The 144,179-nt window shown below is 34.3% G+C and overlaps 12 protein-coding genes, 1 long non-coding RNA gene, 2 other non-coding genes and 1 pseudogene across 15 annotated transcripts; 2 read left to right on the forward strand and 14 right to left on the reverse strand.

Moving 5' to 3' along the window:
• Positions 1–9,016: 9,016 nt before the first annotated feature.
• Positions 9,017–9,595, reverse strand: LOC128293295 (uncharacterized). Its single transcript, XR_008283465.1, has 2 exons — positions 9,264–9,595; positions 9,017–9,057 (listed from the first exon to the last, which is right to left on the reverse strand). It is a non-coding gene; the product is annotated as an uncharacterized LOC128293295 (long non-coding RNA).
• Positions 9,596–11,615: 2,020 nt separating this feature from the next.
• LOC108483823 (dirigent protein 4-like) lies at positions 11,616–12,357 on the reverse strand. The gene has a single exon (XM_017787420.2). The coding sequence runs from the start codon at positions 12,267–12,269 to the stop codon at positions 11,745–11,747; it is 525 nt and encodes a 174-aa protein (XP_017642909.1). The 5' UTR covers positions 12,270–12,357; the 3' UTR covers positions 11,616–11,744.
• A 1,845-nt stretch (positions 12,358–14,202) lies between these two features.
• LOC108485326 (dirigent protein 4-like) lies at positions 14,203–14,950 on the reverse strand. The gene has a single exon (XM_017789146.2). It carries the CDS (start codon positions 14,815–14,817, stop codon positions 14,287–14,289), a length of 531 nt encoding a protein of 176 aa, XP_017644635.1. The 5' UTR covers positions 14,818–14,950; the 3' UTR covers positions 14,203–14,286.
• A 6,771-nt stretch (positions 14,951–21,721) lies between these two features.
• On the reverse strand, positions 21,722–22,490 carry LOC108487174 (dirigent protein 4-like). Its single transcript, XM_017791445.2, has one exon. The coding sequence runs from the start codon at positions 22,422–22,424 to the stop codon at positions 21,888–21,890; it is 537 nt and encodes a 178-aa protein (XP_017646934.1). The 5' UTR covers positions 22,425–22,490; the 3' UTR covers positions 21,722–21,887.
• Positions 22,491–25,463: 2,973 nt separating this feature from the next.
• Positions 25,464–26,086, reverse strand: LOC108479254 (putative receptor like protein 25; annotated as a pseudogene).
• A 16,106-nt stretch (positions 26,087–42,192) lies between these two features.
• On the reverse strand, positions 42,193–43,599 carry LOC128292744 (receptor like protein 22-like). Its single transcript, XM_053027668.1, has one exon. It carries the CDS (start codon positions 43,597–43,599, stop codon positions 42,193–42,195), a length of 1,407 nt encoding a protein of 468 aa, XP_052883628.1.
• Positions 43,600–44,160: 561 nt separating this feature from the next.
• On the reverse strand, positions 44,161–50,838 carry LOC108479216 (receptor-like protein Cf-9). The gene is made up of 3 exons (XM_053027669.1): positions 50,010–50,838; positions 47,868–48,167; positions 44,161–45,176 (listed from the first exon to the last, which is right to left on the reverse strand). The coding sequence occupies exons 1-3, from the start codon at positions 50,836–50,838 to the stop codon at positions 44,161–44,163; spliced, it is 2,145 nt and encodes a 714-aa protein (XP_052883629.1).
• Positions 49,364–49,437, forward strand: TRNAN-GUU (transfer RNA asparagine (anticodon GUU)). The gene has a single exon. It is a non-coding gene; the product is annotated as a tRNA-Asn (tRNA).
• A 3,079-nt stretch (positions 50,839–53,917) lies between the features above and the next one.
• Positions 53,918–57,979, reverse strand: LOC108479207 (receptor-like protein 7). The gene is made up of 2 exons (XM_053027670.1): positions 56,018–57,979; positions 53,918–53,983 (listed from the first exon to the last, which is right to left on the reverse strand). Exons 1-2 carry the CDS (start codon positions 57,977–57,979, stop codon positions 53,918–53,920), a joined length of 2,028 nt encoding a protein of 675 aa, XP_052883630.1.
• A 13,857-nt stretch (positions 57,980–71,836) lies between these two features.
• Positions 71,837–72,924, reverse strand: LOC128292637 (receptor-like protein 9DC1). Its single transcript, XM_053027519.1, has one exon. It carries the CDS (start codon positions 72,768–72,770, stop codon positions 72,060–72,062), a length of 711 nt encoding a protein of 236 aa, XP_052883479.1. The 5' UTR covers positions 72,771–72,924; the 3' UTR covers positions 71,837–72,059.
• Positions 72,892–74,513, reverse strand: LOC128292745 (receptor-like protein 33). The gene is made up of 2 exons (XM_053027671.1): positions 72,948–74,513; positions 72,892–72,903 (listed from the first exon to the last, which is right to left on the reverse strand). The coding sequence occupies exons 1-2, from the start codon at positions 74,511–74,513 to the stop codon at positions 72,892–72,894; spliced, it is 1,578 nt and encodes a 525-aa protein (XP_052883631.1).
• A 182-nt stretch (positions 74,514–74,695) lies between these two features.
• On the reverse strand, positions 74,696–75,325 carry LOC128293326 (receptor-like protein 9DC1). Its single transcript, XM_053029149.1, has one exon. It carries the CDS (start codon positions 75,308–75,310, stop codon positions 74,696–74,698), a length of 615 nt encoding a protein of 204 aa, XP_052885109.1. The 5' UTR covers positions 75,311–75,325.
• Positions 75,326–80,477: 5,152 nt separating this feature from the next.
• On the reverse strand, positions 80,478–81,610 carry LOC108481734 (L10-interacting MYB domain-containing protein-like). The gene is made up of 2 exons (XM_053027672.1): positions 81,331–81,610; positions 80,478–81,067 (listed from the first exon to the last, which is right to left on the reverse strand). The coding sequence occupies exons 1-2, from the start codon at positions 81,608–81,610 to the stop codon at positions 80,478–80,480; spliced, it is 870 nt and encodes a 289-aa protein (XP_052883632.1).
• Positions 81,611–83,430: 1,820 nt separating this feature from the next.
• Positions 83,431–85,083, reverse strand: LOC108484819 (uncharacterized). Its single transcript, XM_017788716.2, has 4 exons — positions 84,852–85,083; positions 84,321–84,389; positions 83,609–83,694; positions 83,431–83,538 (listed from the first exon to the last, which is right to left on the reverse strand). Exons 1-4 carry the CDS (start codon positions 85,081–85,083, stop codon positions 83,488–83,490), a joined length of 438 nt encoding a protein of 145 aa, XP_017644205.2. The 3' UTR covers positions 83,431–83,487.
• A 29,498-nt stretch (positions 85,084–114,581) lies between these two features.
• TRNAN-GUU (transfer RNA asparagine (anticodon GUU)) lies at positions 114,582–114,655 on the forward strand. The gene has a single exon. It is a non-coding gene; the product is annotated as a tRNA-Asn (tRNA).
• A 25,371-nt stretch (positions 114,656–140,026) lies between these two features.
• Positions 140,027–142,684, reverse strand: LOC108487961 (receptor like protein 22-like). The gene has a single exon (XM_017792290.1). It carries the CDS (start codon positions 142,682–142,684, stop codon positions 140,027–140,029), a length of 2,658 nt encoding a protein of 885 aa, XP_017647779.1.
• Positions 142,685–144,179: the final 1,495 nt, after the last annotated feature.

Raw genomic sequence — 144,179 nt, forward strand, 5'->3', positions numbered from 1 at the left:
AATCTTATTGAGTCTAGTTTCTTATATAAGAAACAGTGCAAGTAATGTATTTTTAAATCATGAAATATAATGAATTTTGTGAGACAAGGTCAGAATGAATTCGGGTTCCCCTATTCTGACTTTGGAAAATCATAAAAAATTGGATAGAAATAATTAGGGGCTTAAATTTATATGTTTAGAATCTTGAATGAGCCTATTTTCAATAGAAATAAACGTGAATACCATTCAAATTATGTACGAGGAGATAATTAATTTTTAGTAAAGAAGGGTCAGAACTGTCACACAACAGAACATGGGTAAATTTAAAGAATAAACTGTACTTATTGGCTAAACCAAAAATTCTGAAAATTTTATGGAAAAAATATATATGAGTCTAGTTTTAGGGAAAATTTTTTATCTTAATTTGGAGCTCTATATCTCCAGATATTAATAATTTAGTGACTATGACACACATGGATAGCTTGAATATTCATAAAAGTAAATTAAAAAATATATAGATAATGTTACTTACAAGTGTGTATATACATTAAGGATGTGGAATGGAGAGGAGGAGGAGGAAAAACATATATGAATATTTATTTAGCATGGCTAATTTGCATATTTTAGGCTCAGGGACTAAATTGAATAAAAGTAAAACTTTATGGGCAATTTTGTAAAAATGTCAGAAATGACCAAATTGCATGAAATGGATTATTTTATTATTTAAATTACAAAATTGAATAAAATTATTAATTTAGTTCAAGATAAGGGGAAAACATGTTTTAGGGATTAAATTGAAAAGTGTTGAAATTTTGGAAAATTATGATATTTTATAGAATTCATGGACTGTTATCAATATGTATGAGAATAATAGTTGAAAATAAGGATTAAATTGCAAGAATTTTATTTTCCTGACCCTAAGGATGAAATCGTCATTAATTAAAAGTTTAGGGGCAAAATGGTAATTTTGCCTAGATCATTAATTAAATGCATTAGAATATGAAATGAATGAAAATGATGATCAAATTTATTTATAAAGATCCGGACGACTCAAATATGAGACTTGATCGTGGAAAAGAAAATATATCGGATTAATGAAATTATAAACATAAACAAGCAATGAAGTAAGTTGGTGTAACTTGAATTGTATTTTAAATACTTGAAATACGTGGTTATGTGATGAAAATATGATTTGAATGTTCAATTCATGATATTTGATGAAATATTGATAATACTCGATATAAATTGAAAATAAATCCCGGTTGAATGAAAGGAAAATTCGATGGATCTCTGAAAATGAATTGACGGTAAAAAGGATCTAGCCAGGACGGGTGATGCTATTCGATATAGCCCTCCCAAAGAATACGTGTAAAATGGATTTAGCCGGACGGGTAATCCAAATTAGGTCTGAATTTAGCTTTGGTGGTAATTGGATCCAAGCTCATTAGAGTAATTGTCGTTTGAGGATTTAGCTTTGGGTAGTAATTCAGATCCAAGCTTATTAGAGTAATTGTCGTTGCGAGGATTTAGCCCGGGTGGTAATCCCTTGTAAGGATGAGGTTCATGAGTGTGCTCTCGAAATGAAATGTGTAAGACCATGGTTGAAAGATACCATGGCGACTGATATGAAATGTGTAAGACCATGGTTGAAAGATACCATGGCAACTCGATATGAAATGTGTAAGACCATGGTTGAAAGATACCATGGCGACTGATATGAAATGTGTAAGACCATGGTTGAAAGATACCATGGCGACTGATATGAAATGTGTAAGACCATGGTTGAAAGATACCATGGCGACTGATATGAAATGTGTAAGACCATGGTTGAAAGATACCATGGCAACCTAATATGAAATGTGTAAGACCATGGTTGAAAGATACCATGGCAACATGACAGAAAATGAGTAAGACCATAGTTGAAAGACACTATGGCATCATGTCAAAGATAAATAAGACCGTGGATGGGAGACGCTATGGCATCTGTTGAACAATTGATATTCAGGTAATATGTATCAGATGACGAATGGTTATATGAAATAATTATGAAGATAGATAAACGAAATAAGTATAAGTACATGGAATATAATTTACGTTAAGTTTGATATAAGCTATTACCGGAATAAATATACATAAAATATATGGAAATGATGGAGCATGAAATATTGATATAATGAAATGAATGATATATGCTTATGAAGAAATGGTAAGAGAATGATATGTTTCATGAGATGTACATATATGATTATCTTTGATATGTTGATACAAGGAAATTATGTAAGTAAAGACAATTATTAAACTCAAGTGTGACATGTCGAGAAAATAAGTATATCAATGTTGAATTTATATGAAATATGTGCAAGTATACTAACAATGATGTGGCTTGACGTTTAGGCAAAGGTCAAGCTATTGATTGAATGGTAACATGTTTAATTATAAGAAGCATTGAAATGGTAAGTACTTAGATGAAAATAAAATTTAAAATTTTGCGAAATTTTTTATGATCCTGATTTAATTCTGGTTGGTTTTTAATGTATTTTTAGGGCTTCGAGGGCCCAATAAAGAGACGTTATGATTATTTTCAAAATATGAATAATAAATGACTCAGAATTATCTAAAAATGTTCAGTAAACTCCGGTAATGCCTCGTACGTATTCTGGCAATGGGTACGGGTAGGGGTGTTACACTCAATGCAGTTGTGGCATATAAAGTTGGGACATGCCAGCGAAAAATCCTTGCAAATTCTGGCAAAGCAAGAATTGTTGAAAGGTGCAAAGGCTTGCAAATTAAAATTTTACGAGCATTGTGTTCGGGAAAGCAAAGAGAGTGAAATTAAACACGCTATCCATAATACAAAAGGTATTTTGGAATATGTTCACTCACATGTGTGGGGGCCTTCCAAAACACCTTCGTTGGGAGGAAAACACTACTTTGTTACTTTTGTTGATGACTTTACCAGAAGATTTTGGGTGTATACCATGAGAACTAAGGATGAAGTGCTTGGAGTTTTTCTTAAATGGAAAACTATGATCGAAAACCAGACTGGAAAGAAAATCAAGCGACTTAGGACGGACAATGGAGGGGAATATAAAAGTGATCCGTTCTTCAATGTGTGCCAAGAGTATGGTATTGTTCGACACTTCACAGTTAGGGATACACCACAATGAGAATAGAGTGGCGAGCGTATGAATTGAACATTCTTTGGAGAAAGTTCGATGTATGTTGTCCAATCTTTGGGTTGGGCAAGCAATTTTGGGTTTGAGGTGTGTCATCTGCTGGCCATCTTGTTAATCGTTGCCATCATCTGCATTAGAAAGAAAAACTCCTATGGAGGTATGGTCTGGAAAACCGGCTACAGATTATGATTTCTTACATGTGTTTGGATCCACTGCATATTACCATGTGAAAGAATCAAAGTTAGATCCGAGGGCAAAGAAAGCTCTCTTTATGGGAATCACTTCTGGAGTGAAGGGATTTCATCTTTGGTGCTTACACACAAAGAAAATGATCTGTAGCAGAGATGTTACCTTTGATGAATTTGCCACATTGAAAAAGGTAGCAGATGAAGATAGTCAGACAAGCGATACTCCACAGCAGGTGGAGTGTACTCCAAAACAGGTGGAGTTTGAGCAGATGGGGATTTGCCCAGTTAATAAGTCTAATTCTCTAGCCACAATGGAGGAATTAGAGGTTGAAGAGGTTCTGACCCAAGAACCATTAAGTACACCAGAACCAATTGCAGTTGCAAGGCCACGGAGAGAAATTCGTAGACCTGCTCGATTTACTGATATGATAGCCTACGCCCTTCCCGTTGTTGATGATGATATTCCTGTCACTTATCAAAAAGCAATACAAAGCTTAGAAAGTGACAAATGGAAAAGCGCCATGGATGAAGAAATGCAGTCTCTCCGAAAGAACAATACTTGGGAGTTGGCGCAATTACCGAGAGGTAAAAGGGCAATCGGATGCAAGTGTGTATTCGCAAAGAAAGATGGATCTCCTAGTAAGAAAGATGTTCGCTACAAGGCAAGATTGGTAGCTAAAGACTACGCTCAGAAGGAGGGAATTGACTACAATGATGTATTTTCCCCTGTTGTGAAGCATTCCTCCATCAAAATTTTGTTGGCCTTGGTAGCATAGTTGAATTTGGAGCTAGCTCAACTTGATGTTAAGATGGCTTTCTTGCATGGTGAGTTAGAAGATGAGATCTATATGACTCAGCCTAAAGGATACATAGATGCTGGTGGTAGAAATTGGGTTCGTAAGTTGAACAAATCGCTATATGGATTGAAGCAATCCCCGAGGCAGTGGTACAAGCGATTTGATAGCTTTATAAGTACACAAGAAGCAAATATGACAATTGTGTTATTTGTAGAAGCTGCATGACAGATCTTTCATTTATCTACTCTTGTATGTTGATGATATGTTAATCACTTCGAAAAGCCAAAAGGAGATAGATAAGCTGAAGGCTCAGTTGAATCAAGAGTTTGCAATGAAATATCTAGGTGAAGCCAAGAAGATTCTCGGCATGGAGATAAGTAAAGATAGACAGAGAGGCCAGCTTTGTTTGAATCAGAAGCAATATCTGAAAAAGGTATTACAATGTTTTGGTGTAAATGAAAACACAAAACATGTAAGTACCCCACTTACTTCTCATTTGAAACTTAGTGCTCAATTATCTCCGAAAACTGAAGAAGAAAGAGAATATATGGCAAAAGTCCCATATGCTAATGCAGTTGGGAGTTTGATATATGCGATGGTGTGTCTGTGACCGACATTTCACAAGTTGTTGGAGTTGTGAGCGGTATATGCATGATCCTAGAAAAGGACATTGGCAAGTGTGAAATGGATTCTACGGTATCTTGAAAACCGTAGATGTTGGTTTAATTTTGAGCAGGATGAAGCACTTGGTGGGTTTGTAGTTGGATATGTTGATTCCGACTTTGCTGGTGATTTAGATAAACGTCGTTCAACTACGGGTATCTGTTTACTCTTGAAAGCCCTAGTGAGTTGAAGTCTACCTTATATCTCTGATGGCGAGTGTCTACTACAGAGGCAGAATATATGGCAGTTACAAAAGCTATTAAGGAGACTATTTGGCTCAATGGATTGTTGAAAGACTTGGGAGTTGTTCAAAGTCACATTAATCTATATTGTGACAGTCAGAGCGCTATTCATTTAGCGAAAAATCAAGTCTATCATTCAAGAACCAAGCATAACGACGTAAGATATCACTTTGTGCGGGAAGTCTTTGAAAAAGGAAAAATTCTACTTCAGAAGATTCCGACAGCAGATAATCCCGCAGATATGATGACCAAGGTGGTAACAACAATCAAGTTTAATCATTGTTTGAATTTGATTAACATCCTGAGAATTTGAGCACCTTCAGGTGTATTGAGAGCGCATTTGGAGGCACTACAAAAGATAGCTTTATCGAATTTAGGGAGTTGAAGGAAATGTGTGAAGATGTGACTATCCTAATCAAATCTTCAAGGTGGAGATTGTTGAAAAGTCAACAAAGGTAGCAAGCAACTTGTTAAAAAGGTGAAGCAAGTTGCACCGAATGTTGAAAAGTTGAATGGGATAATTGCAATTTTGGTCCCTAATTTTTTAGGCCATTTGCAAGTTAGTCCTTGAACTTCAACTATAAATATACCTTCTCATTTTTCATTTCAACCATCCCAACCAATCTTTCTCTCTTAGTTTTCTCTCTTCTCCCATTTGAGAATTCTTAAGGAATTCTATTTGTTTGTAATATTTTGGAGATAGTAAAGTTATCATCTGGTGTTAGTGCCCAAGGACGTAGGTATAATTTACCGAACCTCGTTAAAACTCTTTTATTTTTTCTTGTCCTATTTTTCTTTCAATATTTGAGGGTATAATAGTAGTATTTAATTGTGCTATTAAATTACTATAGAAGGGATATTCTGACTAAGGAAAGACTTAGTATTTAAGAGATCCTTATGATCCACCTCTCTTCCCTAGGAATTGAACTTTATGTGATTTTTTAGTACAATAATTTACACGCTTCCGACCCTATTGGAACAACATTAACATGCAGCGGAGATGTCACACAATGGTCTAAGGGATGAAAACTCAAAGGTTTTGTTCCTAGGGTTCGCGCCCTAAGAGGCTCGCAGTTTGTTACTTCATACCAATGTTTCGCACTAAAGCAGATAGCTAAGAATAGAACTCGCTAATCACATGGGAGTTCTCAGTTTAGCACTTAGGTAACTTTATTGTGTACTACTTCCAGTGAGTAATTTAAAAGCTCGGAGGACTTTCTACTACGATCTATCCGGTCTTGGAGGGGTTCTCGCGAACCCTTTAGAGACGCAAGCTGGTACAGATGAAGGAAAAATTTTAGTTTAAAGTAAAATTCAGTCTGCAAGTTGGTGCGATTGTGAGCTATGGATTAACATATAAAACAACTTATAATGTTAAAAGTCTTTTAGGGTTAATAAAACATGGGAAATTTTTTTTTTGAAGAAAGAAGATCATAACATTAGTATTTTTATGTAATTTAAACTTTTAAAGCTCAGGGAAATATACCGAATCTTTGGCTTCGCCACATGCCCTCACCCAACGCTACCTATCTAAAATGTCATAGCACGCACAAAGACTTAAGTTAAGCAAGAGCTTACAGAAGTTACTATTCTACGAACTAGATTTGCAAAAATTATGGGAAGTCTAGTTTGCAGATACAAAATCAGTAGAACGTTCTATTTTGGAAAAGATACATTCACCTATTTTGCGAACTGGGTTAGCCAAATTTACGATGAAGTCTAGTTCGCAGTAACACACTGTCAGTTAATATAAAACATAAAAACATAATATTCTGGAGAACTAAGTCTTATTCACATATTCTTTTCAGTTGAATAAACGGATTTCCTTATAACACCTTACTTTGACTCAATGAGTCTAACACATCCCATAAGTGTAGCATTAAGCTAACACTTTCTATCACATTAAATGGAACTTTACTCATCATTCCCTTATTACTCCTAACTTGTCCCAAGGCCTCTCACCCAAATCACAAAACACAATCACAAAACAAATTTTAGAGAAGACTTACTCCCAAAATAAAGCCCTAAGCTCCTGATTAACACTATGGTTTGCACATACAAGTGGCAATCCCTGCACACTCACCAGTTAGCTGAAAGCTTTAAATAAGCTTCGTCTTTCCATTGTTTTTGCTTGTAGACAGCTCTGTCAAGTTCGGAACTTCACAAATATAAGGAAGTCACTAACAGTCAAAGCACATTAAAACTCATTGATAAACACAAGCGAGCCTAGGTTCGCACATACTAGTCTTTTGACGAGCCAAGTTTCTTGTGTTGCGAACTTACTTAAAGGCCCTAAAATTACTTCTAGTTATCTAATGCAATGTAGAAACAGAGTCTTACCATGAATCTTTTAAGGAAAACAAACTTGGTTTCTGATTTGTAGGAACTTGACAGAAAACAAAAAGAGAGAAAGAGTTCAATAAAGATTTGGCTAATAAAGGGGCTTTGGTATTTATGGAGGTTTAAAACCTTCATTGGCGGAGTTTTAATTCATATGTAACTAGGGTAGTATGCGACGTAAGGGTCTCCTAATGACAGAAGAGGTCCTACATGCATGACTCTGTTTCAATTAAGGAGTGAAACTATTTCTACAACTCTTTGGTCAAATAACTATCCAACTACTCTTGCTTTTACCCTTTTCGCAATTCATTCCCTAATTGTTAATCAACTGATCTTTTCCCTTAATAGACAATAACGGTTTGTTGTACCAAACTCCTAGGCGCTACTACGGGTTGGTACAAAATAAGTGTAACCCTACCAAATAGGGTTACTTGGTGGGCAACGCACACTCCCTTTGGGAACCCTGAATGTTGCCTATCACACATGGGATGGCCATATTAAGTCTGTCTCATTTATTATAAACAATTATATGTATTATCTAAACATTAAACCAACTCGAATAATTTAACCAACCAATAAATAATTTTCTATTTCCCAAATTTTATTTATTTAAAATAAATGTAATTTATTCACTCAAATAAATTATTTTCTCAACCTAGTTAAATATTTGCACTAAATTTGTTATTATTCCAATAAAAAAGGTCACCATTGGAGGTGTGCATGGGTCGGGCCGGGCCGGGCCCAACTAAAAATTTAGGCCAGTTTGCTAGGTCCAGGCGACGGCCCAAAAAATGAGCCTAAAATTTTGCCCAAACCTGGCCTGAATAAAAATGTTAAAACCCGAGCCCGACTCGGCCCGCCCATATTAATTTTTATATTATTTTATATAATTTTAAAATATATATAAGCCATCAAAAATACTAAAAACATCAAAATAAATATTTTTCAACAAATTGAAAATAAATTTTAAAAAATATGTATACTTAAAAACACTAAAATAAATACAACTTAACAAGTAAATTCCTCTAAAATAATAACAAAATTAGCAAATGTCTTTAAAATAATAAAAATTAACAATAAAATAAGTTTTATACAATATCCAAACAATAACAACAAAATAGTAGCAACATAATAGTAAAATAATAGCAAAATAGGGAAAAAATAATATTAAAAAAATAGATTTTTTTTGTCATTTAGTGGATTCAGGCCGAGCCCGGGCCAAAAATGCCTTACCCAAGGCCCGACCCATTTTTTAAACGGGCCTTATTTTTGTGCTGAAGCGTATTTTTCGAGCCTATATTTTGCCTAAACCCTCCCACATTTCGATGCACACCTCTAGTCACCACTAGTGAACTAACAGATGCATGACCAAAATATTAAATTTCGATAACATGACCAATAGACTGCCAAGACCCATAAAAGTAAAATCTACTTGAAAAGTATGAGATTAGTAGAATGCTTAAAAAGCTTAAAAATTGGATTTTTCCGTGTATCTGGAAAGCAGGTTGCGAAATGGACATGGGCTGGCATAAGGGCGTGTGGCCAGCCCGTGTGGCTCATACGGGCGTGTGCCCAACCCATGTGGAAATGCCCAAACCGTGTGCATCATTAAAACAACTCTTTTTGTCTGATTTTGGCTAATTTTTTGCTCCTTTCACTCCTCTATGCTTACCTAAGTATAGAAACATGAATTTAAAGGATTAGAAGCATCAAATTCACTAATTTTCATAATAAATCATCCAAAAACACATCAAGAATGAGATTAAAATTATGTTACTTTTACGACTTATCACTGGTATTAAATCCAAAATCTATGTATTGCGTGCTCGATGCATTCCTTTTGCACAAAAGCGCAATACCCTGAACATTTCCAATCACCTTCGAGTCAGGCTCAGGACCAGTCCTGAGGGGATCATTAACGGAAACTAGGGTGGCAAGTGGCACTGATGAATTATTGCTTGTGATGTTAGCTTGGGCTACCTGGACTGCTGTAACCCGTATGTTCGTGCATAAAGAAGTGAAGTTTGGTGACCTTAACTGGCCTGGGATGATATGGTAGGGTCTTCGAGTAGTATTGGCTCTGCACTGCTACGAGGGAGAGGCAGATGATCAGAATCCAACTCAACATCAATGTTCCTCTCATTGTCTATGCTTTACTATAATTTCTTGGGCGAAATGTAGATGAAAGCTAGTAGAATTGTTGCTTGATTTTTATTAAGAAAACAGAAATATTTATACTGAAAATAGCCGCAGACATGAAAACAATTTACTGTCCAAATCATTTTATGTAATACGTGCTTGATTTCTCACTAGTAATATTACAAGACAAAACAAATTTTGACCAGGCAACACAAACTTGTTCTAATTGGCTGCTTGATTTTTAAATAGGAAGAGTTGCATAAATAAGAATTTCTTCACTAAATAATTAGAATGGTTTAAAGAGCATTCTGTCTACAAAAATAAATGATCCAAGTGTTTTAACTTATTTTTAGATTGGAAGTTTCCTCCCCAGCGTTTTTATTTTCCTTGTCGGTTTTCGTGTTTTTCACATGTTATTGATGTGTTGGTCATTATAAATTATTGTATCTTCTGCAATTCCCTTTAGACCAAATAACTTCATTCTAGTACTGTCCGTCGTCATATATTAATCCACATTTAATAAAATAAAAAAATTAATCCTACAAATGTTTATACATAATTAAATAAAATACATGTTAAAGGATGGTATCTGAATATTTAATCAACTCATATATTTTCATCAACCTGTAAATAGTTTTCTATTTTTTAAAATATTAATTAATTAATTAATTAATTCAATTATTTTTCAATCGAGTTAAATATTTCAGGTCTGAATTTATTATAATGCAAATTAAAAAAGGTTACCATTAGTGATTTAACGGAAGCATGACCAAAATATTAAAATTTGGTAACGTGACTAAAATAGACATCACCATTAGTGATTTAACGGAGGTGTGGCCAAAATATTAAATTTCGATAACATGACTAAGATAGATATTTTTAAACATGGGTGACCAAAATTGAAAAACGGTAATAATTAGATGATCATTTTTAATGTTTACCCTTGTTGTACTATGATAAGGACTTTCGAATTTGGCAGGGCATATAGAGTTAAAAATTGTCACATTGCGTACGCAATCTTTTTTATATAATGCCGAAATTATTCATAAACCTCCCACACTCATAAAATGGAGGATAAAAACATTTATATGCATGTTTAAACCCGCGTCCCCTTTATTGTTGCTACAATAATGTTAACGATTGAGTTTAAAAAAAAGTTGCATATACAAATGGTTAAAGTCTAAACAATGGATCAAACCTTACATTATGACTAATTGACGGAATATTCATTTTCTCTAGAAATAATCTAGATTTAAATAATCGATGTATCACAAAAAATTATAAATACTAAACCAAAGTTCTATATTTTTCAAAAATATTTGTCTGGCATATCCTTATTATACTTCATGGTTAAAGTATTTAGGAGTATAATAATTAAAATTTGTATATAATACTAAAAATAATTTCAAATATATATTTTGCTAGGATAGTTTAGTTAATCATTTTAATTAATCAGTATTTATAAAGTTAGGTTGGGTAATAAAATCCAGAAAATCATTAAACATAATACAGAAAATATTTGAAGACCCAATTAGCAATTATGCAAATGGCCTAAAATGGCTATTAAACCATTGTTATTATATAGAAGTTTATGGTAACATGTTTAATAGTTAATAATCTAACTCAATTAAAATTAATATAAGAGGGATACTTTGGTCTATCATTTTTAATAGGTAATTTAGAGGTTATATATTCGATAAACAGATGAAAAGGTGTGTTAAAAGAAGAAACAAATGAAACGGTGTCATGGTAAGACACGTTATATTCACAAGGGTAGATGTTAGATTAAACCTTAGAGGTAATATCGTTGTGAAGAACAACAACGAACCCCAAACATGAACTGAAAAACAAACAAAAAGAATACCAAGAAAGAAGAAAAAAAGGATCATGGTACTGATAACTATTGATACCAGTATATTTTAGTGTACCATTTTGGATTTATCGATTGTTTTTACATATTTAATTTTATTGTTTAAATTTTAATTTTTTGTTGTAAATTATATGTTATATATTCAAGAAAATTTACTTTAATTACATCATTCAAATAGCTCAACCATGGGTCTTTATTTGTAATATAATGACAAAATTCAATGATGAAGTATGAGAATTTTAATTTATAATCAGATGAGAACATATATCTCATACATTTATTCTAATCAAGTGGAACAGAATGATATGACTCTTTCAAAATCCAAGAGGATTGAGTCAGGAGATAACATCCTAGTGATGAATAACCGTAACGTTAAATTCCATAATGACAGTGGTGGCATTTATAAGGATAGGGTTAAATAGTGCAACCCCTTTTGCCATCATGAATCGTCCTCTTCCTCCGACTACCGCAAGCCCAGGTTCTCCCCTTGAAAATACGCTTAGAGAGCTGCCGTTAAACTTACCGGTATTAAATCCAAAATCTATGTATTGTGTGCTCGATGCATTCATGCCGGACAGGAGCCCAATACCCTGAACATTTCCAATCACCTCCGAGTCAGGCTCAGGACCAGTCCTGAGGGGATCATTAAAGGCAACTAGGGTGGCAAATGGCAGTGATGAATTATTGCGTGTGATGTTAGCTTGGGTTAGCACGACTGCTGTAACACCCGTATGTTCGTGCATAAAGAAGTGAAGATTGGTGACCTTAGCTGGCCTGGGATGATATGCTCGGCTCTTCGAGTAGTATTGGCTCTGCACTGCTACTAGGGAGAGGAAGATGATCAGAATCCAACTCAACATCAATGTTCCTCTCATTGTCTCTGCTTTACTATACTTTCTGGGGCGAAATGTAGACGAAAGCTAGTAGAATTGTTGCTTGATTTTTATTAAGAAAACAGAAATATTTATACTGAAAATAGCCGCAGACATGAAAAGAATTTACTGTCCAAAACATTTGATGTATTACGTACTTGATTTCTCAAACTAGTAATATTAAAGACAAGACAAATTTTGACCAGGCAACACAAACTTGCTTTAATTGGCTGCTTGATTTTTCCATAGGAATATTTTTGTCTTTGGATACATCTAAATACGAATAATTGCGTAAATAAGAATTTCTTCCCTTAGTTAGAATGGTTTAAAGAGCATTCTGTCTATAAAATTGATGAAGTTTCCTCCCCTGCATTTTTATTTTCGTTGTCTGTTTTCGTGCTCTTCACATGTTATTGATGTGTTGATTTTATAAATTATTTTATCTTCTGCAATTCCCTTTAGACCAAATAACTTCATTCTAATATTCTCCTTCATCATATATTAATCCACATTTAATAAACTAAAAAAAATTAATCCAACAAACGTTTATGCATAAGTAAATAAAACACATATTGAAGGATGGTATCTGAATATTTAATCAAAACTCATATAAACCTAATAAACAATTTTCTATTTTTAAAATATTAATTAATTAATTATTTATTTATTTTCTCAATTGAGTTAAATATTTGAGGTCTAAATCTGTTATTATGCAAATAAAAAAAGGTCACCATTAGTGATTTAATGGAAACATGACCAAAATATTAAAATTTGGTAACATGACTAAAATAAACATCACCATTAGTGATTTAATGGAGGCACAACCAAAATATTAAATTTTGATAACATGCCTAAGATAGACATTTTTGAACATAGGTGACCAAAATTGAACAACGGTCATTATTAGATGATGATTTTTAGAGTTTACCCTTGTTGTACGATTACAAGTACTTTTGAATTTGGCTGAGCATATAGAGTTAAAAATCGTACACAATCTTTTTTATATAATGTCGAAATTATTCATAAATCTCCCACACTCATAAAATAGAGGATAAAAATATTTATACGCATGCTTAAACCTAGGTCCCTTTTATTGTTACTACAATAATGTTAAAATTGAATTAAAGCTCAATTAATTATATTTAAAAAAAAAGTTGCATACACAAATAGTTAAAGTCTAAAAAATGGATCAAATCTCACGTTGCCACCATTTGCATAATTATATTTTTCAAAAATATTTGTCTGCGCATATCCTTATTATACTTCATGGTTAAAGTATTTAAGGAGTATAATAATTAAAATTAAAATTTTAATAAAATTTGTATTAATATTAAAAATAATTTCAAATATATATTTTGTTAGGATAGTTTAGTTAATCAGTATTTATAAAGTTAATATGAAAAATATATTAGCAGTAGGTTGGGTAACTAAATCCAGAAAATCATTAATATAGTACAGGAATTAAATTGTAAAAATTTAATTGTTATTTAATTTTAATTTGGAAAAGCGTTTGAGGACCCAATTAGCAATTATGCACATGGCCTAAAATGGTTATTAAACCATTGTTATTATATGGAAGTTTATGATAACATTCACTTAATTTCATTAATAAAGGTTAATTAGTAAAGTAAGCATGTTTAATAATTAATAATCTAAGTCAATTAATATTTAATTATAACCTTAATTATGTATTAATAGGAAGGTGAGTTGAGAGATGAAACATTCATCATCCTCACCAAACTGTGTCGTCCAAGTAGGAAGAAAAAGGAAAGGAAAACTCTTTTGCTTCTTTTACATTTTGGTCAAAAATCCCTAAGGTCTTTAAGTCCTTTCTTTGAAACTTTTATGTTTTCATGATTATCTAAATTTGATTAAGTTTACCCATGCTTTAGATTTTTCAATTGTTAAATATTTATCAAATAGTCATTAATGGGTATTTGATGAAACTGAGTTTGATTTTGATGAGAAATTGATATGACTTTTTTCACAATCCAAGAGGACTGACTCTGTAAATAACATGTTAGTAATGAATTACCGTAACTTTAAATTCAATAATGACTTTGGTGGCATTTATAAGGACAGGGTTAAATAGTGCAACCCCTTTTGCCATCATGAATCGTCCTCTTCCTCCGATTATCGCAAGCCCAGGTTCTCCCCTTGAAAATACGCTTAGAGAGCTGCCGTTAAACTTACCGGTATTAAATCCAAAATCTATGTATTGCGTGCTCGATGCATTCATTCCGGCCAGGAGCGTAATACCCTGAACATTTCCAATCACCTCCGAGTCAGGCTCAGTACCAGCCCTGAGGGGATCATTAACGGCAACTAGGGAGGCAAATGGCACTGATGAATTATTGTCGTTGCTTGTGATGTTAACTTGGGCTACCTGGACTGCTGTAACACCAGCATGTTCGTGCATAAAGAAGTGAAGTTTGGTGACCTTAACTGGCCTGGGATGATATGGTAGGGTCTTCGAGTAGTATTGGCTCTGCACTGCTACTAGGGAGAGGCAGATGATCAGAATCCAACTCAACATCAATGTTCCTCTCATTGTCTATGCTTTACTATAATTTCTGGGGCGAAATGTAGATGAAAGTTAGTGGAACTGTTGCTTGATTTTTATTAAGAAAACAGAAATATTTATACTGAAAATACCAGAAGACATGAAAATAATTTACTGTTCAAAACATTATATGTACTAAGTGCTTGATTTCTCCCTAGTAATATTAAAAAAAAATGGAAATTTTGACCAGGCAACACAAACTTGATCTAATTGGCTGCTTGATTTTTAAATAGGAAGAGTTGCATAAATAAGAATTTCTTCACTTAATAATTAGAATGGTTTAAAGAGCATTCTGTCTATAAAAACAAATGATCCAAGTGCTTTAACTTAATTTTAGATTGGAAGTTTCCTCCCCTGCGTTTTTTATTTTACTTGTCGGTTTTCATGTTTTTCACATGTTATTGATGTGTTGATTTTATAAATTATTTTATCTTCTTCAGTTCCTTTAGACCAAATAACTTCATTCTAATACTGTCATATATTAGTCCACATTTAATAAAGTAAAAAAAAATTAATCCAACAAATGTTTATGCATAATTAAATAAAAGTGTCTGAATATTTAATCAACTCATATATTTTAATCAGCCTGTAAATAGTTTTCTATTTTTTAAAATATTAATTAATTAATTCAATTATTTTCTCAATTTATTATTACACAAATTAAAAAGGTCACCATTAGTGATTTAACGGAAGTGTGACCAAAATATTAAAATTTGGTAACGTGACTAAAATAGACATCAATGGAGGCGTGACCAAAATATTAAATTTCGATAACATGACTAAGATAGACATTTTTAAACATGGATGACCAATAAAATTGAAACACAGTAATTATTAGATGATATTTTTAGAGTTTACCCTTCTTGTACTATGATAAGAACTTTTGAATTTGGCAGGGCAAATAGAGTTAAAAATTGTTGCATTGTGTACATAAATTTTTTTTTATATAATACCTAAATTATTCATAAACCTCCCACACTCATAAATTAGAGAATAAAAGTATATATATGCATGCTTAAACCCACATTCCCTTTATTGTTGCTACAATAATGCTAACAATTGAGTTAAATCTTAATCACCGATTTTTTTTTTAAAAAAAAAGTTGCATACACAAATGGTTAAAGTCTAAACAATGGATCAAACCCCATGTTGTGACCAATTGACCGTATGTTCATTTTCTCGAGAAATAGTTTTGGTGTCTTAAGTGCAGATGTTCATTTTCATAAAATTATGAAATGTTGGATTTGGTGCCTTAAGTGCAGTATATTCGTTTGGTATACTCGTATTTTTTGAACAAATTGGTTTAATAATAATATCCATTAATTACTTTAACACCCTTTGTATATTGTCCTCAATGGTTTTTGTACACAAAGCAAATTGGAAGAAAATATTGGATCACTGATCATCGAACGTTTAACTAATACTAAACAGTATTATGTGGTCGAATCGTAATGTGGAAAGATGGCTTGTATTAGTTGATGAACCTAAACATGCCCTTAGTCTAATCGGAAATGCGAAAACCAATTGAAAGATTTATATGTCATCTATCAAGTCTAATTAGGGCTAATCAATGACTAATTAATTTAATTATCACTTTGAACTTCAATTATTTAATTTCAATAAATTAAATAATAATTCAAAACAATTAATTCAATTTTTACATGCAATCTTTTTGGGTTATATTGAATTAGCAAAGGAACCAATTAAACGTATATAATTAGGACTTAAATAATTTTTAATAAAGTTTTGTCTCTTTACCTATTAATTACAACATTATTTAATCATAAAATTATTCCACTAAAGTATCATGATTGAACCCTTTCTTATTATATAGCATCATGAAAGTAGCTTAATAAATGCTTGTACAATGACTTGTCATGAGTGTGTTACCCGTAGGTTATCTTTTATCTTTTTGGGTTAATTTCCTTCACCTAATATGATTCTGTTTTATCTCATCGTAATTACTATTATATCATCTGTTGTGCGGAAGCGTGTGAAAGAGTAAAATTATTGGACTAAAAAATCACACTAAGTTCAATTCCCAAGAAAGAGAGGTGGATCACGAGGATCACTTAAGTATCAAGTCTTTCCTAGCCAGAATATCCCTCTATCGTAATTTAATAGCACAATAAATTACTACAATCACAATCACAAAATATGAACAACAAATAGTAAAGAACACCAGAATTTTAACGAGGTTCAGCAAATCTTGCTTACGTCCTCGGGCACTACCAAATATATTTCACTCCAAAACACAAGTGAAACTTTACAAATAGGGAGAGAGAACAATGCCTTAAATAGAGAATGGCAAATGTGGGATGATTAGAATGAGCAAAGGTTAGACCTATTTATAGTTGAGGTTCAAGGGCCACCTTGCAAAGTCCCTATTCACTTAGGGACCAAAAATTGCTATTATTCCATGCCCAACACTAAATAAATATTTGGTACCCATAACTTTGACCTTTCCAAGGTATGGGTAGGTATGAGAAAGGTATGGGCAAGGTATGGGCAAGGGATGGGTATATTCTAATAATCTCCACCTTGAAGATTTGATTAGGATAATCTTATCTTCACACAATTCTTTCTGCCTTTGACAACAATACTTGATAGTGCCTTCTTCAACTGTTAAACTTGGTTGCTGTTACCACCTTGGTCATCATATATGCGGGATTATCTGCAGTCTTGATCTTCTGAAGACAAATTTTCCTCTCTTCAATAATTTCCCGCACAACATGGAATCGTACGTCGATATGCTTTGTACTTTAACATGGTTGATTCATCAAAAGTCACATCTCTACTGAAAACAATCTTCCTTGTATCAGGACACCAGAGATGGTATCCTTTTACTCCATCAGTTATACCCAAGAATAATGCTTTCTTTGCTCTTGGGTCTAACTTAGATTCTTTTATATGATAATATGCAGTGGAATCAAATACATGTAAAGAATCATAATCAGTAGCAGATTTACCAATCCACATCTCCATAGGAGTTTTTCCATTTATTGCAGCTGATGGCAAACGGTTAATTAGATGGCACGCATATATAACTGCCTCAGCCCAAAATTCCTTGCCCAATCCAGCATTAGACAAGATACATCGAACTTTCTCCAGTATAGTTCGATTCATGCGTTCTGCCACCCCATTCTACTGTGGTGTATCCCGAACAGTGAAGTGTCACACAATGCCCTCATCTTGGCATACTTGTAGAAATTGATCGTTTTTGTACTCAGTACCATTATCTGATCGAAGTCGTTTGACCTTTCGACTAGTCTGAGTCTCCACCATCTTCTTCCATTTTAGAAATGCATCCAAAACTTCACTTTTTCTTTTCATTAGATACACCCATACTTTTCTTGAATAATCATCAACAAAAGTAACAAAATAGTGCATACCTCCCAAAGAAGCCACTTTGGTAGGTCCCCACACATCACTGTGAACGTAGTCCAGAATTCCTTTCGTATTGTGAATTGCTAGACCAAATTTTACCCTCTTCTGCTTGCCCAGAACACAATGTTCACAGAATTCCATTTTGCAAGAATTTGCACCTTTCAACAAGCCTTGCTTCGCCAATGTCTGCAAAGCGTTTTCACCAGCATGTCCCAATCGCATATGCCATAATCTGGTAGCCTCTGAATCTACATCTTTTGTAGAAACTGTTGATGTTGATCCAATAACTGTACTCACATTTAAAAAGTACAAGTTATTTCTTATTGTGCCTTTCATCACCGTCAATTGCCCAGCTACTACCTTTAGTAATCCATCTCTCAAAGTGATTGTGAGCCCTTTAGATTCTAGGGCCCCTAATGAGATGAGATTTTTCTTCAGGCTAGGTACATAGCGAATATCTGTCAAGACTTGGATTGAGCAATCATGATTCTTCAATTGAACTATACCCACTCCCATTGTCTTACAAGCACTATCATTTCCCATAAGAACAATTCCACCTTCTAGCTCTTTAAGACTAGAAAACCAGTCCTTATTAGGACACATATGGTAAGTACATCCTGAATCCAAAATCCACTCATCCCTTTGACATGCCATTGCCATGCCAACCAAGCTAAAGTCTGACTCCTCATCATGTTTTGCTACATATGCATTAGAAATAGCCTTACCCTTTTGTAGCTTAGGACAATTCTTTTTTCAATGCCCTTTTTCACGGCAAAAGGCACATTCATCTTTGGCGGGTCTCCCTTTGGACTTTCCGCTTCTACCAGATTTACTGCTGTGTGAACGACCTCTTACTGTTAAGACTTCTGCAGTTGTATCTCTGTAATCTCTTTTATCTTTCTTTCGAGTCTCAGATCTATACAACGCACTACAGACTACATCAAATGTGGTCGTGTCCTTCCCATGAAGCAATGTGGTGGTAAGATGATCATATTCATCAGGAAGGGAATTCAACAACAATAATGCCTTGTCTTCATCTTCAAATTTCTCATCCAAATTTAGCAAGTCTGCTAAAATTTTATTGAATGAGTTCACATGGTCATTCATCGACATACCAGGTGCATACGTGAATCGATAAAGTTTCTTTTTCATATAAAGCCTATTTTCAAGACTTTTCGTTAGAAACTTTTCTTCCAAAGTGTATCCCATAACTTCTTCACGATGTCTCCCTCATGATGAGTATTTACGCTCTTTGGCCAAACATAGGCGGATTGTACCACACTTTGTCTATTGATCTTGGCCCACTCATTGTCATCCATCTTGTTAGGTTTTTCTTCAAGGGCTATATCTAGCTCTTGCGACATAAGACATCCAGGATCTCACATTGCCACATACCAAAATTATTGGTACCATCAAATTTCTCTACTTCAAATTTTGCATTTGTCACATGAGTCCTTGCGATGACGATCTTTCTGCCATTTTCTCCTCAATCCCAACTATCGATACATGAACAAGATCAGTATATGTGAATAATCTGATATGTAAATAGTACCGTAAACGGTCATATTCCTTAAGTACGAATTTGGCTCTGATACCAATTGTTTGCGGAAGCGTGTGAAAGAGTAAAATTATTGGACTAAAAAATCTCACTAAGTTCAATTCCCAAGAAAGAGAGGTGGATCCCGAGGATCACTTAAGTACCAAGTCTTTCCTAGCCAGAATATCCCTCTATCGTAATTTAATAGCACAATAAATCACTACAATCACACTCACAAAATATGAACAATAAGTAGTAAAGAACACCAGAATTTTAACGAGGTTCAGCAAATCTTGCTTACGTCCTCGGGCACTACCAAATATATTTCACTCCAAAACACAAGTGAAACTTTACAAATAGGGAGAGAGAACAATGCCTTAAGTAGAGAATGGCAAATGTGGGATGATTAGAATGAGCAAAGGTTAGGCCTATTTATAGTTGAGGTTCAAGGGCCACCTTGCAAAGTCCCTATTCACTTAGGGACCAAAAATTGCTATTATTCCATGCCCAACACTAAATAAATATTTGGTGCCCATAACTTTGACCTTTCCAAGGTATAGGTAGGTATGGGAAAGGTATGGGCAAGGTATGGGCAAGGGATGGGTATATTCTAATATCATCCTTCATGAAACAGTCAATTAAATCATTTGTTCTAGACAAATGATCTGAGTCCATGTTACATTTTCATCTATCATGTAATAAGGTCAAAGAGAAGATATCATTTACCTTTTATAGGATTATGAATTCCACTATTATAAATGAAGCTATGTCATGCAGAAGTCGTATACGCTACATACCAACTTTCGGTTCTCTAATTGTTTTGAACTCAGACATTCAATACATTAAAGCATACGATTCACGCATACATAGACACTTACTCAGGGTTAATGTAAGTCACACTATGAACACTACAAGTAAATTAATCTTCAAACAAATCTACAATTAATTCGACTTGGACCTTGTCTAATATATTATCAATCCAGACAATAACATCTATGTTTGTATCTTTTGGGAGTCATTTGCTTTGATACGCAAGACAATGTATCTCTCTAATTGGACCTAATAGATGACAAAATAGTTTTTTAATCAATTTGCTCAATTCCGATACAGTAAATGATGGATCTTTTAGATCGCTTACTAATATAAGTTGTTTTCTCACATTATGATCTGATCACTTAATGCAACTTAGTATTAGTTAAACGCTATGTAATTAATAAGTCAATATTTACTATATGCAAAATTTACCATTTTCTTTTGGGAAATCATTTTAGTCTATTTCAGTCTATTTTAATTAGTTTATAATTAACATTTATCTCTCTCTCCCCGTGGCAGAACAATAAAATATATAATAAGAGCTTAATATCGTTTTGAAGAGAAGGTTGGTGCATGGTTAAATCGACACCTTTTGATTAAAAAGTTGGACGCTCAAATTTAGTTAAAAAAAGAAGAATAAAAATTAAATTGAGTTAAAAATTATAAACGTTGATAGCTAAATTTGATATTATACTTAAATTTATCGATATATTAGAGGCTTAAGTATCTCCGAACCCAGGTTTATCGAATCAGAAAATATTTGGTATCAATAAAAATAATAAAGCTTTTCTCTCTAACTTTATTCAAACTTTGGCCGAGAGAATTTCCAGTTTAGATGTTGGTGATCTAAATCATTTCTTGGGAATTGAAGTCATTCCAACATCTCAAGTTTTATTCATCTGAATATATTAGTTATGATATATTGAGCAAAGTAAACATGTCGAATACTCAAATGCGAAGGAATCAAACACACCAATTTCCGCTTTAGTTTCTTTAAGTTTTCATGATGGCTTTGCTGTAGTCGAGGCCAAAGAGTCCTGAAAACTTGTTGCTTCGTTATAATATTTGACATTGACACCATATGATAATTGTTTCCTCGTAAACGAACTTTTCAAATTTTTGCATAAACCAATCTCTATTAGAGATGAAGGCAAATTTTTGTAGCTAAGAATTTAATCTTTATTTGTAATATAATGATAAAGTACAATGATCACGTATGAGAATTTTAACTTTTAATCAGATGAAGATATATATCTCATACATTTATTCTAATCAAGCGTAACAAAATGATATGACTTTTTCACAATCTGTAGATAACATCTTAGTAATGAATTACAGTAACGTTAAATTCAATGATGACATTGGTTGCATTTATAAGGATAGGGTTAAATTGTGCGACCCCTGTTGCCATCATGAATCGTCCTCTTCCTCCGACTATCGCAAGCCCAGGTTCTCCCCTTGAAAATACGCTTAGTGAGCTGCCGTTAAACTTACCGGTATTGAATCCAAAATCTATGTATTGCGTGCTTGATGCATTCATTCCAGCCAGGAGCGCAATACCCTGAACATTTCCAATCAACTCCGAGTCAGGCTCAGGACCAGTCCTGAGGGGATCATTAACGGCAACGAGGGAGGCAAATGGCACTGATGAATTATTGTCGTTGCTTGTGATGTTAACTTGGGCTACCTGGACTGCTGTAATACCCGTAAATTCGTGCATGAAGAAGTGAAGATTGGTGACCTTAACTGGCCTGGGACGATATGGTAGGGTCTCCGAGTAGTATTGGCTCTGCACTCCTACTAGGGAGAGGCAGATGATCAGAACCCAACTCAACATCAATGTTCCACTTCCTCTCATTGTCTCTGCTTTACTATAATTTCTGGGGCGAAATGTAGATGAAAGGTATAGAATTGTTGCTTCATTTTCATTAACAAAACAGACATATTTATACTGAAAGTACCCGCAGACATGAAAATAATTTATTGTCCAAAACATTTTATATAATACCAACTTGATTTCTGACTAGTAATATAAATAAACAAAACAAAATTTGACAAGGCAACACAAACTTGGTCTACGAATACTTGGATAAATACGAATAACTTCACGTAATAACTAGAATGGTCAGCGTTGTAAACACCATTCTGTCTATAAAATTAAATGATCCAATTGCTTTAAATTAATTTTGGATTGGAAGTTTTCCTCCCCTGCGTTTTTCTTTTTCGTTTTTATGTATCTACCAAACAAAATTAAGTGGATTGAGAATAAGTCTTGAGTCATGATAACAGTATACATGAATTTCAATTTGTATATACTGCAATCTCCCTATATATGAAAATCAATACTATAGGGATCTCCCTACATATGAAGATCAATTCTAGAATTTGCTAACCTTCAAAAACTCTTCTGCTAATTGAATATACTGCAATTCCCTTCAGACCAATTAACTTCATTCTAATATTGTCCTTGATCAAATGGAGCAGCTACTCCTAATATTAGCCTAAGTCTTTGGTCCTTCCACTTCTTTCCTATCAAATTTGGTGAAATGTAAATTACCTACACGATATAAGTATATATGAGTAATTGTATCGGTTTACAAAAAGTGAAATTTAATTCTACAAAATAATTGAAAAAAATAAGAATTTCTTCACATAAAAACTAGAATATTGGTCAAGGTTTTTAAACACAATTCTGTCTATAATTAAATGTTCCATTTGCTGTAAATTAATTCTAGATTGGAAATTCCACTTGAGTTTTTATTTTCTTCTGAATGGGGCATTCTCCATTGACTTTAATTTATTTGATGTTTTCTATTACATCTGATTGATGTGTTTGATAAATTATTTTATCTTCTTTTAACAAATGTTTGTTTGATATGAATTTTCTTTTTACCCTTCTTGCGATCACAACAAGCTCAGGTTCTGTCTGCATTATAGGATTGTTTTGAGAATCGAGGACGAAGTTATAAGTTTATTTTTGAGGGATCAAAATTAAATTATAAAATTTTAAAAGGATTAAAATATAATTTTCTCTTTGTATATGATTGCTAGTTTAGAATTTTAAAAAGATTAAATTGAATTTTTTTCAACTTTGGGGGGCTAAAACAAAATTTTACCATTAAATTAACTTATAATTTTAAAAAATTTAAAGAACTAAATTGATAATTTATCACGAGGGGGCCAGGCCCTTGCCTATCCCCGTTTGCTTTGTGGCTGTTGAGAACTATTAGGTGGATTGAGAGCTAGTATATATGAATTTCAAAACTTTATACTCAATTTTAATATAGAATTTAAGTTTTCCAAAATTACTTAGAATAATTTTATTTAATTCACATGGTCTTACTATAAAATAAAAAAATTATTCCAATAATATTTATTTTATTAAATTTAATATATACTTTTTATAATTTATATTTAAAAAAATTTAAATACCATTTGTGAAAAAATTGAAGTTTTTGATTCAAATACCACCATGTGTGGATTTAGTTCTGAAAAGGAAAATTATCCCTACATAAAAATTGGCCTATGTAAAATGTTTAAATAACATCATTTGTGAATTTGGTTTTATAATAGGGATTGTGATACATTTTCATATGTTAGCAAATATCAAAATTCTTTATATAATTGAGAGACTTGTATAAGTTGATAAATTAATTTTAAGATCACTTATTTATTCGAGTGAGGAACATTATTTGTAAGAGTACACTTGATTGTAAAATATTTTGTGTTGTGGTTTTACAAACTAAGTTCTCAAGGGGAAAAGTTAGTGATGAAAGGTATAATCTTCGAAAGTCCCCCATTTGACTTTGTGTTATCATAATGCTTGCCGAAGTGCCCACTACTATAGTTATTTTGGCTCGTACTTTTCTTGTTACTTAGCAACTGTTTCAGGTCAACAATTGGTATCACAACCTCCTGCTTAACATTTCTAGTGGAGATTCCTGGTGTTGATAGTTGCAAGCTATGGAAGGATCATCAATCACTCGACCACCGTTGTTGGAGATTGGCCATTATGGTTACTGGAAAGCACACATGGAGTCTACAACAAAAGGACTAAAAATGTAATGGTATAACATCCCTAACCCGGTCATCGAACTCGAGTTATAGGATGCTAGGATAGATAACAACGCTTGTCACATATAGATTCAACTTTAAACATTGAATTAAACAATAGAACATTCCATAGTCAAAGTATAACATGATTTACAAACAAAACCGGAATGGCTTATGAATAGGAATTATAGACTGTGGTCATTACGGAAATTGTTTGGAGATATCGACTATGGCACTAACTAGTTGGTTCAATTTCAGTTCGAAGATATTCACAGGCAAGTTAATGGTATGGAGGATGCTTTGGTGAAAGCTGGTATATCGAGTTCTTTTTTTTTTTTAAAGCTTGGTGGTGAATTTTGTTTAATGCACTATAGCTCTAGTTGTCCGGAGGATTTTGTCTTTGGTTGCCAGTAGTAATACTACTGTAATCATGTTATCCTTGAAAGATGTTGGTAGTTCCAACGTCTTTCTCGGTTTTACATTATTTTTCTCGATTGAGAAAAAAAAACCAATGGTAACCCACAAGCATTGTGGAAATTTTCAGAATGCCAAATCATTTTCCATGCAAAGAAGAAAATTTTATAGTTTTGACTATGTTTAGCTCGAGAAAAAGATGATGAGATGAGCAAGAAGACATAAATAGTTGCACCATACAAAATGCTACGTTTAAAACAAACCCTTACAGATAGTACGTAATGCAATAAAATACAGATTAATTGTTACAAAAATAAGGACAGATGCATGCCAGTGCAACCCTTCACCATAGGAAAAAAACATTTCAACGGACTTCAAAACAAGAAATTATGAAGATACAACATAAACGCTTGAACATCATTTCCATCAACTAGATCCTTCTTTGTCCATTGCTGCAATTGCCATTCTTTGACTTTCTTCTTCGCCTCTTCTCATGTTGGTTTTCAACCAAATTCACCAACCATTTCGGCTTACCAATTTGGAAAGCAACATATCCCACGGTCATTCCGAACACTACTCCGCATCCATAACCTATCAACACCACTTTCCAACCAAAAGCAATGTTTGATTTTGAACCATCTTTTTCGAGCACATTTGGAGGTGGTAGCTCAATGATGTTGCAATCTTTTGAGACCGGAAATCCACATAGACCCTTGTTTCCTTCATATGAATCTTTTCCAAATGTGTTGAACTATTTGCCTTGAGGAATCTGACCATGGAGTTGATTTTCAGAAACACTTAAGGACGAAGAAATGCCAGATCTGCCAATCTATTTGAAATTGTCCCAGACAACCTGTTTGAAGATAAGTCCAACCATTCAAGATTTGTTAAATTCCCTATTGAAGTGGGGATACCACCATTAAGGTTATTGTGAGAAAGGTTGAGCCCTTTCAGTAAGTTAAGCTTCCCAATAACCTTTGGAATCTCTCCTTCAAACTGATTGTTTGATAGATCAATGATCATCCACATGGTGAAAATTTTTACCAATTCCATTTATTATCCTTTCACAATAATTCCAATGGAATAGGCATAGAAGCCACTAGTATAAACTTGCACACCTCATCTGAAATGGAAGTTTCTAATGAATTTTCAGCTATTTTCAAGTATTCCAGCTGTGTTAGGTTTAGAATTGACAATGGAATTTGTCCCCTCAATTTGTTCCATCCCAAGTCTAAATGAGTAAGTTGTAAGAGGTTTCCCAACGTTCTTGGTCCTGAGAAGTAGGAATGGGAGAGATCTAAGTACTTTAAGGCCTGCAGATTATCAATTGAATTAATCAATTCTGTAAAGAAGGACATCCTCGACAGATCTAAATGTTCAAGATTGCTGCTCCGGTTGAACTTCAAAAGATCAAGATTGAGGTTTTGGTTGCCTCGCAAGTTGAGAAAATTGAGGTTTGGGAAATCTAAAATGTTTTTTTGGGAATTTTCCTTGCAAATCACAACTATCAAGACTGAGAGACCTTAGAGAAGAGGATATATTCATAAAGACATGAGGATTAATAGAAGACATGTTAATTCCATCCAAGAAAAGATGTCTGACCACGGTTAGGTTGTGAACAAGTCCCTCCAGAGCATATTTGTCAATTGTTAATTGTTCATCAATCCAAGAGAGATCAAGCGAGACCAATTTCGACAGGTGGGAGACTTGCGATGGGACTACTCCTACAAACCCTATATAAGAAAGGTTGAGGTAGAGTAGGCCTGTAAATCGACCAAACTCAGATGAAATTTTGGAATGATTAAAATTATTGAAGGCAAGATTGAGTTTTTGAAGGCGAGGAAGAAGGAGGAGACTGGTATTGGAAGGGAAGTTGCCAAAAAGCCAACTGCAGCTCAAGTCAAGGGCAATAACATGAGCATTAAGGTGATCACAACTATTGGAGTTTGAGTATCACAACTATTGGAGTTTGAGTGTACTTTAACCGGGTAAAGTAAGAGTTGCAAACAGAGCACCAACAACAACATAATATACCCGGGTAAAGAATGAAGAAAAAATACTTGAAGTTCAGGCTTTAAGAGCAGAAATTGGAAGGAAAACAAGAACAGAACTAAAGCAAAGAAAGAAGGAGCATGAAGAATAGTTGAGAGTATTGATGGAAAAATGAATTGTATTTTTTCATACATTCATCATAGGCAGATTGCCATTACATATATCAAAAAAAAAAACTTACAAGTCAAATTTCTACCTAAACATACACCTACTTCCACTAAGCTTTCCAAATAACAAAAACTTAACTTGTACATTAACACAAAGTGGTTAATGACTCCATCAACATCAAATTACATCAATCAAAAGCTTATAGCAAACTAGACTTAAAAATAAACAAAATATTAGTTCAAATCTAACAAACAACACAAAACCAAGGTTCTTTGCATGCTTGTCACGAGCTGCATGGCGACTTCCAGTACACTTGCTTCATACCATTGCATGTAGATCACTTCAACACTCCTCCTTGAGCTTCATCTCGCAAACTCCCATGAGCTTTCTTAACTTGTTAAATCTCGACACACCAAGACTCTTGGTCAAGATATCAGCAATTTGATCCTCCGAATTGCAATGAACCAGATTTATTTCACAAGCTTGCTCCATCTCCCTTATTACATGCAGCTTTATGTCAAAGTGCTTAGTTCTACCATGGAAGACAGGGTTCTTTGCAATTGCAACAGCAGATTTGTTATCACAAAGTATCTCTGTTGCTTCTACTTGAGATAAGTTCAAATCAGCTAAGATTTTCTTCAACCAAATAGCTTGGTTTACTGCACTAGCAACAGCTACATATTCAGCCTCAGCAGTCGATTGAGCCACCAGAGACTGTTTTTTGGAACTCCAGCATACCATTCCTGACCCCAATGTGTAAGCATACCCTGATGTGCTCTTCATATTGTCTTTAGAACCAGCCCAGTCACTATCTGTAGCCTTTCAATTTAAGTTCTGCAGCCTTGCTAAACAAGAGACCATGATTTAGAGTACCTTTAATGTATCTCAGTACTCGTTTTGCAGCTTGAAAATGTTGTACATTGCAGCAGTGCATGAATCTAGAAAGTAGACTTACAGCAAACATGATGTCTGGTCTCGTTACAGTCAAGTATAGAAGACAACCAATTAAGCTTCTGTAGGTAGTTTCACAGACTTCTTCATGGCCCTCATGGCTTGATGGTTTCAACCCAGTTACAACAGGTGTAGGAGTTGGCTTGCAGTTCAGCATTGAAAACTTTGTCAACACCTTCAAGGCAAATGATTCCTGTTTCAAGAAGATGCCTTCTTGTGTCTGGCTTACTTCCATTCCTAGGAAGTATGTCATCAGCCCCAGGTCAGTCATTTCGAACATTTGCATCATCTTTGTCTTAAATTCTGCCATATCAACTTCATCTCCTCCTGTCACCAATAGGTCATCAACATACAATGACACCACAAACTGAGTTTCAGTTTTATTCTTCTTGACATACAACGTTGGCTTACTAGCACTTCTCTCAAACTTCAAACTAAGCAGATAAGAGTCAATTCTAGCATACCATGCTCTGGGTGCTTGTTTTAGGCCATATAAGGCCTTTCTTAGTTTGTAAACCAAGTCTTCCTTGCCAGGTACTTCAAATCCCTCTGGTTGCTCGACATAAATTTCCTCTTCAAGGATTCCATTTAGAAGGCCGATTTCACATCTAGTTGATAGACATTCCACTGCATATGAGCAGCCAATCCAACAATCAGCCTAATCGTATCCAATCTTGCAACAGGAGCATATGTTTCAAAGTAATCCAGTCCATATTTTTTACTGAATCCTTTTACCACAAGTCTAGCCTTCAGTTTATTCAGACTTCCATCAGCATTCTGCTTGGCCTTGTAGACCCATTTTACTCCAATAATCTTCTGTTAGCGAGCTTCTCAACCGTTTCCAAGTGCGGTTCTTCTCGATCATGGCAATTTCATCTGCCATTGCCTGTTTCCAGCCTTCATGCTTCACAGCCTCTTCAAAACAGGTTGGCTCTACTAAGGCTATATGTGCCCTCTCATAAATTTCAACCAAGAATCTGGTACCTCTGATTGGCACATCATCAAAGTCCATATCAGGAATATTTTCTTCTGACTCTGTTTGATCAACCACAAGTTCTTCAGAGACAGCTTCAGGTTCATTCTTGTCCCAATTCTAACAAGCCTTCTCATCAAACACTACATCTCTGCTCACTTGTATTTTGTTGGTTAAAGGATCCAGGATCCTATAACCCTTTTTTTCCATACTATACCCAGTTAAAATACCAGGAACAGCCCTTTTTGACAACTTGTCCCTCTTAACAGCTGGTACTTGGCTGTAACATAGGCAACCAAAGACTTTCATATGAGCCAATGATGGCTTGAACCCGAACCAGGCTTCAAAAGATGTCTTGTGAGCAAGTGCTTTGGTTGGAAGCCTATTCGAATGTAGAGGCAGAAGGTGTTGATGACTTCAAACCCACATGGTCTTGGGCAAATTCTTCTCAAACAATAAACATCTGGCCATATCCATCAAACTCCTGTTTTTCCTTTCACTAACCCCATTTTGTTGGGGTGTGTAGACATTGGTTAGCTGGTGTTTGATACCAGCGTCTTTGCACAAAGCTTGGAACCGAGTGAAGTGTATTCGGTTCCATTATCGACCTAATGGTCTTTATCTTGCACCTACTGCTTTCTCTGCACTTTGAACTTCATAAACACTTGAGCAACCTCGGACTTATGCTTCAAAAAATAAACCCAAAGAAGATCTGGTAAAATCATCAATGAAGAGAATAAAGTACCTGTTGCCACTAAGTGACTCAGTTCTCATGGGGCCACAAACATCAGTGTGCACTAGTTCCAGCTTGCTTGATGCTCTCCAGGTGGTGTTTGGAGGAAATGGAAGCCTAGCTTGCTTTCCCATTTGATGAGACTTCACAAACATCTTCATTCGAAGAATGTCTTGGTGAAGTTTTCAACCATTTCCTTACTGACCATCCGAGCCATAGACTTAAAGTTGGCATGCCCAAGCCTTTGGTGCCAAAGCTTGGATTCTTCTATGAAAGCAGCATAGGCACTATCAAGGTCCTTATTCCAGTCTACAACAAAACTCTTGTCGGACATGGCCACTGTCATGAGTATGGACCCTTTTTGGTCACTGATTTGGCACTCATTTCCTTTAAAGACCACAGTATATCCTTTTTCCAGCAACTGAGCTATGCTCAACAAATTTCTATCAATTTCAGGTACAAACAGTACATTTGGGATGAGTTTGTTACCTGATGGAGTGCATATTATCACATCACCTATGCCTTCTGCCTGAATACAGTGTCCATCTTCAATTTTTACTCTAGTCTTACAGCTTCTATCTAGAGTTTTGAAGATAGTTGCATCTGGTGACATGTGGTTGGTGCAGCCACTGTCAAGGAGCCATCCCTTTTTAACCTTGCATTTTGCAGCTAAACATGAGACTGCAAACACTTGTTCTTCACTGTCACTGCCTTGTTCAGCTACTCGAGCCTCTTCATTCTTGTGTTGAGGTTGGTTTTGGCCGGGTCTGCCTTTTTCTTTACAGACTCTTTCAACATGGCCCTTCTTCTTGCAATGTTGACATATGGCATCTGGTCTGAACCAGCATCTGGCCTCTGGATGACCGGGCCTTTTGCAGTGTCTGCATGGTCTGTCCCATTTTTTTGAGGCATCAGCTTTGGATTTATCCCTCCAGTTTTTCTTGCCTTTGTAGGCAGCATTACTCGAGCTAGGCTTGCTCTTGGCCTGAAATGCACCCTCCTGGTGCTCATCGAACCTGCTGGCTCTTCTCTGCTCCTGAGCATAAAGAGCATTGATAAGCTCAGTCAGGGAGATCCTTGTCAAGTCTCTCGAGTCCTCTAAGGAGGATATCTTTGCCTCATATCTCTCTGGTAAAGTAGAGAGAACCTTCTCAACTATCCTTACTTCATCAAACTGCTCACCAAGGAGCCTTATACTGTTTACAACAGCCATTATCCTGTCAGAATATTGTTTGACAGTTTCCTCTTCTTTCATTTTCAGATTCTCAAAATCCCTTCTCAGATTTAGAAGCTGCTGTTGCCTGGTCCTCTCAGTTCCCTGGAACTCCTCCTTAAGCTTGTCCCAAGCCTGCTTTGGGGTCTCACAGGTCATGATCCTGGTGAAGATCACATCAGAAACACAGTTCTGAATACAGGACATGGCCTTGTGCCTTTTGGTCCTCTCATCTGCATGTTGTCTAATTTGAGCCACTGTTGGGTTGGCTCTCAGTGGAGCTGGCTCGATGTCTGTGTCAACAACTTCCCACAGATCAAAGGCCTGCAGGTAAGTCCTCATCTTAACCTGCCATATGTGGAACCCTTCACCATTAAAGACTGGTGGTGCAGCAGGAGAAAAGCCTGATGAAGCCATTTAACAGGTCCTCTAAGATGAAAGCTCTTGATACCAATTGTTGGAGTTTGAGTGTACTTTAACCGGGTAAAGTAAGAGTTGCAAAAAGAGCACCAACAACAACGTAATATACCCGGGTAAAGAATGAAGAAAAAATGCTTGAAGTCCAGGCTTTAAGAGCAGAAATTGGAAGGAAAACAAGAACAGAACTAAAGCAAAGAAAGAAGGAGCATGAAGAATAGTTGAGAGTATTGATGGAAAAATGAATTGTATTTTTTCATACATTCATCATAGGCAGATTTCCATTACATATATCAAAAAAAAAAAACTTACAAGTCAAATTTCTACCTAAACATACACCTACTTCCACTAAGCTTTCCAAATAACAAAAACTTAACTTGTACATTAACACAAAGTGGTTAATGACTCCATCAACATCAAATTACATCAATCAAAAAGCTTATAGCAAACTAGACTTCAAAATGAACAAAATATTAGTTCAAATCTAACAAACAACACAAAACCAAGGTTGTTGCATGCTTGTCACAAGCTTTGCATGGCGACTTCATTTGACTTGCTTCATACCAGCTACATGGAGATCAGCTTCAACAACAACTGACCCCATCCCATGAGCAGCAATCTGTACGCTCCTTCCATGAATTTGTCTTGGGATAAGATTTAAGGCCAGCAACCTCATCGCAATACCAAGCAGGAAGCACTGTCTGAGTGATGGAAAAAGAATTCTTGAACTGGATTAAGGAAGCAGCTTCAGGGTGAGAGTAGGAGTGAGATCCTGAAGAAGAAGCATAAAGATGGGGAAAGAAGAGAAATAGGCAGAGAAAGAGTAAGGAGGCCATGTTATGTTTTTAGAGTAAGATGACGGAGAATGGTATTTATAGGCAACAATAACAGCAGTTGAAAAGTGAAACAAATAATATCCAATACTAAACAAAAGATTTGTTTAAATAATTTTAGATGTATATTTTCATACTTTAAATAATTTATTTATCATTTAAATAGTAATCTGAGTCAATTGAACCATTAAAAATGGAGCCAAAAGTTGAAGTGGCTGGAAATTGTCTTGTAATGCTTGCTTGCAGATTTTGGTATGTTTGAAATGTATGGAGATGTGCCAAGTGGAACTATTTTGGGGCTTATCACTACCTCTATGTCACACAACAGAACACAAAATAAAATAATCAAATCAAATCTTTGAATATTGAAATACCAAAAGTTAAAAGAGTACATGCACTAAAACCAAAAATTTCGATCGATATATGAGGGTACTGGCACATGTATGCTTGTGACCAGTTGGGTAGAATTACAAGTCTGAAATGTGGAGAATATGTGGATGTAATTTTGCCGATAGATAAAAGAATAAATCGATTCTTTATATTAAAATTTTCTTTCATTTTTACCATTAAAAACTGGATAGTTGTATGTACGTGCCACATGTACTTCATACTGACCTACAAAACTTGATTTTAACGATAAAAATAAAAGAAATTTGACTACTTTTCTCATTTTTACCATTGACTAAGCTACCTAAAAGCCAGTAAATAGTTTTGCATGATGCAACTTCTAGACAAATTAGCCTTAGTCTGATCTGTTAAAACTAGCTGAAAGTTGGTATACACGATCATGTTAACAAAGTTAACTTGATATAAACATGGATTAATTAATTAATCCACAAGCAATGTTGGACATTTGCATAATGCAGAATTCCACACAAACATGAAAATTCTGCAGTATCGAGTATATACGTTTACTCGAGAAAAAGGCGATTAGGTGAAGAAGTTGTCTATTCACATCACTTAAACTCTTGCTTCCACTTATCACTATCACCTAAACCTAGTCTACAAGCAATGAGGAAAGTTCGAACAATTGCAGAAGAATGTCCAGTAATTCCACACAAATTAACAACAGTATGCAGTATCCACTAACTTGTTTGTACCGTCGACTAAAAGCCGCTAAGGATATCAATTCCTCTTCAAATCTGAGACCAATTAGGTTTAGTCTTTAAATTTTGAGTCCCATGACACCACCATGCTTACAATCAAATGGTTTATGATGAAGTTTGCAGTGTGGAAAGGAGCTACCTGAATGTATAATTGAAGAAGTGGGATAATTATAGACATCCATTCTAATTTTAAAAGAATTTTCACATTTTAAGTTGTTACTGAGAAATTTGTGTAAACTACTTGATCTATCCTGTGAAACTGAGGTACTTGTAAACATATTTGATTATGTTTCGTAATCAAGTGATTGAAAGAAAAGGTAGAATGTAATAACAAAATATATAGGTGATGATGTGTATCCAATGATTGCCATAATGACTTATTTGGTCCTCTAAACTTTACTAAAAAAAATCATTTTAGTTCTCAATTTTTTTCATCTTTTTTAGCCCTTAAACTTGCGTTATTTGTCAAATCACCCAAAATATAAAAAAAGTTGACATATAATATCGTTAGGTCAACAACTTCATTTAAATCTAAAAATATAAAAATAATTAAATATGTATAAATCTAAAAATTCTTAAAATTAAAACTAAAATTTTTTGTAATTTTTATTATTTAAAAAATCTTAAAATTTTCAAATTGTATTGAAGTATCAAACTATCCCATTGATATGATTACCCAATTTGGGTCTAAAGTTGTATAAGAAATTTTAAGTGTTGACTCGATTAGCTTTATTAGCACTTTCAAGGCAAGCTCACGCTACCTACCTAGTTCAGTAAGCTTGACCAATACGGACTAGACCGTGGACAATATTTTTCAAAAATTTTAGACAACTTGTCTTGAATTTTTATTTAAATATGGATTCTTTAATATAAACATATTTTATATTTTCTAAATAGTTAGTTGAGCCAATAGGTCGGCTCGGGATGAAAATGTTGCTAGTCGAAATCTTTTTTACTATTTTGTTGAAATTGAGAAAGATCCCATTACTCAACCCTTCATTATTTCGTTAACTAGAGGTCACATTCTTTAAATTCGTTTTGTTGTAGTTTCTAATGTTATGCCAATTTCCTAGTAGATACCCTATATGAATAAGTTAGATAAAATTCACTACGAGCAAGTTAAAGCCAAGGGGAAGCTAGGGCTTCGGCCTTATCGGTTAAATGTTACAATTTCATTTTTAGCCTCTCCCCAAAATTTATAATTAAATTTAATCCCCTTTAGCCCCTTCAAATGGAAACATTATCACTTTTTACCCTCGTTAGAAAGTAATGATTCAATTTAGGCCATTTCCATGCAAAGGTTTTAGGTTTATGTCCATCCCTAACACTAAATTTATAGCCTTAATCAGACTATGATTTTTTAACTCGTCTAAAAAGCTATACCTTTAAACATATACTAAATATTGGTCATATTAGACTAGTCATTATATTAGATCAAATCATTACTCTATTTTTCTAACTTTACTTAAGCCTAGCTGACAAGTTTGTTTGATTAATCACATATAATAATTTTTTTTTTGTAATACTATTCAGGACCTAGGTGTTCTTTAGTTGAAAATACCTTTGGAAGTGTTGGTCCTTTCATTGTTAAGATCTAAATAATAATCCTAACAATAATTCTAACAAACTTAAATAGAATTTTATGTTTATAAATCTATTCTTTGAATTTTTTTGCCACCAAGTCTTTCACACTTTGTATTTTCAACACCACTTTTTTCTTATTTCACATGCTGGCCCATTTTGTCTTTAAATTCACGCTTTTCACCCTAAATTTCCTTTTGCCTTTAATTTAGTCCCTACAAGATAAGAAACCATAAAAAGCCCAAATTGATAGGATTATACTCAAAATATATATGCAATTAACACATAAAAGTATGTCATTTTAGAGTACTATAGACATTTATGGAGAGTAGTAGCAAAGATTTTGAGACAAAAAAATTACTTTATTTAATCGATTATAAGCTTAAGAATAACAATTATGAGATTGTTTTCTCTATTTTATGGCGAGTAGTACGAAAGATTATTAAGACTAAAAATGGAAAGTCATGATAAATAGATGCATCATACAAAATGTTACACTCAAAACAAGCCCTTACAGACAGTAGAAAATTTAATCAAATACTGAGGAATTGATACAATAGTAAAGACAGATGCATGGCAATGCAACCCTTCACTATAGGAAAAAAACATTTTGAGAGACTACAAAATAAGAAATTATGAAGATACAACATAAACGCTAGAACATCATTTCCACCAACTAGATCTTTCTTTGACCATTCCTGCGATTGCCATTCTTTGACTTTCTTCTTCTCCTCTTCTCATGTTGGTTTTCAACCAAGTTCACGAGCCACTTCGGCTTACCAATTTGGAAAACAACATATCCCATGGCCATTCCGAACACTACTCCACATCCATAACCTATCAACACCACTTTCCAACCGAAAGCAATGTTTGATTTTGAACCATCTTTTTCAAGCACATTTGGAGGGGGTGGCTCAATAATGTTGCAACCTTTCAAGACCGGAAACCCACATAATCCCTTGTTTCCTTCATATGAATCATTTCCAAATGTGTTGAACTATTTTCCTTGAGGAATCTGACCATGGAGTTGATTTTCAGAAACATTTAAGGACGTAAGAAATGCCAAATCTGCCAATCTATTTGGAATCATCCCAGACAACCTGTTTGAAGATAGGTCCAACCATTCAAGACTTGTCAAATCCCCTATTCAAGTAGGGATACCACCATTAAGGTTATTATGAGACAGGTTGAGCCCTTTCAGTAAGCTAAGCTTCCCAACAACCTTTGGAATCTCCCCTTCAAACTGATTGTTTGACAGATCAATGATCATCCACATGGTGAATATTTTAACCAATTCCATATCTTGTCCTTTCATAACAATTCCAATGGAATAGGTATAGAAGGCACTACCTCTATGACCATACCCCCCCATGTACGACACTGTACTACCAATCTTGTCTAGATTTATGATAGCCTTGAAGCTGTTGATGTATCTCACAGGTAGAGGTTCAGAAAAATAATTACTTGAGAGGTCAAAAATTTGAATTTTAGAGAAAAAAGGGCTAGACTTGGAGCTATTGACACACAAGGAGCCATGCATATGATTTGACTTCAATACAAGAACTTGTAGCTGTGGAAGACTTCCCAGCCAATGAGGAAATGTATCATTGATCTTGTTGTTACAAAGATCTAGCACTTCCAGACCTTTACAATTAAGGATGGATGCTGTCAAAGGCCCTTCTAACAGATTTCCATTTAAGTTGAAATTCCTAAATTGGCATCCCTTTGCAAATGTTTGAGGAATTATCCCATAAAACTTGTTCCTCTTCAGACATAAACAACACCACCATACAAAATTTTACACTCAAACAAACCATTACAGATAGTACGAAATGCAATGAAAGACAGAGGAATTGGTACTGTTGTGCGGAAGCGTGTGAAAGAGTAAAGTTATTGTACTGAAAAATCACACTAAGTTCAATTCCCAGGAAGAGAGGTAGATCACGAAGATCACTTAAATACCAAGTCTTTCCTAGCCAGAATATCCCTCTATCATAATTTAATAGCACAATAAATCACTACAATCATATTCACAAAATATGCAAAATAAATAATAAAGAACACCAGAATTTTAATGAGGTTCAGCAAATTTTGCCTACGTCCTCGGGCACTACCAAATATATTTCACTCTAAAAATTACAAGTGAAATTTACAAATAGAGAGAGAGAATAATGCCTTAAGTAGAGAATGGCAATTATGGGATGAAGAAAGTAAGAAATGGTTAGGCCTATTTATAGTTGAGGTTCAAGGATCAACTTGCAATGTCCCTATACAATTAGGGACCAAAATTGCAATTATCCCATGCCAACTTTTAAGCCAACTTGCCAACCAATTTTACTTTCTACTTTCGGTGCCCACCCTTTTTGACTTTTCAAATAATGGGTGGGTTCCAATAATCTCCACCTTGAAGATTTGATTAGGATAATCTTATCTTCACACAATTTTTTCTGCCTTTGACAACAATACTTGATAGTGCCTTCTTCAACTGTTAAACTTGTAGGATATTGATCAAGTTCAAACAATGTTCGAACTTGGTTGCTGTTACCACCTTGGTCATCATATCTGCGGGATTATCTGCAGTCTTGATCTTCTGAAGACAAATTTTCCCCTCTTCAATAATTTCCCGCACAAAATGGAATCGTACGTCGATATGCTTTGTACGTGCATGATAGACTTGATTCTTTGCTAAATGAATAGTACTTTGACTATTACAATACACGTTAATATGCTCTGAACCAACCCCAAGGTTTTAGCCATACCTTGTAACCAAATAGCCTCCTTACTGACCTCTGTTATAGCCATGTACTCGACTTACGTGGTTGACAACGAATCAGAACCGTAGTGTAGACTTCCAACTTATTGGTCCTCCAGCAAGTGTAAACACATAACCGTAGTTGATCTTCGCTTGTCCAAATCAAGCATAGTCGAATCAACGTACCCAATAACACCTTTACCAAGTGTATTATCCCGCTTGAACAAGAATCCAACATCTACGGTCTTACGAATATACCGTAGAATCCATTTCACTGACTTGCCAATGTCCTTTTCCGTGATTATGCATATACCGCTCACTATACTAACCACTTTGTGAAATGTCGGGTCTTGTACATATCATTGCATACATCAAGCTACCCTTTGCATTAGAATACGGAACTTGCAACATGTATTCTCTTTCCGTATTAAATCAAAGGAGATAGTTGTGCGAAAGCTTGAAATGAGAAGCCAACGGGTACTTACAGTGTTTTGTCTCGCTTCGTTCATGCCAAACTAACTGTAGTACCTTCTTCAAATCGCTTCGAGACAAGCTAACTCTATCATGAGCTCTATCTCTCCATATTTCCATGCCGAGAATCTTTTTAGCTTCTCCTAGATCTTTCATCTCAAACTTGAGATTGAGTTGAGTCTTCAATCTTTCAATCTCAATTTTGCTCTTAGATGCTATTAGCATATCATCAACATATAAGAGCAAGTATATGAAAGTTCCTTCTTGTAGCTTCTGAAAATACACGTAATGATAAAATTTACTTCTTGTGTACCTTTGCCCTTTTATGAACTGATCAAATCGCTTGTACCACTGCCTCAGAGATTGCTTCAATCCAAAAAGCGACTTTGTCAGTTTGCAAACCCAATTTTCTTTTCCAACAACCTTGAATCCATCTGGCTGAGTCATATAGATTTTCTCTTCCAAATCACTGTGTAAAAACGCGGTCTTCACATCAAGCTGAACTAGTTCAAGATCATATTGCGCAACTAAGGCTAGCAAAATCCGAATAGACGAATGCTTCACAACTGGAGAAAACACTTCATTGTAGTCTATTCCTTCTTTCTGAGCGTAACTCTTTGCTACCAATCTAGCCTTGTATCGAATTTCATTTTTATCAGGAAATCCTTACTTCTTTGCATATACCCATTTGCATCCAATTGCCTTCTTTCCCTTGGGTAGTGTCACCAACTCCCAGGTCTTATTTTTATGAAGAGACTATATTTCTTCATTCATTGCTTGCTTCCACTTTACACCATCAGGGTTACTTATTGCTTCTGTGTAAGTAGAAGGAACATCATCATCTGCAATTGGAAGTACATAGGCCACTATATCATTAAAGCGAGCAGGCTTACGAATCTCTCTTCTTGGCCTTCTATATGCAATTGAATCTTGTTGCTGTAGAGGTTCTTAGGTGGGAACCTCTTCATCATTTGTCCCTTCAATATTAGCTGGATCATCGTTAACCTTTTCAAGCTCCCCCCCGCGCAAAGTACTCTGGTTTTGTCATCCTTTTGTGAATCCTTGTACTTCAACATGGTTGATTCATCAAAAGTCACATCTCATCGAAAACAATTTTCCTTGTATCAGACACCGAGACGGTATCCTTTTACACCATCGTTATACCCAAGAATAATGCTTTCTTTACTCTTGGGTCTAACTTAGATTCTTTACATGATAATATGCAAGTGGAACCAAATACATATAAAGAATCATAATCGATAGCAGTTACAGTCCACATCTCCATAGGAGTTTTTCCATTTATTGCGGTGATGGCAAGCGGTTAATTAGATGGCACGCATATGTAATCGCCTCACCCAAAATTCTTTGCCCAATCAAGCATTAGACAATATACATCGAACTTTCTCGGTATAGTTCGATTCATGCGTCTCGCCACCCCATTCTCATTGTGGTGTATCCCGAGCGGTGAAGTGTCGCACAATGCCCTCATCTTGGCATACTTGTAGAAATGGATCGTTTTGTACTCGGTACCATTATCGATCGAAGTCGTTTGACCTTTCAACCATCCGAGTCTCCACCATCTTCTTCCATTTCGAAATGCATCCAAAACTTCACTTTTCTTTTCATTAGATACACCCATACTTTTCTTGAATAATCATCAACAAAAGTAACAAAATAGTGCATACCTCCCAAAGAAGCTACTTTGGTATGTCCCCACACATCCTTTGTGAACGTAGTCCGAATTCCTTTCAGATTGTGAATTGTGGACCAAATTTTACCATTTTCGCTTGCCCGAACACAATGTTCACGTAATTCCATTTTGCAAGAATTTTCACCTTTCAACAAGCCTTGCTTCGCTAATGTCGCAAAGCTTTTTCACCAAGATGTCCCAATCGCATATGCCACAATCGGTAGCCTCTGAATCTACATCTTTTGTAGAAAGCTGTTGATGTTGATCCAATAACTGTACTTCCATTTAAAAAGTACAAGTTATTTCTTCTTGTGCCTTTCATCACCGTCAATTGCCCAGCTACTACTTTTAGTAATCCATCTCTCAAAGTGATTGTGAGCCCTTTAGATTCTAGGCCCCTAACGAGATGAGATTTTTCTTCAGGCTAGGTACGTAGCGAACATCTGTCAAGACTTGGATTGAGCCGTCGTGATTCTTCAATTGGACTGTACCTACTCCCATTGTCTTACAAGCACTATCATTGCCCATAAGAACAATTCCACCTTCTAGCTCTTTAAGACTAGAAAACTAGTCCTTATTAGGACACATATGGTAAGTACATCCTGAGTCCAAAATCCACTCATCCGTTTGACATGCCATTGCCATGCCAACCAAGCTAAAGTTTGACTCCTCATCATGCTCCACTACACATGCATTAGAAATAGCCTTGCCCTTTTGTAGCTTAGGACAATTCTTTTTCCAATGCCCTTTTTCACGGCAAAAGGCACATTCATCTTTGGCGGGTCACCCTTTGGACTTTCCCTTCTACCGATTTTCATTGTAAACGACCTCTTCTTGTTAAGACTTCGCAGCTTGTATCTCGTGATCTCTTTTATCTTTCTTTCGAGTCTCGAGATCTATACAACGCACTACAAACTGCATCAAATGTGATCGTGTCCTTCCCATGAAGCAATGTGGTGGTAAGATGATCATATTCATCAGCAAGTCTGCTAAAATTTTATTGAATGAGTTCACATGGTCATTCATCGACATACCGGGTGCATACGTGAATCGATAAAGTTTCTTTTCATATAAAGCCTATTTTCAAGACTTTTCATTAGAAACTTTTCTTCCAGTGTATCCCATAACTTCTTCGCTGATGTCTCCCTCATGATAGAGTACTTCTGCTCTTTGGCCAAACATAGGCGGATTGCACCACACGCCTGTCTATTGATCTTGACCCACTCCTTGTATCCATATTGTCAGGTTTTTCTTCAAGGGCTATATCTAGCTCTTGCTGACATAAGACATCCAGGATCTCACATTGCCACATACCAAAATTATTGGTACCGTCAAATTTCTCTACTTCAAATTTTGCATTTGTCACAGTAGTCCTTGTCGATGGCGATCGTGCCGCCATTTTCTCCTCAATCCCAACTCATCGATATCGTGAATAAAGATCAGATATCGTGAATAGTATCGTATACGTGAATAGTGCTGTATACGTGAATAGTGCCATATACGTGAATAGTACCATATACGTGAATAGTACCATATATGTGAATAGTACTATATACGTGAATAGTGCCGTATACGTGAATAGTACCGTAAACGGTCGTATTCCCCAAGTACGAATCTGGCTCTGGTACCAATTGTTGTGCGGAAGCGTGTGAAAAGTAAAATTATTGTACTGAAAAATCACACTAAGTTCAATTCCCAGGAAAGAGAGGTAGATTACGAAGATCACTTAAATACCAAGTCTTTCCTAGCCAGAATATCCCTCTATCGTAATTTAATAGCACAATAAATCACTACAATCACATTCACAAAATATGCAAAATAAATAATAAATAACACGAATTTTAACGAGGTCCAAAAATTTTGCCTACGCCCCGAAGCACTACCAAATATATTTCACTCCAAAATTACAAGTGAAATTTACAAATAGAGAGAGAGAATAATGCCTTAAGTAGAGAATGGCAATTATGAGATGAAGAAAGTAAGAAATGGTTAGGCCTATTTATAGTTGAGGTTCAAGGATCAACTTGCAATGTCCCTATACAATTAGGGACCAAAATTGCAATTATCCCATGCCAACTTTTAACCCAACTTGCCAACCAATTTTACTTTCTACTTTCGGTGCCCACCCTTTTTGACTTTTCAAACAATGGGTGGGTTCCAATAGGTACAATACTAAAGGCAGACAGATACCAATGCAACCCTTTACCATAGGTAAAACGGTCTACAAAACAAGAAATTATGAAAATACAACACTAATTCATCAACATCATTTGCAATAATTAGATCCTTCTTCGTCTATTGTTGCGATCGCCTTTCTTTGACTTTCTTCTTTGCCTCTTCTTATGTTGGTTTTCAACCAAATTCATCAACCATTTCGGCTTACCAGTTTGGAAAACAACATATCCCACGGACATTCCGAACACTACTCCGCATCCATAACCTATCAACACCACTTTCCAACCAAAGGCAATGTTTGATTTTGAGCCATCTTTTTCAAGCACATTTCGAGGTGCTGGCTCAATGATGTTGCAACCTTTCGAGACAGGAAACCCACATAGTCCCTTATTACCTTCATATGAATCATTTCCAAATGTGTTGAATTGTTTTCCCTGAGGAATCTGACCATGGAGTTGATTTTCAGAAACATTTAAGGACGAAAGAAATGGCAGATCTGCCAATCTATTTGGAATCGTCCCAGACAACTGGTTTGAAGATAGGTCCAACCATTCAAGACTTGTTAAATTCCCTATTGAGGTGGGGATACCACCATTAAGGTTATTATGAGAAAGGTTGAGCCCTTTTAGTAAGTTAAGCTTCCCAATAACCTTTGGAATCTCCCCTTCAAACTGATTGTTTGATAGATCAATGATCATCCACATGGTGAAAATTTTCACCAATTCCATATATTGTCCCCTCATAACAATTCCAATGGAATCGGTATAGAAGGAACCATCTCTACCACCATACACCCCCATGTACGACACTATACTACCAATCTTCTCTCTATTTATGATAGCCTTGAAGCTGTTGATGTATCTCACTGGTAGGGGTCCAGAAAAATAATTACTTGAGAGATTAAAAATTTGGATTTTAGAGAAAAAAGGGCTAGACTTGGAGCTATTGACACACAAGGAACCATGCATATGATTTGACTTCAATACAAGAACTTGTAGCTGTGGAAGACTTCCCAACCAATGAGGAAATGTATCATTGATCTTGTTGTTACCAAGATCTAGCACTTCCAGACCTTTACAATTAAGGATGGATGGTGTCAAAGGCCCTTCTAACAGATTTCCATTTAAGTTTAAATTACTTAATTGGCATCCCTTTGCAAATGTTGGAGGAATCATCCCATAAAACTTGTTCATCTTCAGATTCAAGAATTCAAGTCTGTCGCTCAAATTTCCAAAACATTGCAGAATTGTTCCGCTGAAGTTATTGTGGGACAAATCAAGAATTTGAAGAGAAGTGACATTGCAGATTAAGGAAGAGACCTCTCCATTGAAACTATTATTTGAGATCAGAAAGATATTGATTGTTGAAGCTGGAATCGGAAGATTTCCACGGATCAAATTGGAGCTTAAGTCAAGAACTGCAATATTCTTCCATGGAAAGTGCTCAACTTCTGTCAAAGAGTTGTGAGATACATTTAAGTAAGTCAAAGAGTCATTCCCCACCTCTTGCATCCACTGTGGAATTTTGCCTTCAATTCTGTTGCAAGAGAGGTCTAAGCTTTCCAAACTTTTTAGCTCTTTCAAAAATAGGGGGAATTCACTAAGATTGCAAGATAAAAGAAATAAGCTTGTAAGATTAGGCAATATATGGTTAACACTAGAAGTGCTATTAGATGTTAAGGATAGGCTGTTATATGAAAGTTCAAGATTTTTGAGACTTGAAAGGTTTGAGAACATGCTAAACTCTATGACACCACTAAGATTATTTGAGGATAAGCTGAGCTTGGTAAGATTGAGAAGTTGGAATATTGGAGATGGAAGAGGACCTTGGAGTTTATTATTGTCTAACCATATCAATTCTGGTGATTTGGATTGGAATTCTTTGATATGCCCACTGAATTGATTATGAGAGAGATCTATTTCCTTTAAGGAGGGAGCAGTATACAACCATGACGGAAGTGTTCCATTGAGTAAATTGTCATATAAGTCTAAATATATTAGATTAGGAAAAGCGGTTACCTTATCTGGAATGTTACCTTCTAATGAATTTTCTGTTATATCCAACTCTTCAAGCTAGGTTAAGTTTAGAATTGACAATTGAATTTGTCCAGATAAGTTGGAACCGGAGAGTTGTAAAAACTTCAAGGACTCAAGATTCCCTATCGAGTCAGGCAATCCTCCACAAATATTTGCCTCTAAAATTATCAATTGCTCCAAAGATGATAAGTTTGTGATTGAGACAGACAATCCTTGAAAGAAAGAATTTCCTGATAGATCTAAGTACTTTAAGGCCTGTAGATTATCAACTGAATCAATGAATTCTGTAGAGAAGGACATCCACGATAGATCCAAATGTTCAAGATTGCTGCTCCGGTTGAACTTCAAAGGATCAAGATTGAGGTTTTGGTTGCCTCCCAAGTTGAGGAGATTAAGGTTTGGCAAATCAAAAAAGTTTTTTGGGAATTTTCCTTGCAAACCACAATAAGCAAGACTGAGAGACCTTAGAGAAGAGGATAGATTCATGAAGACATGAGGATTAATAGAAGACATGTCAATATTATCCAAGAAAATATGTCTGACCTCGGTTAGGTTGTGAACAAGTCCCTGCAGAGCGTGTTTGTCAAATGTTTGGGCAAAATTCAAAGAGAGATCAAGTGAAACCAATTTTGATAGGTGGGAGACTTGGGATGGGACTTCCCCTACAAACCTTGTACCAGAAAGGTTGAGGAAGGATAGACTTGTAAACCGACCAAACTCAGAGGGCATATTGGAATCATTGAAATCATTAAAAGCAAGGTTGAGCTTCTCAAGGTGAGGAAGAAGGAAGAGACTGCTATTGGAAGGGAAGTTGCCATATAGCCAACTACAACTCAAGTCAAGGGCAATAACATGACCATTTAGGTGGTCACAAGTGACCCCATCCCATGAGCAGCAATCTGTACCCTCCTCCCACGAATTTGTCTTGGGATAAGATGTAGGGCCAGCAAAATCATCGCAATAGAAAGCAGCATAGTCTGTCTGAGTGATGGAAAAGGAATTCTTGAACTGGATTAGTGAAGCAGCTTCGTGGTGAGAGCAGGAGTGAGATCCTGAAGAAGAAAAAGCATAAAGATAGGGAAAGAAGAGGAATAGGGAGAGAAAGAGATAGGAGGCCATGTTATGTTAGTTGAGGAAGATGAAGGATGGGAATGGTATTTATAGGCAACAAATAATATCCAATGTTACATGGATATTTCCATACTTAAATAATTTATTTATCATTTAAACAGTAGTGAGAGTGAATTGAATGATGAAAAATCTGTATTGAACAAAGCAAACAATCCGATTTATATTAATACCAAAGTAATTAATTATTTGTTATGGAGGTTTTTATTTGTCTGTTACGAAAATTTGTGATTTTATAATGGAATATGCTTTAAAGGATTCTGGAAAGTTAAGGATTTGCATGCACACAGACATGTTGTGAAGATTGAATGAAATACTAGCTGTCCGGTTGTCTTTTTTATGTGTTTTTGACCCTCCAACTAAATATAGAAATTGTTGAAGAGGCTGTAAATTGTCTTGTAATGCTTGCCTACAGGCTGCAGATTTTAGTATGTTTGAAATGTATGGAGACGCGCAAGTGGAATTATTTTTGGAATGTTTATCACTACCTCTATGTCACAAAATCAAATAATCAAATCATCTCTTTAAATATTCAAATACCAAAAGTTAAAACAACATGTAACACTCCATATTTAATCTAGACGCAAGCTTAGGAAGCTACATACCATTTGAAAAAATCCTACTTTTAACTAATTAAAGTTTAACAGTTAGAAAACGTTTAAATAATTGAATCAACCTAGAAATCCAAACTTGAAATCCGTAATTCAAGACAAAACAACTATAATATAAGTTCAATTAAAGTGGCAAAATACTAGATAAGGATGACTGAGCTCTCGCCATGCTGACCTGCCTAAGTAGATAAATTACTTGAAATTCAATCAAACAGACAAAATGAGTCAATAGACAAAGTGTATAACTTATCATTTTTAGTAAACAAAAATGCAGAATAAATCTACAGTGTTTTAAAGTTTGACCAGTTCTCAGAAACAAATACGAAAGCAGAACAGAATATATCAATTACAGATACAAATTATGACAGATAATTAAAGAATGCAGATTCCCTACCATCATCTTCTACACACCATCTCTGTACAGCCCTACACATCAAAAAGGGTATTGACTACCCATGGCTTGGATACACACCCGTGTCCCTAGCCCGTGTGACCTTAAATCCAAAACTATGAGTTACACAGCCTGAACACACACCCGTATTCCTAGCCCGTGTAACCAAAAGTACAAACAGTGAATTACATGGCCTGGACAAATACCCATGTGCCTCTAATTTGAAAATAGTGAGTTACACGGTCTGACACACGACCGTATGGTGTCGAGAGTAATGTTTTCTAGCGTTCAAAATTTGAAAAAAAAAAAAAAGGGTTTTCATCACACACTTGTAGTAGAATCGACTTAGAAGCAACAAGAATGACTCCGGACCTAACAACGAACAACCAAATACCATTCAACAATTAATTCCCAAAGGAATGCTCTAAAAGTCAAACAACAAAGTTATGCAAAAAATTTCGACGAAGAACGCCAATCTCAAAAAATTTACACACTCATCTTGTACAAAACAGTGCTATACTGAACTAACGCATTGAGGGAATGCTACTTTCAGGATCTTTGCCTAAAAATGACAATCAATTGACACATAAACAAAGGAATCGAGCAAAAATAAATAGGAAATAGATTCTTTGCAAAAACGAACAAAAAGCAACAATTAACTAAATTCCAACCTGGAGCTTAAAAGATTAATCCGTTGAAAGAAGTAATGAGATGCACCGACAAAATAACGAAACGAGGAGTAAAAGAGAGAAATGCGCCAACAAAATAACCAAATGAGGAGTAAAAGAGGGAAAATGAAGCGGTAGGAAAAAAGAAAGAAAGAAAAATAAAGAAGAAGAAGAGGGAAGAACATAAAATATAAAAGTAAGAGGAGAGGAGGATTTTAGGAAATTTAATTTAATAATAAAATCAAAAAAAAATTCAGAATAGTAAAAATATATCACCACTTCGTTTACGCAGAGACTCGAACACAAGACCAAAAACATACAAAAGCTTATCCATTGAACCTTTCTCTTAATTTTTGATCCTTGCAAGCATTTTTTGTCAAGTTCACAGCCTGATCTTTTGCTATTTTTTTGCTGCAAGTCATTGAAGCTTGTTGCTCAAGACTCAGCTTTGTTTTTTATTCTGTTCCCTAACACCAACAAAGGCTCAAACCATACCTTATGTTCATGAATTCTCATCATCACATGTTTATAAATGCAACTCAAACTTGAATAATTGAATCTTTTGTAATTCAAAATGTTTTTGTTTTTATGGTGAGCAGTATAATGTTTACTAAAAATTGAAATTCATGAAATTAGAAGACATACATAGTTGCACCATACAAGATGTTACACTCAAAATAAATCCTTACAAATAGTACAAAATGCAATGAAATACAGAGGAATTGGTACAATCATAAAAACAGACACATATCAATGCAACTTTTCACCATAGGCAAAACATTCTGACAGGCTACAAAACAAGAAATTACGTAGACACAACAGAAATGCTTGAACATCATTTGCACCGACTAGATCCTTCTTCGTCCATCGATGCGATTGCTATTCTTTGACTTTCTTCTTCGCCTCTTCTCTTTTCAACCAAATTCACGAACTATTTCAGCTGACCGGTTTGGAAAACAACATATCCCATGGCCATTCCAAACACTACCCCACATCCATAACCTATCAACACCACTTTCCAACCGAAAGCAATGTTTGCATTTGAGCCATCCTGTTCCAGCACATTTGGAGGTGGTGTATCATTGATGCTGCAACCTTTGGAGACTGGGAATCCACATAGTCCCTTGTTTCCTTCATATGGATGGTTTCCAAATGTGTTGAATTGTTTGCCTTGAGGAATCTGACTATGGAGTTGATTTTCAGAAACGTTTAAGAAGGAAAGAAATACCGGATCTGCCAATATCACTGGAATTAACAAAGTTCAAAAGACAATATAATTCGTAAAGTTTGGTCCAAGACTGGCAGCGTCTATTCTTGCTATTACCTCCCTCAATTTCACATCAATGCATTCAATTTCAGAATAGATTTCCAATACTTCCTCTCACTTAATCCACAAGCAATAAGGAAATTTCAGTCATTTGCAGCATAATATACAAAATAATTTACAATATAGACTAAGTTTGATGTGGTGAAGAAAAAAACACCATGAATGATGAAAATTATATCCAAGTCTTACCTCAAGAATAATTAAAGCCAAGACTTGGTAAGTAGACTAATTACTTTACATCTAAATATTTTTGCACTCATTATTAAGGCAAATATTAGCAATAAATTTTTTAAAATTTTAAATTAGTAAGGTAAATTACAATTTGACCATCCTTAAAAATGATAAAAATTTGATTTAATCCTTTAAAAATTATAAAGATATAAACTATTAAAATTGTGAAATTGCATTTTTACTATTGTAAAAAATTACAATTTAATTTCGCCCCTAAAAATTTTTTCTAGCTTCTCCCCTATTTTAGCCCTTAAACTTGCATTATTTGTCAAATCACCTCAAAATAAATAGAAAAGTTAATGTCGGTTAACTTTGCCGACGTGCCATCCACATGACAGTACATGTGTAAGTCACACCAACAATTAATTAATTTTTAAAATTAAAATTTTAATATATTTTTATTTTTATTTAAATTTTAAAATTAATTAATTATTGATGTGATATTTATATGACAATCCGGTATATTAAAAATTAATTAATTATTGAAAGTTGTGTTATATTAGAAATAGTTTGTGTATATTATATAAATTAGTTTGTTAGATTGGAATTCTAATAAATTTATTTGGGAATCATTACTTTTCCTTAAATTGGAGTCAATATTACTTGGTTAATTATTTCTCTCTTAGCCAACTACAAAATTCAAGTCCATTACAATGTCAAGTTTTGTTACATGTATATCAAATGATTTTTTTTTAAATTCAAATATCACACCAACAAATTTGATAAAAGAATTTTAACAGTGTTAACAAATAAATTTAAATTTTTAGATTTGAAATGTAGAGGGACTAAATCCCTAAAAATAAAAAGTATAGACATTAAACTTCAAATATACAAAAATTGCAAGAAGTTTGAGTATATTATAACTATTAAGTACCATCTCAAAGCTGGAGTAGCTCAGTTGGCTAGAGCGTGTGGCTGTTAACCACAAGGTCGGAGGTTCAAGCCCTTCTTCTAGCGTCTTACTTTTTGGTTAAATTCCATTTTGCTTTAATCTGATTGCTTTCTAGCTTTGCAAATTACACAACAGTCTTCAAATGTCTTATTAAATTCTCACTTTTACTTTTACGAGTGCTATATTACTCCAATAAAATTCCTCACAGTTTATATTTGAATTTCAAACTTAATAAAATTAAATTTCTTAAATTATTGATATATGTTTAGACATTATTACTGCCTTCTTTCTCAAATCTTAAAATTTCTAACAAGTTTAAACATTAAATATAAAATAGTTAAATTCCAAATCTTAAAAGAGACATGAATGCTTCAAATTCTAACTTTGTCTGCACCATCAACATCTTGATTTCCATGTTCGCTATAAACTTAACCTGTTAGTTCATTACCTTGTCAAGTGATTCATGAACGAGCCATCACTGGGAATACACCATGCACAATGCTAAAGATAAAGACAATAGATTATGAAAATACAAAACAAGAAATTATGAAAATACAACATTATGAAAATACAAAACATTAATGCTTGAACATCATTCGCAGTAATCAGGTCCTTCTTCGTCTATTGCTGCGATTGCCATTCTTTGACTTTCTTCTTTGCCTCTTCTCATGTTGGTTTTCAACCAAATTCACCAACCATTTCGGCCTACCAGTTTTGAAAACAACATATCCCACGGACATTCCGAGCACTACTCCGCATCCATAACCTATCAACACCACTTTCCAACCAAAAGCAATGTTTGATTTTGAGCCATCTTTTTCAAGCACATTTGGAGGTGCTGGCTCAATGATGCTGCAACCTTTCGAGACCGGAAACCCACATAGTCCCTTATTTCCTTCATATGAATCATTTCCAAATGTGTTGAATTGTTTGCCTTGAGGAATCTGACCATGGAGTTGATTTCCTGAAACATTTAAGGATGAAAGAAATGGCAGATCTGCCAATCTATTTGGAATCGTCCCAGACAACCTGTTTGAAGATAGGTCCAACCATTCAAGATTTGTCAAATTCCCTATTGAGGTGGGGATACCACCATTAAGGTTATTATGAGAAAGGTTGAGCCCTTTCAATAAGTTAAGCTTCCCAATAACCTTTGGAATCTCCCCTTCAAACTGATTGTTTGATAGATCAATGATCATCCACATGGTGAAAATTTTCACCAATTCCATATCTTGTCCTTTCATAACAATTGCAATGGAATAGGTATAGAAGGCACTCCTGTAATCATACACCCCCATGTACGACTCTGCACTCCCAATCTTCTCTAGATTTATGATAGCCTTGAAGCTGTTGATGTATCTCACTGGTAGGGGTCCAGAAAAATAATTACTTGAGAGATCAAAAATTTGGATTTTAGGGAAAACAGGGCTAGACTTGGAGCTATTGACACTCAAGGAGCCATGCATATGATTTGAATTTGTTGCGCGGAAGCGTGTGAAAGAGTAAAATTATTGTACTGAAAAATCACACCAAGTTCAATTCCTAGGAAAGAGAGGTAGATCACGAAGATCACTTAAATACCAAGTCTTTCCTAGCCAGAATATCCCTCTATCGTAATTTAATAGCACAATAAATCACTACAATCACATTCACAAAATATGCAAAACAAATAATAAAGAACACCAGAATTTTAACGAGGTTCAGCAAATTTTGCCTACGTCCTCGGGCACTACCAAATGTATTTCACTCCAAAAATTACAAGTGAAATTTACAAATAGAGAGAGAGAATAATGCCTTAAGTAGAGAATGGCAATTATGGGATGAAGAAAGTAAGAAATGGTTAGGCCTATTTATAGTTGAGGTTCAAGGATCAACTTGCAATGTCCCTATACAATTAGGGACCAAAATTGCAATTATCCCATGCCAACTTTTAACCCAACTTGCCAACCAATATTACTTTCTACTTTCGGTGCCCACCCATTTGACTTTTCAAAGAATGGTGGGTTCCAATAATCTCCACCTTGAAGATTTGATTAGGATAATCTTATCTTCACACAATTCTTCTGCTTTTGACAACAATACTTGATAGTGCCTTCTTCAACTGTTAAACTTGCAGATATTAATCAAGTTCAAACAATGTTTGAACTTGGTTGTCATACCACCTTGGTCATCATATCTGCGGGATTATCTGCAGTCTTGATCTTCGAAGACAAATTTTCCCTTTTCAATAATTTCCGCACAAAATGGAATCGACGTCGATATGTTTTGTGCGTGCATGATAGACTTGATTCTTTGCTAAATGAATAGCGGTTTGACTATCACAATACACGTTAATATGCTCTGAACCAACCCCAAGGTTTTAGCCATACCTTGTAACCAAATAGCCTCCTTCTGACCTCTCTATATAGCCATGTACTCGGCTTCGTGGTTGACAATGCAATCAGAGACTGTAGTGTAGACTTCCAACTTATTGGTCCTCCAGCAAGTGTAAACACATAACCGGTGGTTGATCTTCACTTGTCCAAATCACCGGCATAGTCAGAATCAACGTACCCAATAACACCTTTACCAAGTGTATTATCCTCGCTTGAACAAGTAATCCAACATCCACGGTCTTACGAATATACCGTAGAATCCATTTCTGACTTGCCAATGTCCTTTTCGAGGATTATGCATATACCGCTCACTATACTAACGCACTGTGAAATGTCGGGTCTTGTACACACCATTGCATACATCAAGCTACCATTGCATTAGAATACGGAACTTGCAACATGTATTCTCGTTCCGTATTCGTCGAAGGAGATAGTTGTGCGAAAGCTTGAAATGAGAAGCTAACGGGTACTTACAGGTTTTGTCCGCTCGTTCATGCCAAACTAACTGTAGTACCTTTTTCAAAATCGCTTCGAGACAAGCTAACTCTATTATGAGCTCTATCTCTCCATATTTCCATGCCGAGAATCTTTTAGCTTCTCCTAGATCTTTCATCTCAAACTCGAGATTGAGTTGAGTCTTCAATCTTTCAATCTCAACTTTGCTCTTAGATGCTATTAGCATATCATCAACATATAAGAGCAAGTATATGAAAGTTTCTTCTTGTAGCTTCTGAAAATACACGCAATGATCAAATTTACTTCTTGTGTACCTTTGCCCTTTTATGAACTGATCAAATTACTTGTACCACTGCCTCGGAGATTGCTTCAATCCATAAAGCGACTTTGTCAGTTTGCAAACCCAATTTTCTTTCCCAGCAACCTTGAATCCATCTGGCTGAGTCATATAGATTTTCTCTTCCAAATCACCGTGTAAAAACGCGGTCTTCACATCAAGCTGAACTAGTTCAAGATCATATTGCGCAACCAAGGCTAGCAAAATCCGAATAGACGAATGCTTCACAACTGGAGAAAACACTTCACCGTAATCTATTCCTTCTTTCGAAGCGTAACCCTTTGCTACCAATCTAGCCTTGTATCAATTTCAATTTTATCAGAAATCCTTCCTTCTTTGCATATACCCATTTGCATCCAATTGCCTTCTTTCCTTGGGTAGTGTCACCAACTCCTGTGTCTTATTTTTATGAAGAGACGCATTTCTTCATTCATTGCTTGCTTCCACTTTACACCATCGGGGTTACTTATCGCTTCGTAAGTAGAAGGAACATCATCATCTGCAATTGGAAGTGCATAGGCCACTATATCATCAAAGCGAGCAGGCTTACGAATCTCTCTTCTTGGCCTTCTATATGCAATTGAATCTTGTTGCTGTAGAGGTTTTTGGTAGGAACCTCTTCATCATTTGTCCCTCCAATATTAGCTGGATCATCGTTAACCTTTTCAAGCTCCACCTGCTGCAAAGTACTACTGGTTTTGTCATCCTTTTGTGAATTCTTGTACTTCAACATGGTTGATTCATCAAAAGTCACATCTCTACTGAAAACAATTTTCCTTGTATTAGGACACCAGAGACGGTATCCTTTTACTCCATCAGTTATACCCAAGAATAATGCTTTCTTTGCTCTTGGGTCTAACTTAGATTCTTTACATGATAATATGCAGTGGAACCAAATACATGTAAAGAATCATAATCGATGTGATTTACAGTCCACATCTCCATAGGAGTTTTCCATTTATTGCGGTGATGGCAAGCGGTTAATTAGATGGCACATATGTAATCGCCTCAGCCCAAAATTCTTTGTCCAATCCAAACATTGGACAACATACATCGAACTTTCTCCAAGTATAGTTCGATTCATGCGTTCTGCCACCCCATTCTGCATTGGTGTATCCCGAACGATGAAGTGTCGCACAATGCCCTCATCTTGGCATACTTGTAGAAATGGATCGTTTTGTACTCGGTACCATTATCGATCAAGTCGTTTGACCTTTCGACCGGTCGAGTCTCCACCATCTTCTTCCATTTGAAATGCATCCAAAACTTCACTTTTCTTTTCATTAGATACACCCATACTTTTCTTGAATAATCATCAACAAAAGTAACAAAATAGTGCATACCTCCCAAAGAAGCTACTTTGGTAGGTCCCACACATCACTTGTGAACGTAGTCCAGAATTCCTTTCGTATTGTGAATTGCTGGACCAAATTTTACCCTCTTCTGCTTGCCCAGAACACAATGTTCACAGAATTCCATTTTGCAAGAATTTGCACCTTTCAACAAGCCTTGCTTCGCCAATGTCTGCAAAGCTTTTTCACCAGCATGTCCCAATCGCATATGCCATAATCTGGTAGCCTCTGAATCTACATTTTTTGTAGAAATTGTTGATGTTGATCCAATAACGTACTTCCATTTAAAAAGTACAAGTTATTTCTTCTTGTGCCTTTCATCACCGTCAATTGCCCAGCTACTACTTTTAGTAATCCATCTCTCAAAGTGATTGTGAGCCCTTTAGATTCTAGGGCCCCTAATGAGATGAGATTTTTCTTCAGGCTAGGTACGTAGCGAACATCTGTCAAGACTTGGATTGAGCCGTCTGATTCTTCAATTGACTGTACTCCACTCCCATTGTCTTACAAGCACTATCATTGCCCATAAGAACAATTCCACCTTCTAGCTCTTTAAGACTAGAAAACCAGTCCTTATTAGGACACATATGGTAAGTACATCCTGAATCCAAAATCCACTCATCCGTTTGACATGCCATTGCCATGCCAACCAAGCTAAAGTCGACTCCTCATCATGCTTCACACATGCATTAGAAATAGCCTTGCCCTTTTGTAGCTTAGGACAATTCTTTTTCCAATGCCCTTTTCACGGCAAAAGGCACATTCATCTTTGCGGGTCTCCTTTGGACTTTCCCTTCTACCAGATTTTTCTTTGTGTGAACGACCTCTTCATCGTTAAGACTTCGCGGTTGTATCTCTGTGATCTCTTTTATCTTTCTTTCGAGTCTCAGATCTATACAACGCACTACTGATCGCATCAAATGTGATCGTGTCCTTCCCATGAAGCAATGTGGTGGTAAGATGATCATATTCATCGGAAGGAATTCAACAACAATAATGCCTTGTCTTCATCTTCAAATTTCTCATCCAAATTTAGCAAGTCTCGCTAAAATTTTATTGAATGAGTTCACATGGTCATTCATCGACATACCGGTGCATACGTGAATCGATAAAGTTTCTTTTTCATATAAAGCCTATTTTCAAGACTTTTCGTTAGAAACTTTTCTTCCAGTGTATCCCATAACTTCTTCTTGATGTCTCCCTCATGATGAGTACTTACGCTCTTTGGCCAAACATAGGCGGATTGTACCACACGCTTGTCTATTGATCTTGGCCCCTCCTTGTCATCCATCTTGTCGGGTTTTTCTTCAAGGGCTATATCTAGCTCTTGCGACATAAGACATCCAGATCTCACATTGCCACATACCAAAATTATTGGTACCGTCAAATTTCTCTACTTCAAATTTTGCATTTGTCACGAGAGTCCTTCGATGGCGATGTTTCTTTGCCATTTTCTCCTCAATCCCAACTACTATATACGTGAACAGTACCGTATTCATAAATAGTGCCGTATATGTGAATAGTACTGTATACGTGAATAGTACCGTAAACGGTCGTATTCCCCAAGTACGAATCTGCTCGATACCAATTGTTGCGCTGAAGCGTGTGAAAGAGTAAAATTATTGTCTTGAAAAATCACACCAAGTTTAATTCCCGGAAGAGAGGTAGATCACGAAGATCACTTAAATACCAAGTCTTTCCTAGCGAATATCCTCTATCGTAATTTAATAGCACAATAAATCACTACAATCACATTCACAAAATATGCAAAACAAATAATAAAGAACACGAATTTTAACGAGGTTCAAGAAATTTTGCCTATGTCCTCGGGCACTACCAAATATATTTCACTCCAAAATTACAAGTGAAATTTACAAATAGAGAGAGAATAATGCCTTAAGTAGAGAATGGCAATTATGGGATGAAGAAAGTAAGAAATGGTTAGGCCTATTTATAGTTGAGGTTCAAGGATCAACTTGCAATGTCCCTATACAATTAGGGACCAAAATTGCAATTATCCCATGCCAACTTTTAACCCAACTTGCCAACCAATATTACTTTCTACTTTCGGTGCCCACCCCATTTGACTTTTCAAAGAATGGTGGGTTCCAATAGAATTCAATACAAGAACTTGTAACTGTGGAAAACTTCCCAGCCAATGAGGAAATGTATCATTGATCTTGTTGTTACCAAGATCTAGCACTTCCAGACCTTTACAATTAAGGATGGATGGTGTCAAAGGCCCTTCTAACAGATTTCCATTTAAGTTTAAATTACTCAATTGGCATCCCTTTGCAAATGTTGGAGGAATCGTCCCATAAAACTTGTTCTTTTTCAGATTCAAGAATTTAAGGCTGTCGCTCAAATTTCCAAAACATTGCGGCATTGTTCCACTCAAGTTATTGTGGGACAAATCAAGAATTTCAAGAGCACTGGCATTGCATATGAAAGAAGAGACCTCTCCATTGAAACTATTATTTGAGATCAGAAAGATATTGATCGTCGAAGCTGGAATCGGAAGATTTCCACAGATCAAATTGGAGCTTAAGTCAAGAACTGCAATATTCTTCCATGGAAAGTGCTCAACTTCTGTCAAAGAGTTGTGAGATACATTTAAGTAAGCCAAAGAGTCATTCCCCACCTCTTGCATCCACTGTGGAATCTTGCCTTCAATTCTGTTGCAAGAGAGGTCTAAGCTTTCCAAACGTTTAAGCCCTTTCAAAAATGGGGGGAATTCACTAAGATTGCAAGATAAAAGAAATAAGCTTGTAAGATTAGGCAATATATGGTTAACACTAGAAGTGCTATTAGATGTTAAGGATAGGCTGTTATATGAAAGGTCAAGATTTTTGAGACTTGAAAGGTTTGAGAACATGCTAAACTCTATGACACCACTAAGATTATTTGAGGATAAAAAGAGACGGGTAAGATTGAGAAGTTGGAATATTGAAGATGGAAGAGGACCTTGGAGTTTATTATGGTCTAACGCTATCAATTCTAGTGATTTGGATTGGAATTCTTTGATATGCCCACTGAATTGGTTTTGAGCGAGATGTATTTCCTTTAAGGAGGAAGCAGTATACAACCATGACGGAAGTGTTCCATTGAGTAAATTGTCATATAAGTGTAAATATTTTAGATTAGGAAAAGCGGTTACCTCATTTGGAATGGAACCTTCTAATGAATTTCCAACTATTCCCAAGTATTCAAGCTGTGTTAAGTTTAGAATTGATAATGGAATTTGTCCAATCAATTGGTTGTCTGACAAGTCTAAATGAGTGAGTTGCAAGAGGTTTCCCAATGATCTTGGAATTTGTCCACTCAATTGGTTGCCTCCTAAGTTGAGGAAATTGAGGTTTGGCAAACCAAAAATGTTTTTTGCGAATTTTCCTTGCAAACCACAACCAGCAAGACTGAGAGACCTTAGAGAAGAGGATAGATTCATGAAGACATGAGCATTAGCAGAAGACATGTTGATTTCATCCAAAAACAGATGTCTGACCTCGGTTAGGTTCTGAATAAGTCCCTCCAGAGCATGTTTGTCAATTGTAAATTGCTCATAGTAATAAATCCAAGAGGAGAGATCAAGTGAAACCAATTTTGACAGGTGGGAGACTTGGGATGGGACTTCTCCTACAAACCTTGTATGAGAAAGGTTAAGATATACTAGACTTTCAAACCGACCAAACTCAGATGGAATTTTGGAATGATTGAAATCATTGAAGGCAAGGTTGAGTTTTTGAAGGTGAGGAAGAAGGAAGAGAGTGGTATTGGAAGGGAAGTTGCCATATAGCCAACTGCAGCTCAAGTCAAGGGCAATAACATGAGCATTTAGGTGATGACAAGTAACCCCATCCCATGAGCAGCAATCTGTACCCTCCCTCCATGAATTTGTCTTGGGATAAGATTTAAGGCCAGCACTGTAATCGCAATACCAAGCAGCATCGTCTGTCTGATTGATGGAAAATGAATTCTTGAACTGGATTAGTGAAGCAGCTTCAGGGTGAGAGCAGGAGTGAGATCCTGAAGAAGAAGCACAAAGATGGGGAAAGAAGAGAAATAGGGAGAGCAAGAGATAGGAGGCCATGTTAAGTTTGTAGAGGAAGATGAAGGATAGCAATGGTATTTATAGGCAACAAAAAATACCACAACATTAGTGTTACAGTCTTTTTTTTTTCTTTTACAATGAAAAGCTATGGATATTAGATTTTCAAAATTTTTGTATTTTTCACAATCATCAACAACCACTTACTCTTCTTTTTACCATATATTTTTCATTCTTAAAACTGGATGTTTTTTCTTTAGCAAAATCTTGTATTTTATTTGAACTCCCTAAACAATTAAAAAAATTAAGATTGATGAGATTATAAAGTAGATTGACTTAGGCTTCTTCTCTATAACACGTAAAGAATGTGTGTGTCTATTCACTTGGCTGTCAACCGAAGCTAATGTGGAAATTATTTTCGACACAAAAGAACAAAATTGTGCTCTATTCACTACTTTTGAGAAAGAAGACTGCTGAAAATTTAATCCACCGATTCCATAAAAACGTGTATACTTTTATATATATATATATATATATATATATATATATAACCTCATAATTCAAATCTAAAATCTCATTTATTATAAATTTTGATAAATTAATTTGGGAATAATTATTTTCATTCGTTAATTTCTTTTAATCAAGTAAAAATTAAAACCAAAAAGACATAATGATTTATTTGGCATTTTTTAACTTTACAAATAAAGAGTCATTTTAGCTTTTCATTCATTTATTTATTTATTTATTGTCTCTTTTAGTCTTGAAACTTGTATAATTTGATAAATCATCTAAAAAAAATGATGAAAAAAGTTAACATCTGTTAACTAACAAAACTAGCACCTACATGGCTGATGTTGATCGTTAATAGTTAAGGTAACACCTACGTGGCTGTTAACAAATACCATACCAACACTGTTTGTTGACGTGACAATGCCACATGATCAATAATTGCTAACATGGTAGCGCATGCCATTGCCCATTGGTGACATATTAACCTTTGAGTTCAACTCAAATTACTCTTTACTTAGTTATAAATTAAGAGTATAACTAATTTTGATAAGAATGGTTACTTTTCATTAACTCAATTTAAAGGACTTAACACGTAAAGTTTGGTCCTATTGCAGAATTCACATACAATGTAGGACATTTACATTATGGAGAATTCAACACCTATATGGGAATTTTTGTATTTCCACAATCATTGTGTTGTTAGTAATCAACAAGCATTTCCTTTTCACCATATATTTTTTATTTAAAAAATTGATTACCACTTTTTACCAAAATTTTGTATTTCATTTGAACTCTCAAATTATCTTCCACACAAAAGAATAAAGAGGAAGAAGACTGCTACAAATTTAACTACCAATTGTCTATTGACTATACTTTGACGCCACAGAAAAAGACTAAGACTATCAATTGTCTATTGACTATACTTTAACGCCGCAAAAAAAAGACTAAGACTACAAAACAAGAAATTATGAAGACTACAAAACATCATTTGCACCGACTACTTCCTTCTTCGTCCATTGATGCAATTGCTATTCTTTGACTTTCTTCTTCGCCTCTTCTCATGTTGGTCTTCAACCAAATTGACAAACCATTTCGGCTGACCGGTTTGGAAAACAACATTTCCCATGACCATTCCAAACTCTACCCCGCATCCATAACCTATCAACACCACTTAATATTTGTCTTCAACGTTGTTAGTGGGCTTTTCATTTTCTGTGAAGTACTTAATATTTGTCTCCAACGTGTTTACTGCTCCCTCAATTTCACATCAATGCATTCACTTTCAAAATAGATTTCCAATACTTCCTCTCACTTAATGGACAAGCAATAAGGAAATTTCAGTCACTTGCAGCATAAATGTACAAAATAATTTACAATATAGACTAAGTTTGATGTGGTGAGGAAAAAAACACCATGAATGATGAAAATTAAATCCAAGTCTTACCTGAAGAATAATTAAAGCCAAGACTTGGTAAGTAGACTAATTACTTTACAACTAAATATTTTTGCACTCATTATTAAGGCAAATATTAGCCAATAAAAGTTGCATAATGATTTATTAAGGCCAATATTAGCCAATAAAATTTTTAAAATTTTAAATTAGTAAAGATAAAATTACAATTTGACCCTCCCTGAAAATGATAAAAATTTGATTTAATCCTTTAAAATTATAAAGATATAAACTATTAAAATGGTGAAATTACATTTTATAACTATTAAAATAGTGAAATTATATTTTTACTATCGTAAAAATTATAATTTTATTTGGGCCCCTAAAAATTTTTATGGGTTCTCCCCTATTTTAGCCCTTGATTTAATTTTTCATCTTTTTTAGCCCTTTAACTTGCATTATTTGTTAAATCACCTCAAAATAAATGGAAAAGTTATTGTCATTAACTTTCTCGACGTGGCATCCACATGACAGTACATGTATATGTCACACCAACAATTAATAATTATTTTTTTAAAATTAAAAATATTTTTATATATTTTTATTTTTATTTTTAATTTTTTATTAATTTTTTAAAATTTTAAAATTTATTAATTATTAATGTGGCATTCATATGACAATCCACGTATATTAAAAAATTAATTAATTGTTGAAAGTTGTTTTATATTAGAATTAGTTTCTGTTTATTGTCCAACCTTTAAATAACAGAGACCATAAGTTGTTAGTCTGCCGATAGTAGCAGGTTAGGTTTTTTTGTTTATTTTCGCTTTGTCTGCTGATTATAGCAACCATCGGGGCTTTTTCTCGATTTTGTTCCAGAATAAAAATCTAAATCAATTAACTGTTTTTAGGTATTTTATAAAAATAAAAGGCAAAAGAGAAGGATATGAGGGGTATTGAGAAGCGACAATAAAAGGTTAGAAAAACAGAGGATGAATTTGCTAATTTAAAAATTGCAGATGACGAAGATAACCCAGTTTACGCTCAAGAATATGGAGAGGAGATCGATGATGAGTTCAAATTATGCCTGGTAGGCAAAGTTCTGACAAACAATGCAATCATGAGGACAGTTCTTGTAGTATTATGGAATCCAATTGAAAGAGTATCAATAACAGAGATGGAAGATAAAAGAGTTCTTTTTCGTTTTTACAACGAATTGGATCTAAAGAGGGTAATCGATGGAATTCCATGGTTTTTCAATAGACACCTTATTATATTCCTTAGAATGGAGAGAGGAGAGGATCTAGTATAAGTACAGTTGGTTTTTTCAAATTTTTGGGTACAAGTCCACAATCTACCATTAGGGTCCATGTCTGAAAGAATGGCAAGACAATTGTGAAATTTTATTGGACATTTTCTGGAATATGATGCAACGATAATTACAAGAGGAGTTAAAAAATTTATGAGAATAAGGGTTTGTCCGGATGTATGAAATCTATTGAAAAGGAAAAAAAAAAAAAGAGGCATTATCTATGGACAGAATAAATCAACCTATGCTTTATTTCAATATGAAAAGTTGTCATTATTCTATTTTATTGTGGAATATTAGGGTATGGAGAGAGCAGATTAACGATAGAGGCACTAGAAACAAATTTGGGATGGGATCTATCTATATACAAGGGCTCCACCTAGAAGATCTATGTAGAATGAAAGCAGATGGTTAAGAGAAGAACCAAAAAACACGGTAAAGAGCGAAGCATGCATGTGCAGAGGCAAGAAGAAGAGCGAATTCACGGAGAATACAACGAATGACCACACACCTAAAACAAGAAGGAGAGAAATAATTATGCAATCGAAATTAGAGGGTTGTAGTAGAGATGTGACGGGGGTTGACTTTCAGATGAGAATAAACAACAATAAGGAAGAGGAAGAGTTTGAAGATGATGAAGAAAACCCAATTGGAATCTTAGAAGGGAAAAAAGGGCAAAGATTAACTATCCTTGAAGACACACAGACAAATAGCATGGTGACAATTCCAGAAAATAGATTATCAGGCAACTGCTAACAAGCAGGTCGACTGGCTACAATGAAAATTTTTAGTTGGAGTGTTCACGGGTTAAGGCAATCACGAACTATAAAACGTCTCAAAAATTTCTTAAGACAACACCAGCCTCAACTTTTGTTCCTTAGAAACAAAAGTTAATGAAAGAAAGATGGAGAGGATTCAAAAAAAGTGTGGTTTCGACAATGGAATTGATATAAGTGCAAAAGGATCACGTAAAGGCCTTTCTCTTGTATGAAAACAAGGGATTTCAATAAACCTTATTAGTTTTTCAAAATCCCGTATTGACATGGAGGTGGGAGATGTTAATGGATTGGCAGAATAGAGGTTTACAGGATCCTATAGGGCCCCAGCTGAATATCTTAATAGAGAATCATGGAATATGATGAGAAGATTAAAAGAATGTCGTCAACTACCATGGTTAGTCATAAGGGATTTTAACAAAATTATGTTCTCATTTGAGAAAAAAGGGGTAGGCAGAGAGAAGAAAGATAAATGGAAGTGTAATGTCCCCTAACCCTATACATTAACTAATAAATTCAACAATTAAATATTAAGTTCGGATTATAGAAACACAAATCGTAATTTTTGAGCTAACCCCCATTGACTTCGTCTTTTCCTTTCTTAGCCGAGTTTTCCAGCACCCCGTTAGCTACATAATTAATACAATTCATGATCATTAATATAGTACAATTTTCACATTAAATGTTTTAATTTTTATTCAACTTTTGTCTAAATTTCAATTTAGTCCCAAACCGAGACTAACTTTTATTCTTCACTTTCAAACTCAATATTTTCATTCAAATTCCAGTTTGAACTAATTTCAACTTTCTAATTTCAGCATAAAACCATAATTTCAAAATTTTTCAGTTTATTCCCTACTATTCAAAACTTATGAATTATTTTACAATTCAATCCTTATTTTACTCCTCCCTTGAATTTCTATCAATTTAACCCTTAATTCTTCAATTTATTCAACATGAACAATATCTAGAAATTTAATAACTTTCAAAATATCAACTTAATTTCATCAAAACCTTATTTCAAAGCTTCTAAAACATTAAAATTAAGTGAAAAGGGCTAAATTGACATACCTATTTAAACCTCAAGCTTCAAACCCTCAATTTTCCCTTTCTTCTTTCTTTTCTACTTTCTTTCTTTCATTCCTCTGCTTTTCGTTTTGCCTATTCTGTTTCTTTCCATCCTTTCCTTTTTCTTTTCTTTATTTCATTTGTTATATATATATATTTATACTTAAATAATAAGTAATATTTATTTATTCATGTATATATTATTAATACATTTGTATTCATTCATAACCATACATTTGTCATAATTTAATATATTCATCATATAATATTAATTTAATAATAAAATTATAATAATAAATTAATCAATTAATGATAATTTAATATATTTTAACACATAAAAATCTCAGATTTTTATGCTTATGCCGCTCACTTAGGACAAATGGCATAATTGCCATTTTGGTCTTTTTCATTTTCTTTTAATGTACAATTAAACTTTTACACTTTATTCAATTTGGTTCTTTTACTTAATTACTCTTAATTAAGCTAAATTCACTTAATTAAACTCTAATTAACTACTCATTTTACTTTGTAAATATTTTTAATAAATATTTACGAATCCATTTTTCAGAAACGGAGACCTAAAATACACTTTCTTGATAACCGTAAAGCTCGGGTCATTACAGGAAGCTTTTTCAAGAAGTACTTGAAGAATGTAATTTGAATGATCTAGGATTTTCAAGACAATGGTTTACTTGGGAAAGAGGACGTCTAGCTGAAAATAATATACGAGAAAGATTGGATAGAAGAGTGGCTAATCCGGAATGGTGGGATAGTTTTTCAGGATATTCAACGAGACATTTAACCCATATCTTCTCGGATCACTGCCCACTGCTTTTGGACATATTGGGAAGCTAAAACGGTAGAGAGAATAGGAGGAATTCTCCTTTTTGCTTTAATGCAAATTGGATTTTTGAAGAAGGTTTTGAAGAGAAAATAAAATGAGTATGGGAATGAAACCAGGACGAATTGCCAAAAAAACTCACAAGATTAAGTAATGCTTTGAAAGAATGGGATAAGATAAATAAATGGACGCGCATCAGAAAAAGAGAAAACTTAAACCAAAAGCTTGCCGAACTTTATTTGGAAGATCCAGATGATGACCATTTATCGGAAATCATGGAAGTTAAGCTTGCGTTGAATATGGAGGTTGATGAAGAAGAAATTTTTTGAGAGCAGCAAGTTAGAGCAAACTGGCTTAAGATGGGTGATAAAAATTCAACCTTTTCTCCATAATTTTGCTTCCTTTCGAGGAAAAAAAGATATATGATTATTGGAACCCAACCATTGTTTGAAAAGTCAAAAAGGGTGGGCACCGAAAGTAGAAAGTAAGATTGGTTGGCAAGTTGGGTTAAAAGTTGGCATGGGATAATTGCAATTTTGGTCCCTAATTGTATAGGGACATTACAAGTTGATCCTTGAACCTCAACTATAAATAGGCCTAACTATTTCTTACTCTCTTTATCCCATAATTGTCATTCTCTACTTAAGGCATTATTCTCTCTCACTATTTGTAAATTTCACTTGTAATTTTTGGAGTGAAATATATTTGGTAGTGCCCGAGGATGTAGGCAAAATTTTCTGAACCTCGTTAAAATTCTGGTGTTCTTTATTATTTATTTTGTATATTTTGTGAATGTGATTGTAGTAATTTATCGTGCTATTAAATTACGATAGAGGGATATTCTGGCTAGGAAAGACTTGGTATTTAAGTGATATTTGTGATCTACCTCTCTTTCCTGGGAATTGAACTTAGTGTGATTTTTCAGTACAATATTTTTACTCTTTCACACGCTTTCGTGCAACAATTAGTATCAGAGCCAGATTCGTACTTGGGGAATACGACCATTTACGGCACTATTCACGTATACAGTACTATTCACGTATACGGTACTATTTATGTATACAGTACTGTTCACATATACAGTAGTTGGGATTGAGGAGAAAAATGGCAGCAGCATCGTCATCAGTAAGGACTACTGTGACAAATGCAAAATTTGAAGTAGAGAAATTTGACGGTACCAATAATTTTGGTATGTGGCAATGTGAGATCCTGGATGTCTTATGTCAGCAAGAGCTAGATATAGCCCTTGAAGAAAAACCTGACAAGATGGATGACAAGAAGTGGGCCAAGATCAATAGACAGGCGTGTGGTACAATCCGCCTATGTTTGGCCAAAGAGCAGAAGTACTCTGTCATGAGGGAGACATCAACGAAGAAGTTATGGGATACACTAGAAGAAAAGTTTCTAATGAAAAGTCTTGAAAATAGGCTTTATATGAAAAAGAAACTTTATCGATTCACGTATGCACTCGGTATGTCGATGAATGACCATGTGAACTCATTCAATAAAATTTTAGTAGACTTGCTAAATTTGGATGAGAAATTTGAAGATGAAGACAAGGCATTATTGTTGTTGAATTCCCTTCCTGATGAATATGATCATCTTACCACCACATTGCTTCATGGGAAGGACACGATCATATTTGATGCAGTCCGTAATGCGTTGTATAAATCTGAGACTCGAAAGAAAGATAAAAGAGATCACAGAGATACAACTGCAGAAGTCTTAACAGTAAGAGGTCGTTCACACAATGACAAATCTGGTAGAAGGGGAAAGTCCAAAGGAGACCGCTAAAGATGAATGTGCCTTTTGCCGTGAAAAAGGGCATTGGAAAAAGAATTGTCCTAAGCCACAAAAGGGCAAGGCTATTTCTAATGCATGTGTAGCGGAACATGATGAGGAGTTAGACTTTAGCTTGGTTGGCATGGCAATGGCATGTCAAACGGATGAGTGGATTTTGGATTCAGGATGTACTTACCATATGCGTCCTAATAAAGACTGGTTTTCTAGTCTTAAAGAGCTAGAAGGTGGAATTGTTCTTATGGGCAATGATAGTGCTTGTAAGACAATGGGAGTGGGTACAGTCCAATTGAAGAATCACGACGACTCAATCCAAGTCTTGACAGATGTTCGCTACGTACCTAGCCTGAAGAAAAATCTCATCTCATTAGGGGCCCTAGAATCTAAAGGGCTCACAATCACTTTGAGAGATGGATTACTAAAAGTTGTAGCTGGGAAATTGACGGTGATGAAAGGCACAAGAAAAAATAACTTGTACTTTTTAAATGGAAGTACAGTTATTGGATCAACATCAACAGTTTCTACAAAAGATGTAGATTCAGAGGCTACCAGATTATGGCATATGCGATTGGGACATGCTAGTGAAAAAGCTTTGCAGACTTTGGCGAAGTAAGGCTTGTTGAAAGGTGCAAATTCTTGCAAATTGGAATTCTGTGAACATTGTGTTCTGGGCAAGCAGACGAGGGTAAAATTTGGTCCAGCAATTCACAATACGAAAGGAATTCTGGACTACGTTCACAGTGATGTGTGGGGACCTACTAAAGTGGCTTCTTTGGGAGGTATGTACTATTTTGTTACTTTTATTGATGATTATTCAAGAAAAGTATGGGTGTATCTAATGAAAAGAAAAAGTAAAGTTTTGGATGCATTTCTGAAATGGAAAAAGATGGTGGAGATTCAGATTGGTCGAAAGGTTAAACGACTTCGATCAGATAATGGCACTGAGTACAAAAATGATCCATTTCTACAAGTATGTCAAGATAAGGGCATTGTGCGACACTTCACTGTTCGGGATACACCACAGCAGAATGGGGTGGCAAAACACATGAATCGAACTCTACTGAATAAAGTTCGATGTATGTTGTCCAATGCTGGATTGGGCAAGGAATTTTGGGCTGAGGCAGTTACATATGCGTGCCATCTAATTAACCGTTTGCCATCAGCTGCAATAAATGGAAAAACTCCTATGGAGATGTAAACTGGTAAATCTGCTACTGATTATGATTCTTTACATGTATTTGGTTCCACTGCATATTATCATGTAAAAGAATCTAAGTTAGACCCAAGAGCAAAGAAAGCATTATTCTTGGGTATAACTAATGGAGTAAAAGGATACCGTCTCTGGTGTCCTGATACAAGGAAGATTGTTTTCAGTAGAGATGTGACTTTTGATGAATCAACCATGTTAAAGTACAAGGATTCACAAAAGGATGACCAAAACCAGTAGTACTTTGCAGCAGGTGGAGCTTGAAAAGGTTAATGATGATCCAGCTAATATTGAAGGGACAAATGATGAAGAGTTTCCTACCCAAAAACCTCTACAACAACAAGATTCAATTGCATATAGGAGGCCAAGAAGAGAGATTCGTAAGCCTGCTCGCTTTGATGATATAGTGGCCTATGCACTTCTAATTGCAGATGATGATATTCCTTCTACTTACACAGAAGCAATAAGTAACCCTGACACTACCCAAGGGAAAGAAGGCAATTGGATGCAAATGGGTATATGCAAAGAAGGAAGGATTTCCTGGTAAAAATAAAATTCGATACAAGGCTAGATTGGTAGTAAAGGGTTATGCTCAGAAAGAAAGAATAGACTATAATGAAGTGTTTTCTCCAGTTGTGAAGCATTCATCTATACGGATTTTGCTAGCCTTGGTTGCGTAATATGATCTCGAACTAGTTCAACTTGATGTGAAGACTGGGTTTTTACACGGTAATTTGGAAGATGAAATCTATATGACTTAGCCAGATGGATTTAATGTTGCTGGAAAAGAAAATTGGGTTTGCAAACTGACAAAGTCGCTTTATGGATTGAAGCAATCTCTGAGGCAGTGGTACAAGCTATTTGATCAGTTCATGAATGGGCAAAGGTACACAAGAAGTAAATTTGATCATTGCGTGTATTTTCAGAAGCTACAAGAAGGAACTTTCATATACTTGCTCTTATATGTTGATGATATGCTAATAGCATCTAAGAGCAAAATTGAGATTGAAAGATTGAAGACTCAACTCAATCTCAAGTTTGAGATGAAAGATCTAAGAGAAGCTAAAAAGATTCTCGGCATGGAAATATGGAGAGATAGAGCTGATTATAGAGTTAGCTTGTCTCAGAAGCAGTATTTGAAAAAGGTACTACAGCAGTTTGGTATGAACGAATAGACAAAACCTGTAAGTACCCCATTGGCTTCTCATTTCAAGCTTTCTGCACAACTATCTCCTTCGACGAATACAGAACGAGAATACATGTTGCAAGTTCTGTATTCTAATGCGATGGGTAGCTTGATGTATGCAATGGTGTGTACAAGACCCGACATTTCACAGGTGAGTTAGTATAGTGAGCGGTATATGCATAATCACGAAAAGGACATTGGCAAGTCGTGAAATGGATTCTACGGTATATTCAGAAGACCGTGGATGTTGGATTACTGTTCAAGCAGGATAATACACTTGGTAAATGTGCTATTGGGTACGTTGATTCTGACTATGCCGGTGATTTGGACAAGCGAAGATCAACCACCGGTTATGTGTTTACACTTGCTGGAGGACCAATAAGTTGGAAGTCTAACTACAGTCTACAGTTGCATTGTCAACCACAGAAGCCGAGTACATGGCTGTAACAGAGGCTGTAAAGGAGGTTATTTGGTTACAAGGTATGACTAAAACCTTGGGATTGGTCCAGGAGCATATTAACGTGTATTGTGATAGTCAAAGTGCTATTCATTTAGCAAAGAATCAAGTTTATCATGCACGTACAAAGCATATTAACGTACGTTTCCACTTTGTGCGGGAAATTATTGATGAGGGGAAAATTTGTCTTCAGAAGATCAAGACTGCAGATAATCCCGCAGATATGATGACCAAGGTGGTAACAGTAACCAGGTTTGAACATTGTTTGAACTTGATTAATATCCTGCAAGTTTAACAGTTGAAGAAGGCACTATCAAGTATTGTTGTCAGAGGTAGAAAGAATTGTGTGAAGATAAGATTATCCTAATCAAATCTTCAAGGTGGAGATTATTGGAACCCAGCCATTGTTTGAAAAGTCAAAAAGGGTGGGCACCGAAAGTAGAAAGTAAGATTGGTTGGCAAGTTGGGTTAAAAGTTGGAATGGGATAATTGCAATTTTGGTCCCTAATTGTATAGGGGCATTGCAAGTTGATCCTTGAACCTCAACTATAAATAGGCCTAACCATTTCTTACTTTCTTTATCCCATAATTGCCATTCTCTACTTAAGGCATTATTCTCTCTCACTATTTGTAAATTTCACTTGTAATTTTTGGAGTGAAATATATTTGGTAGTGCCCGAGGACGTAGGCAAAATTTGCTAAACCTTGTTAAAATTCTGGTGTTCTTTATTATTTATTTTGCATATTTTGTGAATGTGATTGTAGTGATTTATTGTGCTATTAAATTACGATAGAGGGATATTCTGGCTAGGAAAGACTTGGTATTTAAGTGATCTTCGTGATCTATCTCTCTTTCTTGGGAATTGAACTTAGTGTGATTTTTCAATACAATATTTTTACTCTTTCACACGCTTCCGTGCAACAATGATAAAGGGACTTAAGGACGAAAAAGGTAGATGGGTCGAAGGGGATGATGAATTATTAGAGGTAACATTTAGATATTTTAAAGAGCTCTTTTCATTAAAACAGATGCAGGAAAACGAGAATCTATGGAGGGAAATCCAACCTTGCATATTTGATCAAATTAATGAGGAACTATTAGCTCCATTTAAAGAAAAAGATATACAAGAAATGATAAAATCAATGCAACCTCTTAAAGCTTCAGGTAAAGACGACTTTCCTGCTCTCTCTATCAAAACATTTCTAGCTTCTCCCTTGTTTTACCCTTTCATTTAATTTTTCATATTTTTTTACCCTTGAACTTTCATTATTTATCAAATCACTTCAAAATAGATGGAAAAGTTAATGCCTATTAAATTTGCCAATGTGGCATCCACATGACAATACATGTGTACTATGTCACACCAACAATTAATTATTTTTTAAAATTAAATTTTTTATATTTTTACTTTTATTTTAAAATTTTTAAAATTTAATTAATTACTGATGTGGCATTCATATGACAATCCACATATATTTAAAAATTAATTCATTGTTGAAAGTTATTATATTTGAATTAGTTTGTGTATATTATATAACTTAGTTTTGTTACATTGGAATTCTAATAAATTTATTCGGGAATGATTAGTTTTCCTTAAAGTGGAGTCAATATTACTTGGTTAACTATTTCAATTTTAGCCAACTACAATATTCAAGTTCACTACAATGTCAAGTTTAGTTACATGTATATCAAATGATTTTTCTTTTTAATTTCAAATATCATACAAACAAATTTAATAAAAGAATTTTAACAGTGTTAACAAATAAACTTAAATTTTAAAATTGAAAAATAGAGGACTAAATCCTAAAAATAAAAGTATACAAATTAAACTTCAAATATACGAAGATTACAAGAAATTTGAGCACATTACAACTATTAAGTATAATCTCGAAGCTGGAATAGTTCAAGCCCTCCTTCTGGCGTTTTACTTTTGGTTAAATTTCATCTTTGGTCCCTTTAAATTCCATTTTGCTTTAATCTGATTGCTTTCTAGCGTTGCAAATTACACAACACTCTTCAAATGTCTTACTAAATTCTCACTTTTACGAGTGCTATGTTACTCCAATAAAATTCCTCTTAGTTTATATTTGAATTTAAGCATAGAATATAAATTTAATTAATATTGCAATCTAAATATAAATATAAAATACCATATTCTTTTCGTTTATACTAATTAAGTGTTATATTTAATATTCATGATCAGTGCCAAAAACAAACTAGTTATGAAGTTGCAGGCAACATCAGTGATGATACTTGTGTATTAAAAATGGTAGCCACAATGGAAACTATCAAATTCCCCTATTCATCTGGTCAGAATAGACGACAATTCCATACAACTTTGCTAGATGTTCCGGAAAGGCATCAACTCCAGGTCTTTTGAAGGTCTCTCTCGCTTTGCCAACCAAAAAGGGAAGGTTTTAGATTTCATAAAGGTGAAATGGAAAATAATTTTAAGTCAAATTCCTATCTTCCAGTGTGTACAAAGTAATGTCTCGTTCAGATGTAGGACAAGAGTGAAAACATGCCGTTCTAGAGGATGCAAATCGGAAAGAGGCGTATCCGAAGTCGGTTCAGTATATTCCTGAAAATACGAGATAAAACTATAAGAACAAAGCAAAAGATAGGCGGTCAATAATGGAAAACCAGAAAGAAGAGAAAGAAGAAGGCTCACCAGCAATTGTTCTTCCACTAACGTTCTGAGATCCAGATAACATTCAAGTGCTTTAGCCGGAACTGAAATGTTACAAGCAAAGAAACCAGGAATAAATTGGGGTCGAACCAGAACATGTAAACAAATCAATCATTGACCAACATAATAGACAGCAATCAGCACCAATGGAATTTTCTTTTCTGTCTTAACGAACCCATTTATAATAAAGCAGCCCAAATGTTCTGAAGGAATATTTTGGTAAAAGTACCATAGAGGTCCTTATACTAAAAACTGAACTGCATTTTGACACTTATACTTAAAAAATTGACAATTTAGTCTAACTTTGTACTTCGATTCTATATAAAGACTCAAAAAATTCCATTGACAAATTAGCTTATTTGCATCACAATCAGTTATTGAGCTTTCTATTTGGTTTCTTTAAACTCCTCCTTTATTTTCTTATTTTGGATAATTGGTTGATGAAGTTAAATATTAGTTTAGTAGGTGTGGATGTTCAATAATGAGAAAGACCAAGATTATAAAGTTTACTGGTTGGAGTGGCTGGTTTATAAATTTTTAATAAATTTACATTTTAATATGTTTATAAATTTTAATTGTTTATTTAATTATGATTGAAGTGTTTGAATTGAGGACCATCAAACCAATTTTCAAAACATTCATGAAAAGGTGTCTTAAAAAGAAACCAATTGAAGTCATTCAAGAAGACATAAACAGCTGCAACTATGTAAGAGTTTTAACATTGAGAATAGATCCTCACACGTTATTGAAATACCATACTAAAGATGAAGACATATAGCTAAACTGGTCAAGACAGAACATTAGACACACCATAAATATATATATATATATATATATATATATATATATGAAAATACAACAGAAATGCTTGAACATCATTTGCTCTGCCTAGATCCTCCTCCTTCCATTGTTGCGATGCCCATACATTGGCTTTCTTCTCCGCCTCTTCTCAATATGATCTTCACCCAAACTCACAATCCACTTTGGCTTACCAGTTTGGAAAACTACATATCCCACGCCCAATCCTAACACCACTCCACATCCATAACCCAACAAAACTACTTTCCACCCAAAACCAATTTTTGATTTTGATCCATCTTCTTCTAATAAATTTGAGGGTGGTGGTAGCTCATTATTGTTGCAATCACTTGACAATGGAAAACCATGTAATCCTTTGTTCCCTTCATAGGAAGTATTTCCAAAGGTATTGAATTGTTTTCCATGAGGGATGCACCCAATCAATTCATTCATTGAAAGGTTTAACGTGGAAAGAGCTGTCAAATTGAGCAGTTCCCTTGGAATCCTTCCAACCAGCTTGTTTGAAGAGAGGTCTAGCCATTCAAGGCTGGTCAAACTCCCTATTGATGAGGGAATGTAACCACTAAGGTTATTATGAGAAAGGTTTAGCCCTTTGAGTGATCTAAGCTTTCCAATAACCTTGGGAATCTCTCCATCAAACTTATTATTTGAGAGATCAATGATCGCCCACATGACGAAAATTTTATTCAATGTTATATCTTGTCCTTTCACGACAATTCCAACGGAATAGCTATACATGCCAATACTAGCATTAGCATCCTGCACACCCATGTATGTCATCGTACTTGCATCTTTCGTGAGATTTATGATAGCCTTGAAGCTGTCGATGTATCTCACAGGTAGGGGTCCAGAAAAATAATTACTTGAAAGGTCAAAAATTTGGATTTTAGAGAAAAAAGGGCTAGACCTTGAGCTATTGACACACAAGGAGCCATGCATTTGATTTGACTTTAGTACAAGAATTTGTAGCTGTGGAAGACTTCCCAACCAATGAGGAAATGTATCATTGATCTTGTTGTTACCAAGATCTAGCACTTCTAGACCTCTACAGTTAAGGATGGATGGTGTCAAAGGCCCTTCTAACAGATTTCCGTTTAAGTTGATATTACTCAATTGGCATCCCTTTGCAAATGTTGGAGGAATCGTCCCATAGAACTTGTTCTTCTTCAGATTCAAGAATTCAAGGGTGTTGCTCAAATTTCCAAAACATTGCGGAATTGTTCCGCTCAAGTTATTGTGAGACAAATCAACAATTCGAAGAGAACTGGCATTGCATATTAAAGAAGAGACCTCTCCATTGAAACTATTATTTGAGATCAGAAAGACTTTGATCGTCGAAGCTGGAATCGGAAGATTTCCATGGATCAAATTGGAGCTTAAGTCAAGAACTTCAATATTCTTCCATGGAAAGTGCTCAACTTCTGTCAAAGAGTTATGAGATACATTTAAATACCACAAAGAGTCATTCCCCACCTCTTGCATCCATTGCGGAATCTTGCCTTCAATTTTGTTGCAAGAAATGTCTAACCTTACTAAACTTTTAAGCCCTTTTAAAAATCGGGGGAATTCACTAAGATTGCAAGATGACAAAAGTAAGTCTGTAAGATTAGGCAATATATGGTTAACACTAGAGGTAGTATTAGATGTTAAGGATAGGCTGATATATGAAAGGTCGAGGTGTTTGAGATTTGGAAGGTTTGAGAACATGCTAAACTCTATGACACCACTAAGATTATTTGAGGATAAGCTGAGCTGAGTAAGATTGAGAAGTTGGAATATTGAAGATGGAAGAGGACCTTGGAGTTTATTATTGTCTAACGCTATCAATTCTAGTGATTTGGATTGGAATTCTTTGATTTGGCCACTGAATTGATTTTCAGAGAGATATATTTCCTTTAAGGAGGGAGCAGTATACAACCATGACGGAAGTGTTCCATTGAGTAAATTGTCAATTAACATTAAAGATATTAGATTAGGAAAAGCTGTTACCTCATCCGGAATAGAACCTTCTAATAAATTTTGAGTTATTCTCAAGTATTCAAGCTGCGTTAGGTTTAGAATTGACAATGGAATTTGTCCACTCAATTGGTTGCCTGACAGGTCTAAATGAGTGAGTTGAAAGAGGTTTCCCAGTGATCTTGGAATTTGTCCACTCAATTGGTTCCATGACAAGTCTAAATGAGTGAGTTGCAAGAGGTTCCCAAATGATCTTGGAATTTGTCCACTCAATTGGTTCATCGAAAAGTCTAAATGAATGAGTTGAAAGAGATTTCCCAATGATCTTGGAACCGACCCTGATAAGTCAGAATGGACAAAATCTAAAAACTTTAAGGACACAAGATTCCCTATCGAGTCAGGCAATCCTGCAAATAAATTTGCGCCTCTAATAATCAAGTACTCCAAAGATGATAAATTTGTGATTGAGACAGACAATCCTTGAAAGAAAGAATTTCCTGATAGATCTAAGTACTTTAAGGCCTGTAGATTATCAACTGAATCAATGAATTCTGTAGAGAAGGACATCCACGACAGATCCAAATGCTCAAGATTGCTGCTCCGATTGAACTTCAAATGATCAAGATTGAGGTTTTGGTTGTTTCCCAAGTTGAGCAAATTGAGGTTTGGCAAATCAAAAATGTTCTTTGGGAATTTTCCTTGGATATCACAATAAGCAAGACTGAGAGACCTTAGAGAAGAGGATAGATTCATGAAGACATGAGGATTAATAGAAGACATATTGATTCCATCCAAAACAGATGTCTGATCTCGGTTAGGTTGTGAACAAGTCCCTCCACAGCATGTCTATCAATTGGTTGGAAAAAATTGAAAGAGAGATCAAGTGAAACCAATTTTGACAGGTGGGAGACTTGGGATGGGACTTCTACAAATCCTGCACTGGAAAGGTTTAGGTAGTATAGGCTTGTAAACTGACCAAATTCAAATGGAATTTTGGAATCATTGAAATCATTGTAAGCAAGGTTGAGTTTTTGAAGGTTAGGAAGAAGGAAGAGAGTGGTATTGGAAGGGAAGTTACCATATAGCCAACTGCAGCTCAAGTCAAGGGCAATAACATGAGCATTTAGGTGGTCACAAGTGACCCCATCCCATGAGCAGCAATCTGTACCCTCCTTCCATGAATTTGTCTTGGGATAAGATTTAAGGCCTGCAATCTCATCGCAATACCAAGCAGCAAGCGGTGTCTTAGTGATGGAAAAAGAGTTCTTGAATTGGATTAGTGATGAGCAGGAGTGAGATCCTGAAGAAGAAGCATAAAGATGGGGAAAGAAGAGGAATAGGCAAAGAAAGAGTAAGGAGGCCATGTTATGTTTGTAGAGTAAGATGAAAGGATAGGAATGGTGAGAATGGTATTTATTAACACCACAACATTACTGCTACAGTGTTTTTTCTTTTATGGTATAAAGATTTTTATTGGAAGAGTTTGAATTGCTGATATTGAAAACTTATATTTTTCATAGTCATCAACAAGACAACAACCACTTCCTTTTTACCATATATTTTTCATTCACAAAATTGGGTACTCTTTTTAACCAAAATTTTGTATTTCATTCCAACTCTCTAAACAACTAAAATAATTAACATTCATGAGATTACAAAATAAATTGACTTACTCTTCTTCCCTGTAATACTTAAAAGAATGTGAGTGTCGATTGACTTGGTATGTATGGCTGTCAACCAACGCTAACCAATGTAGAAATTTGCACACAAAAGAACAAAATTGTGCACTACTTAAATATTCAAAGCATGTGTGGCCTATATTAATTTATTTTATTTCATAAAATTCAAGGCATGTGTGTTGAATAATTGTATTCAAGAAGCATATTTCATTTACTGCTTAAAAATTCAAAGCATGTGTGGCTTTTATTAATTTATTTTATTGCATAACTGTGGCATATGTATGTTGAGTAATTGTATCTAAGAAGCATATTTTCCGCAAAACTCCAAATATTTCATTGGTTGGCATTAAATATGTCATTTTCTATTAATTGCAAGAAAATTATCTGGGAAACTGCATTTTCTTCTTCACATGAATTTTTTTAGAAAAAAGTTTGTATAATGATATATTTGGCCTTTCAATTTTATTTAAAGAGTTATTTTAATTTTCTATTTAATTTTTTGTCTCTTTTTACTCTTAAATTTACGTTAATAGTTAATTGGCGTCTCATCAAATTAGGGTTTATATGCAACTATTTTGTATTGTGATTAATCTATGTACTGCACTTGTAATTTTGATGATTTTTCTGTCAAATTCTATATGGTTTTTAGCACAATCAATTTAATATTTTTGTAATGGAAAGATGGAGTCCACATCATTGAAATCAATGGCTTAGAAAATAAATTATTGGTTTTATTCTTCTACACATAATTGATGTTTTTGTATTTTCTGTAATCCTTTAAATACTTAGTGTTTGATATGATTCAATAGGTTTGCATTTTATTATTGTATTTTGTGGAAGGACCATTTCTCTATTTTTGTAACTACTAACCTATTTTATTTTGACTATGGTTAGTGGAAAAATGTAGAGATACAACACCCCCAATTGCATCACCCATAAACCCTACTCATAGGAAAATAGGGAGATGGGATCCACCAATCGTACCTCAACTGCTTCCCCAATTTCACGTCAATGAAACACTATCATGGTCAGCCAAACTTAGGCTTAGTTTGGATGGGCAGTGTGTTTACCTCTTGTGAGGTTAAAAACAGCGGTGGCGGTGAGATTAGTTACTGTAGCGGTGAGATTGGATACTGTAGCGGTGAGATTAGAAATAGCGGTGGAGTGTGTGTTTGGATTCAAACGCATTTGTAGCGGTGAGGTGAAAATAAAAAATGACTATTAAGAACATCATATTAGAATTGATATATAATAGAAGTTTTTAAATTATTTTACTTATATAAAATTATTAAAATATGTGAATTTATAAATTCATTTAATAAAATATTAAAATGTATCTTTTAATATTTTATTATAAATATTTTAATGAATTATATAATCAATTTAAATTATTTATTAGATAAAATGATAATAATTTTTAATATAGTTAAATATTCTTTTATAACAATGATAAATATTATTTTCATAAATAGTAACATTATACTTGGATCAAATTTTGAAGTATCTAAACGAATGATTTTCAATATAAATATATATATATATATATATTAACATAAGACATAACAAGTTTCATTATTACTAGAAATTAGGTTTTGATACAAATTTGTTTTTACAAATATTGATTCATTAAACTATTTGCAATGGTTTCCCTTAACATTGCAATTTCAAGGTCACTTTCACTGTTAGAAGAACTCGATTCACCTCTATCAAAATGGCCTGAAGAGATTGGCATGTCGGGTATATTCTCAAATTGTCAAAAATCCTCATCATTTGACCAAGTATGTCTTCTAATGTAATTATGCAAAACCATTGTTGCAATAACTATTAAAACTTGCTTGTCGAATGAATAGCTTGGAATATCTCTTAATATTGGCCATTTTTTTTCCAAACTCCAAATGTTCGTTCAATCATAGAGCGTAACGAAGAATGGGCATGATTAAAAATTTCTTTTTTTTCAGATGCTGGATGATTACCTCGATGAAAGTCAGGTAAATGATATCGTTCCCCCTTATATAGACCTAGAAAACTTGCCATTTGTGGATATCCTGAATCCACAAGATAATATATTCCTACAAAAAAGTAAAACATAATATCAGTTTAAAAATAAATTAAAAATTTTAATATTGTTTTTTATGTAAAGATTAATTAATAAAATTAAAATTTAACCTGGTGGAGGGTGTGGAAACTTTAACTGTTGTTTTCTAAGTGCTTGCAACAAAATTCTACTGTCATGTGCTGTTCCTTCCCAACCAGGAAATGCAAAAATAAAGCACATGTTGAAGTCACAAACTTCCATAATATTTTGAGTTGGTTCACCTTTCTGTCCGATATAAGGTATTTGACAAGAAGGAGAAATACATGCTTTTATGTGTGTTCCATCTATGGCCCTAATACAATCCTTTAAAATAAATACAAGTAATGAGATAAAAGTTAGAAATAATTTATATTTTAAAAATATAAAGATTGTGTAAATTTTACCTTAAAGTGAGGCCAATATCTTGTATCATGTTGAATATGGTTCGGTACTTCCTCGAATTGACCTTCAATGGGTTTAATCGTGTCTATTCCCATTCGAGCAAATATATGTAACATATCAGTAAAAATTCGACTAACGGTTTCCCCAGATCGTTGAAATCGCTCTGCTGCATTTGAATTTGATTCTCTATTTCCAAGAATATACAATGATAATGCTAACTTCTCCATCGCAGATACCTTCCCATGCTTTAAGCCATAATTTGTTTGCAAATCATGCAACAAGCTGTGAAATATATTTTTTGGCATCCTAAAACTATTCATGCAACGATCATCATGCCCATTTAATACTTCGTCCACCCACATTTGACCTGTATAATTTGAATCCATACACGGTTGCTTAGTGAAATAAGTTTCATGGTGTAGCAATACACTGCTTAACACTTGTTCTTCCTCTTCATGATAATTGTTGTGCTAAACTTGTATTGTGGCTATTCTTCGTTGAGCTTCTTCACTTAATTCAGGGGCATCATAATTCATATAAAAACTGTTATACATATTGTTAAATTCATCCATAACCTGAAAAAGTAATCAAATAAAAATAAATTAATAACTTGTGACATTCTATACAACATAAAAAATTGAATAAAATCATAGCTAAAAATACCAAACATAAAAAATGTAACACCCCCACGGCCGAGACCGTCGCCGAAGTCGAGCTTGAGGTTTTAATAAACCTAATTTTATCATTCGGACAATTTTAAACCATTGACTTCAACATTTATATTAAGTTGTTCATCTGCGTCACGGTTACTAAAAAAATCATATCTTGAGTTACAAAACTCGAAATTAAGATCCATAAATTTTCCCGGAAACTAGACTCATATATCTATTTACTAATTTTTTTATAGAATTTTTGGTTTGGCAAATTAGTACAGTTTATTAGTTAAAGTTTCCCCTGATTCAGGACTCGATAGCTATGATCCCTGTTCACTACGAATCATTTTTCTCTCTGTAAAAAATTCAAATGACTATGCCGTTTGTTTCTATTAAAAGTAGACTGAATAAGAAATCTGCACATATAAATTATGCCTCTTAATTATTTTTGTACAATTTTTAATGAATTTTCAACATCAAAACAGGGGATCCAGAAATCGCTCTGTTCGTAAAAACTTAAATATCTTATAAAATACCTCTCATTTGCTTATTTCGTTTATTCCATATGAAAATAGACTCATCAAGCTTCAATTTTATAATTTATTCGTCATCTAATCCTGTCTCTACTATTTTTAGTGATTTTTCAAACTCACGTCATTGCTGCTGCAGGATTCTATTTTATAACAAAGTTCACCTTTTTTATGAATTTTCAAGGACTAGGTAGTACATTAAACATACATGACATATAGACATAGCCGAATTTCCTAGTATCCATAACAGCCCATATTCTACATGAAAATCAGATTATTACCTTCGATTTTACCCTTTTTACAATTAAGTCCCCTTTTTAGGAGTTTTCACATAAAATCAATAGGTACAAGTTGTTAAACACACACTAACACATCATATTCCTTCATTATTCATCAAAATACAATTATGTCACACATGGGTAAATTTTCCTACATGCATTCTAGCTCAAAATATTACTAAAAAATGATAGAACATGCTTTCTAGATTTTAAAATCGAAAAGAACATTAAAAATGGGCATGGAAATCACTTACAATCAAGACTTGAAATGTTGAAAACCCTAGCTATAATGTTAGGAGAATTTCAGCAGCTTCTATGGAGAAGATGAGCAGATTTTTTTGTGTTATTTTCCTTTTTTAATGGTTATATTTACCATTTGACAAAAATGCCCTCAATGCCTTTCTTTATAATCTTTCATGTACAAGCCCATTTTTGTTCAAAATTTTAGTAATTGGTAAATTTGCTATTTAAAGCCTCGTAATTAATATTCCAAATCAATTTCATACTAAAAACTCCTAGAATGCAAGTTTTGCAACTTATTCCATTTAGTCCCTAATTTCAAATTAAGCACTTTACGTATAGAATTTCTTCACGAAATTCTCACACAGTCATGTATTCATATCATAAATCTCAAAATAATTATAAAATAATTATTTCTATCTTGGATTTGTGGTCACGAAACCACAATTTCGATTAGGCCCTAATTCGAGATATTATAAAAATATGATACATTAGGTTTACGATAAAAAAGTAGATCATACATTAGTTTTGCATATAAAAAAGTAGATAATACATTAGGTTCACATATAAAAAAGTAGATCATACATTAGTTTTGCAAATGAAAAAGTAGATCATACATTAGTTTTACATATAAAAAACTAGCATAGTTATATTACAATAATAATTCTAAGGAGCTTATGGTGGAGGTGGTGGATGGTATGGTTGGAAGGGGAATGAGGATGTTGCTACCAAGGATGAAAATGATGCAATCGGACTTTGTTCAGCATACTCACGTCGAAGCGACCAAACTCTAACATCTGGATCTAAGTTCAAAAACACTTCTCGTTTCACCGGTATTTGGAACATTTTGATGGCAAAATAGTACAGTTCATCTTTTTTGGGAATTTTATCTTCCAAATCACGCAAAGCATCCATTGCATTTGAAATAGAATATTCAGAGTGAGGAAAAATAATTTCATTCACTGACTTCCTTGGACTAGCCATACTCTCACACAATTTCTCAATATGAGTAGCTAATGAATTTCTTGATGATTTTCTACTTGAACTTGATTTTTTTCCTTTACCGTGTACAACCCCAAGTGTTTCCTTTCTTCGATTCGGAGTTTCATGAGAAGGGTTTGATGGTACCTCATTAGGAGGGATATCTTCATTCTCATTGCTATTTTCATCTGAATCACCAAATCCCTCATTAGGTGTAGCATCTCCCGTAGGAACCCCACTTGGAAGAACACCAGACGAAGGTGCCCATGCATTCTCTCCAGTGGCTACAATGCCACCAAACATTTGTCACATTAAATCATTCAATCGTGGTTCAATTTCTTTCTTCTTAAATCCTTTAAAATCAGGATTTTCCTACATAAAATGTTAAATGTTAAACGTTATACTCAGATTTCTATAGTTGTAAATGATTAATTTCAATAAACTTTATGCATTAAAATAATGACAATGTTAACACTAACCTATATTTTTTCAACCCACCATTCTTCGACAGCATCGACTGTCCTTTTAGATGGACACCATCCAATACCTGTAGCGTCCTTAAGCAACTCCCTCCATAACCTCCATTCCTTTTTTAATGTATCCCACTTATTTTTCAATTGAGGTTTTCCATAAATTTTTTGTGTTTTTGCTTGAAAAAGAGCAACAACATTTTCCCATCCTTTTGAGTTTAGATGAGTTGTCGGTCTATTACCAGCATTGACTTCATTCACGCAAAGTTCACAAAATATCAATGTCAGCTCGTCATCCCAAACAACTTTTGTTGCTAAGGTACTATCTCCCTCCACAAATTTTCGTGTCTTTACCATCTATTATTATTATTTTGAAATCAATAGGGCATTAAATAACACAAGTGTAAGCATAAATCAGTATGAAAGCATAAATCAATAATACAATAGGGCACTAGGCAGCAAAAGTGAAATCAATATGTCCTACTTTGGACAGCATAAATCAATAAATAAAACAGGGCATTAAATAACAAATAACTTGTGCAGATACATATAACTCCATCCAACAAGTGTAAGCATAAAGAATCTCCCAAAATGAGATACAATTCATGTGTCATGTGTCATGTAGATATGAAAATAAAATAAGAAGAAAGTACAAAAGCCATATTACCAACAGGAAAATTTCACTCAATAGAGCAAAGAACAAGCCATACCTCCAACTATAAATAGTGTTCTGTTATCCAAAAGTTAGCATACATCCTGTTATTCATGTTTTTTCATGCATATGGTCTTCAACTGTATGCATTCAATATTACTAATTAACTATAGAGGCAGTAATTCACCAAAGATGCATTCTTACAATAATTCTGGCGATAACAGAGTAGCTAAGAATTATATCAATGCCATGTAGGTGATCAATTACTTACAATTCCAAACACAACACCATCGAAGGCAGTATGATACTCAAAATTTGGAGTTGGAAGCTCAGGAGTGGGATAAGCAAAAGTAAGAGGAAGCTCAGGGCAGCTCAAAATGATGTACCTACAACAGAAAAGTAACTCAAGCATTAAGATTACCAATCATATTTAAATTTATTTACGTTATGAACCGAAAAGGCTAACATGTTTAATTGAATTGTGGATGGCAATGAATTATATGTTAAGAGTTTATAGAGAATGATAAATGACAATTGTATTTTGGAGAAGCAAGGGTAAATGATATGAGTATGAATCTAGTAATGGCTAAGTGTGATAGCCGAATGTGCTATGAATTAATATAAGTGAATGGTAACTTAAATATATTGTATCATGTAATGACCGAATGCATTATGAAATTGGATATTAGTCAATGCTATAAAGTGAATGAAATTACTATGTGTGATATTCAGGCTACGAGCCTAGCAGGCTAGTTGCCGTTGAAATGAATTCAGGTTAAATCTAGCAGGCTAAGTGCCGTTGAATTATTCCGAGCATGATATTAATGATATACCTACAAGGTAGTGATATACCTAAAGGTATGAAAACAATAGGAATGCAAACAACCTAGCATGCTCAATAATAATCTCAGTGGAGATATACCAAAATTTTCTAGTTCAGTCAAATTTGTTCATACAGGGAATAGCTTACTTCAAAACAAAAATGAAATGAAAATTTGCTCAAATAATTTAAAAGAAATCAGAAATAAAGTAAATTATGCTAAATCAAAGCAAGATAGGATCATGAATTATATAATCAATTTAAACTATTTATTAGATAAAATGATAATTATTTTTAATCTTTTATAGTTAAATATTCTTTTATAACAATAGTTTCCCTTAACAGCAGGAACAGCCCATTTTTGCCTAAACATTTTGCATTTTTCCAAGTAGAAAAATTCTCAGAGGAAATTAGAGCAATCACTAAGAAAGAAAAGTTAAGCAAAGTAACAACAAATCTAAAGAAGCACTTTGTTTATGGAAACTAAAATCTGTGCAATATAATACACAAAGATGTTCCATTCCATCATCTAAAGCATTACTTATCTCCTCACTTTCGCTCGTTTAAGAGCCCTGATACGGTAACAAGATATATGACAAATTTTAACTTCAACAATCATAAATTGCACCTTGGCAGATCCTTTAACTGGTCTGGAATCACTGGTGTCTTGCATGTGACTATCTACTTTTGCAGATCCAGATGTCAACAATGGATTTTCAGAAGAGCTTAGAGATGACTCCAGATCGATAACTGAGCTTCTATTCAGTGGTGATAAAGCAATGACTGAAAAGCAATGACTTGTATTCTTCCCACCTGAAATTATCACAATTATATTTATTGAGCTTTCCGGGGTTAACAAGAACTTCTATAATGAAGCACTAACCTTGTTTGTATCTTCACTAAAACAAGAAAATATGAGCCCAATAAATCCAGAATCTAGAAGTTGATACATTGCCTGAGTCCGCACATCTGCAGAAGGTAAAAGTAGAAATTCTTTTCAATGCCCCGCAATCAATCATAAATATGACACTATCTAACAAGAAATAACCAAAAGTGGGCTTCAGTTAAAAGTAATGACCAATAAACAATCCCACTGTGCCTACACAATGAAGAATCCTCTTCGTCAAGTTTCACCAATAAGCAAACACTCTCATATCAGCTACACAATGTCATGCGTTCAAATCTTAAAGATGTGGTTCCATACTTGCCAGGTTGAAAATTAACAGGACTAGAAAACCAATCATCTTAACTTGCAACCATTGGATTAAATATAAAATACATCCAATAGTTAATAGGAGAGTGTGACCGAAAATTGAATAACCTAGACATGCAAAAAGGACTAAGCACCTGTCCATTCAATAATTCATGATACAAGTAAACAAACAAAAACAACTTAGGATTTCAAAAAGGGAACTGTACATGTGAAATTTCTGCTCAAACTGAAACAAAAGAGTGCACATACAAAGATTATCATGTTATTCTCCCAACTTATTTCAATATAATGCTTCAAACAGACGAATATATTTTCGTATCAAAAAGCTAGGTCAGCAAATTAAGATTTTTTGCAAAAACAAAACTAAATGTTCAAAACTTACCAACATGAGAAGGAATAACAGTAATATGGAGATGTGAATGGTACCACCCAATAACTCGTGTTGTTCTGCCTCGATGCAGTCATTCTGTATCTTTAAGTTAATTTCACAACAAAGCTAAGAATCTTGAACATGTCACTAAATCAGAACACACGAAAGATATTTCTAGTAAAAGTTATACTAGCTCTACGTTTTTATGCCGATGACATTTGGTGTAAGTTGCAGAAATTAACAAATTCAAGTTAGCTCTAAAAATGGCTTTTGGTGAAAGCAGCTAAGCAGAAAAAATTATCATTTCAAATTAAACACAGTGCAAGCACATTTATAAAAACTAAAGCTTTAGATAATAAGGCAATTGCTAACGAACACAAAAAACTAGTCTCTTCTAGACACTTAGCATGATTTACAAGATTTAAATCATCACTAGGAATCACTGGAAAGGCCAACACTAGTGACCAGAGAACTAATTTTCTTTTATACTGTAATGAACACAAAATCAAATGTCAATTCATTAACAACAAAGAAAAAATGCACAAAGTTTTAAGGATATATCAGCTTGAGCTGATGCAGCTGCCAACTGTTCAGGATTTGTCTCAACTCGGTCCTTCTGCCGATCAGATCGTGATTGTGGTGATGCTCCCCATATCAATGTAGTGACATTTCCATCTTTTGAGTACTGGAATTTGCAAGAGGTGAACAAAGGAACATAAACTGAATCATAAAATCCAGAAAATAGAATGACAAAAGTGCAAGACAAACCAATCATATTACAGAGCAATACTCTTTGTCATATGAAACCAATGTTTAAAAAGATCAGATTTATCATCAGTTAAGTTACGTATAAAGAGATTCAAGTTCCTAGGACCGTGTTTCAGTAAAAATGGCTTATTGAATGCAACAATCCACAAAGTCAAAATGAATCAAAGGTAGATACACTTCCAACATTGATTTTTAGAAATACATAACAAGAACTACATCTGCTAATGTATAAAATTAATGCAATAAAGGGATTTTCCACATCAAAATCAGGAAAGAGTAAGGTGTGAATTTCTTCAGTTTATTTGCATTATCCAAACTAAACAAGAAATTGGTAAAATTCAGTCCCTTAAACAAACAAAAAAATAAGATATATAATCTATTGCTTACTATAAGCACACACATTCAGAAGAAAAAATCAAAGACTAAAGTACTTCCCAAGGATCCAATTAACCTCAAATAAGCAGAAAGTTACACCAATTGTTGGATCAACAAAGAAATGAAGAAAACCCAAAGTTTGAAACAAAAGAAATAGCAGAAAAAAAACTATGAACAAAAATCATATTGCAAATGGAGAAATCAATTAAAAAAAGAAAGGAAAAGAAAACAAGAACTAACCGATGCCATGGTCAAAGAATGATGATAAAGTTGGGTCAATGAATGAAGTCTGTCTTAAGAATGGAAAAAATGAGGGATTTTTATTAAAGGCATAAGCCATAGGGGGAAAGCAGATTGGGAGACAAGGGAGGTTTGGGGATAGTGACAGGGCGTGGGAGAGAAAAATGCACAAATACACCCAGAAATGAAAAGAACTGGCTCACAGAAAGCATCAAGAAGATTCCAAAGGGATAAATTTGAGCTTAACACTTATAATCACAGGCTTATCAGTCTTTGATTGAGGAGGAGTTGACACAGCTTGTAGCAGAGGCATTTCTTTCCCCGTTATCAGCAGAATTTGGCTGCCAAATCTGAAAAAAAAAAAATTGATTCAACCTCTGCTGCACCAGTGAGCTTACTGCTGCCGAAAGCTTCAGTTGATTTTTGGAATATCAGTGTGGTGAGAATTGATTTTGGTTGGACTGAAACACTCAACCAAACAGCTTCTCAGTGAGGTTGGTAGTCCAACTGCACCTCACTGGCTTTAAACGGTGAACCAAATGAAGCCTTAATCAGTAAATCATGTCAAATATTCCCACATTTACACCACAATATACGTGGTGAGAAAAGGCAAGACACATAATTCTAACTCTTTTGTACCATCAATGTTACTAATTTTGATAAATTCCAACTTCTAGTATTTAGCAATTTTAAACCTGAAATTCCAATTTTTTTGGTCAAGTTACGTCCCAAATGTGGAAGACTAAGAATGTCAGTGTCTATTGACTTGGTATTGCTTCCTATGCATCAGTGTATTTCATTTGAACTCCCTAAACAGCTAAAATAATTAACATTCATGAGATTACAAAGTGGGTTGACTTAGTTTTCTTCCCTATAATACTTAAAGAATATCTGTTAATAGAACAATTAATGTCTGTTAACATTGCTGACGTGATATTCACGTATTCACGTGACAATGCATGTGTATGTTATGTCACCATTAATTAAATTTTAAAAATAAAAATATTTTTATACTTTTATACTTTTATTTTTTAATAATTTTTGTAATTTTGAAAATTTTAAATTTTAAAAATTATTTATTTGCTAAGGTGGCATTCATGTGGTAACCCACAATATGCTACATCATTAAAGTTAACAGACATTAAATTTTTCATCTATTTTAGGGTGATTTGATAAATAGCGCAACTTTAAGGGCTAAACGAGATGAAAATTAAATGAAGAATTAAAATGACTTTTTATAAAGTTAGACGGCCAAATAAGTTATTATTCAAATTTTGAAGGTAAATTGATAATAATATATATAATTTTGTATATTATTGAAATTGAACAATTGAATGGATATTTTTTAGTATTTTTTATAAAAATGAAAAAGGGTTTCATTTGGATACTTCAAAAATTAAACATATTGATTATTTTTATACAGATATATTGATTGCAATTATAATTATAACATCATAAAGAATAATAGTATCTAAGAAACATGGTGCTTTAGTTTATTGCTTAAAAATTCAAAGCATGTGTGGATTATATTAATTTATTACATAAATGTGTTGAACTACTTGCCTTGAGGACGAAAGAAATGCCAGATTTACCAATCTATTTGGAATCGTCCCAACCAACCTATTTGAAGATAGGTCCAACCGTTCAAGACTCGTCAAATTCCCTATTGAAGTGGGGATACCACCATTAAGGTTATTATGATAAAGATTGAGCCCTTTAGTAAGTTAAACTTCACAATAACCTTTGGAACCTCCCCTTCAAATTGAATGTTTGATAAATCAATGATCATCCACATGATGAATACTTTCCCCAATTCCATATAGTGTCCTTTCATAACAATTTCAATGGAATAGCTATAAAAGTATCGTAAAGGCTCATGTACTAAGAATTAAATTGCATTTTATCCCCTTTATTAAAAAATGTGTAAATTAGTCTTTGTATGTTAAATCAAAAAATAAACTAGTCATTTCTATTAAAAATTTCATCCATTTCTAATATTAAAAACTTAGAAACTTAGAAACAACGAGACAACATACGTTCTAGCAAACAAGGACACATATGACTTAGAAACAAAGACCACAGACAGTGGAAACAACAAGAAGGCCATAGCCAACCAACAAAACACGAGAAAGACCCAGATACTCAAAAAAAATAGACACCTGAATTCCAACAATTGCATAACCCCAACTTCAACACCAATTAGTTATACTCAACTCTAATCTGTAAAATCTCAACACTTTATTTTCCATTTCAACTAATAATTTCTATATTCTCATTCTCGAATTATATGTTACTCGAATTAATATTATAAATCATTCTTAGAAAAAAAACAAAACTGAAATTGGTTCTTTATAGTTATATATATCCTTTCTTTCTATATTAATACAAGAAAAATCATATCTCATGTCTAGATCATACAATTAAAAAAATAGTCTCTAAGTCTGTATAAATTAATAGGTTTTAGAGTAAACAGCACCTTAAAAATTCAAACCAGTGTGGCCTATATATGCTGAATAATAGTATCTAAGAAACATATTTTCCTCTAGTGCGTATAAATTAATTCAGTTCAATAAACAAAATTTGAATTAGTGGCCTAAATTTTAAACTCTGAAGAAACATGAAGCAACTGAATGAGAATAATTAATAACCTCCACCACCAGATCTGCCCGTGCTTGTCTTCGTACATGTCCTCCAAGTAAGCAAGATAGTGATTCTCTCCTTTAGAGATGATGAAGATATAAGATTGAACCTAAACAGCAGGAAAATATGTCAGTGGACATTACAGTTGGAAAAAACAGATGGTAAAGTACAGCATCCAAAATCCACGCCATCATTCTTTTTCTTAGATGTCGATGATGCTTACTGCTACTTGTTGAAAAGTCAAAAATGGTGGGTGGTGGGAGGTGCAATTGGCACCGAAAGAAAAAAAGTGGCAAGCAACTTGTTTAAAGTTGAATGGGATAATTGCAATTTTGGTCCCTAATTTTTTAGGCCATTTGCAAGTTAGTCCCTGAGCCTTAACTATAAATAGGCCTAACCATTTCTCATTTCAATCATCCCAACCAATCTTTCTCTCTTAGTTTTCTCTCTTCTCCCATTTGAGAATTCTTAAGGAATTCTATTTGTTTGTAATATTTTGGAGATAGTAAAGTTATCATCTGGTGTTAGTGCCCGAGGACGTAGGTATAATTTACCGAACCTCGTTAAAACTCTTGTGTTCTTTCTTGTCCTATTTTTCTTTCAATATTTGAGGGTATAATAGTAGTATTTAATTGTGCTATTAAATTACTATAAAAGGGATATTCTGACTAAGGAAAGACTTGGTATTTAAGAGATCCTTGTGATCCACCTCTTCCACGGAATTGAACTTTGTGTGATTTTTAGTACAATAATTTACACGGCTTCCGACCCTATTGAAACAACAAGTGGTATCAAGAGCGAAGGTTAATCGTAGTATGCTCTGTGGTTGCGCTTAAACCGATCTTCCACATCGAAAAAGATTTCCTTAGGTATATTGAAAGATTATGGAGAAAACGGTCGGTGTAGGAGCTTCAACATCGTCCATGTGGACAAGACCGACAATTGCAAATGCAAGATTGACCGTGGAGATCTTTGATGGCACGGGCCATTTTGGTATGTGGCAAAGTGAGGTTCTAGATGCCCTTTTCAAAGAGGTCTAGACATTGCCATTGATGAAGAGAAACCAGATGATGTATGGAGAAAGATTGGAAGGCGATCAATCGGTTGGCATGTGGCACAATTCGATCATGCCTTTCTCGAGAGCAGAGGTATGCTTTTTCAAAGGAGACTTCTGCAAATAAGTTGTGGGTGGCACTTGAAGAAAAATTTTGAAGAAAAACAGTCAAAATAAGCTCCACTTGAAGAAAAGACTGTTTCGCTTCACTTACGTCCCAAGTACCACAATGAATGATCACATCACCAAATTTAATCAGTTAGTCACTGATTTGCTGAATATGGATGAGACATTCAAAGATGAAGATTTGGCTTTGATGCTATTGGGGTCACTTCCTGAGGAGTTTGAGTTCCTAGAAACTACTCTACTTCATGGCAGGAGTGATATATCTCTGAGCGAAGTCATGCGGCCTTATACGATTATGAAGCAGAGAAAGAAGGACAAACAGAAAAACTCAATCAGAGATACAGAAGCTTTAGTAGTCCGAGGTCGTTCATACACTCGGAAGAAAACTCAAAAGGGAGATCAAAGTCAAAATCCAGACTCGGGAAAGATGAATGTGCCTTTTGTCATGAGAAAGGCCACTGGAAGAAAAATTGTCCAAAGCTGAAGAATAAGGGAAAAGCTGCTGTAGATGCTTGTGTTGCAAAGCATGATACCAATGACTCGAATTATCACTAGTTGCATCATCATCGTCGCTCCATTCGGATGAGTGGATATTGGATTCAGTTGTACCTATCATATGTCCCCTAACCGGGAGTGGTTCTCTGATTTAGTAGAACTAAATGGAGGAGTTGTTTATATGGGCAATGACAATGCTTGTAAAACTGTTGGGATAGGTTCAATCCAATTAAAGAATCAAGATGGATCAACCAGAGTTCTAAGCGATGTTGATGCGTGCCGGTTTGAAGAAAATCTCATCTCATTGGGAGCCTTGGAATCCAATGGTTCAGTTGTTACTATGAGAGATGGGGTTTTGAAAGTGACATCTGGCGACTTGTGATATTGAAGGGCATCGGGAAAAATAACTTGTATTACTACCAAGGTAGTACAGTTATTGGAGCGATCATTGCGACTTCCGGTAACAAAGAATTGGACTCAATGCGGTTGTGGCATATGAAGTTGGGACATGCAATGAAAAATCCTTGCAAATTCGCAAAGCAAGGATTGTTGAAAGGTGCAAAGGCTTGCAAATTAAAATTTTGAGAGCATTGTGTTCGGGAAAGCAAAAGAGAGTGAAATTGACTTGCTATCCATAATACAAAAGGTATTTTGGAATATGTTCACTCAGATGTATGGGGCCTTCCAAAACACTTTCGTTGGGAGGAAAACACTACTTTGTTACTTTTGTTGATGACTTTTCGAAGAGTTTGGGTGTATACCATGAAAACTAAAGATGAAGTGCTTGGAGTTTTTCTTAAATGGAAAACTATGATCGAAAACCGATCGGCAAGAAAATCAAGCGGCTTAGGACGGACAATGGAGGAATATAGAAGTGATCCGTTCTTGATGTGTGCCAAGAGTATGGTATTGTTCGACACTTCACGATTAGGGATACACCACATGAGAATGGAGTGGCAGAGCGTATGAATCGAACATTCTTGGAGAAAGTTCGATGTATGTTGTCCAATCTTTGGGTTGGGCAAGCAATTTTGAAATTTGAGGTTGTGACATACGCCTGGCCATCTTGTTAAACGCTTGCCATCATCTGCATTAGAAAGAAAAACTCCTATGGAGGTATGGTCTGAAAACCGCTCTGATTATGATTCCTTACATGTGTTTGGATCCACCGCATATTACCATGTGAAGGAGTCAAAGTTAGATCCGAGGGCAAAGAAAGCTCTCTTTATGGGAATCACTTACGGAGTGAAGGGATTTCGTCTTTGGTGCTTAAGCACAAAGAAAATGATCAGTGAGAGATGTTACCTTTGATGAATCATCACATTGAAAAGGTAGCAGATGAAGATATTCAGACAAGCGATACTCCACAGCAGGTGGAGTGTACTCCAAAACAGGTGGAGTTTGAGCAGATGGGGATTTGCCCAGTTAATAAGTCTAATTCTCCAGCCACAATGGAGGAATTAGAGGTTGAAGAGGTTCTGACCCAAGAACCATTAAGTACACCAGAACCAGTTGCAGTTGCAAGGCCAAGGAGAGAAATTCGTAAACCTGCTCGATTTACTGATATGGTGGCCTACGCCCTTCCCGTTGTTGATGATGATATTCCTATCACTTATCAAGAAGCAATGCAAAGCTTAGAAAGTGATAAATGGAAAAGCGCCATGGATGAAGAAATGCAATCTCTCCTGAAGAACAATACTTGGGAGTTGGCGCAATTACCGAAAGGTAAAAGGGCAATCGGATGCAAGTGGGTATTCGCAAAGAAAGATGGATCTCCTAGCAAGAAAGATGTTCGCTACAAGGCAAGGTTGGTAGCTAAAGGCTACGCTCAGAAGGAAGGAATTGACTACAATGATGTTTTTTCCCCTGTTGTGAAGCATTCCTCCATTAGAATTTTGTTGGCCTTGGTAGCACAGTTGAATTTGGAGCTAGCTCAACTTGATGTTAAGACGGCTTTCTTGCATGGTGAGTTAGAAGAGGAGATCTATATGACTCAGCCTGAAGGATACACAAATGCTGGTGGTAGAAATTGGGTTTGTAAGTTGAACAAATCGCTATATGGATTGAAGCAATCCCCGAGGCAGTGGTACAAGCGATTTGATAGCTTTATGAAAAGGCAGAAGTACACAAGAAGCAAATATGACAATTGTGTGTATTTGCAGAAGCTACATGACGGATCTTTCATTTATCTACTCTTGTATGTTGATGATATGTTAATCGCTTCGAAGAGCCAAAAAGAGATAGATAAGCTGAAGGCTCAGTTGAATCAAGAGTTCGAGATGAAAGATCTAGGTGAGGCCAAGAAGATTCTCGGCATGGAGATAAGTAGAGATAGAGAGAGGCAAGCTTTGTTTGAATCGAAGCAATATCTGAAAAAGGTATTACAATGTTTTGGTGTAAATGGAAACACTAAACATGTAAGTACCCCACTTGCTTCTCATTTGAAACTTAGTGCTCAATTATCTCAAAACGAAGAAGAAAGAGAATATATGGCAAAAGTCCCATATGCTAATGCAGGTTGGGAGTTTGATGTATGCGATGGTGTACGCTGCGCCCGACATTTCACAAGTTGTTGGAGTTGTGAGCGGTATATGCATGATCCTGAAAAGGACATTGGCAAGTCAGGAAATGGATTCTACGGTATCTGAAAAACCGTAGATGTTGGTTTAATTTTGAACAGGATGAAGCACTTGGTCGGTTTGTAGTCGGATATGTTGATTCCGACTTTGCTGGTGATTTAGATAAACGTCGCTCAACTACTGTGGTATCTGTTTACTCTTGCGAAAGCCCCAGTGAGTTGGAAGTCTACCTTACGATCTCATGTGAGTGTGTCTACTACTGAAGCGGAATATATGGCGATTCTGAAGTCATTAAGGAGGCTATTTGGCTTAATGGATTGTTGAAAGACTTGGGAGTTGTTCAAAGTCACATTAGTCTATATTGTGACAGTCAGAGCGCTATTCATTTAGCGAAAAATCAAGTCTATCATTCAAGAACCAAGCATATCGACGTAAGATATCACTTTGTGCGGGAAGTCTTTGAAAAGGAAAATTCTACTTGAAGATTCCGATGCAGATAATCCTGCAGATATGATGACCAAAGTGGTAACAACAATCAAGTTTAATCATTGTTTGAACTTGATTAACATTCGAGAATTTGAGCACCTTCAGTGTATGGCGCTTCGAGAGCGCATTTGGAGGCATTACAAAAGATAGCTTTATCGAATTTGGGGAGTTGAAAGAAGTGAAGATGTGATTATCCTAATCAAATCTTCAAGGTGGAGATTGTTGAAAAGTCAAAAATGGTGGGTGGTGGGAGGTGCAATTGGCACCGAAAGAAAAAAAAGTGGCAAGCAACTTGTTTAAAGTTGAATGGGATAATTGCAATTTTGGTCCCTAATTTTTAGGCCATTTGCAAGTTAGTCCTCGAGCCTTAACTATAAATAGGCCTAACCATTTCTCATTTCAATCATCCCAACCAATCTTTTCTCTTAGTTTTCTCTTCTCCCATTTGAGAATTCTTAAGAAATTCTATTTGTTTGTAATATTTTGGAGATAGTAAAGTTATCATCCGGTGTTAGTGCCCGAGGACGTAGGTATAATTTACCGAACCTCGTTAAAACTCTTGTGTTCTTTCTTGTCCTATTTTTCTTTCAATATTTGAGGTATAATAGTAGTATTTAATTGTGCTATTAATTACTATAAAAGGGATATTCGACTAAGGAAAGACTTGGTATTTAAGAGATCCTTGTGATCCACCTCTCTTCCTCGGAATTGAACTTTGTGTGATTTTTAGTACAATAATTTACACGCTTCAACCCTATTGAAACAACACTACTCTGGTCCCATAAAGGCAAAATTGTTGGGGATTTTGTAGGAGTAGAGGAAGAAATACATGACACAAGACAAGGCAGCAAGATACAAGAAAAATAATTTTACTTGCTCACAAATGTGCAAAGAAGAGAGCTTATGGCTTTTAGCTCATTCATTCAACTAGAAAATCAATACATTTATAGTCAAATACATCACCAAATACTACTTATACTACCACTAAGTAGCCTAGTAACTTGATAAACATTGCTTGTACACATAAACAAGTCACCTAAACTAGTTATTCAACACCTAAACATATCAAGCTGTCATCAGCTTGTTCATTTTCGACTAGTTTGATTACAATGAAACTAAAGAGAAAACATTATTGTTACAGCAAGCATACGTGCTGCAACATGTTTACAAGCTGCATGCACTTCATCAAAAAAATCAGATCAATATGGTTGGCCAATTTTCAACACTCCTCCTTGGACTCTATGCTGCAAATACCAATCATTCATCAAGTTTTTTAAGCTTGGCAATCAAAAGATGCTTTGTTTCAAGCTGAACCTGCTCAAGCAATACATTTTCAACCTTGGCCTCATTTTCAACCAAACCTGACTCACACAATTTACCATACCAATCTTTTGTGCCAAAGTTTGTTCATCAAATAGAGTATTCTCCTCCTTCACAGCCTTAGTTGACAACACATCTTGCCTTGTTCCCTTGTTCATTACAATCCTGTTTCTTCTTGCATATACAATTTGCGAGTATAGTTTGCTTACCTTCAGTCTGTCATTTTGGCTTGCACCTACTCGAGGTTGCATTTAGACCGTCCGCCACTTCAGCTTCCACCCATTTAGGTTTGCATTTAGACTGTCTGCCACTTCGGCTTGCAATTCGACAGGCTCACACTTTGGCAGGTTCGTACTTTGCTTACTGTCTTCAACAGGCTTGCAACTTTACAACTCGCATTAAGCTTCCACATGTTGCTGAGCTCGCGCCTTTGACAGATTCGCATCTTTGCATACTGTCTTCGACAGGTGTCTTCAATAGGCTCGCAACTATACAAGGCTCAGACCTTTTGATGAGCTCGCACCACTTGTCGAGCTCATAACTCGCACTTCTCGCTAAGCTCGCAGCTTTGACATCTTGCTGAGCTTGCAGCTTGCACATTGGAAAGCTCGCATACTTTCCTTGAAACTCCTCCTTCAGCTTTTTCAAGCTTGGTTATGAGTCTCATAGTGTTGAGCTGTTGCTGTCTTCTACAAGCAGTCTTAAGTGACATGCTTTGGCAGCTTCTTTCTTTTAATATATATATATATATTAATACAATAGAAATGCTTGAACATGGTAAAAATTCCAATAACCTTCGGAATCTCTCTTTCAAACTTATTATTTGAGAGATCAATGATGGTCCACATGGTGAAAATTTTCATGAAATCTTGTCCTTTAATAACAATCCCAATTGTTGAGATTTATGATAACCCTAAAATTGTTGATGCATCTCACCGGTAGTGGTCCAAGAAAATAATTCCTTTGAAAGTTTGGTCCAAGACGTGTCGTCTATTGACTTCAATCGCTCTTGCTTCCTCTTCTTGTTAGTTCCAACCTAAGAATCCACAAGCAATCATGCGAATTCCACACAAATAGTATGAAAGTTTTGCAAGATTGACTATATACATTTACTCGGAAAACGAGCGATTACTTGGGAAAATTTCACATTGATGCATTAAACATATATGTAGGAGTACACAATTTCACAAGATCGATTAATTAGTTTGGGACGGCAGGTAAAAAAAAAAATTAAAAATTAAGTTCCATATGACACTAAAATGCTTACAAATTGTGTGTGTTTAATTTACCTCAACAACAAACAATCCACTTGGTCTTGCTTCCATGGAATTTCAATTTCTGTGCATATTTTTAAATAGTGATTGTTGGGAGATGATCGTTCATGCCGTATGTATGGCTGGCAAACTCCTCCAGATTGGTAAACCCTCTAAGATTGGCGAGCTACCACAAAGTGGCGAGCTCATTACTTTAACGAATTGGGGTTGCAAGACAAATACAAACTAGGATCGCAAGAATAGATGCAAGCTCTTTAAAGATTAACCATGCAGTTGAGAAGCAACTGGATTTTAACAGCTTGCCTGCAAATTTAGAATTTATTAGAAGATCTAGAATTTATTAACATAATATATTTATTATCTATTAGCATAAAAACTTTGTTATTTCTCTCCATAGTTGGAAGCTTTTTGTTGTTATAAGAACCCCTGTTACTTTATTCAAAAATACGGTGACATAAATAAAACCTTTGCAGACAGTTTCGTTGCAAAAATCTTTTGTTTGTTCTCTGCAATTCTTTCTTTCTTATTATCGTAATTCCAACAGTGGTTTGCGTTTTAATTTTCATTCATCGAATTGGACCAATTCACTTTTTTGGTAACAATGTGCATAAGACAAATACAAGCTACCACCAAAACACTTCTCTCTTTCTCCTCGTCTCAAATCTTTTTTTATTTCCAAGAAAATCTCTTCAAAGCCAAAAAATTAAAGATTGATCATTGGGTTTTCAAAACTTCGATCTCCAGCACAACCTAGGGAGGCTATTTGTGAGGTTGAGAGTGCGCTGAGGGGCCAAAGGATGCAACGCCGCCGCCTGGTTACCCAACTGAAGGGCCAAAGGATGCATATCACAGAAACTATATACTATCTCGGTCTTGTGCTTGCAATTTTTTGGGTATCCCATATGTTGAGGTATATTAAAGTTGAATTTTAATTCCCAAATTTGATTTTTGCGATTGTCTTGATGGTTCCATGGAAATTTGTATAAACATTTATGTGTAGATTTTGCATATTTGACCAAGTGTGTTACAAAAAAAAAAAATGAAGTTTAATTAAACAACCAACACCTTACAAAACAATAGGAAAGATTAATGAGTACAAAAATTTGAAAGTAAAAATTATGGAACAATCATAGCCTTATGTTAAGATGTGCTCCTGCGGTACCACCTGCATATATTCAAGTTCCAGACCCATCTCTATTATATACAATAATATATAATCTCATTGTTGTTGCAATATTTTGACATTGTAAAACCACCTAATCTTTATTTTTGTACCTCAACTTCATATCGTCGACCATGTTATCTATTATTGGATTCTTCATTGTCTTTGAAGCATTTGATATTTGTGTTTAAAGCATAATCGAACATATGTACGAGTACCCAATTTTACATTCACGTGTTGAAGGTCAAGTCTGCAGTGTGAAAAGAGCTACTTCCATCAAACAAACTTGTCACTGTCTCTGGACATGATCTTGTTTCCTAACACATCATATTTGGTCCCAAAGGGTGGAAGACTAAGAATGTCAGTGCCTATTGACTTGGACTTCCTTCCTTACTTCCTATACATGTATAGCTGTCAACCAGAGGTAATCAACAAGCATTGTGGAAATTTGCAGAATGCCAAATAATTTTCCACGCAAAAAGAAAATTTTATGGTTTTGACTATGTTTAACTCGAGACAAAGATGATGAGATGAGCAAGAAGACTGCTAGAAATTTGATCCACCAATTAATAAGCTAACTAAAGGAAATAAGGACAATTGATGTTTGAATTCATTATATTACTATGTCCGTGAAACTAAGCTTTTACTGCAGAATCTTGAAAGCAGAGATTATTGAGACTAAAAATTGTAATTCATGAAAGAAGACATAAATCGTTGCACCATACAAAATGTTACAATATTCAGAATAAACCCGTACGTAATGCAATAAAATACTGATGAATTGTTACAATAATAAAGACAGATGCATGCGAATGCAACCCATCACCATAGGAAAAAAAAACATTTCGACAGACTTCAAAACAAGAAATTATGAAGATAAAACATAAACGCTTGAACATCATTTCCACCAACTAGATCCTTCTTCGTCCATTACCGCGATTGCCATTCTTTGACTTTCTTCTCCGCCTCTTCTCATGTAGGTTTTCAACCAAGTTCACCAACCATTTCGGCTTACCAATTTGGAAAACGACATACCCCACGGCCATTCCGAACACTACTCCGCATCCATAACCTATCAACACCACTTGCCAACCAAAAGCAATTTTTGATTTTGAACCATCTTTTTCAAACACATTTGGAGCTGGTGGTCCAATGATGTTGCAACCTTTCGAGACCGGAAATCCACATAGTCCCTTGTTTCCTTCATATGAATCATTCCCAAATGTGTTGAACTGTTAGCCTTGAGGAATCTGACCATGGAGATGATTTTCAGAAACATTGAAGGACGAAAGAAATGCTAGATCTACAAATCTATTTGGAATTGTCCCAGACAACTTGTTTGAAGATAGGTCCAACCATTCAAGAATTGTCAAATTCCCTATTGAAGTGGGGATCCTACCATTAAGGTTATTATGAGAAAGGTTCAGCCCTTTCAGTAACTTGTTTAAAGTTGAATGGGATAATTGCAATTTTGGTCCCTAATTTTTTAGGCCATTTGCAAGTTAGTCCCTGAGCCTTAACTATAAATAGGCCTAACCATTTCTCATTTCAATCATCCCAACCAATCTTTCTCTCTTAGTTTTCTCTCTTCTCCCATTTGAGAATTCTTAAGGAATTCTATTTGTTTGTAATATTTTGGAGATAGTAAAGTTATCATCCGGTGTTAGTGCCCGGGGCGTAGGTATAATTTATCGAACCTCGTTAAAACTCTTGTGTTCTTTCTTGTCCTATTTTTCTTTCAATATTTGAGGGTATAATAGTAGTATTTAATTGTGCTATTAAATTACTATAAAGGGATATTCGACTAAGGAAAGACTTGGTATTTAAGAGATCCTTGTGATCCACCTCTCTTCCCAGGAATTGAACTTTGTGTGATTTTTAGTACAATAATTTACACGCTTCCGACCCTATTGAAACAACAAGTGGTATCAAGAGTCAAGGTTAATCGTAGTATGCTCTGTGGTTGCGCTTTAAAGCGATCTTCCACATCGAAAAGATTTCCTTAGGTATATTGAAAGATTATGGAGAAAAGCGGTCGGTGTAGGAGCTTCAACATCGTCCATGTGGACAAGACCGACAATTGCAAATGCAAGATTGACCGTGGAGATCTTTGATGGCACGGGCCATTTTGGTATGTGGCAAAGTGAGGTTCTAGATGCCCTTTTTCAGCAGGTCTAGACATTGCCATTGATGAAGAGAAACCAGATGATGTACGGAGAAAGATTGGAAGGCGATCAATCGGTTGGCATGTGGCATAATTCGATCATGCCTTTCTCGAGAAGAGGTATGCTTTTTCAAAGGAGACTTCGCAAATAAGTTGTGGGTGGCACTTGAAGAAAAATTTTGAAGAAAAACAGTCAAAATAAGCTCCACTTGAAGAAAAGAGCATTTCGCTTCACTTACGTCCCAAGTACCACAATGAATGATCACATCACCAAATTTAATCGTTAGTCACCGATTTGTGAATATGGATGAGACATTCAAAGATGAAGATTTGGCTTTGATGTTGTTGGGGTCACTTCACGAGGAGTTTGAGTTCCTAGAAACTACTCTACTTCATGGCAGAGTGATATATCTCGAGCGAAGTCTGCGGCCTTATACGATTATGAGCAGAGAAAGAAGGACAAACAGAAAAACTCAATCGAGATCTGAAGCTTTAGTAGTCCGAGGTCGCTCATACACTCGGAAGAAAACTCAAAAGGGAGATCAAAGTCAAAATCCAGACTCGGAAAAGATGAATGTGCCTTTTGTCATGAGAAAGGCCTTTGGAAGAAAAATTGTCCAAAGTCAAGAATAAGGGAAAAGTCAGTAGATGCTTGTGTTGCAAAGCATGATACCGTGACTCAATTATCATTGGTTGCATCATCATCGCTGCTCCATTCAGATGAGTGGATATTGGATTCAGTTGTACCTATCATATGTCCCCTAACCGGAGTGGTTCTCGATTTAGTAGAACTAAATGGAGGAGTTGTTTATATGGGCAATGACAATGCTCAAAAGCTGTTGGGATAGGTTCAATCCAATTAAAGAATCAAGATGGATCAACGAGTTCTAAGCGATGTTGATGCGTGCCAGTTTGAAGAAAAATCTCATCTCATTGGGAGCCTTGGAATCCAATGGTTCATTGTTACTATGAGAGATGGGGTTTTGAAAGTGACATCTGGCGCACTTGTGATATTGAAGGGCATCAGGAAAAATAACTTGTATTACTACCAAGGTAGTACAGTTATTGGAGCAGTCGCTGCAGCTTCCGGTAACAAAGAATTGGACTCAATGCAGTTGTGGCATATGAAGTTGGGACATGCCAGCGAAAAATCCTTGCAAATTCTGGCAAAGCAAGGATTGTTGAAAGGTGCAAAGGCTTGCAAATTAAAATTTTGCGAGCATTATGTTCGGGAAAGCAAAAGAGAGTGAAATTAAGATCTGCTATCCATAATACAAAAGGTATTTTGGAATATGTTCACTCAGATGTATAGGGGCCTTCCAAAACACTTTCGTTGGGAGGAAAACACTACTTTGTTACTTTTGTTGATGACTTTTCCAGAAGAGTTTGGGTGTATACCATGAAAACTAAAGATGAAGTGCTTGGAGTTTTTCTTAAATAGAAAACTATGATCGAAAACCGACCGGCAAGAAAATCAAGCGGCTTAGGACGGACAATGGAGGGAATATAGAAGTGATCCGTTCTTGATGTGTGCCAAGAGTATGGTATTGTTCGACACTTCACGCTTAGGGATACACCACAATGAGAATGGAGTGGCAGAGCGTATGAATCGAACATTCTTGGAGAAAGTTCGATGTATGTTGTCCAATCTTTGGGTTGGGCAAGCAATTTTGGTGAGGTCGTGACATCTGTTGGCCATCTTGTTAATCGCTTGCCATCATCTCGCATTAGAAAGAAAAACTCCTATGGAGGTATGGTCCGGAAAACCGCCTCTGATTATGATTCCTTACATGTGTTTGGATCCACCGCATATTACCATGTGAAGGAGTCAAAGTTAGATCCGAGGGCAAAGAAAGCTCTCTTTATGGGAATCACTTACGAGTGAAGGGATTTCGTCTTTGGTGCTTAAGCACAAAGAAAATGATCTGTAGCAGAGATGTTACCTTTGATGAATCATCACATTGAAAAGGTAGCAGATGAAGATATTCAGACAAGCGATACTCCACAGCAGGTGGAGTGTACTCCAAAACAGGTGGAGTTTGAGCAGATGGGGATTTGCCCAGTTAATAAGTCTAATTCTCCAGCCACAATGGAGGAATTAGAGGTTGAAGAGGTTCGACCCAAGAACCATTAAGTACACTGTAACCGATTGCAGCTTGCAAGGCCAAGGAGAGAAATTCGTAAACCTGCTCGATTTACTGATATGGTGGCCTACGCCCTTCCCGTTGTTGATGATGATATTCCTATCACTTATCAAGAAGCAATGCAAAGCTTAGAAAGTGATAAATGGAAAAGCGCCATGGATGAAGAAATGCAATCTCTCCTGAAGAACAATACTTGGGAGTTGGCGCAATTACCGAAAGGTAAAAGGGCAATCGGATGCAAGTGGGTATTCGCAAAGAAAGATGGATCTCCTAGCAAGAAAGATGTTCGCTACAAGGCAAGGTTGGTAGCTAAAGGCTACGCTCAGAAGGAAGGAATTGACTACAATGATGTTTTTTCCCCTGTTGTGAAGCATTCCTCCATTAGAATTTTGTTGGCCTTGGTAGCACAGTTGAATTTGGAGCTAGCTCAACTTGATGTTAAGACGGCTTTCTTGCATGGTGAGTTAGAAGAGGAGATCTATATGACTCAGCCTGAAGGATACACAAATGCTGGTGGTAGAAATTGGGTTTGTAAGTTGAACAAATCGCTATATGGATTGAAGCAATCCCGAGGCAAATGGTACAAGCGATTTGATAGCTTTATGAAAAGGCGAATACACAAGAAGCAAATATGACAATTGTGTGTATTTGCGAAGTTACATGACGGATCTTTCATTTATCTACTCTTGTATGTTGATGATATGTTAATCGCTTCAAGAGCCAAAAGAGATAGATAAGTGAAGGCTCGGTTGAATCAAGAGTTCGAGATGAAAGATCTAGGTGAGGCCAAGAAGATTCTCGGCATGGAGATAAGTAGAGATAGACAGAGAGGCAAGCTTTGTTTGAATCGAAGCAATATCTGAAAAAGGTATTACAATGTTTTGGTGTAAATGAAAACACTAAACATGTAAGTACCCACTTGCTTCTCATTTGAAACTTAGTGCTCAATTATCTCCAAACTCAAGAAGAAAGAGAATATATGGCAAAAGTCCCATATGCTAATGCAGTTGGGAGTTTGATGTATGCGATGGTGTATACGCTGGCCCGACATTTCACAAGTTGTTGGAGTTGTGAGCGGTATATGCATGATCCTCGAAAAGGACATTGGCAAGTGTGGAATGGATTCTACGGTATCTTGAAAAACCGTAGATGTTGGTTTAATTTTTGAGCAGGATGAAGTACTTGGTCGGTTTGTAGTCGGATATGTTGATTCCGACTTTGCTGGTGATTTAGATAAACGCGCTCAACTACGGGTATCTGTTTACTCTTGCGAAAGCCCCAGTGAGTTGAAGTCTACCTTACGATCTCATGATGGTGTGTCTACTACTGAAGCGTAATATATGGCGATTCTAAGGAAGTCATTAAGGAGGCTATTTGGCTTAATGGATTGTTGAAAGACTTGGGAGTTGTTCAAAGTCACATTAGTCTATATTGTGACGATCAGAGCGCTATTCATTTAGCGAAAAATCAAGTCTATCATTCAAGAACCAAGCATATCGACGTAAGATATCACTTTGTGCGGAAGTCTTTAAAAGGAAAAATTCTACTTGAGAAGATTACGGATGCAGATAATCCTGCAGATATGATGACCAAAGTGGTAACAACAATCAAGTTTAATCATTGTTTGAACTTGATTAACATCCCGAGAATTTGAGCACCTTGGTGTACTGGCGCCGAGAGCGCATTTGGAGGCATTACAAAAGATAGCTTTATCGAATTTGGGGAGTTGAAAGAAGTGAAGATGTGATTATCCTAATCAAATCTTCAAGGTGGAGATTGTTGAAAAGTCAAAAATGGTGGGTGGTGGAGGTGCAATTGGCACCGAAAGAAAAAAAAGTGGCAAGCAACTTGTTTAAAGTTGAATGGGATAATTGCAATTTTGGTCCCTAATTTTTAGGCCATTTGCAAGTTAGTCCACGAGCCTTAACTATAAATAGGCCTAACCATTTCTCATTTCAATCATCCCAACCAATCTTTTCTCTTAGTTTTCTCTTCTCCCATTTGAGAATTCTTAAGAAATTCTATTTGTTTGTAATATTTTGGAGATAGTAAAGTTATCATCTGGTGTTAGTGCCCGAGGACGTAGGTATAATTTACCGAACCTCGTTAAAACTCTTGTGTTCTTTCTTGTCCTATTTTTCTTTCAATATTTGAGGGTATAATAGTAGTATTTAATTGTGCTATTAAATTACTATAAAAGGGATATTCTGACTAAGGAAAGACTTGGTATTTAAGAGATCCTTGTGATCCACCTCTCTTCCCTGGGAATTGAACTTTGTGTGATTTTTTAGTACAATAATTTACACGCTTCCGACCCTATTGAAACAACACTACTCTGGTCCCATAAAGGCAAAATTGTTGGGGATTTTGTAGGAGTAGAGGAAGAAATACATGACACAAGACAAGGCAGCAAGATACAAGAAAAAATAATTTTACTTGCTCACAAATGTGCAGCAAGAGAGCTTATGGCTTTTAGCTCATTCATTCAACTAGAAAATCAATACATTTATAGTCAAATACATCACCAAATACTACTTATACTACCACTAAGTAGCCTAGTAACTTGATAAACATTGCTTGTACACATAAACAAGTCACCTAAACTAGTTATTCAACACCTAAACATATCAAGCTGTCATCAGCTTGTTCATTTTCGACTAGTTTGATTACAATGAAACTAAAGAGAAAACATTATTGTTACAGCAAGCATACGTGCTGCAACATGTTTACAAGCTGCATGCACTTCATCAAAAAAATCAGATCAATATGGTTGGCCAATTTTCAACACTCCTCCTTGGACTCTATGCTGCAAATACCAATCATTCATCAAGTTTTTTAAGCTTGGCAATCAAAAGATGCTTTGTTTCAAGCTGAACCTGCTCAAGCAATACATTTTCAACCTTGGCCTCATTTTCAACCAAACCTGACTCACACAATTTACCATACCAATCTTTTGTGCCAAAGTTTGTTCATCAAATAGAGTATTCTCCTCCTTCACAGCCTTAGTTGACAACACATCTTGCCTTGTTCCCTTGTTCATTACAATCCTGTTTCTTCTTGCATATACAATTTGCGAGTATAGTTTGCTTACCTTCAGTCTGTCATTTTGGCTTGCACCTACTCGAGGTTGCATTTAGACTGTCTGCCACTTCGGCTTGCAATTCGACAGGCTCACACTTTGGCAGGTTCGTACTTTGCTTACTGTCTTCAACAGGCTTGCAACTTTACAACTCGCATTAAGCTTCCACATGTTGCTGAGCTCGCGCCTTTGACAGATTCGCATCTTTGCATACTGTCTTCGACAGGTGTCTTCAATAGGCTCGCAACTATACAAGGCTCGCACCTTTTGATGAGCTCGCACCACTTGCTGAGCTCATAACTCGCACTTCTCGCTAAGCTCGCAGCTTTGACATCTTGCTGAGCTTGCAGCTTGCACATTGGAAAGCTCGCATACTTTCCTTGAAACTCCTCCTTCAGCTTTTTCAAGCTTGGTTATGAGTCTCATAGTGTTGAGCTGTTGCTGTCTTCTACAAGCAGTCTTAAGTGACATGCTTTGGCAGCTTCTTTCTTTTAATATATATATATATATATTAATACAATAGAAATGCTTGAACATGGTAAAAATTCCAATAACCTTCGGAATCTCTCTTTCAAACTTATTATTTGAGAGATCAATGATGGTCCACATGGTGAAAATTTTCATGAAATCTTGTCCTTTAATAACAATCCCAATTGTTGAGATTTATGATAACCCTAAAATTGTTGATGCATCTCACTGGTAGTGGTCCAGTAAAATAATTCCTTTGAAAGTTTGGTCCAAGACTGTCAGCGTCTATTGACTTCAACTGCTCTTGCTTCCTCTTACTGTTAGTTCCAACCTAAGAATCCACAAGCAATCATGCAGAATTCCACACAAATAGTATGAAAGTTTTGCAGTATTGACTATATACATTTACTCGGGAAAACGACGATTACTTGGGAAAATTTCACATTGATGCATTAAACATATATGTAGGAGTACACAATTTCACAAGATCGATTAATTAGTTTGGGACGGCAGGTATAAAAAAAAATTAAAAATTAAGTTCCATATGACACTAAAATGCTTACAAATTGTGTGTGTTTAATTTACCTCAACAACAAACAATCCACTTGGTCTTGCTTCCATGGAATTTCAATTTCTGTGCATATTTTTAAATAGTGATTGTTGGGAGATGATCGTTCATGCCGTATGTATGGTGGCAAACTCCTCAAAAGGAAAAGTCAAAATCATTGAAATATGCTGTCATCAAGCCCTAAGATTTCAAAATAAGAATTGGTGAAAGGTGAAGTTGATGAAAATTTCCTTTGATATATTGGTCACCGGAGAAGTGTTGATTTAAAGATATACGAGGTAAAACGAGTGACTTCGTTATGGAGATGGAAGGTTTAGATACAGATCTTTAATGGCTATTAATAAAAATAAAGGAACAAGTGAAAATGAATCATTTGCCTTTGAGAAAATTGGAAAATTGTCCAAAGTTGAAGAAAAATTATCTTTGGGAGCCTTGGATCCAATGGTTCATTATTACTATGGAAATGGGTTTTGAAAGTGCATTGGGCCTTGTGATATTAAGGATGGAAAATATTTATACTAAAGGAGTGTTATTGGACAGCATATTTCCCGAATTGGAAACTTAAGAGTTGGAATGTGCATTGAAATCTTATTGGGCAAAAGTTTGTTACAAAGAAAGAGTTGAAATGTCAACATTTGAATTGGGAAATGTGGTTTAAAAGCAAAAAAGTAATTGACCTACCATAATCAAAGGATTTGGAATAGTTCCGATTATGGCAGATGTTGGGTGAAAACTTCTTAAATTTTACTTTTGGATGATTTGAAAGTTGGGTGTATCCATGAAAACAAAATAATTTGGAGTTTTTCTTAAAGGAAAACTATGTATTTAAAAGCAATCAAAGGGTTGGGGACAATGAGAATATAATCGCTTGATTGTCCAAATGAATTTTGACCCAGTAAAAGATGCAAAAATCAAAGGGAAGGATGAATGTTGAATTGAGAATTTTAATTTGGTTAGCATTTGGTTTGAAATTCACTAGGAACCATGGTTGATTGGTAAAACCCTATAGGTTTACATGTATGTTCCTTGGGCATATTTCCTGTGAATCGGCCCGGAAAGTTCTGGAACAAAGAAACATGGGATTTAGGTGATTAGTCTTCGAAAAGATATTGAGTGGGTACCTTTAAGAATCCAGAAAAGGGCATGAATGACTTTAAGGGTTGCTATGGGCCAAAAAGTGGAAAGGTGGCCTTGAATTCCTAAAAGGGTTAGAAGGAGAATAGGGAAAGGATAAGACATGAATCCGACTTCACAGGAGAGTTGTAAACCCGATTTGATTGTGCCCCCTTCTGTTTAGAATTCTTCACCAAATAAGAATGAAAGTTAAAGTGATAAAGAACCATTGGAGAAGAACCGCATGTTGGCCAATTTGGGATGGGGAATTTGAAAGAAATGGATTCTGGAAAGTGTCTCGCGGTTACTTTAGCGAAGAATATCGATAAAGAAAAGTTATGGAAGCGTCAAAAGATCCTTACATATTTTTTTTGGCATCTCAATTGATTAAGGGGTCATGGTGAATTGGAGAAAAACTTATGAAGAAACATTTGGGGAAGGTTTAAGTGAGTCTATATGTTCCACAAAGATTCCATTTGAATGTTTTTGATGAACAACCATTATAAAGGTTTTGAGCCGAGTTAAGATTTATTTGAAAAGGATACCAAAGCCAAATGAAATGGTTGTGTTAAAATCTAGGTTGGAAATCCGAGGGCGGATGGGGAGTTTTAAAAATACAAAAAATACAAGTTGTAAATGGAACTTTAATACCGAGTTGAAGAGTCAAGATGGCCGAAAAATAGAATAAGTAGAAAGAAGGAATTGTTAATGGAAAGGTATTGTGGAATTACAAGTTTGAGTTGGGTTGAAACTAAAAGGTTAAACCCCATTGTTCATTATCTTTAATTTTTGAAGAAAGAAATTGAAAGTTATCAATGGTTGGGATTTGATGACGATGTGTGCGAACATTTCAATTGGGATTTGTGAGAGGTTGAATCAAAACAGTTAATAGGGGAATAGGATGATCGTGGGATTGGTATTTGGTTTAAGTTTGAAAGGATTTGTAACAAGTTTAGCATGGAGCTATTATTCAAAATAATGTCTTCTAACCGGAAGCGATTCGAAGTCAAGGATTCTTAGTTGGGGATAATGGATTTGAAATTATTGGAGCAAGCTAATTTAATGGTTTAATGAGTTAAATCGATTTAGAAGCACATTGTTATATAACGTTTGGACTTACAAAAAAATCTACGATTGAGAGAAATTGATTATTTAAGTTCAAATCGAATTTTTGAAATTAAATGGGTTCAGGATTTGGACTTAAAAAGGGAACACTTATTTAAAAATGAAATTGATTTCAATTAGAATTTCAATTGTGGCCTTTAACAAATTGGTAAAGTTAATGCTAAAACAATTGTTTTAAGAATCATTGGAATTCTAAGATTCAAGTGGTTTTTAGGCAAAAAGTTTCGGGAATTCCCAGGAAAACAACCTTTAAATTTGAATGAAATTCATTTGTTTTTAAATTTTTGGGATGAAATTAATCATCCATATAGTCCCAGGCTATTAAACTTTTCCCTCTTATCAACCAAAACTTTTTTTAGTTATTCCTTTCCCCTTTAAATTGGTTAAAAGAAATTTATTTGTATTATATTAGGGAATGACAAACAAGTTGGAGAAGGTTTATATTCTCCCAAAATTTGTTTTTGGTATTTTTCAATAAATTTATTTATATTTAAACTAAATTACTTTATAATTGAAAGGGGTTTTAAAATTGTGATAAATAATTTAACGCTTAAATTTTAGAAAAATTTCTTTCAAATTTGAAAACATTACTTTGCCATATAAGCAAAATTTTGCAATTTTAAAAATCATACACTAAGCAATAAATCTAAGCAATAATACTTATTTCAAAAATAAACATTGTTAATTTATTAGAAATCAATAATTTTAAAAAACATCAAGCATACTTTTCAAACCACCTTATTAAAAAGATAAACCAATTCTTGTCCAAATAATCACAATAAGTTTTTAAATTAGAACAATTTTTGTTCCATGCATTTAACTTGGTTTATTTCAAAAATAAAAAACATTTGTTAAATTCATCGTTTTTGTTAACCTTGATTCTAGACTCCGTTCTTCCACCTTTTATTCATTATTAAGCCTTCTTAATTAGTTAATTTCAAAGATGTTGTTTCAATTTCACAACTTCAATAATTTTAACTGCTCATTTTAGCTCCCTTTAGTCCATTTCTTAATGCCAAAGTGCATTACAACTTTTAACTCCAATTATTGCAATGCCTTTGTTCCTTTCTAAGCTCATGTTCTTTTGCATACCGACTTAACTTAATTTAGCTCTAACTTTCCTATCTTACATTTTCCCGCTTCATTCCATTGAATTTGTTTCATTTGAATTCCTTCAAACTTTTAATTTTTTTTAATATTTGAAAGCTTAAGCTTACTTTTTTTATCGGCTTTAAATTATATTTAAATCTTAAAATTTTATTTGCCTATTCCCAATGTGAATTTTGATTTTTGACCCTTGGGATATAACCTTTTAATTTGCAAGTTGTATACTTTAAAGGGCCCTTGACTTGCTTCTTTAGTTAACTAAGAATCCACGAATATCTTCACCTTTAAAGTTTTGAATTATTATTTTACTAATTAACTTGCAACTTGTGAAAATTTCACACAATAAAATATTCAATTAAATCTTAAAGTTAAAGTTAAAATAAATTTTCAATGATAATTTAAAAAATCATTGGTTTCCACAACAAAATATGATTTGTTAATAATCAATTTTGTGATTTATGTAACCTAGTTGAAGATATCTCTGCTAAGGGTCCAATAAAATAATTCAATTTAAGCATAAAATAAATTACTAATTTTTAACATCAATATTTAATTATATCAACCTTTAAATTCCTAAACAAGTTACAAACTTAATTTTGATTAAGACTAATTTATTCAAAAATTACTTGGTAAATAATTTATAATTTGTAAACACAATTAAACTTTAAATGGTGTTAAATTTTAATTCTTGACCTAATCTTAAATGTTTCAAAGGGTTTCTTAATTTCACAAATCAATTCCTTTTTTTGGATAACAAACTTCCAAATTTTGGACGTCTATCCTTTACAAATCTTTCAACCTTAAATTGCATCAAAGAGTTCTTAACAAATGCCAAAAATTAAAAATCCGGTTTTAAAACTTATCAACCAATCTTAGAGGGAATGCAAAATTTCACCCTGCTTTGTTTTTATCCCAATTAGTTAAAAAATTTATTCCTAAATATTTATTATTATCCTGTTGCTTTTTGTTTTAATTAATTGTTACCTTGTTTCAAATTAAAGGTGAATATCAAATTTGATTAAATTAGTCAATTTTGGTTTGTTTTTTTATTGATTATTCATTCTGTTGACCAATTTTTACAAAAAACTTTTTTGTATAAACTTAATACATGCTTAACCAAATTATATTTGCCCCTTTTTTTAAGCCTTAAGCTATTTAAAGATCGATTTATTTTAAATTACCAATTTTAATAGTGTTAGAAGCTCATTTTAGACTCACCCCATTTACTATTCAGTTGGAATTTGATAGTTTCTTTAAAATCTTTTGGCCCAATTTGGTCATTTGAAGGTTGCAACTATTCCCAAACTTTATTCCTTAACTTGTGGTTTATCATACAAGGTAATTTGGCATTTGAATTGTCAAATAAATAATTTTGGAAAACCTTTTATATAAATTAATCGAACAAAATTTGAAAGAAAATTGAAATCTATTTTCTCCAAAATATAATAAAGATAGACATTGTTTATTTAAAATTAATCTAATAAAATGTTATTTTGAATTTTAATACAGCCCTTAAAATTTTGAATTTTGAAAGATAAATAAATCTTCAACATAAGGAAATGTACAATATTGATAAAGGTTGCAATTAATGTGAATGTTACATATAAACAACTGTAAACCCCAAATGCAAACACAATTCACCACAAAAGAAGAAAAATTTGCTTACTTACTTTTTCATTACGAATACCAGATTAACTTTTGGATTTCAACCAATACCATAATTTTTAGGTCATTACCATCATTCAATTTCCCCAAAAACGGTAAAAAATATCACCAATTATACACAATTGGTAAGGCAATTGGGGATTCAAATCTATTCCAAATAACCTTGGTTTTCATTGAACTTAAATTGAATCATGATTTTTAAACTTGGAAACAAAAATGTTTCCAATATTGATTGAAACCTTCGTTGAAAATCCCATTGTTTCAATTCCTAGAATGGCATTCAATTAAATTACCTTGGAAGAACTTGATTCAAAATGAAAAATGGCCTAATCTTTAACACAATTCCATTTCTTAAAGCCAACTTTATTTAAATTCCACCAATTTTTATTTTTCCCATTGAATTTAAACATTTTAAATTTTAATAGAAATTACCTCCATTAAGTTGAATTTGATTGATAATTATTTAAAATTTGGTTGCTTTCAATTGTCCTTGCTTTCAAAATTTAGTTTTCTTTTAATCATTCCAAAGGATTTCCCAGTTCCTGGTTTTAAAATTGGACAATTTTTGGTAATTGATAGAAATAGTCAATCTTGAAAAGGCACCATTAATTTTCAACCTCGTTAAAACTTTTGGTTTTAAGAAAATTCTTAATTAAATTAAGGAAATGATTTGGTCAATTATTGGAAATCTAGGGATTTTAAAAGGTTAACTTGTTTAGGCCAATGCCATCCTTTTACGAAGCCTTATAGAAATAAAATCTGTTTGGTAAAATTTTTCCAAGGAAGGTTATCTTTTGGGTTTTGAAAAGGTTTGACTTAATTGGTTTTTTTGGAAATTTTAAAAAATTAGGAAAGGTTTTGCTCAAATACCAAATGTACAAACAAAAATTTTAATAACCGATACCTAAGAAACGATGGAAGCATTTATTGTTGGCAAAATTAGTTAAACAATTATCAAGTTACTTAGTCAGTTGCCTTTGAAGAAAAGGGAAAAAAGTTAAGGATTTAACGGGTGGCAAATGTATAAATCCAATTGTTTCAAAGGAGATTTTAAGACCAAATTTGTTGTAAATTAAGCAAAAATTTCAGAAAATTAATAAAGCATTGAAGTTTGAAAGATTTCAGCATAATTCACATTTAGTGCCTATTTTTAATTACTTAAGTCAAGGTTTTGGATTGAAGAACTAATATAAAAGCTTGATTTTTGGACTTAAGACTTGTTAACCTCAACTTCAATGGGTTGAAATTTAAATGATGGGCCTTAGATTATTTGGCTTGATTTAGAAGGGGTAATGAAGTTAGAAGATTTAGGATTGAAATCCATTTCCAAACATAAAAGAACAAAAAAAATGGCTTGGGATGTATAAATGAAAAATTGCAAATGAAAAAGGCATGGAAGAAAGGAAATTTGCAAAAAAATAAGAAATAAGCAAGAGAGGCAATTGGTTTGAACAAATAAAATACTGAATATTTGTTGCATCATATGCTTCCACATTTGGAATTGAGGACTATATTGTTCCTAGTTATAGACTAACAGTGTTGTAATAATGACAATGAATGTTGTTTAATAAAATAAATGAAGCAAGAATAAGGGAAGGCAATGGAATTAAAGACTCGATGGAAAAAAAATTTCGACTTGGGTAAACAAATTATGGAAGATTAAAAATTGAATTCGGTTTCCATATTGGGAAGGGTTTTATTGGATGCCATTTAATTTTGGCATCGTTATGAAGTTAAAATCGGAACCACGTTTGACTAAGTTTGGAACAATTGACCTAACTAAATTAAAGGCAAAAATTTAAATAAAGAAAAAATTTGTTTGTAGGACAAAGGTTAAAATTTAATGGTGTTCCTGAAAAAAGATTGGAAAAATATTTCCATATATAAACCATTTGTGATTCCTAAATTTTACTGTATTTTTGAAAATTTTTAACATGAAATAGGAAAGTTTGTTTATAAATTAGAAACTATGTTGAACTAGAAAACAAGGAAAATGAAACCCGTTGACAATGGGGAAAAGTACCTTTTTTTGGGATATGGTATTTTCACACTTCAATAAGGGTAAAAATGAAAGATGGATGGGATGAATTTCCATTTGCGGAGAAAGTTATATGTTGCAATTTGGGTTGGCAAAATTTTAATGAAGTGCACTTCATCTTGCTTAATCTCCTATTGAAAATTTCTTGAAGATTTAAAATTTGTTTTGATTTATTGGGAAGTAACTTGATATGTTCATGAGGGTTGAGATCTATTTACAATTAAAGTAAAATTGGTGAAGGTCTTTCTATTTTGAACCAAGTGAAGGTTTAGTTATAATTGTCACAAAAGAAATTTATGAAAGGATGGATTCTTATAAAACTTGATTTGAGAATGATTGCCAGACAAAATCTAATTCTCCAACAAAGGAATTGAGGAAGATTGAGACATAAGTTAAAATTCCGCAAAAGGAGAAAAAACAACTTGGAATCGAACGAGGTTCCAAGTTTCTCTGTATCCTTAAAACTCCTGTTAATGAAATGTTCATATAAAGCATAATGAAAGATAATTATGGAAAAGCAATTTGAGTTGGGCATTACTGGGTGATTGGGAAGTAAATTGAAAGGATTGACTAAGATGAAGGATTAGCAAGAATGGATTCTAAAGGAGTTCAAAAGGAGGATGTGGTTTTTTACAGGAAGATTCCATTGATTTTCCGGAGGTTGTTGTTCCGAGTAAGATTTTGTGGAGCTACAAGGTTTGTTTGTGAAGTAAAATCCTTGTGTAAATTGTTCTTGAGGTTGAGTTAATGGATTTTAAAACTGCGGTCAAAAATTGTCTTTGTGGAAGAAAATTTGGTTGAAGTTTTAAATCAAGGATATTTCACTTAAGAAATGAATTTGGTTACAACGAAATAGCAAATGAATGGTAACAGGAACAAATTACAGGTGAGCAGTTCGGGAATGGGAGCATTCAAAAGAACTTTGTTGATTGAATTGAAGGTAAGAGTTTATAACAAAAATTAAGTCATTATGAAAGTGGTAATAATCTGGAGAAGAAGAAATTGCAAGCAAGCAGTTAGGAAGTTGAGAAAGGCAATTTTGAAAATTTCAATGAAAGAGTTAATTTGTATGAAACACATGTATACCACTTTTGAAACTATGGTTTAAATTTTTTAAATGAAGGAAAAGTATTGGTTATGTCATAGAAAGCGTTGGGATTTTCCTTTAAAATGTGTTCCGTCACCAATTTAGGGAAATGTATAGGTGATTGAAAAGCATTGAAAAGGACTATGTAGAAAATGGGAATTTGGTTAATTTTCCGGATTAAATTGGAAATAGTAATCGGATTATCGTTGAAATACACTTGTCATAAAGATTTGGGTTATACGGAATCTAGTGAACAAAGTGGAAAAAATTATTGTATCATGTGAATGAACATGCATTTAGAATTTCAACTAATTTAAGGATTTGGAAACATTCAAATAAATTATTCATTTGTTGTAAAGATACCTATTCATTTAAAAAAGTTAATCCAAAAGGTTATTAAATGAATTGGCCGAAGTTAAAGGAATTGTTTAAATGAATGGGCATTTTCCAATTGATTTAAAAGTATACAATGCAAATTTAATTTGAACTTTGATTCAAATGAAACACTTCTCTGTTCCTTAAGTTGGAACAGATTTAATTAAATTATTAATTGGATTTTGGAAAGGGTTATAAATCTGAAATCAAAATTTGGTTTGAATTTTTAAAGAGGAAATGATTTTTTAAATTATTAATACAAGGTATTGGTTGACCTTAGTATATGGTTCCATCCATTTCTAGAAATTCCTTTTCCTCCCTTTGGTTCAAATTTTTGTTTACTTTTTGAAAGTTAATTTGGTGTGAGAAGAATCCAAAATTTAAGCCGGTCTGAAATTTTTTCTTACAATTTAAAGGCTAATGGTTTAATTCTTATATCAACGGATTGGCCAAATGCTTGATTAAAGTCGACCTCCTTAGATTGCACTTAAGTATATAATTTTAACTTACATTAAACTTCCACTAAAGGAAATTATGATAATAATAAGAATAATAATTCATAGTTGAAATAATGATTAAAAAATTATTGTAAGTGAGTTGAAACTGTCCTTTTAACAATCAATTTTAATTTTTTTTAAATTCAAATAACACATCAACAAATTTAATAAAAGAATTTTAACAGTGTTAATAAATAAACTTAAATTTTTAGATTTGAAAAGTAGAGGACTAAATCCTAAAAATTAAAGTATAGATATTAAACTTCAAATATACAAAATTACAAGAAGTTTGGGGAAATTACAATTATCAAATATCATCTCAAAGCTGGAATAGCTCAGTTGGCTAGAGCGTGTCGCTGTTAACCACAAGGTCGGAGGTTCAAGCCCTCCTTCTAGCGTCCTAATTTTTTGGTTAAATTTCATCTTTGGTCCTTTAAATTCCATTTTGCTTTAATTTGATTGCTTTCTAGTGTTGCGTTGCAAATTACACAACTGTCTTCAAATGTCTTATTAAATTCTCACTTTTACGAGTGCTATGTTACTCCAATAAAATTCCTCTTAGTTTATATTTGAATTTAAGCATAGAATATAAATTTAATTAATATTGCAATCTAAATATAAATATAAAATATTATAAATTTGGTAACAATTTTTAATAAATAAAAAATATTAAATTTTATACATATGCTGATATTGGATATTCAGAGAAGACCCAAGCATCCTTGTACTCTGTAATCTTGAGCATTCACTGAGCTTCAATACGCTCACACTTCTTGCATATACCTTGCAGATAGATAGCCCGTGGGACAAATGGTGAGCTATGGAAATCCGGTGATCAGCAAATCCCTTGAGTATGTCAGTCTACAAAGCTATTTGTACTGCTAAATATGTTGATAGATACATAGGTTTGGGACAAAATTAATAATATATACAAACTTACAAATTTTTTGTGTGTTTAAGTGTCCTCAACAACAAACAATCCAATTTTGCAGAGAAACCACCCATTATATATAGGTTTGGTCACCAAGGCAATGAGATGAGGAAGAAGACTGCTAGCTAGAAATTCATGCATCTCTGAATCACCAATTCAATTAATAAGCTTAACTAAAGGAAATAAGGACTTTACATCCACCAATTAAAGCAACCTATATGTACCCTTTTCCAGTCTGCATTGTTCCATGTTTCAATTCATTCGTTGAACTCTGCTATACATTATTACTGTCTCCATATAACCAAACCTTTTACTGCTAATAAGCAGATTGCATATAGTATAAGGACCAGCTAAAATCTCATGTTTGGGTCTTCTCTGGATATCAGCTGAAACCCCAATTGCACCCTCAATTAAGCCTACGTAAAGGAAATTAGGGACATGGGATCCACCAATTGTACATCAATTCACATCAACTTTGTTACCGAACTACGTTTACTCACGTTTACTTGAGGGAAAAGAAAGACATGAATGCTGGAAATTTTAACTAGTTTGTGCGGTCAATGAAGCCATTAAGGATATCAGTTCCTGTAATTGGATTAATCTCATGGTTGCTGCAATGTTTTGACAGTGTAATCTAATGTTAAATATGTTACCCTGCAATGCTATTGTAAATATTACTCTTAAATTTGTTGATAGATATATAGGTTTGGCACAAAATTAAGAATACACAAAGGCTCAAACCATACCTTATGTTCATGAATTCTCATCATCACATGTTTATAAATGCAACTCAAACTTGAATAATTGAATCTTTTGTAATTCAAAATGTCTTTGTTGGACAACTCATTGAGTTGTTATCTGCAGGTTTAAGTATATGCTTGTAGTTCCCAACTGATTATGGTAAGGCATTGGAGGTCAAACAGGACGGATGATTTGTGATTCAATAGATAATGAAATTCAATCCTACTTTATTCATATGTGGGTTTGCTTTGTTTAGTGTTTACTACTATTTTATAGCTAACAACAATCTGCAGTGTGTTCCAATTGCTGTTGAATTTTTCATGCTTTCTTTTTCTTTTCCCCATCTTTTATGAGACATTTATGGTGAGCATTAGCAGAGATTATGAGACAGTAACAGCGGGTCACATGTATAAGACCAACTGGGGCATTGACATGACCTAAAAGATAATTTAGAGGCTCATAAAGGTCCATTTACAAGCCAAGGGCATAAAAGACTATATGAAATCCTAACAACATCATGGCATGCACAATTATCTCTTAACTTAGCTATGTTAGGCTCTTTAACTATTGTTGTAGCTCACCATATGTATTCCATGCCCCCTTATCCATATCTAGCTACTGACTATAGTACACAACTGTCATTGTTCACACATCACATGTGGATTGGTGGATTTCTGATAGTGGATGTCATTGTGCATGCAGCCATTTTTATGGTAAGAGACTATGACTCAACTACTCGATATAATGATCTATTAGATCGTGTCCTTAAACATAGTGATGCAATCATATCATATCTCAATTGGATATGTATATTTCAAGACTTTCACAGTTAGTTTTTTTTTTTTTAATCTCTAGTCCCAAATTTGGGCGTGACACAATGACTTAGAAACTAAATCTATTTTTGTAAGTAAAAACTAGTTTGATTCATTCTTCACATAATTGATGTTTTTTTTGTGGAAGTATTGTGTTTTCAGTAATGTTTGATACAATAGATTTGCATTTTATTATTGTATTTTGAGGAAGCATCCTTTATCTATTTTATTATTGTTTTTTGCATTTCTGATAAGTTTACTTTTTTCAGTAATGAATTGATGTTGTTTTTGCCAAACTTTGAGAGGTGTTAGTTGATCATGAATTAAGAGATTATGAATAATCTCTGAATGAAAATGAGCCCCTAACACCATATTTCCCCAAAAATGTATTCTGTACACATTAACAGCGTGTGGCCGTTAACCACAAGGTCGGTGATTCAAGGCCTCCTTCTAGCGTTTTACTTTTGGTTTAATTTCATCTTTGGTCCCTTTAAATTCCATTTTGCTTTAATTTGATTGCTTTCTATAGCGTTGCAAATTACACAACAGTCTTCAAATGTCTTATTAAATTCCCACTTTTAGAAGTGCTATGTTACTCCAATAAAATTACTCTTAGTTTATATTTGAATTACAAACTTAATAAAATTAAATTCCTTAAATTATTGATGTATGTTTAGACATTATTACTGCCTTGATTGTCAAATCTTAAAATTTCTAACAATTTCAAACATTAAATATAAAATAGTTAAATTTCAATTAAGCCTACGAAAACGAAATTAGGGACATGGGATCCACCAATTGTACCTCAATTCACATCAACCTTGTTACCGAACTACGTTTACTCGAGAAATAAAAGGAAAAAAGAGACATGAATGCTTCAAATTCTAACTTCGTCTGCACCATCAACATCTTGATTTCCATGTTAGCTATAAATTTAACATGTTAATTCATTAGCTTGTCAAGTGATTCATGAACAAGCCATCACTGGGAATACACCATGCACAATGCTAAAGATAAAGACATATGGTTAAATTGGTCAAGGCAAAACATTAGACACACTTGTAGAAAAATTATGAAAATACAACAGAGATCACTGAAACATTTTGTTCTCCTTTAGTGAGCAGTAGCAAAGATTATTGAGACTGAATTGAAAGTCATGAAAGAAGACATAAACAACAACACCATACAAAATGTTACACTCAAACAAACCATTACAGACAGTACGAAATGCAATGAAAGCCAGAGGAATTGGCACAATAATAAAGATAGACAGATACCAATGCAACCCTTCACCATAGGCAAAACCGTCTACAAAACAAGAAATTGTGAAAATACAACACTAATGCTTGAACGTCATTTGCAGTGATTAGATCCTTCTTCGTCTATTGCTGTGATTGCCATTCTTTCACTTTCTTCTTCGCCTATTCTCATGTTGATTTTCAACCAAATTCACCAACCATCTTGGCTTACCAGTTTGGAAAACAACATATCCACAAGACATTCCAAACACTACTCCACATCCATAACCTATCAACACCACTTTCCAACCAAAAGCAATGTTTGATTTTGAGCCATCTTTTTGAAGCACATTTGGAGGTGCTCGCACAATGATGTTGCAACCTTTCGAGACCGGAAACCCACATAGTCCCTTATTTCCTTCATATGAATCATTTCCAAAGGTGTTGAATTGTTTGCCTTGAGGAATCTGACCATGGAGTTGATTTTATGAAACATTTAAGGACGAAAGAAATGGCAGATCTGCCAATCTATTTGGAATCGTCCCAGACAACCTGTTTGAAGATAGGTCCAACCATTAAAGACTTGTCAAATTCCCTATTGAGGTGGGGATACCATCATTAAGGTTATTATGAGAAAGGTTGAGCCCTTTCAGTAAGTTAAGCTTCCTAATAACCTTTGGAATCTCCCCTTCAAACTGATTGTTTGATAGATCAATGATCATCAACATGGTGAAAATTTTCACCAATTCCATATCTCGTCCTTTCAGAACAATTCCAATGGAATAGGTATAGAAGGCACTAACTCCCTGAACATACACCCCTATGTACGACTCTGTACTATCAATCTTTTCTAGACTTATGATAGCCTTGAAGCTGTTGATGTATCTCACTGGTAGGGGTCCAGAAAAATAATTACTTGAGAGATCAAAAATTTGGATTTTCGAGAAAAAAGGGCTAGACTTGGAGCTATTGACACACAAGGAACCATGCATATGATTTGACTTCAATACAAGAACTTGTAGCTGTGGAAGACTTCCCAACCAATGAGGAAATGTATCATTGATCTTGTTGTTACCAAGATCTAGCACTTCCACCTCTACAGTTAAGGAAGGATGGTGTCAAAGGCCCTTCTAAGAGATTTCCATTTAAGTTGAAATTAATTAATTGGCATCCCTTTGCAAATGTTGGAGGAATCGTCCCATAGAACTTGTTCTTCTTCAGATTCAAGAATTCAAGGTTGTTGCTCAAATTTCCAAAACATTGCGGAAGTGTTCCCCTCAAGTTATTGTGGGACAAATCAAGAATTTGAAGAGCACTGGCATTGCATATTAAAGAAGAGACCTCTCCATTGAAACTATTATTTGAGATCAGAAAGATATTGATTGCCGAAGCTGGAATCGGAAGATTTCCATGGATCAAATTGGAGCTTAAGTCAAGAACTTCAATATTCTTCCATGGAAATTGCTCAACTTCTGTCAAAGAGTTATGGGATATATTTAAATACCACAAAGAGTCATTCCCCAACTCTTGCATCCACTGTGGAATCTTGCCTTCAATTCTGTTGTAAGAGAGGTCTAAATTTACCAAACTTTTAAGCCCTTTCAAAATTTGGGGGAATTCACTAAGATTGCAAGATGACAAAAGTAAGTCTGTAAGAATAGGCAATATATGGTTAACACTAGAAGTGCTATTAGATGTTAAGGATAGGCTGTTATATGAAAGTTCAAGATGTTTGAGATTTGGAAGGTTTGAGAACATGCTCAACTCTATGACACCACTAAGATTATTTGAGGATAAAAAGAGGTGGGTAAGAGTGAAAAGTTGGAATATTGAAGATGGAAGAGGACCTTGGAGTTTGTTATTCTCTAAGTCTATCAGTTCTAGTGATTTGGATTGGAATTCTTTGATATGCCCACTGAATTGATTTTGAGAGAGATATATTTCCTTTAAGGAGGGAGTAGTATACAACCATGACGGAAGTGTTCCATTGAGTAAATTTTCAGATAACCTTAAATATATTAGATTAGGAAAAGCGGTTAACTCATCTAGAATCTGCCCACTCAATTGGTTCATCGACAAGTATAAACCAATGAGCTGCAAGAGGTTCCTCAATGATCTTGGAATTTGTCCACTTAATTGGTTCTGCGACAAGTTTAAATCAGGGAGTTGCAAGAGGTTCCCCAATGATCTTAGAATTTGTCTGCTCAGTTGGTTCGCCAACAAGCGTAAATGAGTGAGTTGCAAGAGGTTTCCCAATGATCTTGGAATTTGTCCACTCAATTGGTTCTACGACAAGTCTAAATGAGTGAGTTACAAGAGGTTTCCCAATGATCTTGGAATTTGTCCACTTAATTGGTTCTGTGTCGACAAGTCTAAATGAGTGAGTTGCAAAAGGTTTCCCAGTGATCTTGGAACCGGTCCTGATAAGTTAGAACTGGAGAGATCTAAAAACTTCAAGGACATAAGATTCCCCATCGAGTCAAGGCAATCCTCCAAAAAAATTTGCGCCACTAATAATCAAGTACTCCAAAGATGATAAATTTGTGATTGAGACAGACCTTGAAAGAAAGAATTTCCTGATAGATCTAAGTACTTTAAGGCTTGTAGATTATCAACTGAATCAATGAATTCTATAGAGATGGACGTCGACAACAGATCCAAATGTTCAAGATTGCTGCTCCGATTGAACTTCAAAGGATCAAGATTGAGGTTTTTGTTGTTTCCCAAGTTGAGGGGATTGAGGTTTGGCAAGTCAAAAATGTTTTTTGGGAATTTTCCTTGCAAATCACAATCATCAAGACTGAGAGACCTTAGAGAAGAGGATAGATTCATGAAGACATGAGGATTAATAGAAGCCCTGTTGATTTCATCCAAAAACAGATGTCTAATCTCGGTTAGGTTGTGAACAAGTCCCTCCAGGGCATGTTTGTCAAATGTTAGGTCAAGAATCGAAGAGAGATCAAGTGAAACCAATTTTGACAGGTGGGAGACTTGGGATGGGACTTTTACAAGCATTGTATGAGAAAGGTTGAGGTATACTAGACTTTCAAACCGACCAAACTCAGATGGACTTTTGGAAAGATTAAAATCATTGTAGGCAAGGTTGAGTTTTTGAAGGTGAGGAAGAAGGAAGAGAGTTGAATTGGAAGGGAAGTTGCCATATAGCCTACTACAGCTCAAGTCAAGGGCAATCACATGAGCATTTAGGTGGTCACAAGTGACCCCATCCCATGAGCAGCAATCTGTACCCTCCTTCCATGAATTTGTCTTGGGATGAGATTTATCGCAATACAAAGAAGCATCCTCTGTTATGGAAAAAGAGTTCTTGAACTGGATTAGTGAAGAGAAGGAGTGAGATCCTGAAGAAGAAAAAGAAGCATAAAGATGGGGAAAGAAGAGAAATAGGGAGAGAAAGAGATAGGAGGCCATGTTAAGTTTGTAAAGGAAGAAGAAGGATAGGAATGGTATTTATAGGCAACAAATAATACCACAACATTAGTGTTACAGTCTTTTTTTTTTCTTTTACATTGAAAAGCTATGGATATTAGATTTTCAAAATTTTTGTATTTTTCACAATCATTAACAACCACTTACTCTTCTTTTTACCATATATTTTTCATTCTTAAAATTGGTTCCTTTTTTTTTTTTTTAGTAGAATCTTGTATTTCATTTGAACTCCCTAAACAACTAAAATAATTAAGATTGATGAAATTACAAAATAGATTAGCTTAAGTCTTCTTCCCTATAACACGTAAAGAATGTGTGTGTCTATTCACTTGGTTGTCAACCAAAGCTAATTAATGTGGAAATTCTTTTCCACACAAAAGAACAAAATTGTGCTCTATTCACTACATTTGAGGAAGAAGACTGCTAGCAATTTAATCCACCGATTCCGTAAAAACATGTGTATACTTATATTTATATATATAGATATATATATTTATAACCTCATAATTCAAGTCTAAAATCTCATTTGGTATAAATTCTTATAAATTTGTTTGGGAATAGTTATTTTCATTCGTTAATTATTTCTCTTTTAATCAAGTAAAAATTAAAACTAAAAGGTAGAATAATTTATTTGACAGTTTTAACTTTACAAACAAAAGGTTATTTTAACTTTTATTATTATTATTTTTGTCTCTTTTAGCCTTGAAACTTGTATAGTTTATTAAATCACCAAACAAAAAATGATGAAAAAGTTAACATTTGTTAACTAACAAAACTAGCACTTACATGGTTGATGTTGACCGTTAGTAGTTAATGGCAACACCTATGTGGCTATTAACAGATATTACACCAACACTGTTTGCTGACGTGACAATGCTACATGATCAATAACCGCTGACATGGTAGCACCACGCCATTGCCCATTGGTGACATATTAACCTTTGAGATCAAGTCAAATTAGTCTTTCATTGGTTATAAATTAAGAGTATAACTAATTTTGATGGGAATGGTTACTTTTCATTAACTCAGTTTAAAGAATTATAACACGTAAAGTTTGGTCCTATTGCAAAATTCAACACATATATGGGAATTTTTGTATTTACACAATCATCATGTTATTAGTGATCAACAACTACTTCCTGTTTGCCATATATTTCTCATTCATAAAATTGATTATTTTTATTTGTCAAATCACCTCAAAATAAATAGAAATGTTAATATTTGTTAATTTTACTGACATAACATCTGTGTGACAATCCATCTGTATATTACATCAGCAATTAATTAATTCTTTAAAAATTAAAAATATTTTTATACTTGTATTTTTAAAATTTTTAAAATTAATTAATTACTAGTGTGACAATCTACTTATTAAAAAATTAATATTGACATTGTTGTTAACTACCAAGGTCAATATAGTCAAAAGGTCTTTTCGGCCAATTTTATTAGCTAAAGAGCGTAACTAGGCGCAAAAAATTAGGAGATGCTTAATTGGTCTTTTCGGCCAATTTTATTAGCTAAAGAGCGTAACTAGGCGCAAAAAATTTAGGAGATGCTTAATTGATTATTCTTTTAAAAAATTCGAGAGTTAAAAAGTACGATTAAACCTAAATTATATTAAACAACCAACACCTTACAAAACAATAACAAAGATTCATGAGTAAGAAATTTTGAAAGTAAAAATCATGGAACAATCATAGCCTTATGTTTAGATCTGCTCCTGCGATAACACCTGCATGTATTCAAGTTCCAGACCCGTCACTATTATCTCATATTGGATTATTCATTGTGTTTGAAGCATTTGATATTCTTGTTGAAAGTATAATGGAACATATATACGAGTACTCAATCAGCATACGAGTACCCAATTTTACATTTTCAAGTTTGCAGTGTGAAAGGAACTACTTCCATCAGAGAAACTTGTCACTGTCACGAGTACGCCAAATTATTTTCCACGCAAAGAAGAAATTTTATAGAAACATATCCCATGGCCATTCCAAACACTACCCCGCATCCATAATCTATCAACACCACTTTTTGTCTTCAACATTGTTATTGGGCTTTTCATTTTCTGTGAAGCACTTAATATTTGTCCCCAACGTGTTTACTGCTGCCTCAATTTCACATCAATGCATTCACTTTCAAAATAGATTTCCAATACTTGGTCTGGCTTAATCCACAAGCAATAAGGAAATTTCAGTCATTTTAACTTTACAAACAAAAAGTCATTTTAACTTCCCTTTTTTTTTCTCTCTTTAAACCTTGAAACTTGTATGGTTTGTAAAATCACCCAAAAAAAGGATGAAAAAGTTAACATCTGTTAACTAACAAAACTAGCACCTATGTGGCTGATGTTGATACCACACCAACACCTACATGGCTCTTAACAGATACCACATCAACGCTATTTGTTGACGTGACAATGCCACATGATCAATAATCGTTGACATGGTAGCGCCATGCCATCGCCCATTGGTGACATATTAACCTTTGAGTTCAACTCAAATTACTCTTTTCTTGGTTATAAATTAAGAGTATAAATAGTTTTGATGGGAATGATTACTTTTCATTAACTCAGTTTAAAGGACTTAACACGTAAAGTTTAGTCCTATTGCAGAATTTACATGCAATGTGGGACATTTATATTATGCAGAATTCAACACATATATGGGAATTTTCGTATTTCCACAATCATCGTGTTGTTAGTGATCAACAACCACTTCCTTTTTACCATATATTTTTCATTCATAAAATTGATTACCTTTTTTTACCAAAATTTTGTATTTCATTTGAACTCCCCAAAGAAGTAAAATAATTAACATTCATGAGATTACAAACTTCCCTCTAACACGTCAAGTTTGGTCCCAAATTATCTTCCACACAAAAGAATAAAGAGGAAGAAGACTGTTACAAATTTAACTATCAATTGTCTATTGACTATACTTTAACGCCGCAAAAAAAGACTAAGACTATCAATTGTCTATTGATTTCACACTTGCCGTTGCTTCCTCCTATCACTCTCACCCAAAATTAATTTACAAGCAATGTGGAAATTTCGAACATTTGCGGCACAATGTACAATAATTGCACACCATTTGCAGTATTGACTACGTTTACTCGAGGGAAAACAAAGACATGAATGCTAGAAATTTTAACTAGTTTGTCAGGTCAATGAAGCTACCTAAAAGCCATTTAGGATATCAATTCCTGTAATTGGATTAATCTCATCGTTGCTGAGATCTTTTGACAGTGTAATTGAATGTTAAATATGTTACTCTGCAATGCTATTGTAAATATTACTCTTAAATTTGTCGATGGATATATAGGTTTGGCACAAAATTAAGAATACAGGTTGAATTATTCCATGTTTGAACATCTGCAACATAAATGCATATGGAAAAAGGGCTCAAACCATACCTTATGTTCATGAATTCTCATCATCACATGTTTATAAATGCAACTCAAACTTGAATAAATGAATCTTTTGTAATTCTAAAAGTATTCTTTTTTTATGGTGAGTAATATAATGTTTACTAAAAATTGAAATTCAAGAAAGAAGACATACATAGTTGCATGCACCATGCAAAGATGTTATTGAAATTCAAGAAAGAAGACATACATAGTTGCATGCACCATGCAAAGATGTTACACTCAAAATAAACCCTTACAAATGGTACGAAATGCAATGAAGTAAGGAGGAATTGGTACAATCATAAAAATAGACACATATCACTGCAGCTTTTCACCATAGGCAAAACATTCTGACAGACTACAAAAGAAGACACAACAGAAATGCTTGAACATCATTTGCACCAACTAGATCCTTCTTCGTCCATTGATGCGATTGCTTTTCTTTGACTTTCTTCTTCGCCTCTACTCATGTTGGTCTCCAACGTGTTTACTGCTCCCTCAGTTTCACATCAATGCATTCAATTTCGTAGGAAGCGCCTTAGTGAATAAATCTGCTAAATTCTCACTTGAACTGATCTGCTTAACTTTTATCTCCTTAATCTTCTAGAAGTCATGAGTGAAGAAGAATTTTGGTGCAATGTGTTTTGTTCTGTCACTTTTGATGTATCCACTATCGAGCTGATCATTGCATGCTGTGTTATCTTCAAACAAGACAGTTGTAGCTTCCTTTCCAGATGATAAACCACAATTATTCCTTATATGCTGGATCATAGATCTTAACCATACACATTCATGACTTGTTTCATGGATTGCTAAGATTTCTGCATGATTAGACGAGGTTGCTACAATTGTTTGCTTCATTGAGCGCCAAGAGATTGCAATACCTCCATATGTAAAAACATATCCAGTTTGTGATTTTCCATTATGAGAATCTGACATAAATCCTGCATCTGCAAAACCAATCAACTATGTCTTTGATTTATTAGGGAAAAATAGACCCATATTCTTTGTGCCTTAGAGATAACGAAATATCTATTTTACTCCAGCCCAATGTCTCCGAGTTGGCCATGAGCTAAATCTTGCTAGCAAATTTACAAAAAAAGATATATCAGGTCGGGTATGGCTAGCAAGATACATTAATGCCCCAATTGCACTGAGGTATGACACTTCAGGACCAAGAAAATCTTCACTATCTTTCCGAGGACAGAAAGGGTCTTTACTTGGGTCAAGTGATCTTACAACCATTGGGGTAGTTATTAGATGTGCCTTATCCATATAAAATCTCTTTAGCACCTTTTCAATATACGTTGATTAATGCACAAGGATTCCTTCTTTTAGGTGCTCAAATTGTAACCCCAAACAAAATTTCGTTCTTCCAAGGTCTTTCATTTCAAATTCTTTCTTCAAGCACTCAACAGTCTTTTGGATCTCTTCAAGAGTTCCAATGATATTCAAATCATCAACATATACTACAATAATTACATATCCAGATCCAAACTTCTTAATGAAAATGCATGGGCAAATTGGATCATTCTTGTATCCTTCTTTCAACAAATACTCGCTTAGGCGATTATACCACATGCGTCTGGATTGTTTCAATCCATAAAGAGATTTGTGTAATTTGATCGAATAATGTTCTCTAGAACCTGAACTCACTGCTTCAGGCAGTTTAAATCCTTTAGGGAGTTTCATATAAATGTTAGTATCCAGTGGGCCATACAAATAAGCTGTTACTACATCCATTAGGCGTAAATCAAGCCCTTCTCTTATAGCTAAACTTATCAAAAATCTAAATGTACTTGCATCCACCACAGGAGAATATGTCTCCTCATAATCAATTCCAGGTCTTTGTGAGAATCCTCGTGCAACTAAATGTGCTTTATACCTTACAATTTCACTCTTTTCATTTCTTTTAAACACAAAAACCCATTTATATCCCACTGGTTTCACACCTATAGGTATACGGACTACAGGTCCAAACACTTCTCTTTTCGCTAGCGATTTCAATTCATTTTCAATTGCTTCTTTCCATTTTGGCCAATCATCTCTTTGTTTACATTCCTCAATTGATTTTGGTTTATAATCCTCTTTATTATTTATAACATCTAGTGTTATATTGCATGCAAAAATATCATTGACGTTGATTTGATTTCGGTTCCATTTTATACCGGACATAACATAATCAATAGAGATCTCTTCATTGTCAGGTACCTGATTTTCTTCTGAAACTATTCTTTCAGTCATGTCTATAGTCTCTTCAGGAGATCCGGTATAATCATTTTTTCTTTGATTTCGCCATTATTAATCTTTGCTCCTTTCTTTTTTCGAGGATTCTTATCTTTGGAACCAATTGGTCTACCATGCTTCAGGCGTGTATTAGACTCAGTAGCAACTAGATTTTGTCCTTCTGGGATATCAAGTTTTATTGGAGCATTCACAGCTGGTATATGTGACTTAGTCACTTTCTTTGGGTCAGAAAATGCATCTGGCAATTCATTAGCTAAACTTTGTAAATGAATAATCTTTTGAACTTCTAAATCACATTGCTTAGTTCGAGGATCAAGATGAGCTAATGACAACTCTTTCCAACTAATTTTCTTATCCAGCTGTTTGATTTCTCCCCCTAATGTTGGAAAATTTGACTCGTCAAAATGACAATCTGCAAAACGACCGTAAATAGATTCCCTATAGATGGTTCTAGATATTTAATTATGGATAAGGATTCAAATCCAACATATATACCCAACCTTCTTTGAGGTCCCATCTTAGTTCTATGTGGTGGAGCAATTGGAACATATACGGCACATCTAAATGTTCTTAGATGGGAAATATTTGGTTCCTGACCATGAACTATTTGTAAGGGGGAGACTTTATGATAAATTGTTGGCCTGATGCGAATTAATGTAGCTGCATGTAAAATTGCATGGCCCCAAGCAGTGATTGGGAGTTTTGACTTCATAAGTAATGGCCTTGCTATCAATTGAAGTCGTTTTATTAAAGATTCTGCTAGACCATTTTGTGTGTGAACATGAGCTACAAGATGTTCAACACTTATTCCAATGGACATGCAATAGTTATTAAAAGACTAAGAAGTAAATTCACCAGCATTATCAAGATGGATGGTCTTAATAGGAAAATCTGGGAAATGGGCTCGTAATCGAATCAGTTGAGCAAGTAATCTCGCAAATGCCAGGTTGCGAGTTGATAACAAAGATACATGAGACCATCTACTTGATGCATCGATTAAAACCATAAAGTACCTAAATGGTCCACATGGGGGATGTATAGGCCCACATATATCCCCTTGAATTCGCTCTAGAAAAGTAAGTGGTTCGTTATTTATCTTAGCTGGTGATGGTTGGATTATTAATTTCCCCAGTGAACATGCAGCACATGTAATGTTTTAAAGAATTTGCTGGCTCTTCAATGAATGTCCACATGAATTTTCAATTATTTTTCGCATCATTATTGAACCGGGATGGCCTAACCGGTCATGCCAAAGAGCAAAGTCATTAGTAAACTTCTGGTTTACTATAGCATGTGTTTCTATAGAACTGATCTTTGTGTAGTACAAACCAGTAAAGAATGCAGGAAATTTCTCAACAATTTGTTTATTGCCTTGAGCAATACTCGTAATTTGAAGGAATTCACAATTTCCTTCGTTCAAAGTCTCAATATGATATCCATTTTGGCGAATATCTTTAAAACTCAATAAATTTCTTTGAGACTTAAGGGAGTATAATGCATTAATAATTTCAATTTTTGTTCCCCTTGGTAATAAAATAATTGCTCTTCCGGAGCCTTCTATAATAGTTGTACTACCAGATATAGTACTCATACTTTCTTCTTTCATTATTAAATGAGAAAAATATCTCTTATCTTTCAATATGGTGTGAGTAGTTGTACTGTCTGCTAGACATATATTTTCACCATTCATAGCTGATTGCCTTTGAGAGATAATGTTCTTCAAAGAAAAAAATAACCACAAAATGTCACACATAATGGTGAAAACAGGTATTCAAAGTTCAAATTACTAAAAGGTCTATAAAACAAAATTATCACATAAAACATAGCACTAGTAAAGGTCATAACATCATTATTAAAGTTGCTAAATGAAACATAGAATAGTAGAGGTTTATTTTATTATTTATCGAAATTTGTGGCCTTAATAATTTCCTTCAGGGGTAGAAAGAAAATCAGCCACTTCTAAGTAGGTTGCATTGCCATCATCAAAATCACCTTCGCCATCTTTATACACAAGATTGGTTTCTACTTTCTTTCCCTTCTGTTTTATGGACTGCTGATAAAGATCAACTAGATGCTTTTGTGTGCGACACACACAAGACCAATGTCCTTTTCCTCCACAACGATAGCATACATTAGTCACTTTTTCACCTTTTTCTTTCTCTTCCCTGTTACCATTTCTCCGATCCCACTTCTAGTAGGAATGTGAATTTTTAAAACGACCACCTCGACCATATCCATATCTATGTCCGCGGCCACGCCCTCGGCCACGACCACGGCCACACACACTACTATTTGCATGGTTTGTTTCTTTTAATTCTTGCCCATTGTGTAAACTCACATTCGCTTCAGGGAATGGAGCAGAGCCAGTTGGGCGTAATTCATGGTTTTTCATTAGCAGCTCGTTGTTTTGCTCCGCCACTAGGAGACAAGAAATTAATTCAGAATATTTCTGAAGCCTTTTTCACGATATTGTGTCTGCAGGACAACATTATTTGCATGGAAAGTTGAGTATGTTTTTTTTTAACATTTCTGCATCAGTAATCTTCTCTCCACATAAATTCAATTGTGAAGTGATTCTGAACATGGCCGAGTTATAATCACTAACAGACTTAAAGTCTTGCAATCTTAAATTCAGCCACTCATAACGAGCTTTAGGCAAAATCACAGTTTTCTGGTGGTCATATCTTTCCTTTAGATTAGCCCAAAGAATTTGAGGGTCCTTAACAGTCAAATATTCGGTCTTTAGACCTTCATGGAGGTGATGGCGAAGGAAAATCATGGCCTTGGCCTTATCTTGTGTACTTTCTTCATTTCCCTCCTTAATAGTCTAACCAAGACCCTTTGCATCTAAGTGAATTTCAGCATCTAGTACCCATGATAAATAGTTATTTCCAGTGATGTCCAGAGCCACAAATTCGAGTTTTGTAAGATTTGACATTATAAAACTATAAGACAAAATATACAAGTCAATAATGTAAAATAAAGCATGTTAATATGCAAAAGAAATAGATCAACTTGTTACCCTTACTTCACCTAAGCGTCCTTCGGCAATCTTTAAGGAAAAATTTGTTGGCCTTGATTTCTTGTATTAGAGACTCGTGCTGATAACGTGTTATGAAATAATAAAGAAAGAATAAACTAAAATGTGATAGAAGAAAGAGTGTAGAGAGAATATAGAAGAGAGAGTGTATCTTCTTTTTATATATATTTTTCATGAGTACATGAGCCCCATATATATAGGGGTTAAAAGTAACTCTTTAATTATTATAGGGCATGTAAAGGGTCATGACCTTTTATCTCCCATATTATTGGGGTATAGGAAAAGTCTCATAACTTATGGGGTATAGGAAGAGTTTTATAACTTATGGGGTTGATAATGACATCCACATAAATATTTCATAACAACAACTAAATATTTGTTATTTTTATAGCACACCAATTTCTAACTATTGCAAGAATGTCCAATAATTCCACATAAATTAACAACAATATGCAGTATCCACTACGTGTATTCCACATAATATTTGATAGACCAATTCCTTTAATTAGATAACACAAAATTGGAGACCAATTAAGTTTAGTGTTTAAATTTTGAGTCCCATAACACCACCATGCTTAAAAATTGTGTGTTTTAAGTGTCAAATGGTTTATGGTGAAGCTTGCAGACATGCATATACGTGGATTGTTAGGTCAGCAACTTCATTTAAATCTAAAAAATATAAAATTAAAACTAAAACTTTTGAAACTAACTTTTTTTTTTGCAAATTTTTATTATTTAAAAAATCTTAAAATTTTCAAATTAAATTCCATTTGTTTTCACTTTTTTTTTTTGCAAAATCAGTAAAAAAACAAAAAGGATTGTTGTGCGCAATCCAAACAAGATCAAACACTATTTTTTTTTAAACTAAAACAAAATAGCCTAACAAATACTACTAAGCAGACAAAAACACTTCAACAACAGAATTCCCCGTTGTAGTCTGCTGCAGAAAACAGCGCACTTCAGCAACAAATCACCAAGCAGCTTTAAAGAAGTTTTTCCTTGACATGCCTGCCGTTGCTAAAGTTTCCGCCGCCATTCCATTCTTTTTATGATTAGTGACTGTAAACTGGATTGAAATTAAAAATGAGTGACATCCTCAATTAATATCAAGACTAGAGCATACAAATTTAAAGAATATATCATCCTATAAATTAATAGCTTTTAGAGTAAACAACACTTTAAAAATTTAATCCCTATATTCAACACTTATGATTTTAACATATTGATGGTTATAGTGTAATTGGTGTTATCAAGAGATGATTTCAAATGCTTCATCGTCCTCCACCACAAACTATCCAAGTTTGCAGTGTGAAAACAGCTACTTCCATAAGAGAAACCTTTCACTGTATATTGACTTGGTCTTGTTTCCTATAACAACGCCTCATGTTTGGGATACAACACCCAATCGCACCGTCAATTAAGCTGGAGGTGGGATCCATGGAGCATATATACGAGTATCCAATTTTCTTTTTTAACAATATTATTATATGTTTTGGTTAAATTTGTTTTTTACCCAATGCTTGAAGCTATTTATAGCATCTCTTTAATTAACTCATTTATAACACAATAAATGATTAAATTTATATTTATATTAAATAATATAACATAAATTAAAATTATATTTTTATAAAATATTAAAGTCATATAGAATAAAATTTAAATATTTTAAAATTATATTCATAATAAAATATCAAAATATTTTACAAATTATATTTAAAACAAATAATAAAATATAATTTAAATTGTATTTATACTAAATTTAGAAAAAAATTAATTTTATTGAAATTTAAATTATATTAAATAATGACATATTAAACTTATGTTATGTGTATTAAATAAAATAAATTATAAAGAAAGAATTGGAGGGTAAAATAATAATTCCCCTTATTTTTGGACTTCCAAATCAGTCCACTGGATCTTTTAACTCCAGCAAATATTTTGGTTTACAGTGAGGTGAGAAATGCTCATCAGTGTGCTTGCTAAACACCTCAACTGGACCTGCGTTTTAATTTAAATCTTTTTACTCTTTAAATCTCACTACACTGGAGTTTGTTGGCAAAGATTAAACTTCAAATACACAAAAAGTAGAACAAGATTGAGTATATTACAACTATTAAAGCTTACCTCGAAGCTGGAATAGCTTAGTTGGCTGGAGCGTGTGGCCGTTAACTACAAGGTTGGAGGATCAAGCCCTCTTTCTAGCATTTTAATTTTGGTTAAATTTCATCTTTGGTCCCTTTAAATTCCTTTTTGCTTTAATTTAACTACACAACACTCTTCAAATATTGTTTTATTAAATTCTCACTTCTACGAGTGCTATGTTACTCAAATAAAATTCCTCTTAGTTTATATTTGAATTAAAGCATAGAATATAAATTTAATGAATATTGCAATCTAAATATAAATATAAAATACCATATTGTTTTCGTTTATACTAATTAAGTGTTATATTTAATATTCATGATCAGTGCCTATTTAATATTCATCATCAACCACTTCCTATTTACCATATATTTTTCATTCATAAAATTGATTACTTTTTTTTTTACCAAAATTTTGTATTTCATTTGAACTCCCCAAAGAAGTAAAATAATTAACATTCATGATACTCGACGAAAAAAGACTTAAGATTATCAGTTGTCTATTGACTTCACACTTGCTGTTGCTTCCTCCTATAACTCTCACCCAAACTTAATTTACAAGCAATGAGGAAATTTCGGACATTTGCGGCACAATGTACAATAATTCCACACCATTTGCAGTATTGATTACGTTTACTTGAGGGAAAATAAAGACATGAATGCTGGAAATTTTAACTAGTTTGTAACGTCAATGAAGGTACCTCAATTCCTGTAATTGGATTAATCTCATGGTTGCTGCAATGTTTTGACAGTGTAATCGAATGTTAAATATGTTACTCTGCAATGCCATTGTAAATATATTACTGTTAAATTTGTTGATAGATATATAGGTTTGGCACAAAATTAAGATTACACAGGCTGGTTGAACTATTCCATGTATGGCAATGAATAAATATGGAAAAACAATCTATATTTAGAACCACAATAAAACAATTACTTTATTTGTACTTTCTCAATCGTATTAGTGAAATGTTATAAATTTTGTAACAATTTTTTAATAAATATAAAATATTAAAGTTTATACATATGGTGATATCGGACATACAGAGAAGACCCAAGCATGAAGTTTGAGCGGGTTCTTGTACTCTGCAATCTTATGGTAAATCCTTCAACTACATTTATGAATACTAAAATATTAATTACCTTACTAATTGATGAATCCTGAAAGTGCTCTTACTTTTTCTTATAAAAGAAAATGGATTACCTTGAGTATTTGAATTCATTACATCATTGAGCTCTGCCCTGTTTTGTTATAATTATGACCATATAAATTACTGTCCTTTAAGCTTTTACAGCAAATTGTCGATTCACTTCTGTTGGAAAATGGCCAACCATGCTGCTGTTATGTTTTTGTTAAAGTGTGTACTACTATGATGAATTTTCTGAGTGCATACAGCTTGTATGCATGCTGCAGCAATTGTGCATGCTTATTTTCTGTCTTAGTTGCAATGTAATTTAGTTTGGTTGAAAATGAACTTAGTTGTTGACGTTTTGATGAGTTTAGGGGATGATTGTGCTGATAAGTCAGCTTATCCCATGTGTACAAGCAATTAGTGGGGTTAGTTGAATATTTGGTGATGTATTTTGACTATAATGTATTGTTTTCATATTAAATGAGTAAGCAGATCAGTTTTGAATAAGCAGCTTACTTCCTTGCTGCACGTTTGTGAGCAAGTAAATTGTTCTTTGTTTCTTCATGTTTTGTTCAATGTCTTGTTCTCTTCTTTTGCTGCTGCCAAAACCCCAACAAGTTCACATGCTCTTTCATTCTTTCATTCTTTCATTATCGGCCCAACTTAATCTACAAGCAATGAGGAAATTCCTGGACAATTACAGCACAATTCCACACCAAATAACAACAATTTGTAGTATTGATTTCGTTTACTTGAGAAATAGAGAGAGAAAAAAAAAAACATGCTTGTCTGTAGGGTCAATGAAGCTACCATATGAATGCATTCCATGAAGCATTAGATATTTGTGTTTAAAGCATAAGCTAACATATGTATGTATGAGCACTCAATTTTACATGACTAAATCGAAGTTTATAGGATCTTATATGTAGCAATTTTACAGCTGAAAATTTAGTTACCATTAGAATTTTCTATACCTTGATTCCACATCTTTAATTATATTATATAAAGTTGTCTCAACTTAATTAATGATGCAAACTATTTTGATAAAATTTACTGAAATTTGTTCTTTTGATGAAATTTTCACCCTTCTTTCGTAATTATATTTATTACATAAAGTTTTAGTCCCATCAAATTTGGAAATGCTAAGTTTTGTTTTATCCCAAGTCGGTGTAACTTAAATTTACTGCTGAAAATTTTATTAGCATTACAACTTTTCCTTGATGAATAATTGAATATCAGTCTACAAAGCTATTTGTACTGCTAAATATGTTGATATAGATTGATAGGTTTGGGACCAAATTAATAATATATACAAAGTCAGGTAAATTCCACGAAAAAAAAATAAAATAAATTCAATTTTAAGTTCCATATAACACTAAGTGTCCTCAACCACAAACAATCCAGTTTTGCTGAGAAACCACCCACTATATATGGGTTTGGTCACAAAGGCAATGAGATGAGCAAGAAGACTGCCAGCTAGAAATTCATGTATCTTTGAATCACCAATTCAATTAATAAGCTTAACTAAAGGAAATAAGGACATTACATCCATCAATTAAAGCAACCTATCTGTACCCTTTTACAGCCTGCATTGTTCCATGTTTCAATTCATTACATCATTCCTTCAACTGTGCTATTTATTATTACTATCTCCATCAAATAATAGCGAATAAAATTTTTAAAATTTTAAATTACTAAAGGGAAAATAACAATTTGTCCCTCCCTAAAATTGATAAAAAATTAATTTAATTACTTAAAATTATAAAGATATAGAGTATTAAAATGGTGAAATTATATTTTTATTATCGTAAAAATTATAATTTAATTTTGACCCCCTAAAATTTTTTTTAGCTTCTCACATGTTTTAGCCCTTCATTTAATTTTTTATCTTTTTTAGCTCTTGAACTTACGTTATTTATCATCTCCAAATTAAGATCCAATTTAGCTCCTATGATCTCCTCAATGTTATCATCACTCTCGACATAGCATTATACTGTTCTTTAAGGAGACGCTTCATCCCATTAATACACCGTCCTTTCTCTTTTTTATTTTTAGAGGCCCATGCATTTAAACATGGCCCAACAGTCAAAAGTCGTCCTGGGATTTGTAAATGTTTGTTAGAATTCCAAAGAGCTTTTATTTCAATTTCGCAAGAGTCATCCAACAACCAATCCATCTCAAATTTAAAAGCAAAAGTGTCACCTGAATTCACCAAAGCTTTAAAGTCCAGTAAAATAGGGCAATGGTCCAAGTAAGAATGATCCAAATGCATCAATCTATAGTTTGGGAAAAGATTACTCCAATTCAAATTTGCGACTCCCCTGTCCAGTCTCTTTCTAATATTATTGGAAGCAAAATTCCCACTTTCCCATATATACCAACACCTTTGATAACCCAAATCAATCAAGTTACAACCGTCCAACGCAGCTCTGAATTCACCCATTTGTCTCTTGTCCCTGAATCGTCCCCATTGTTTTTCCTAGATCAAAAGAATTTCATTGACATCCCCCGTAACCACCCAAGGATTATTTAAGCAAGGCCCAAGAATCCGCTCTTCTTCTACCATTTGAGACTCCATAAAAGCCAGTTAACCACCATTCAGTGCTATTTTCATCACCAATAATCGAAACATCAATATAGCAATCATTAAAGCTCCGAGGATTGATAGTATAGCTCGGTTTCCATCCCAAAGGAAGGCCACCCCGAGCAACATTAGCCAAACATCAATGCCATTATGAAATCCATATTTACATCTGACTTTTTCCATTCTATGAGCATCCAGTTTAGATTCAATAAAGAAAATAATATGGGGGCGATACTCCTTCAACAAATGTTGAATTCTACGAACTGACCATGGATTCCCTAACCCACGAACGTTCTAGCTTAGAATTTTCATAATGCTTGGCTGACCTGCTCAGCAGGTTCAACTGTTCGAACATTTTCGCAAGCGTCATTCCATTTCCCCTGAGTCTCATTCGAATCCGTGGCAAAAGAAATTGGCAAGACATTATTCGATCTGAGCCTTTTTTTTCCATCAACTGACATGGGTCTGTCTTCATTCAAACTTCCTTTATCCATTTTTTCCAACCCATTACTCCCAGCCAGATTAGATAAGTTTCACTTACAAACCAAATTGAATCCCAAATTTATGTCAGCATTGAGCATAAAGTAAGGAAAATTTATATTCCTATTGATCATCCCCTTATCTCCTCATGATTCTCCCATATTTACTCCCTAGATTGAGCCTGGTTCCCTTAACCAAATACTACCACCGATCGTCGCCCTCTGTGGTGGTGCTTTCAGCGAAATATCCCATCCCAGAGGTAGTTCCTTGCTCCCTTGCACCATTCGAATGGGTTAGAGACTTTCACCATGACCCAACCTTCCATATAAGAAACAGAAAGTTGACAATTTTTCATACTTGAAGACCGTATAAATTTCTTTTGTTTTAGCAATGATGAGTTCTTTTTTTCCCCTTCAAGCGTTGACAGATATCGCTTTGTACTCGGATTCTTATACAATTCATCAATCTTGCTGCTATGGCTTTCGCATCATAATCAAGAAAAACTCCAACAAAATCACTGAATTGTTTAGCCATTGCCTCTAAGTACATTCCTAACGGAAGATTATGGATTTGAACCCAAAAATTAGCATATAGTAGGGGCACCTCTAATGGATCATCTCCTTCCTTTAAAGTATGAATAACTAAGAGGTGATTATTAAACGTGCATGGCCACCCTTTCACCACCCTGTCCAAATCCACTTCACAATAAAAATGAAAAAGAAATCTTTTCTCCCCTATGTCAGTGATTGTAACCCCACCAAAGGGGTGCCATAGATTGGCCATCACCATTTGCATCGATTCGAAATTCACCGTAGTGGCCGTGAGAAAACATCCGACTAAACACATATTAGAGATTTGCTCAGACGGATCCTCCTCTTGATCGATATCCCATGCCTCAACTTCATCACTTCCCTTTCCATCTTTTAATGTTCACTCTGCCAAAGAGCATACGGAAAAATGCTAGAAAATGAGCATACCAGGCCATTAAATTTAAACCTCCTTAGATTAATACTTAATAATTAGTAAAATTCCAAAAATAAAATCTTTTCAATATGAAATTCGCTTTTAATTATTATATTTTGACTCCAATTTTTTTTATACCATTGTTAACATCTTATTATATTATAACTTTTCAGAATGATTTGGTAATAAATGATTTTTTTTATTTTGAACAATTTCATTATAGGTTTCGATTATATCTGCTCTTTGTGATATAATGTGCTTTAGCACATTCGAACCCACGTCCTCTTACATTGGTAACAATGTTCATGCCAATCGAGTTAAAAACTTAATCAGATGAAATAATTTTCTTTTGAAACACGAAATAAATTTTAATCTTAAATTAAAAATTTTCCTAACATTCCTTACAAAAACTGTCTATGTCAAAATTAAATGTTAAAATTGGACTTAAATAAATAAATTTAATTGCCACTAATAAAGTTTCAATTTGCTCTTTTGTCACAATAAAACCTAAAAATAATATCCATTCAAATAAATCAGTTCATACGAGTCATTTATTTAAAATAATAAAACTGTTAGTAGTTAAATTAAAATAAAATTCAATCATCTTAAAATAAAAATCTAATTTTATTGCTAAAATCAAATATTTTTGTACATTACCTCACCCTATTTCATATTTCAAATTCAGAAGTGCAATTATTGCATTATATCAAACTTGCATGAATTTTTTAATCTTTTTAGTTCTTTTCCAAAACAATTATATTACTTAAATGAGAATAAATGTGACTCATTGTCTTAATTTAATTTTATTTGTTTAATAATTAAAACACACATTGTCGATTGAACTCCATGTGACGGTCTGATGGTTAAGATGTTCATTGTGTCAGGTGTAGTTTGGGTTCAAGTCGTACTAGTCACGTTTATTGTTCGGGCTTTACCCTATTATTGTAATTCAAAAAAGAAAAATCACACATCGCTTCTTTTTTTTATTCGATGCTAATGTTTTACTTTTTTGAATCTATACTTTTAAAATTTATTTCAACAATACTGATTGAGTCTTAGCTCAATCAGCATGGTCATTGTTGCTAATACTGGAGTACGTAAGTTTAAGTGCGTTGAAGTGCATTATCCTATTATTTATGGGTTGGGAATGGGCTATGAATAACTTTAGGTAATGTATGAAAAAGAGAGATTATTCAAAAAAAATTATTTCAACAATTGACATTTCCATTTATTATAACCGTTTTAATAGAATATTTTCAAACTTCATAATAAAACATATACTTTTCATATGCATATATATATATATATATAATGTATATTTTAAAATTTTAATAGAATATATAAATTTTTAAAATTTATTTTAAGAGAATTATACTGACAAACACCTTCAACCTTTGCATTACACAAGTATACAAACTAGCATATAATATATAACAAGGTTTGTTGCAAAAAGGCAACAATCCTGTATAGCATAATTAGAATTTGGACAAGTAGCACAGTTACTTGATTGACACATCAACATTCTAATTACAAATTTTATGAGTCCCATTAAATTTTATGGGTCCCAATTCAAGCAATAAAAAAGTCGGTTTATATTTTAATCCAAGAAATATCAATTGAAGGACCCAATTAAATATGAAGTTAAGTGTTATGGTAATTATTAAAATTATGAACTTGAACATACCAATATACATATTCGATTTATATTTGAATTCAAAGCATCAAATATAAATTAGAAAACTCATGTTAATATTGCAGTCTAAATCTAAATATAAAATATCATATTAAGTGGTATGAGAGAAGTTACAACTAGGATTGCAGTGATTGATTCATTAATCAACTAAATGATACAAATGTATAAATTATCAAATGGAATTACTATAGGAGATTGCATATAGTACAAGGACCAGCTGAAACCTCATGCTTTGGTCTTCTCTGGATATCAGCTGAAACCCCAATTGCTCCCTCAATTTAGCCTACGTAAAGGAAATTAGGGACTTGGGATCCACCAACTGTACCTCAATTCACATCAACTTTGTTACCGAACTACGTTTACTCTGAAAATAGAGGGAAAAAAGAGACATGAGCGCTTCAAATTCTAACTTTGTCTGCACCATCAACATCTTGATTTCCATGTTAGCTATAAACTTAACCTGTTAATTCATTAGCTTGTCAAGTAATTCATGAACAAGCCATCACTGGGATTACACCAGGCACAATGCTAAAGATAAAAACATATGGTTAAATTGGTCAAGGCAAAACATTAGACACACTTGTAAAAAAGTTACGAAAATACAACAGAGATCATTGAGACATTTTGTTCCCCTTTTTCCTTTAGTGAGCAGTAGCAAAGAGTATTGAGACTGAATTGAAAGTAATGAAAGAAGACATAAACAACACCACCATACAAAATATTACACTCAAACAAACCATTATAGATAGTACGAAATGCAATGACAGACAGAGGAATTGGTACAATAATAAAGACAAGACACATACCAATGCAACACTTCACCATAGGCAAAACGGTCTACAAAACAAGAAATTATGAAAATACAACACTAATTCTTCCACATCATTTGCAGTAATACCCTTCTTCGTCTATTGCTGCGATTGCCTTACTTTGACTTTCTTCTTCGCCTCTTCTCTCTGTTGGTTTTCAACCAAATTCACCAACCATTTTGGCTTACCAGTTTGGAAAACAACATATCCCACCGACATTCCGAACACTACTCCGCATCCATAACCTACCAACACCACTTTCCAACCAAAAGCAATGTTTGATTTTGAGCCATCTTTTTCAAGCACATTTGGAGGTGGTGACTCAATGATGTTGCAACCTTTCGAGACCGGAAACCCACATAGTCCCTTATTTCCTTCATATGAATCATTTCCAAATGTGTTGAATTGTTTGCCTTGAGGAATCTGACCATGAAGTTGATTTTCAGAAACATTTAAGGACGAAAGAAATGGCAGATCTTCCAATCTATTTGGAATCGTCCCAGACAACCTGTTTGAAGATAGGTCCAACCATTCAAGACTTGTCAAATTCCCTATTGAGGTGGGGATACCACCATTAAGGTTATTATGAGAAAGGTTGAGCCCTTTCAATAAGTTAAGCTTCCCAATTACCTTTGGAATCTCCCCTTCAAACTGATTGTTTGATAGATCAATGATCATCCACATGGTGAAAATTTTCACCAATTCCATATCTTGTCCTTTCATAGCAATTCCAATGGAATAGGTATAGAAGGCACTACCTTCGTAATCATACATCCCCATGTACGACACTGTACTACCAATCGTCTCTAGATTTATGATAGCCTTGAAGCTGTTGATGTATTCCACTGGTAGGGGTCCAGAAAAATAATTACTTGAGAGGTCAAAAATTTGGATTTTAGAGAAAAAAGGGCTAGACTTGGAGCTATTCACACACAAGGAACCATGCATATGATTTGACTTCAATACAAGAACTTGTAGCTGTGGAAGACTTCCCAACCAATGAGGAAATGTATCATTGATCTTGTTGTTACCAAGATCTAGCACTTCCAGACCTTTACAATTAAAGATGGATGGTGTCAAAGGCCCTTCTAACAGATTTCCATTTAAGTTGAAATTACTCAAATTGCATCCCTTTGCAAATGTTGGAGGAATCGTCCCATAAAACTTGTTCTTCATCAGATTCAAGAATTCAAGGCTGTCGCTCAAACTTCCAAAACATTGGGGAATTGTTCCACTCAAGTTATTGTGGGACAAATCAAGAATTCGAAGAAAACTAGCATTGCATATTAAAGAAGAGACCTCTCCATTGAAACTATTATTTGAGATCAGAAAGACTTTGATCGTCAAAGCTGGAATTGGAAGATTTCCACGGATCAAATTGGAGCTTAAGTCAAGAACTGCAATATTCTTCCATAGAAAGTGCTCAACTTCTGTCAAAGAGTTATGAGATACATTTAAGTAACTCAAAGAGTCATTCCCCACCTCTTGCATCCACTGTGGAATCTTGCCTTCAATTCTGTTGCAAGAGAGGTCTAAGCTTTCCAAACTTTTAAGCCCTTTCAAAAATTGGGGGAATTCACTAAGATTGCAAGATGACAAAAATATGCCTATAAGATTAGGCAATATATGGTTAACACTAGAAGTGCTATTAGATGTTAAGGATAGGCTGTTATATGAAAGGTCAAGATAATTGAGATTTGGAAGGTTCGAGAACATGCTCAACTCTATGACACCACTAAGATTATTTGAGGATAAGCTAAGCAGGGTAAGATTGAGAAGTTGGAATATTGAAGATGGAAGAGGACCTTGGAGTTTATTATTGTTTAACCATATCAATTCTGGTGATTTGGATTGGAATTCTTTGATATTCCCGCTGAATTGATTTTGAGAGAGATATATTTCCTTCAAGGAGGGAGCAGTATACAACCATGACGGAAGTGTTCCATTGAGTAAATTGCCAGATAAGTCTAAAGATATTAGATTAGGAAAAGCGGTTACCTCATCTGGAATGGAACCTTCTAATGTATTTCCATCTATTCTCATATATTCAAGCTGCGTTAGGCTTAGAATTGATAATGGAATTTGTCCGCTCAATTGGTTCCGCGACAAGTCTAAATTAGTGAGGTGTAAGAGGTTCCCCAATGATCTTGGAATTTGTCCACTCAATTGGTTCTCATGCAAGCTTAAATAAGTGAGTTGTAAGAGGTTCCCCAATATTCTTGGAATTTGTCCACTCAATTGGTTTCGCGACAAGTCTAAATCACTGAGTTGCAAGAGTTTTCCCAGTGATCTTGAAACCGGTCCTGATAAGTTGGAATGGGAGAGATCTAAAAACTTCAAGGACACATTATTAAAATCAGATGGAATTTTGGAAAGATTAAAATCATTGTAAGAAAGGTCGAGTTTTTGAAGGTGAGGAAGATGGAAGAGAGTGGTATTGGAAGGGAAGTTGCCATATAGCCTACTGCAGCTCAAGTCAAGGGCAATAACATGAGCATTTAGGTGATGACAAGTGACCCCATCCCATGAGCAGCAATCTGTACCCTCCTTCCATGAATTTGTCTTGGGATAAGATTGAAAGCCAACAATATGACTGCAATACCTAACAGCATGCACTGTCTGAGTGATGGAAAAGGAATTCTTGAACTGGATTAGAGAAGCAGCTTCGTGGTGAGAGCAGGAGTGAGATCCCAAAAAAGAAGAAGCATGAAGGTGGGGAAAGAAGAGAAATAGGCAAAGAAAGAGATAGGAAGCCATGTTATTTTTGTAGGGGAAGATGAAGGATACCTAACAACATTAGTGTTATACTTTTTTTTTCTTTTACATTGAAAAGCTATGGATATTAGATTTTTCAAAATTTTAGAATTTTTCACAATTGTCAACAACCACTTCCTTTTTTACCATATATTTTTCATTCTTAAAATTGAGTGCTTTTTTTTTACCAAAATCTTGTATTTCATTTGAACTCCCTAAACAACTAAAATAATTAAGATCGATGAGATTACAAAATAGATTAACTTAGTCTTCTTCCGTATAACACGTAAAAAATGTGTGTGTCTATTCACTTGGCTGTCAACCAAAGCTAATTAAAGTGAAAATTATTTTCCACACAAAAGAACTAAATTGTGCTCTATTCAATACGTTTGAGAAAGATGATTGCTGGAAATTTAATCCACCGATTCCATAAAAATGCATATACTTATATATATATATATAAAACCTCATCATTCAAATCTAAAATCTCATTTGTTATAAATTTTGATAAATTTATTTGGGAATAGTTATTTTTATTCGTTAATTATTTTTGTTTTAATCAAGTAAAAATTAAAACTAAAAAGACATAATAATTTATTTGGCATTTTTAACTTTACAAACAAAAAGTCATTTTAGCTTTTCTTTTTTATTTTTTTTTGTCTCTTTTAGCCTTGAAACTTGTATAGTTCAATAAATCATTAAAAAAAACATGATGAAATAGTTACATCTGTTAACTAACAAAACTAGCACCTACGTGGCTGATGTTGACCGTTAGTAGTTAATGCCAACACTTACGTGGCTGTTAATAGATACCACACCAACCCTATTTGTTGACGTGATGTTGAAAAGTCAAATTAAAAGGGGTGTTGAAAAGTCAAAAATGAGAGGTGCAAGTGGCACAGAAAGAAAAAAAGTGGTAGGCAAGTTGTTTAAAGTTGAATGGGATAATTGCAATTTTGGTCTCTAATTTTTTAGGCCATTTGCAAGTTAGTCCCTGAATCTCAACTATAAATAGGCCTAACCATTTCTCATTTCAACCATCCCAACTAATCTTTCTCTCTTAGTTTTCTCTCTTCTCCCATTTGAGAAATTCTTAAGGAATTCTATTTGTTTGTAATATTTTGGAGATAGTAAAGTTATCATCTGGTGTTAGTGCTCGAGGACGTAGGTATAATTTACCGAACCTCGTTAAAACTCTTGTGTTCTTTTTTGTCCTATTTTTCTTTCAATATTTGAGGGTATAATAGTAGTATTTAATTGTGCTATTAAATTACTATAGAAGAGATATTCTGACTAAGGAAAGACTTGGTATTTAAGAGATCCTTGTGATCCACCTCTCTTCCCTGGGAATTGAACTTTGTGTGATTTTTTAGTACAATAATTTACACGCTTCCGACCCTATTGGAACAACACGTGACAATGCCACATGATCAATAATTGCTGACATGATGGTGCCACGCCATCACCCATCGGTGACATACTAACCTTTGAGTTCAAC

The sequence above is a fragment of the Gossypium arboreum genome, chromosome 5 (assembly GCF_025698485.1).
Source record: "Gossypium arboreum isolate Shixiya-1 chromosome 5, ASM2569848v2, whole genome shotgun sequence".
In the NCBI taxonomy this organism is placed as follows: domain Eukaryota; kingdom Viridiplantae; phylum Streptophyta; class Magnoliopsida; order Malvales; family Malvaceae; genus Gossypium; species Gossypium arboreum.

Bases quoted from the DNA above. Each gene is read 5' to 3' on its own strand.
- LOC108479207 (XM_053027670.1), bottom strand. From the start codon at position 57,979: ATGGCCTCCTATCTCTTGCTCTCCCTATTTCTCTTCTTTCCCCATCTT. The intron at 53,984-56,017 runs GTATTGAATTCT...CTGGGCAAGCAG, and splicing joins TTCCACAGTTACAAGTTCTT to AAGAGGGTAAAATTTGGTCC.
- LOC108481734 (XM_053027672.1), bottom strand. From the start codon at position 81,610: ATGGTAAAGACACGAAAATTTGTGGAGGGAGATAGTACCTTAGCAACA. The intron at 81,068-81,330 runs GTATTGGATGGT...GTGGCATTGTAG, and splicing joins GTTGCTTAAGGACGCTACAG to CCACTGGAGAGAATGCATGG.
- LOC128292744 (XM_053027668.1), bottom strand. From the start codon at position 43,599: ATGCAAGAGGTGGGGAATGACTCTTTGACTTACTTAAATGTATCTCAC.
- LOC108485326 (XM_017789146.2), bottom strand. From the start codon at position 14,817: ATGAGAGGAACATTGATGTTGAGTTGGATTCTGATCATCTGCCTCTCC.
- LOC128292745 (XM_053027671.1), bottom strand. From the start codon at position 74,513: ATGTCCTTCTCTACAGAATTCATTGATTCAGTTGATAATCTACAGGCC.
- LOC108483823 (XM_017787420.2), bottom strand. From the start codon at position 12,269: ATGAGAGGAACATTGATGTTGAGTTGGATTCTGATCATCTTCCTCTCC.
- LOC128292637 (XM_053027519.1), bottom strand. From the start codon at position 72,770: ATGACATACATGGGTGTGCAGGATGCTAATGCTAGTATTGGCATGTAT.
- LOC108487174 (XM_017791445.2), bottom strand. From the start codon at position 22,424: ATGAGAGGAAGTGGAACATTGATGTTGAGTTGGGTTCTGATCATCTGC.
- LOC128293326 (XM_053029149.1), bottom strand. From the start codon at position 75,310: ATGGCCTCCTTACTCTTTCTTTGCCTATTCCTCTTCTTTCCCCATCTT.
- LOC108487961 (XM_017792290.1), bottom strand. From the start codon at position 142,684: ATGGCTTCCTATCTCTTTCTTTGCCTATTTCTCTTCTTTCCCCACCTT.
- LOC108479216 (XM_053027669.1), bottom strand. From the start codon at position 50,838: ATGCATGGCTCCTTGAGTGTCAATAGCTCCAAGTCTAGCCCTGTTTTC. The intron at 48,168-50,009 runs GCAATCGCAGCA...TGTTAATTCCAG, and splicing joins AAGAAGAAAGTCAAAGAATG to TGATATTGGCAGATCCGGTA. The intron at 45,177-47,867 runs GTCAGCTGAAAT...TTTCTTCTTCAG, and splicing joins ATATGTTGTTTTCCAAACCG to GATCTCACTCCTGCTCTCAC.
- LOC108484819 (XM_017788716.2), bottom strand. From the start codon at position 85,083: ATGATTGGTTTGTCTTGCACTTTTGTCATTCTATTTTCTGGATTTTAT. The intron at 83,695-84,320 runs GTAAGTTTTGAA...TACCTTCTGCAG, and splicing joins TGTTATTCCTTCTCATGTTG to ATGTGCGGACTCAGGCAATG. The intron at 83,539-83,608 runs GTTAGTGCTTCA...TGATAATTTCAG, and splicing joins TTAGTGAAGATACAAACAAG to GTGGGAAGAATACAAGTCAT.